Genomic DNA, 139,369 nt, shown 5'->3' with positions numbered 1-139,369 from the left:
AGGAGAGTAACAAAAGTTAAAACTCCTTCAGGCTGAGGGAGGAATTTATCCTGGTCGCACATTCTCTCAGTATGTGTTCTAGCCAATTAGGCTGTAATACAAAAGATGTGTAGGTGGACTGTCACACCACTCTCCCAGCTTTGGAAAGGATGTGGCCAAATCTGCTTCTTGTGAAAGATTGTCTGTAAGCAGGCATTAACTGAAATCTGTTTGATCTGATTAAGCTCCTGAAAGTTGGAAGAATGACTGCCCATTTTCGAACCTTTATTACACTCAGGGGACCTCGGTGCTAACAGATCCAGCTTGGGGAAAGCAAAGTTCAAAAGCAACTCTAGGTCCCTGAAGCTGCCACATCAATGGGGAGCTACCCATAGGGAAAGATGCTTAAACTCCTAGCTCTGATGGGCTGGACTTTTGAAAAGGAATTGACCTTTATGATCCGTGCTTCTGCAGCACTGAACTGGATGATCCTGTTCGGTTTTCAAGTTGAAAAAACACAGTTTAACTTCTGTGACTGGTTTATCAAACAACTTGCTTGCAGCTTTATCCAAGTATAGAGATTGTTTATCAGCTTTCTTGTACAAACTTTTCTGCCAGGCAGTTTGACTTCCAAAGTTGTTTAAAAAATGCATAGTCCTCTTCAGAAATTAAATTACACCACGTGGGCATTCATGATAAGCAGTATGTCCACCTGCATGCAAAAAATACCAGGGTTAAACAAACAGCTCTTTTATTCAAAGGAAAGAGCAAACAATGAAACTTGGAATGTCCAAATAATGAATCGGATACTTCAGCAGCAGGCCTGACCCTAGCCTTTCCCTCAAAATCTGCAAGTTGCTGCTAGGCCAGCATTAGCAGTTCATTAAAAGACTTCTCTCCTAATTATACCCCATTGACCAGGCCTCAGAGAATCTAATTGCAGGCAGGCCTGGCCCTTGACACAGAGGAAGCCCACACTTTTTAAGTATTCTACTACGTATCCCAGCAGAAGCAATCACAGCTCTGACACTGAGCAAGAAGGCCCTTGTCTGCAGGATGTTCTTAATGATGCCAGCATAGGCAGCAGGTTCAAGGTCTTAACAGTAATACCAGTCTCCCCATGCCACCCTCCACCTTAATCAAAGCCCTTTCACTTCAATTTATCAATCAACCATAAAAACACCTTCTTTAGAGACTCAGGTTTTTAGGCATGCAGAATTGCCAGTGACTTTTAAATGATTGTCCCTAAATTGTGGGAAGGGTGCATTCCTTTTGTATTTCCAGCAGATTTTGCCTGCCACAGCTGCATTCTCTGCCCATATCCACATAGCACATCAGGATGAGACCAGGATGCGCATCCTTCCTTCCCGCTCCCTGGTATCCCTTGAAGGAACTCAGTAGCATAAGCAAGGAAGGAGCCACGTGCACTCTAGGATCTCTCCCCTGATCCCGCACAGGGTGTTTAGGGATCGGTGTTCAACCATACTCACATTGCAGAAGACAGTCCAGGACAGTATGTCTAACATGCCTACTGGCTTTCAAAGCAACTTCATCCCACCGCTTCAGCCTGTGGCAGAAGGGGAGAGCTCTCCACTTAGGTATGTAAGGAAATCCCAGACTTGTACCAACCTCACCTTCTAAATCAAATAAAGTTTTAACAAGAGTATCCCAACTATTTAGATCTACCAGAATCCTAAAGGGCACCTGGCACACTCCCTCTGCTCCCCAAGCGGCTCCTTCATCTATGTTCATCTGGAAATCTCACTTATTCTTGTCCATACTCACCATCAAATCTCAATGTTGAGTTCCCCATATTTTTTCCACCTATGTTTTAAAGGAATGTCACAGCCAAGTCAAAGTTTGCTGAGGCTCTGTTGTCTGTGTATTTGTCATGATTTTACTTGGAATGGCTGTTGTTCTCTGCATAAGAATTTAGTTTAAACTACCCAGTAGGCTCACGTGTGTCCATGGTCTAACATATGAAGGCCAAGTTACTTGTGACCTAAACTGCCAATTCACAGTCAGAACTGGGATGAATGATGGTGTTTCTAGTTTTGCCTCACTTCAATTAAGGTTATCTTTTCATGCAACTGCAGTCTACCATGCATCAATTCAGGAACTGGTATATGGATATCAAAGGTAGCAAAAATACCTGGAGAGCCTGGGTACTGTAAAACATGGTGCAGGCACTACAGCGGCTGTACAAAAGGGCAGCTTGGGTTCATCAGAGTTTGCCAGCTTGAGCTCTGCGCTGACCCTCTCAGACCTGGACTATCTCCACAAACCCCAGTGTTGTCTCTACCCCAGGCTACTCAGCTTCTCTACTTTCTAGCAAGACCCATTAGTTTATATATGGTGCTGGATGAGGCCCTTAGCTAACATGCAAACCAGACAGCCCATGCAGAAAGAATGAAGAGCTCCCTTTTATGCTAGTAGGCAAGCAATTATGGTAACTAAACAGTTAACCTGGACAGTAACTCACTAAAATTTTAGGTTGCTTCCAGACGGCTAAAGAGGAATATCTCAGCTTTTTGCTTTTTTCCTGGGCTTCCTCTTTTTAATAAATAATTCACTGCTGGACAGTATTCAGCAGAAATTAATCTTTAATTAAAATTTAACAAAATATATTCCTTATGCTGGCTAGCTGGACTTCCCTAAACAGTCTCATTATCCTTCCTTGATGGAGTAAACAGCACAGCTACAATTTTCAGGAGCAATTTAATATTTTTGCTTTTACTACTAAAGGCGCCTTCACGTTCATTTCCTACCTTGGAATCAATGCCTGCACCACGAAGACAATGCAACTTTCCTGTAATAAGGTTAGTTGTGCCTGTGATGAATTACTTTTGGGTCTTAACAACTCTCAGCATGGCGTTTCTTTTCCTCCTGCTTCACTGCTTGGAACATTTGATTATTTTTTTTTTTTCCTTTTCAACTGATGTGAAATATCACTGCTTTGGATCTTAATTAAAGCACTTAATTGTTGAGCTGATTTTGTTCCTTGCTAAGGTGGGACAAGATACTTTTGTCCTGTTATTATTTCTTGCTTTTTCTTTCTTTTCTATATCTTGTGCCTTTTAAGAAAGAACTTTCTCACTGCAGACATTTTACTAGGGCTTTTTCCTACTAGGGGTGGGTTTCTCTTTTTATCACATGTTCTTTTCAGTCATTTCAAATATACTGTCTCTAATCTACTATCTGGCATGCCTCAATCCTCTGTTTAAATCACTTCAAAAAGGATTCCAAGCAGAATATTCAATTAGAATGACATGACTGAAAAATAAAAATGAAAGTTTAATGATCTAGTTATAGCTCATGGCTACCTCAGCTAGGTTGTCTTCAGTTCTGCTTTCATGAGCCCAACTGTATTCAACCATTTGGGCCACAAACTGTTCTTGTTGTCATCTCTTCATTAGTTTAAAAAAAAAAAAAAAAAGAAAGAAGAGGAGGGAAAATAAAAAGCAAGATGTCTGATCATTGATCTAGAAGAAGCCGTCCTATAGAAGCAGCACATCCAGTCATAAGAAATGACAATGACATGGGGAAGGGGACTTCACGTTGATCAGTGTTTATGAGACAAATGAGAGTTAATTCCTCACTTTTCACTCTCCTGGCTCTTTTAAATTATCACAAGTGAATCGCTCAATAGTCCCTATCCTAGCACATGGCACGAGTCACTGCACAGATTCTAGCTACACTTAAGAATACAGAGAACTGAAACACTGCTCGCCAAAATTGAAACAGATGGGCCCCATCTCACAAATCATTTCCTTTTTGTAACCAGCAGCCTCAGAAGACATAGCACACAGACACCCTGACCTGCTTATCATACAGACAGTTGACTTTCATCTTGCAAGGTGGTTATGATTATCTACCAGATTATACTCTGGCAAGAAACTGGAATGCAGAGCTGTACACCTACAGGGCTTCTGGCAACAGTTTGCAATGGGATCACCAAGGAGAATAAAAGCACACAGAAATGGAAAAAGAGGACTTTCTCCCATGACTAACTACACATCTTACAAATATCCAGCTATCATTAGAAGCTGTAAACATGACTACTCAAAACAAAAGCATAAAGGTTCAAGGCAAACCAGAAAAACATTTGTTCAATGTGTTGGTAGTTAGAGGACAGACCAAATCACAAAAATTAAATATGGGGGTAAGGAAGAATTCATTAAATGCCTGAGACAGGCGAGTCATCAAGTCTGTGCTATGCTTCTGAGGTTTTGTGAACAAGGTGGAAAAAATCTCAGCTGAAATAAAGTACCACCAGGGCCTCCCGCCAAATATAACAAACAGTGAAGGCAACAGTGGGAAAATCACTCCTCAACAACAGGATACGTGCAAAATGTCCAGGGCATGATACCAAAAAAGCTGTGTGTGACCAGGAAAACCACAGGAAGTAAAACAATCTACCTTGCTAGGAGATGTTAAAATGTCGGCCTTGACAGAAACTGAAGGAGAACAATTATCATTAAGGACACAAGAAATTGCCTGACACCAGCTTTTCCACAGTACAAGGAAATCACCTAGCCTAGCTTGTTTCTGCATTTTATTCACTCTGGTTATTCACAACAAACTGGTTAAAATGTTATTTAAGGCATTGCAAGGATAAGGGTTAAAGAGATACAACATGGGTACATATGCCAAGTCCAAAAAAGCATGTCCAAAAGTCCAAAATGGTATTGCCAGAAGGGGTGTGGGACCACAGTGAGGAGCACTGAAGGTGTAGTAGGTAGTGAGAAAGTACAAGGGTATGCCATATCTATTACCAGCTCTCACTACAACTAGATATAGGCTCACATGGCGTCCCAAAGAGTTTACATCAAGGAGACAAAATTCAGCACTGAAGGAGGAATTAGGCAATCAGGCTATGGTAAGCAAGGGCTTCCTGGAAGTCTTTGATTTTAGCACTACAATGGCAGAACATATTATACATGGCAGAACCAGTTCATAAGCTTAGGAACTTAATGGGATGAAAGTAAGAAGAACCTGCAACAAAATAAACTCCAAAACATTATTTTGCCAAGGTGGTAGTGGTGCGATGGACTTTTTTTTTTAAAAAACAAAACAAAACAAAACAAAACAAAAAACAAACAAACTTATTTAAATGCTGTATGATTTTTCCAGAGGTTTGTGTACATGGACATAGGACAGCTACATCAATGAAGTGGAAGAGAGGAAATAAGAAAGAATTTGAAGGCTCTGGCACTCATGAAAGAAGTCATTTGGGAACAACTACATGTTTCTGCCAGAATATTACCCATGTTGCAGACAATATAGAAATTTATACCATCAGATTCAACAACCAGACACTGACTGGGGCAATTCACCAGCAGTTTCAGGCTGCAGCATGTAACAGTGTTTAGTATGTATTTGTCTTCTTTTGCTCTACAGATTTTGTCCATTTGGGTTTTTTAACCCAAAAAGTGCTATTTAGAAGAGGAGGGCAAAATAGTTTTAGAGAGCTCCTGTTGAATATGGGAAGTAGTTTTGGCAAGGAGAGCGGAAGAAGTACATTCTGAGCTCAGTTTCCGTAGCAACTTTGCGAAATCACAGCACAGACAAAAACTTGTTCAGAATGGTTCTAGTTTTGCCTCCCAGCAAGGTTTTGTGCTTTCCACATTACTGACACTCTGAAATCAGTCATGCCTTCAGAGATGAGCCTGTAACATGTTAAGATCTAAGCTACTTCTGTTTCTGCTAAAATATAGGATATGAAATATACATTTGACTTTCCTGGCCGTAAATTCTGTTCTTGGCATCTTTTTCCATATTGCTGCAGAGCATGGAAAGCTCTCAGACAGCCTGAGTGGCTAAATACCTCTGATTTCTCTAATCCTTGCATTCAGAGGGGAGAGGTCACACCGTAATGATAAAAACGTGCTGACACGTAGGAAGCCAGCTATGCTAGAATTAAATTAGAACTCATGCTCATCCTCTCTGGAACAACCTGATGGCTTCTCTTCTCCTTCATTAGCAGAAAGAGGCTGAGAAAGGAATGTAAAAGTATGCAATGGTATAATTTAAACAGCAAATTTGAAGAGGAAGGAATGTGATAGACACAAGTAATCATTATAAAAGGTGACTATACAGAAAATACCAGCATACAGTCATTTCACTTTCATGCATTTCCCTTAAGGAAAACAATATAAAATTTAGATGTTCAAAGAATTTGCAGTTACAGAAAAAAAATGTCTCTTGGAGTAATCACTCTGAACATGTACTACACAACAGCAAAAAGTATTCCGGCATTAGCTTTCAAATTTTACACTGTCTGCACCTAAGGGGAACCTGGAAAAATAACAGTAGACTTCTTCCTGTCTAAATCACCTACTTAGAAAGGAAGACATACAGCAAGGGATGTCTAGGGAACACAACCATGCACAATATTTATGCCATCTACCTAATGAGAACCTATCCATAAGGAAAAAGGCATATTTCTAGATTACATTTTACTGTGAACTTTGGGCATCTCTGATCCCTTTCAGTGTATGACAGGTTGTTTGCTGGGAATACAGAAGATATTGCTTTCAAATGGAGAAAAATGAGTTTGCACACAGATCTGAACATAAAAATGGTGAAGCCCAACAAAGAACATACCCTGAAGAAATTCTTGGGAGTCTATTAAGAAGACAACGCGCCTGGCCTCTTCAAAACCTTCTCCTTCTCCTTGATCTCTATAGGGAACTCAGATGTCTGCTGGCAAATACCTCTGAAGGCCGTACTGCCAAGTCGCACAGTTGGCAGCTGTGGGGTACCTACAGGGCCATTAGAATTTGACTCCAAGCTTGCTAAACGCTGCACAAAAGGCCATAAGCTGTCTGACCAGCACATGGGTCACAGGAGCTTCTCATTTTGGGAAGAGAAGAATAAAATTAAATTTAAAAATGTGATCTGCCACAAGGTTTTTGAGGAAACAGCTTCTCTGATGTGCAAATCAGAACTAAAAGGATGGCCCTTGTATGTCCTTCTCCTGTTGCATTTGTTCACTGAGAGGACAGATGTGTATCCAGTCAAAGGAACAGGGAGAGCTTTGTAAAGTAATATCAGTATATTCCCATCTGTCACTAGTTTTCAACACCAGTGGTCGAGACTAACCAAGGGGATGAGCTACTTAATAAGGGAGATTTACATATACTTTTAGGTATGAGTATGCATCATTTCCACTGGAAGGATGGCTGCTTCCTTCAGAAATGTCATGGATGCAGCAAATTGAAACCTCTCGAGTAAGAGCTGAATAGCCCTGCTGCTCTGTCTCTCTATATATACACACATACATATATATATATGCACTATATATATGCTATATATATTTTTATAACATATATATATATATATGTTGCTTTGCTGTTGAATAGCTACCGTTGTTTTAGCTCCATAGTACTTCTTGGACAACAGACAGGATCATTATCTGTATTTCACAGGCAAGGAGATATAGCTAAGCATCTGCCCAAGGTCATGCACGGAGTCTGTGGCAGGGCTGAGAACTGAATTCTGGGCATAAAAAATATCTTTTGTCTGTTGAGGAAAAAACCAGAACGTTCATTTTTCTCTTAGTGAAGAACAGGTGTTTCACTGAAGTAGATTTGATAGACCAAGCTATACCAGGAATTACAATAAGATTCAGATCCAGGCCAGGACAAATCGTGTCCTGTCTACAGTTGTCAAGGTAACAGCAGCCGTAGGCATCTAGCTACAGAGGAGCTTTGGTAACTCCAAATTCTTCCCGCCAGGAAGTACTTCTTGGCTGGTTTATGGTCACGCTGTGATATACTCACTGATTCTGCTCTGAAGACCCTAAAAAGTGTGTTCAAAGAACAGCAGCAGCGTTGGAAAATAATTCACAGAACCTATAGCATAGCTCAAATACCCTACACACTGAAGCCAAGAGTTACGTGTATATTTGAGCAGCAACATGAGGGAGTGCATTTCTTGATAGGAAAGCCTCTAGTTCCTTTCTATCTATGCAACGCCAAGGAAGGATCATGAAGCTGACAGAAAAGTTATAAGGCTAGTCCCCTCTGTAGTCAAGGAAGAGGGACAGCTTTCTTTAGAGTATCATTTGGAGATGGACGCAGACACTGATGAAATGGAGAAATGAAACAAAGGGTAGCAGTACCAGGATACCAAGAGCAGCAATCCCTTGCAGTAACAGATCTAGTACCATTACCAAATCTCTCAGCTCTTTGAAACAAGAAACCACAGCCTTGAGGTCTTTCAAAGCTTTATTCACCTAAAAGACATGGGACAATTTGCTAGGGGAAGAGACCCTCAGGTAAGTGTGAGGTCGCAAGATGGTAGAAGGTGGTGGTGGTGACTAAGGCACATACTGTAACCTCAGAGGATTTCCTTGAGCCTGGATCTTGGAGTGGAGAGACCTCTCCCTAGTCCTAGTGCTGCCCTGTGGTCAATTCCTCATCCCGTGACCAGGCACAGCTGCTCAGCAGAACATAGATCAAACAGCAGCTAGCACAGAGCTGGGCTACAGCACCCCTGTTGGCCTTGCAGCAGGATAAAACAAGCCAGGACTGACTGTGGGATGATGATGCTGCTCATGCACAGCATCTGGCTCATGCAGACCACATGCAGTATGGGAGAGGTCTACACCACTGATAGGACAGTTCATAGGAAACAGGTTTTTATTCATAAGCTGCTGTATCCCACATTCCCTGACACCCATACAGTGAGACAGGACTGTGATACTACTGCTGAGTAGCAGTGGTGTTCAAGGCTTGTTACTCTCCAAAAGGGAATATTTTATTATTCTTTTTTTTTCTTAAACTAACTGCATTTCTTTCAGCACAGACACAGAAAATTCATTTCATTTCTGTTTACACTTACTGTCAACATAGGGTCAAGCCCTTTGTGCTTTGAGATTTGGGTTTTCACACAGTCCAGGGAAATGCCTTCATGTTTTGTTTATTTTAAAATGAGAAGATTTTTTTTTTCCCCTATCAGGCTTAGTATTTTTACAGCTTATTTATACAAGATGTTAATGATGGGTGAGATTTAAGCTGACAATGTCTCCTTAAGTTAAGGCTAGTTAATTCTACAGTCTAATAAACTTCAACATTCCTATAAATATATGAACTTCTCCATCATGCCAGGACTAGCTTGACTTTGGCAGCCTTTGAGATACAGTCACCAGGTCCCTTTACAAAGCTGATACAGGAATGGAGAGCCATCCCAAAGCTGGACCACACTTTGAAGGGGATCTCGCTAATACAATGAAAAGGAGCTGCTTTCCAGCTAGCATCAGTATGAATGTCTCCTCCTCTCTTGCCAATACAATGGCGGTAATACTAGTAATATCATTCTTTAAATGGAGATAGTTCAGCATGTCAACAGGGTAACAATGCTAAAAAGAAAAAAAAAAAAGTGGCTTAAGAGCTAGAGAGAATATGACTGATTATGCAGAGCAAGTTACTAAGATAGAGCTGTTGTTTAAATATGCCTGAATAGAAACTTTCTGGGGGGTAAGTTTATGCTGCTTTACTGTTAACAGACTCTTTTAGTCTACTGCCATCATCACTAGCAATGGCATTATTGCATTCATCCTTCATCCACGGACCTTTCACAGAGGAAGAAACTGAGACAGATGGGTCATGCAAGGTCAGCATCAGCAATGTAAACAACCTAAGCACCTTGTGTCCTCACTCTGTTCTCCATCTGGCTGGTACACTCCTTGCCTCAGGTAAGAGCAAAGAGGGGCCTGAACTGGTTACAGGGGGTATCGCCTTTCTTTGCATCCAGTCACACAGAGCAGAAAGGCTACCATTGCCTGTTACTTCTTGCCAGGTAAATATTGAGATGCTATCCTCGGTTATTTGGGCATAAAGTGTTCAGGTGATGGGACCCTTTGGCTGAGTCCTAATGTTTTTGCACTCAAACCTGTCATTCCAATCTAAATCTTATGTACAGCTGCCTACAGAATGAGCGGTCTATTTTAACTTTCCAAAAATAAGTATTCACATCCTTTAAAAACATGCAAACTGTTTGCACTGCCAAGGTCTTTCCCTGTCTCCTTGACATCTCTTCCTGCATTGGGATGCAGGATGAAATCCTCTGCTCCTTAGAAGGGACTGGAAAGAGCTAAAATGCAAGGAGAGGAAGGGAAGTTGCGTCTTGCTGCTTTAAAAGAGCGTCCTGCAAGTGTCTGTAATTTGTCCTCGGATCTGTCCTTGCTCTTTGCTTCCAGTCCCCTCTGGCTTTAGCAGAGCTCTGCTGGAGAGCTTCCAGTCATTTACAGGAATTAAAAGTTTAAAAATAAACCAGGAGCTTTGATCAAGAAAGAAGTTCAGCTAGGAAGGAAAAGGGGAAACACAAGCACTGACAACTCAGGCGGAAAGCGAGGCAAAAGCAGGTTCATTATGAACTGACAGGCATTTCTATGCCTGCTTGCAAAGCCAAAACCCTCCCTGCTGCTCATTCTTCTTCAAAATGTTCTGCATTAACAGTGAAAAGTACATTTTGTTTTCACCTCTGGCTTTCCTCCATGTGCCAGCATTCTCTGCTTTTTCAATTGCAAAACGTTATTGTGCAGGAGCTTTCCACTGTACTAAACTCTGTGTGTGCGTGCACATGTGCGTGTATATGCACATGCACATACAAGCATCAGTTCTTCAATTTGTGTTTATTCATAGCCAATTCTCCCTCTGTCTCCTCCGTGTTTTTATGTCTTAGTTTGCGATAGCCATGCCAGCTGCTGCTAATGGAGAGATCTCCACTATTTTTCTATTATAAAGGAGCTAACAAAGCCAACGTGAAAAGCTAGACTACCAGCCTCCTCCCAGATTTTTCATGATACACACAACCTAGCACATTTTGGATGACATATAATCGCAAAATCCTCCCTCAAATTCTAAACATCCAAAGCAACCTCTGCGCAAGCACCTTGTTTGTGTTTGTGAAAAAGACTGAAAAAGCCTACTCCATACATGCAGTCTGCGTCATTCAGGACCCCCAAAATTATCCGTGCACAGGGCGTGCACTGAAATGCAGACAGGGTGAAGACCAGAGCAGCTCTGGAGAGTGCACTTCCAGTAGTGGGGGTATTGATACCGAATTCACTATGTGGGAGACAGGTCAGCTGGCTGTTGGCAGGAAGGTGGTGAATGTCTGTGGAACAGGTCTGACAGAGAAACCTTTGGGCAACAGGTAAAGGCACTCCGATGAGTTTATATTATTAACAACAAAAACAGAACCAAGGTTATTGTCATTCTAATCTTCATATTTTCTTAGCTTAAACCATAAATCTGCAAATGAACTCTGACTGTCCCATCTTGAGCCCTTAAATTTTTAAAAAAGAACAACACAATAAAATCACTGCCACATCAATTAAAAGCACAAGTGAATGAGAGGAAGATTTTCCTCAAAGTCATAAAACTACTGGGCTCATGTGACTAATTCTTTTGTTTGTTACACTTTCAGATTGTGTATTGAAAGGAAAAAAAACACACATAATCCAAAATGAACACACTGCCCTTCAGAGTCCCAGTCTTGAGACACTGGAATGGTCCCTGGAAGGATGCCCTTTCTTCAAATTCAAATACATTATTTGACCTGTGGGGGGTTTTTTTGCTTGTTTTTTGTTTTTTACATTATCATGAGAAGCCTAAGTTACAAGAAAGCAAAATTACTGCAAAAATATCAATGAATGCAACTACAGATGCTGGAAACACAGGTGTTTTTGAGAAATACCACGCTTCCATTTTGACAGTTACCTTTTTACCCAAAAGTGAATATTTTTTACTCCATATGTAAATTAAATCAATAAAAATTGCATGTGTCAGCTCTGTACTATGTATTTTGGAAAAACGTTAATTCTTGTGGAAGTATAATCTACTCACATGGTCCAATATTTACTATTTTAAAATTACTGCATGCATACATACAGATAAAGGGACCTGCTATGTGCATAGAGCTCTGTGGTTTAAAACCAGAAATGACTACTAGATCATTTACTTCAGTCTGCTATACAATAAAAGCCTGTCAAGCCTGCTTCAACACGACAACTTATATTTTGCTATGGTACATCTTCCAGCAAGGCATCGCGTTCTTTCTTGAAAACTTCAAGAGCCTGTCAGTTTATCCCAGTAGTTAATCACTCTCCCTGTTAAAAGCACATGCACTCTTTCTGAAACTCAACTGCTTCTCTCAGAGTTTGTCTAGCTTTGACTTCCAGCCTTCAGCCTTTGCTTCTTGTTATGCTTCTCTCTGCAAGATTAAAGGGCCTTTTAAGAAGCCAGCATTTTCTTCTTATAAAAGTACTTGTGAAATTCACTCATCTAGTCACCTCTCCATTCAATAAAGCTAAACAAATGGAGTTCTGGAAGTCCTTCGCTGGAAGATGTATCTTACAGTTTTCCAGTCATGTTTTGCAACCCTTTCTCCACTTTTTCAATGTCATTCTTGAAGTGTATGCAGAGGAACCAAGCATGCCACTACAATCATCTGAGTATGAAGCCATTATAATCTTCCAAATGTCAGTAAACTCCCACCTATTTTAAAAGTGACAAAACCGAGGCACTGAACAGGATTGGCCCAGCTCTTCAAAGAGCAAGTATTAGAATCAGGATACAAATACAAGAATAATCTGCTCACAGACCTAGTTCTCATGCCTTATATATACCTAAAACTCATGCCCCTACTACAGCAGCTACCGGGTAATCTGGTATAGTGATTCTTTCCAGCATTTGATGGGTCTGTGTTATGGACAGTAGCAAAGAAATCATGGAACTAGAGAGTGCGTGACTTTCCCTCCTCCTTGCTAAACTGCCCAACAGAAAAGTGCCTACTATTACTGACAGTCCAGGTGCCTTAGGCTGGAGTTCAGGAGCAGTTAAGACAGGTGGTTAGAAACAAGAGCAGCTCGTTCCAACACCTCCAGCATGTCCCGCTCCCCAGCCTTCCCCCTCTTGTGCACTGCAGTTCCCATCTCCTCAGCACCTCCACCTTCCTGCCCTACAAAGCAGCACGAGACACACCACCCTCTCACATTCATCTTCATGCCTGGATCCCGCCAGTTTCAGTCATGTATATCTAATCAAGAGACAACCTCAAAATACAATGAGAGCAGACCATTTTCCAGCAGATTTAAATGGCAATCATTCAAACGTCACCCTTATCTGGATTTACACACAGTACAGAGGAAGTTTTCCTAATAAAAGCAACCAACTAAACGACTTCAAATTCAAATACCAGAAAAATACCAAGTAGGAGGGAGGAAATTGTGAATGGGAAACTCCAGCCTAACTAATTATCCATTATAAATAAAAGTGAGGTAGTCATAAAACGCTTCACAAGCTCTCATTAGACACAACTTGAGATGAAGGTAACAAGGAAGTTGCACATGGATAGACGGTTGTATGCAATCCTGTTTCCTGCCTGTATGGGACCATCCAAGGCCTGGTTACATTCACATACTGTTTCTGTTTGGATCAGGTGGCTTCCACAGGAGGCTGGAGAGCTGCTAGAGGAAGGTCTCACAGCTGAGGGACACCACCCAGCTCCTGCACAGAGTTACAGAGGGTCACAAATGCAGCAGTTCAGATTTCTCAGGCAATCAGTTTTGATTTTTCATGTCTTCCCTTCAGCAGAAAATGATACTGGAAGGTAACAGTGCCCTGGTACAGGTATAGCCAGCACATCTACCCACAGCACTGTTGCTCTCCAGTTTTCCAACAGAAATTCTCACACTGAACAGAAATTAGTTAGCAGCTAAGTTTGTGCATGCCAGATATAATGTGTTAATTCCTCAAGGTGAGCAGCTCTAATACCAGGGGTTTTGTTTGGTGTTTGTTTTTAAAACAAAACAAAACAAAACAAAAACTTGGCCAAGTTCTCATTCCATAACCAGCAAAACAAGAATGTACATAATATTCTCACTACCTTTTTGCTACAGGCGCTCACAGCTTGCATTGGTATTTGTGGCTGTAGTCCAGAAATTGCTCCTACTGCTTAACAACCATCCAACTCCACAGAGCGCTGATATTCAATTTTCTTTCAGCCCGCCCTGTTGGATTCTTTACTCATAGCTATGGTAATTGCTGTGCAAAATCTAGAACGGGTCATTGCTTCCCTAGACATCTACTCTACTCTACCCTCCCCCATCTCTCTGGCACACAGAGAACATGGTTGAATCCTGCAATTTAGAAAAGGTTATCAAATGGGTTGTAGGGATTTCTTTGTGGAAGTGCATCTAAGTGGTGGAAAGACATTTAGAAAATCATTAGCTTCCTCTTCCTTTTAGAAGTCACAGGGTCATAGCAAACAATCTTGGGAGTTCACTACTTGCAAACCAGAGATGGGACCAGCACTCCAGAACAATGATACAAGTCTTCATAAAGCAGGATGAGCCACGGGAATTCAGCCTTCTGCCAAACAATACATGAGAAATATTTTCTTATGGGGGTTCAGAGAGGAAAATAAAGCACAGAGAAGAACGTGTCATTGCAATATGCTATTCAGCCTCTGAGAAGCAAAAGACAACCAGTTAAAAGATAATGTCATGACAATAATGACACGCTGGAGGGCCTCCCTTTCAGTTGAAAGGTCCCCATTAAGACCTCACCCTGGATATTCTGACCGCATTTCTGCTTGTTTACAGGGTTCAGTAGTAATAATGCGTGATGGAAGAAAATAACACTTTTCAGGTTTATGTTTGAAATTATCTCCCCAAATAACTGCCTCCAGCCTAGGGAGGAAGACATGTATTCTTACTCAGTGTACACTACGGACTTGTATAAAGGCCTCTGCACGGCTCATGGCACTTACACCAATGAGGGCTTGTATCTCCCTCTCCAACGGTGTCTCACTGATTTTCCCACTCAGACAAGTGAGATGTTGCCTAAAGGCACTCCAGGCATACTGGAAACAGAAATAAGACTCAAATCTAATTACTTTTGCCATATTACTTTCAGAACAAACAGGCCAAGCCTACAGACCTGCATACATTGCAAGTCTGTGTGTAAGCACTGCTTCGGCCACCACACTACACCTTGCCAGAAAGTGAAGCTACTATTTATGATACAGTGTTCGAAAATATGCTGGCTACCAGAATCCCTAAACTTAGAGCTAAAGTTTAGGGATACATCCTCTACGGGCACCCCACACATGAGAGAGAAACCCTGATCTGCTGCCATAGTTATGTTAGCTCAAGTGATAGAAGCCTAGTGCAGCTATGTGGAAAACATGGTATGTTCTCCTAAAACTAAGGGCTGTGACTGTGCAAGTTGATCCATGTTTGATTAAGGGTAACACAAGTAACCTGTCCTCTTGCATTCACAGGTTCAACCACACAATCTCAGTGTTCTTTGAAAAGTTACTGGTGGTGTCACAAGGCCACAGATAATCACCTTAAAGCCAGCTGTCTGTGCTTTACCTGTGGGTCAGGACTAAATTCTATTTCCATTTAAGCCGGGTGTTGGCATATGGATGCAATACATTTTCTCTGCCTCAAAACTAGCTCATCATTGCATTTTCCAGTAATTAGCAGACTGAGCAGAAGAGACCAGACCTATACAGACCATGGAGATTAAACTAATTCCTACTCCTAAGAAAATTCCTTAAACTTCCCCCTCCAAAAAGGCATGCTTGCACTTTTATGTCTGAGTGTCATTTTTTCTTGTTAATATTCTTCCACAGCCCTGTCAAGAGGATATCTCTTACCAGCATTACATCCACACTGTTAAATAAAAAGGGGACGGGTGGCAGTGTGTGTGAGAATTATCATTACTGGAAGAAAGGTATTATCTTCCAATTGTTACACTGTTTCACACACAGAGCTGCACAGTTGCTGGCAGCCAAATTACTCCAGGAGTATTTTTCTGGAGCCTGCAATTAAATAAAGAGGTCCCAAAGAGTTCTGGAGGTCTCCCCAAGCAGCTTCAGAGAAGTTCCGATGAGATCTGATCAGCCGGAACCAAAAGAGGGAGGCCACAAGAGGATACAACAGTCAGAAAATACGTCGCCTACAGAAGATATATGCCAGTGCTGCAGGTTCACCTTACCTGTAAAATCACTGCAGACAGCTTTTTAAAGAATAAAGTTTAGCCACAAAAAAGCCTGGCCCATGTCAGGCTTTGTTTCTTCCATAAGATCAACAAAAAACAGGTCACAGCATTGCAAGTATATTAACCTTTCTCTTCAGAAATTTATATGTAATTAAAAAAAAAAAAAAAAAGAAACTGTAGATTGTAAAGAAAATTTCTAAGAACTGCCACATTTTAACCTAATTTATTTCTATGGTCCCTAACCATAAGTTAGACTATCATCTGCCATCCCACCAGTGATCTTTATTTAGCCTGAAATACTCCAAAGCCTCCAGGAATATATGTTTGTTGTTTTGCATTTAGTTTTTAATCTATCATTTAAGCTGCAAGGTGGCTGTGAAAACAGAGAAGTTACATTTCTACTTACAGGTACAAATTGCTTAAAGATGTCGCAACACTTCCAGTACATTCATAACTGCTCTCAGGTAGACATGATTTAGAAGTTATATGAAGTTCATTCTCTCACTTCCCTTCAAGTAAAAGTAAGCATGTGAGAAAAATTAGCGTGTCTCAATGGATGACTGGTGAGTGGTTCGCTAAGAGTTGTTGTAGTTGCAAAAGCTCAGACTTTACTCAAATTTACACACGATAATTGAGAAAGTAAACAATATTGATTTTAGCTCAGTATCTTCTTTCCATCAAGGACAGAGAGAAGTGAGACTTGAAACATTCTGACCAAATCAATTTAATGTAATTAGCCTTGAAACATCTCTTTGTCATCGTGATTGTATCATCACAGTGGGAAAAGAAGACTGCAAACCCAGAGCATATTATAGAAAAAGACGGTCATGCAATACAGGTATTTCCATCACAATTAGATACAGCACTCATGTACACACTTTTTAACGGCCACATAGTTGATCTCATCAGCCTGTCAGTCCTCTCCAGAAGAGTGTCACAAATACCTTTAGAAATAGTACAAAAATATCTACAGAGAGCATTCCTGAAAATTGATGCCTCACCTGTCAAATTTGCCAAGTCTCAGAAACAAATATTTTTGCACACCTCTTTAAATATATATAAGACAATAGTCCATGTCCCTCATTCTGACCTTGGGAGGAAGCCAGTAGTGTCACAGAGCATTATTTTTATGGCAGTTAAGCCTTACATAAATGTGTGTAAGCAACTTTCTTGTTGAGCAAGTTTTTTCTTTTTTTAAAAGGAAAAAAACCAGAACACTTAAGTTGAACTTCTCAGAGAAAGTCAAAACAAAATCTTCCCTGTTCATGCCAAAATTTTTGTCTAAATAAAATACTTCCTTAATTCAAATAACGTGTGAAAAAATGAATAAACAGTTTCTGAGTTATCCGACACGTAACCAAATACACCAGAGTGATGTTTCTGAAGGTGACATCAAGAAGAATTTGTTTGGAGTTTCTGAAAGCTTTTGATAATGATCCTCACAGAAGCTTTATTTAAAAAAGTTAATCAAGTTAAGCCTCCTCTCTTTAGCTCACAGTATGGGACAAAAGCAGGACAGTAACAGAAACCAACCAGATAAACAGCCAACTTTGTGAACTTGAGCAAAGTCAACAGCAAGGCACACCAGAATGGTTGCAGAGACAAGAGGTAGTTCCTATACTTATTAGTGAATCACAAAGAACATCAAATTAAGTTTTCAGATGACATCAATGTTTCCTAGTTGCTAAACACTGTAAGAAGCTTTGGAAAAAAACACATTGTATTAAAGAACTGAGCAGCAAAGTGGCAGAAAAATTGCTTTTTTATACATTTATAGTAATTAGAGTACTAGCAAAGAACAAGCACTCTTCTCACATGTCTTAATGCACTTGGAATTTTCCGACAATCTTCGAGACACGATTGTGATAGCAGTGGTAGGTCAATAAGAACATTTCAGTGAGAACTATGGACAGCTTTGCAGCAGCAGATGAGTACAACTTTAGCCTGAAAGCAACTGGGATGCTTAAGTTGGATAAGTGCACAATCAACACAGTGTCAGAAACAGTGACACGAGAAATAAAAGGGATGTCACAAAACATGTTCATAGAGTTTGTAATAGTGAGCTAACCCTCACTAGAAGAGTGAGATAAAACATATGGGTAAATAGCAAAGGTGAACAAGTACTGTTTTTAACACTTCTAGACTTAGGGGATTAGAACACGTTCATACCTAGATGGTACGCACAGTGGAGGAGCAATGAATAAACGCATAAAGGAAAGAGGTCTGAGGACATCTGTGATCAGAAAAAGCAGCCTCTGACTGAGCACAGTGCAGGTCCGAACAGCAGGACTGATGCTTGCATTGGGAGCTGCTGGCATTTTGTTCAACAGGAAATAAGAACGCCTGTGTTGCAAGAAACATGTTAGGGCTCTACAAATATTTAAGACAAAAGAGACAAGCAAGAGAAAAGCAAGTCACTATAATTTCGACTCCCATGAGCTGCCACCAAGTCAGGTAAGTAATACTGAGCACAATTTGCAGAGGAAACAGCAGTTAAAAAAACAAGCAAACAACTAGAGTACCCTGTAAAGTTGTCATCAGAAAGGGACATGTCTGGAGAATCAGGTGACAACCCAAGATGAAAGATAAAGAGCCCTAAGACTCAAAAAGGTCTCAAATAAGCAACAGCCAGATCTTGTGAACTTGTAAACAAAGAGAAGAAATGTTGCTGTTGCAGGAAAGCCTAACTGATCTGTGGAAAAGCATATGAGCTATATACAGATTGAAATATGCTGATTAATTTAAGGACTCTTCATTATAATTCCTGTATTTTATTAATTGTAATGTTGCTTGAAAATTCTCATTAATATCACTGTTTTCCTGGGAAAGGAAGACACACAGAACTGTGCTTGAAGATACTCTTTGTAGTCAACTGGAAGCAGCCATTATGTTATAATATTCCCCCTTGATATAGATCAAAAATGAAGGCAAAGGTAGATTGCATGGCATATTTACAAAGATACAGAGAGGAAACTCATCACCTAACACAGGTGCCTAAATTATCCAGATCCCTTTAATCACTGTTACAAATGTAAAGGGTGTTTACAATATGTTCTGCCAAAAGCAGAGGGAGTTTTCGATACCAACAGGGATACAAGTCAGGCTACTTCTACACTTGTGGAAAAATTACAATCAATACTCATTCCATTTTCCCACTCACACCTACACTCCTTTTCATCAGCAGGTCATTAAGCACTCTAAAGCAAAATAAGTATTGTTATTCCCATTTTGCAGATGGAAAAAAAAAAAACAAACCCAAACCCTGCACATGAAATTGTTTCACCAGCATCACCTAGGAAGGCAATGGCAGATATGGAAATTAAATTCAAGTTGGAGGAATCTTAGTGAACCAACACAGTGGACACAAAGATGCATGCCACACTGCCAGCTTCAAGTGCTTTAAACATCATTAAGCTAATGTAGAATGGTTTTTCATTCCTTACCCCACAAAGCTGGATTCAGTCTACAACTGCCACTATCTAGGTTCACTAGATGACTTTCAAGCATACTGTCAAACTGTATTTTTTTGTTTTCCTTTGAAAAGCAGTATCAAATGTCATCTCATAGCATTCCTCGAGGCATCCAAATCTTCCTCTTGTGCAGAAGTGGAAGAACGAGGCACTGATCACTCTCTGTTGCCAATACAGTCCTGCAGGCAACGACTAGCCTAAACTCACACCTCCTCTCCTTCTCCCACTCCCATCAGCACCTCTTATATATTCTGAGTCATAGGATACAGTAGTTGTTACATGGATCTACAACACCTTCCCTCTCCTCCTGTTTCCAGCAGCAACATAGCTGCACCCAGCCCTCTATACTTCCTGAAATGCACTTAAATATAGTATTTGGTACTACAACACAGAGAGATATCATGATTTATGACAATTTTTGCTTGGGGCTCAATATTGGTTCCAGAAAACTCAACACAGCCAAGCATTCCTGATGGTCCTAACTCCTCTAGCCTGCAACAGAGAAAAATTGTAATGTTCAGTGTATGCCATTGCCAGAGATATGAGGCAGCTGCTCTCCTAATAAGATTGGCATATACATCTACCCTAGATGCATCCTGTAAACTATTGATGCTTAACTCTTATTTGAAGTTTGTTGACATTTCTTCTTTCTCTCCCTCTTTAAAATGTATCAAAGTATTAAACTGATTCTAAACATAGGGTCAATCTTCCCCTTTCCTCTTCCCTCACCCTGAAAAATTCGGAAACCTGGAAGTTTAGAGATTCACTGCACTAAAACTTGCTGTATACAAAACCTGGATTTCTCTTTACTCAAAAAACATCTGCATGTCACATATATCTGAAAAAATTAAACAGTTTATTCTGAAGGATATAAAATATCCCACAAACTTTGCCTCTGTTCTTCAATTCTAAGGATAACACAAAAATGGTCTGGTATTACAAAATCCACCGCTTTTCCATTTTTCCACCCCTAAATTCTGTATTTGTCTTGTGCTCTGTATCTGCCTCCTCCTTTCCGATCTCCACACCTGGTCTGCTAGTCTCTCATCTGGCTGACATGCTGAAAATAATCACATACTGTTCCCTGCCACTGCTGCCACATAACTTTATCCCTTGAACTCCCTTATCAAAGTGCCTTTGCAACATGCCCAGCCTTAACTACTCATTCAAGGCTCTCCAGTTACACCCGAAGTGTACCAAAACTCATCTTCTAGAAATCTTCTTAACACTCCACTGCATTCACATTTTACTCACCCCTTTCAGTCACAACTCCATGAGGTCTCCTCTGCTGCTCCCTGGGGCAGTGCTCCCACCAAGTTTCAGTTCACCTTCCCTCAGATCTCACATACTCAGACTCTTTTAAGTCATCTTGATCTGAATAGGGGCCATCACAACACCTGGCAGATCAATAAGGCTGGAACGTAAAGCGAAGAGGGAGGAAAAGAAAAAAAATCAAACAAAAAAGCCCACGTTCAGACCACTAACAGTCAATGAGCAACACTGAAAGGGGGTGAACCAAAGGAATGCTTCCTCCTGAGTTTACCTCTATCTCTACTTTCAGTGACACCATCCTTACCCTCTGCAGATACATTATTGCCTTGTTCCAACAGCACAAATCGGGTTGAAGAGGCCTCAGGGGCAGTGCTCATCTTGCATCTGAAAAATGTCAAGCAGATTTAGACTGCAATAGAAGGTAAGAAGTGACAGAAAAGGATGTATTTTTATTTAGCTGTAATTTAAGCATCTTAAAACCAAATTAACACACAAGTCCAAATATACATGCATGATAAACTAAGTCACTCTTCTCCATAAGAAAACCTATCACTGATCACTTGTCTTCTCCTCCACTTGCTAATATCTCTCTCCTCAGCACATATTTCAAACATACTTGTCATCCCAGTATCCCAGCATAAATGCAGCATGCAAAGAACCTAATCCCGATGGCCGATGTGGCAGAAGCTAGGCTGCTGAAACAGGCAGCTGAAACTTGAGTCAAGGTCTGTCCACAATGATTCATATTTTTTGCCACACGCCTTCAGAGCAGCGGCAGACCGGGTCTTCAGACTTGAAGGTCTGGGGGTGCTTGGAAGAACCTGGCACACAGCTCCTGCATTGGGCATATTACTCTCTTGCTCAGTGCCCTCACAGTCCCCACTCAGAGAGGCAGAGCCTTTCTGAAAAGCGGACATTACAGCCTTTGTGTTTGTACATTGTGTTTATACACGGGCTAACATGCCCGGCCCATTTCTCCCAGCTGAGCTCATGACGCTGAATTTGCAATCACACATGAACAGCAGCAGCCTTTCTCCTGTCAAGGGCAGAATCACCCTGATGACAGCAGTGCTGGCAGACTCCAAGGCAGGTACTCAAGCACTTCAGATGCTGCAGCATAAAAAATTAGAAACACAGCTGATCAGAGATTGATGTTTGTTAAAGACCCTCTTTCTTCACATTCACAGCAGTGCAAAATCACTTCCCCTTGCCTTAAGCTCTTTTATCAAGTGTTTCCCTAAGGAAATATTTCTTATTACCCAAATCAATATCCACTGAAGTGGATTTAAGAATTTTAAAGGTCTTGGTGTTTGCTGTTAACATCAACTTGGATAGCTACTCTGTTAAACATACATGCTTTCAGTGGTGATTCATTTGCAAGAGTCTGTGCGCCCTGGCTAGTGGATTTGTTTTCCATCGGAATGTTCTATACCAGCTTCTAGAAGGTGTCACTGCATTGCCACTGTTGTGGCAGAGAATTGTTTTATTAGTAACTAGAGTGCTTGAAAGCATTAGGCTTCTTCCACCTATCCTATACCATCACCTGAGACTCCCATCTACTTTTGAGATGTTGGCATGAGCAAATCATCCACACTGCCTGTTGGATCATCATGAAGCATTCAGAATAGAGAAGAAAGTCACAAACACCTTACATAAGGTAAACATGACATTTTCCACATTTCAAATGAAGAAATACCTCAGAGATTTATGAAAATGTACACTTATTTTCTTTGTAAGCTTCTGTTTACTTAACAAACTGGATTTTCTCAAAAAATAAACAAAGTTTTATAAGAAGTTACAGTGCCTTTACTCCCAAAATTAGGATGTATATTAACTATGCATACTTATGCTAATAATACACAATATGACTAATACCTAACGCTTAAACGGTTTCACATTATATGCACGCTGTGTTCACACATTCGTGCGTCTATCTTCATCAGTGAAAAGACCTAGCCACAGAGGGCTTGACCTCCTGAATGCTAAACACTCCTGGCTGCTACTGAACTCCCACAGTTGCAGATGCTCCACATTTCACAGAACCGAGATCTACAGCTGTATAAAGGGTTTTAACAAAATAAATGCATGTGCAACAAGCCATCAAAGACTAGCTATGTACAGGCAAGCACACACTGAGGCCACTCTATAGCTAGGAAAACTGTATTAAACTATACACGTGAATACATACTTACTACTAAAACTAAAAGTACACATTAAGAGTTTCTCCATTTCTTGTGACTCCGCTGCAGCCTTTCTCCTACAGTCAAAGGCAAAAAAGCAGGCTGGGTGACAGGGCAGCCTGTTCGTTACAAAAGGGCCACCACACTGCATTTAGCTCACAGCCGTCTGCGTCACGTATCCTGGGCAGAGACGTTTCTGCAGGAAGTGGCTCATGACTGAACCAAGGCGCAGGCCAGCCTAACTCAAGAATGTACAAACAGATGGTCACCGGAGTTAGGTTCTTCTGAAGACTTTTTAAAATTTTGGTTCTTGAGGCTCACTTGACCAGGGAGAGACCACGTCTCAGCTGTTATATACGTAAGTCTGAGGAAAAAAAGTGGCTAACTTCGCAAAAAATACAATCAGTTAGGCCCAGAGTGTCAAAATACACATGAAGGACTTAATTTACCCTTACAGACTCTCAGAAGTGTAGAAGGCTTGGGGTGTTTCTCTCTATATTTCTTAAATCTATCAGCTTTAATTGATGCCAAAGGAAATCTTTTCAAAATCAGATCTTTCCACCCTCATATATACCTCCTCCTTCACGATGTATAGAAAATCAAGGCTTAAAGACAGTATAAATGCAACTAACCTATCTATTCAGGGGAACTGAAGTTGTCTATCAAGCTCAACATATTTAAACTGATGGACTCCTATCTGGTTTTAATCTTTTAAAGTTTGCTAAGTTGTTCTTAAATGGTAGATGAATTATTCACTTCAATCTTTATACAAATTCCTGTGTGACAAGTACTCGTGTAGAAAAAAATGATGTTTTAAAATTAAGGAATCTGATAATCCATTCCATATGAAAAATTCCAGCTGTGGAATGTGATCACCGTGTATCCTGGATGCTGCCACAACAGAGTTTCTAACTCAGCTAAAATTTGCAGAATTTCACATCCTTATGTTTTATGGTGGGGGTTTTGGTGGTTTTTGTTTGTTTGGGTTTTTTGGATTTTATTACGTTGTCACTTAAGTTACTTAAATCTCTCAAATTCTTCTAGCACATTTCCTTATTTAAATTTTAATGAAAGTTTTAAAATCAAACATGAAATAGTAATTGCATTGTATCTAATTAGGCAAAATGCACCAACATTTTTTACACTAAGAGAAAAAAATTCTTTAAATAAGAAAATAGATCTAATGTATTTATTTACATAGCCTTAACTATACTTTGCACTTCTATAAGAAACAATCTGTAAAGAAAGTTTAACTTTTCACGACAAACATACTGAACAGTGATTTGGTTTTCTTCCACAGCACCTCGTAAAAAATCCATTCAATCCATTCACAAAGGTGTAGCATGGAATGTTTTGGGATACTTTTTTTTTTTTTTTTGCTACAGTACTGCTTTTGCACAATTTTTCAGACAGAGCAAGAGGGAAGCCGAGAGAAGTCCATTTGTGTGCCTCATGATTTACTGTGCTTCATGGACTCAGAACCATAGTTTGCTAGCTTTATTTCCCTCATGAGCAAGGTTCATCTTAAGAAATGCATACCAGCTTCATCTCCCATGCTCCACAAGCCTTTGACTGGAGCATACTGCAGACAGCGTTTACACAGCAGCTAACCGGCACTCAATCTCTTTGCATTATGCAGTGATTACTCTGCATCACTAACCAAAAACTCCCTTAATTCATTGATTGCACCTTGGATTCCTCCCTCTCCTTAAAACTGAGACGCTGCTGACCCTCATTTTAGAAGGAAAGGAGTTTTTAAGTTCTGTTCTGACACAATGCTGGTAAATTACTGTGAAAGGATCACTTATATCATAGCTAGATGACAGGTGCTTTGGACCCAACAGCTCATACTAATGGAAATCAAATCAGCTGTGGCAAGAGAAAAGACATTTAAGAGGTATACATGTAATAAAGTTTTGAAAATTTACAGCAGAGTGGAGAGGAAAAAAAAAAAACAACAACACAAAAAAGTATAAATCAGGGGCATTTCTACCATTTTTCCTTTTTTATCAGTTCTGTTATATAATCTCTATGAAAAGATATTTGTAACTTACCCATAAATTTTCTCAAAGTTAAAATCTTTACATAGAAAATCTCAACACAAATTTCATTATCTAGATGCAACTTCAGTAACTTAAAATCAGGAACAAATCATTCTTCTTCAAATGCATCAATCTACTTCTTCATTTCAAATCCTGTTCTAAATGAAGAGTCAGGCTATCCAGTAAATAGGTTAATAACAAAGACCCTGAATGCAAAAACACAATTTCTTATACCAAAAGTGAAGGTCCCAAGGAAGGAGAAAAAAATTCTGAGGTGATTGTGGGATGATTCTCCCCCTCCCAGAGAAACAGCAGGACTGAAGTACCTTTTGGTTGACATTTCATCAGGCAGCATGTAACTCGGTTAGTTCCACAACAGCAAACTGCATTCTTATAGTCTAAAAATCTAAGCTCTTCATTACACTGATTCAGAGGGATGATTACAAATAACCGGTTGTATGCACTAGCTGCATTCACCGAAATGGAAAAATTTGCAGATGTTTGATAAACACACAGATGTAATTATCACTTCAGATTTTTCAGCTAAAGCTGAAGAAATTCTTTACTCTGTCTGCAATGCAAGCACAAATACACAATAGCCGTGATATTCCTTGGACACTGCCCTCAACCTTTGTGCTCATCTAGTACAAAAAATTACTTTAATTATTATTTTGGATAAACATACTTGATATGTTAAAAAAATTTTTCTTATTTATTTCACTGCAAAGAACGCAAAAAATCATTTGATCCCTGTTGTCCTTAGATCTCTTGCAGTAGCATAACAAGGCAAGAGGAAACCAAGACAAATTAACATATAATTCAATTGGTTTCCCTTTTCTTATGCACCTCAGAACACCCCTTTGTTGAAGTACAGGCTGAATTTCTGAAAGCATTACTGGGACCTCAAGATTATCATACACAAAGGATATGTGTTAGCAGCCACAAGTCAACTCTCACAGGGCATACCACACAGTTTCTAAATAACAGCATTTATGCTTCCGGGGGAATGTTGCAAACAGCATTTAGAAAAGTCAGAATTTTTGAACCTTTACACTTTTAAAATCTAACTATTACAAAGTAAATCCAGTGGTTTCTTAACTTTTCCCCTTTATTCCTGTTAAAACAAATTATAATGCAAAGTTACAGCATAAAACATTTATACTTCTGTGCTGCACAACACATGCAAAATATATTTTTCCCCTATCTTTTCCAGAGGTGACACCTTAGGGCTCAGACATGCAACCAATTTACCATGGGTCCTATGAGCACTAAAAATAGCTGATGGGCATGCTCTAATACCAGGGAAAATGCAAGGTAAGGCAACTCTGCTGAAATACCCTTTATTAAAGCAACTTCCCTTGCATTTGCCCTGGGCTAAGAGCACACAGGGAGACGTGCAGAAATGTCTTAACTCAGTCCCATGTCTGAATGCTTGGCCCTGACAATGTGACTATCAGACAGCTCCATGTTAACTGGAGTCAGAGACAGAGGAAAAAGGCAAGTATCTCTATCCTTGGCCTCCACCTAAAACCCAGTCATCAAACAGGCTTGGGTCTCTGCAGCTACAGCATTTCTCTGCTGCTTATATTAATTGTTAGAGACAAAAGCAGAAATCTGTAGCCAGTGTCTAAAGCAGAGAAGGACCACACTACCTACCTGCACAAGAACCTCTCCCCTACTGCTAGGCTGAAGCATAAGCTAGGACTCTGCTCAGGGTTAGGAAAACTAACGCTTGAAGAGCACTCTTCCTTGTCTCAAGTGGATCTTTCTTCAAGAATACACATAAACACGCAGACAATGTTGTCTTTTATATTTCCCTGTTATAAATCCAACTAAATCACATTTAGACATGTACAACCTTGCTCTGACTTATTTTCTACACAGGGCCATCTATAGCCTCTGGATTCCTAACTTGCCTTCCTTGGGACACAGCTAAGATCTCGAAAGGTCACCGGATAGTAGGCTACTCGAAACTTTCCTGTACCGTTTCAAAACCACCTACCAAGCAGTTCGTGTCTTCTTTCCTTTGCATCTCTTCCTTTCTTTTGGCCAAAGACAAGACAGACAGTATAAAACAGAGCAGTAAGAAGGTACAGCAACACCTGAAAATCCAATGAAAATTTTAACACAGTTAAGTACCCTTTCTTTGACAGCCTTAAGAATGTAACTGGCAGCAGTGTCACATTTTCTATGCAAAATGTACAACTTGGGGTAGAAATGTTCAGCTGCTGAGGGAATATATGGGTCTATATGAAAAGTTGTGTAAGAGGAGACTGAGCAGCTGCCAGCTCCATTATGTACATGAAAGCCAAAGTTTAAATTTTAAAAATATTTTTATTAAGACAGGAAATACAAAAATGGCTCAAATGCATTCCAGCATTATCTATTAAATGCTAAAGCTTTCAAGTGACCTTTACTTTCAGACGTTAATTATGCATCAGACAGCACAGCCTTCCAAGTTCCCGCTAAGACAAAGCAAATCAATATAGATACTTTCTCCAAGAAATAACAGCCTCACTTTACAACAGCGTAAGTCTGTTGCCAGCACTGCATACTAAATTCTGAAATAATCCACTGGAAGTAGCAGTTTCTCCAATACTGTTGGCTTAAGAGTTAGCCAGTAATTGCACCTGATGAGTACAGGATGCTCAGCTGTTCCCAGGATGAAACTATTGGCTGACACGGAAGATCATGAGATTATTATTATTATTTATCAAGTGTCAATGAGATAAAACTGTAATATATGCAAATACAACACATCTCTCCCAAGGTATTTACAGTACACATTAGAAAGATAATACAGTTTATCACACCTCAGTGAGTAATTAGATAAACTCACTTCAAATCAGGATCTTTTCCTTGGGAGTCACTGTTCGTTCTAACGATGTAGAGAAACTTGTTTTGCAAACCAAATTTCTCCTGAACCAAAGGAACTACCTTTATTTTCTAAGGTCACTGCTGAGTCCCCATTTTAAAAAAAGCTTTCGGATTAAAGAATTAAAATATAGTAGACTTCAAAATTCCTAACTTGGTAAACTACAACAACAAACAGCGTATTCACATCCATTTTTTCAAATCATCTATGTGTAAGCTAAGGATAGGATCGGTAGCAATGCCTTTATGCAAAAATACTTCTGTTTACAAGTTCAAAGCCTGTTTCTTGATTTGCTGATCTAGTACCTTTTTGTTTCCAATGTGATGTTGGTTTCCCCAGCAGCACTGTTCTGTGAAGGAGAAAAATATACTGCAACTGCAAACTAAGGTAACCTTTGATTAACATTACCAGAAAGTGAGAATATTGACCGGCAGTAAGGACTGTGCATGTTAAACACAAGCCTTAAGTGAATTCTTACAACATTGCTTGTATCTGTTTTTATTTACTGTCTGTGCATATTTCTCAAATACGCCTTTCTATAACCAATCATATTACACTATTTTATGTCAACCATTGCACTAATCATATTCCATGCCTACAACTTTTGCTTACAAGTAACTCCACATAACACTCGTAACTATTCATATTTAATTTCTAGTTATTTTTTTTTTTTAACAGTTTGCCTAAATACTTATTTTAGCTACTGTTCCAGACTGGTCTGAAAAGGAAGGTAGTCTTGAATTAATTTGTTAGTTCATAATAGGTAGGTATTCCTCCTTACCGCTCACCACATGCCTGACTAGCATATTTTAACTCTTTCTTTACTTGACCACACAGTATTAGTCTAGGTCAAAATTACCAAGGTGGATTAAAGCAAGCGTAGAGTCTTGAAACTTCCTTCTTTCTTCAGAGTCTGCTTTAGACCGTCATTTAAGTATGAAGATGTATGCAAAGTGTCTCTCCCATGGTCAACAGCCACTATAGCAATACACAGTAAAACTGCCTGGGACTGGCATTGCTACTGTTCCCTGGGCTTCCAGGAACATTCCTCTAGGGAGTCATCAAGGACACACAGAGTAGCCTGAAGATCAATAGACCTAGAATAATCCCTAGGATCTTCCTGATCAGAAAGGACTTTTCAGAGCAGAATCAATGAGGGTTTTGACTTTCTGCTTCATGAAACAAGCAGCCTACTAAGAAACATTCTTCCACATCTTTTGTCTGTTGTTGAAGATGAGATTAAATTTATATTTTAATCTGGTGTGTCCCACAACATGCCAGCAATACATTTTTCTCTGCTGGACTTCTTTGGTAATTCTCCCATATCTTCTGAACCAATTCTATTTTCCTAAAAGGGACAATGAAAAATTTTGTGTAGGTAATCCTCTTCTCAGAAGCTTCTTAACTGCATTTTTTCCCACAGGAATGTGGCAATTCCCAGCAAACATTTCAGATAACTGGTGAGGAATATTCAAGTGATAATTATGGGTTCAACACAAGTATTGCTTCAATATTCCACTTGGAAAAAGTCATTCTGAGACTTGGCCAATAACATGTGAAAGCAACTCTAAATTCAGTTTTCAGGAAAAACCCCTTTTTAGTTTGCCATTTCTGGTGGGAAATTTTTTGCATTTTCATTTTGTGCCATTTTCTTAATGGTTTCACTTCCTGCTTTAATTAAAACCTCATTTTGCAACATCAAAATTCTTTGCAAAATTATTGTCTTTTCTAAAGAACTGGAGCTCCTAGAAACAACATGGTCATCAGCACAGCTGCCAACAGCAATGTCAGAACCTGCTAAACATGAAGGTCTTGACAAGTTTCTGTTACGTAAGCTGCCAAGTAGATCTTCATTAGGAATTTAATTTTTAACTGTGCAGTCTCGCCACACTGTGAGATTGTTTATTCTTCCGTGAAAACAGATCTCGTGCTGAAAAGGGGGTATACTACACAACCAATGCTATAATGCTGTTGCTTTTTGGAGAAATGGCTATTATTTGAAGAGCAGCATCTGCTTTTCATGATGTTCTAACCTGTTCAGGAACCTACTAAGTGAATGTTCTAAAAATGGCAAGTTAAATGGACAGCTCCTACAGAATTCAATCATACTCTTGTACTTTTTTTCTTACATTCTCCTCCAACACAGACAGACATACTCTGAGATCTACCTACTTGACATTTATGCCAAGGATGTGTTCTACATCCCTTTTCCCTGCTACTTAAGCAACCTTGCTTGACACCATTGGGGGAACACTCTTTGGCTTAGGACTAAAAGCTTGAGACCTTCTCCCAAAAGCACACTTCCGATGGAGACAAGCAGGTCTGTTTTCTTCTAAAGCGGCCCAAACAAAGAGGGTTGCATCCAGCCCCTTTTTACCCAACTGTTAAGTGTTTGAACACCTGCCTCAGAGGGTTCAATATTCTACCTGAAGAGACTAAAAAATTAGTCTTTCCTCCTCACTGCTTCTTCCACCTAGAGCTGGGAAGGCAGTTTCCTTTCTCAGCTGATGCTCTTCTGTTGCACACTGAATATTTAAATAGCAATTAAATCAGAGTGAGCAGCAGTCTCTAGCCTAGTTCACTTACTTTATATGATGTTGCCACCAGAGCAGCAGCATGGTATTAGGATCCTCTTCCACACAGGCTGCTCTCAGGAAGAAGAGTAAACTGAACTTGCATCCCTGATGAATACTTAAGCCACCAGGCTCATTTACAAGGGGAAAAAAACCCATATATAATGCTGATATTGGCTGTGCTTTACAATACAATGGCAGTTACTTCTCTGTTGGGCCAAGAGCCCAAATTCAGACATACAGACAGGTCTACTGAGAGTATGTGCACTTGACAGAGGCAGAGGAACAACACCGAGTTACAGGTTTGGAAGAGCTCAGGTGCACGTCTGTTACTGAGCTGCTCAGATCTGCCAAGCTGATGGGCTTCTAAGCTCATCCAAGAACAGATTCTGAGGAACATGGTAATAAAAAACAGTAATCCTATAAACTTTAGCTGCCTTGAAGATTAAAATTAACTCAATAGTTCATCCTAGCAATTGTGATATTGGGCATATAGATCCCAGTTCCCTTTCCGGATCTGACCTTTAGCCTGTGCCTCTATTCTGTGTCTCTGCATGAACGTATACCAACACACAAATAACAGCTTCCCTTGCTTGTCAGTATCTTATACTTGTTGGCAAACAAAAGCAAAGGGTTGCCTGGAAAGGAAAAGAGGAATGAAACACAAAAGATAATTAACACCATCAGCAGTCAGAATGAGAGCCTGAACTTGCAAGCATCTGACAGAGCCTGAGGAAACCCTGATGCAGCAACACTGCCAGAACCATCAGCAGAGCCATGATTACTTTTTAGCCTTTCAGTGGGAAAAGGCAGCTGTAAATGCAATCTGCAGCAGGCAACAAAGGACGTTCAGTAGTTTACAACTGCCGTGAACATTAAACAAGCTCACAGAAGTTATGAGGGTGCCCCTTGTGCCAAAAGACAAATCCAGAACAGATCCAGAAGGGGGATGTCCACTTCCCACAGGCTGCCCCCGTTTCGCACCGCACCTCAACAGGGAAGCAGCCAGCCAGGGAACACGAGGCATCTAATGGCCCCACAGAGGAGCCAGCTGCCAAAGCACTTGGGTTTGCTTCCACTGATTTTTTATTTTTTTTTAAAAAAGGGGGGGGGGGGGCATTACACAAACCTGAAAAGGCTTTAATCAAAATAATCTAACTGAGAGCTAATTAGAAAATTAACTAGCTAATTAGTTCAGGCAGTGCAAGCAGCCGGGAGGGTGAGGAGTGCTCTGAGGCCTCACACCCCTCTCGGAGCAGGAGGGCCTGGATAGTGAGGGCCCGCCATGGGAAGGTGAGCTGCCCCTGTGCCACCTGTGGCCCCAGGGCCCGGGGAGGGGAGAAGAAGCGTGTCTCCTAACGCATGTCTCAGGGAGCCAGCAAACACCATTTAGGGACTTGGGGGTGTGAGAAGGGATTGTTTCGGGAGGCTTCATCCAGTTACACCTAAAGGGAGCCCTCAACCCCTGTAACCTGTCTACCCACATCACTCAGCTTCATCTTTACGCAAACCCACGTTATCTGCTGGAGAGGCAACATCCCAGGGAAAGCTGTTTCAGATAAAGCAGCTTTGGTGGTAGCAGGTACACATAGATGTAGCAGACACATGATGTATCTTGTATACAGGTGGAGCACATAGGAAACCAAAATCCCTGATCCCTTCCACCACTGCGCCACTGGCTTCCTCCATCTTCAAAGCAAACCACGCAGGGTGGGATTTTTCAAAATCACTCAGTACATTGCTTTGACTCTGATGCCACTGAAGTACCCGATTAAACTCCCACTGTTTGTAGTGAAAGCACAGTTCTATCAACACTGTTTATCCCACCCAGAATTTCCCACTACCTCATTTTATCTGTGAATAATAAACAATTATGAACAGCCTCCTACTTCTTAGCAGGCTGAGATGTGCAGTTAACAAGTTACCCAAACATCCTCATCTGGAAAGAAGTAAAAGAAAGAGAGCTGCCTGGCAGTAGGAATATCCATCTTTTTCCACGGAGGACTCCATGCATCAGCAAAAATGTTCTTATATTTTTTTTAGTAAAATACTTGGATTATGACGGAAAAAAGGTTTTAAAGATATGAATTGAAGTCCTGAGTCTTGCTCAAAATGTATGCAAACAGTACATGAAGGGAGTCAGTCTCTTCACAAAAATAGCACCAATGCCTCAGTATCACTTAACCGTGATAAAGAGGCTGCAGCCAGCACCAGTTTACCCAGTTCCTCTTCTGAACTGGATTTCATAGAGAGGAAAAAACAAAGCCAGCAAAAAAACAGTCGGCACCAGTAGGGCTTTCCTATACTTTTATCGACTCGGCAAAGCTACAGGGTCATTCTTGTGCACCCTAGAACATTATGGATTAGATTGCTCCTTCACTAAAGAGCAATTAATACTTGGAGGATAGGTGGACACTACATGTCACTCCAGAAAATGTACTGACTCTGGAAGAAAATGAAGCACCTAAGAAAGCCAGAAAACTTGACAGCATTTTCCAGCACCATGAGCAACAAATGTCACTGTTAAGAAAGATCAAGGGAAGGCATCATTTTTTTAAAAACAAGACAAAAAAAAAGCAGAATGTTTTCTCACTCAACATCACAGATACTTATTTGGAAAACATAAAAGTCAACAAGCTAACATCAGAGTAAAGCCACACAGAGCTGAAAAATTTATCTGGCTTCAGCATGACTCATGAACCCGTTTCCACTTCTAAATACCCAGTAAAATGCCTTTTTGCAACCACCATTTTTGTGTTACAGTAAAAAGATACATTAAAGGACAAAGATCAGTAGAATGCAAGAAGCTATCATGAAATTTCAGGTGCTGATCTCGCAGCTGCCAAGACAGCAGGCCTTGCTTATCTTTGCAGACAACTACAAATGCTTTAAGTACATGAGGGGGTCTGACTGAATGAAACATTCCCTATTTTAAGCATTCACATGATTTTGTGACAAAGGGATTGTTCTAGCCCCTGTTTTACATCCTTTACAACAGAGGCCATAGGATTTTTTCATTCAGAAACTCAGTTGTCCTAGACAGTGTAATGAATGGTTTTAAATCCTCAAGGATGATTAATACTTTCATCAGTGAGATTTTTTCCACTGGTTAATTAGTGTTAAAACGTGTGCCTTAGCTCTAGTCCAAATTTGTTTAGAATCAACTTCCAGCCATCTAATATTGACATTTTTTCCTCCCTGAAAGGAGGACCCTTTGATTTTTAAATTTGCTTTTCCTTAGAGTTTGATCAATCCACCATCCATAACCCCTTTCTTGGCTAAACTCCAAAGATGGAGTTTCTTTAATCTCTCATTAGAAAGAAAATTTGTCAGGCCCGAATCGCCCTTTTCTCTTGTTTCAGAACTTTTTCTACAATCCAACATCCTTTTCAATATGTGAGCCTCAGGACTAGCCCAATTATTTTCTCAGTTCTCCTGTAAATGTCATAGACCTCTGCCTGGTGCTATCTTTTTTACACATCCAAAGATCATATTTGTTTTAACCATCATCCAACACGAGGAATTTTCATTGTCAGATACCTAAGCTGAACCATAAATGTTTTAAGGAGGCATTGGCTTCCAAAATATAATCCTCATAACAGATGTATAATTCTGAATGCATCACCTCGCATTTGGCTCTATTGTTAAAATGAGACCAGTTTGACAAGTAACCGAGATTTCTCAGAAGGAATTTCTACCTGTCATTGCAAATGCTGACAGTTATTACATTTAACCTTCAAATAATTACAATTTTTCTTTCTATCTTGATATACATCAACAATATTGTGATAGACCAAGAACAGTTTTTCACAGGAACCTACTGCAATGCTTTCTAGAACAAGTATTCTCATTTATGCTTTTTACAGTCGCTTGACTAGTGTATAATCCATCTAGTTTTCATGTGTGTTACCAATTTCTTAATCTTGATGTTATTTTGACATGGTGTTTGTTAGGTCTCACAGGAGTCTACTAGGTCAACAAAATTCTTCATGGTCAATCAAAATGAAAGTATTTCCTTAGGCAAGACCTGCCATGTGCATGACTGCCCAGAAGACAGGAATCCCCTTTATCAAAGGATTATTTCAGTTTAGCCAAAGAATTATTTTTCATATTTTATTTAATTCATATGAACACTCAGAGCACTTCTGCTTTGAAAGATAGGACATAACTGTAGAAATAAGCTGCTGTACCTAGGAAGTCTTTGCTCCGTGACCATGGGTATGGTGGATTTTTCCCAGCTGGGAGAACTTAACCTCAGAATCATTTTCTGCAAATATTTATTCCTGAGAGATAAAGAGAGTATTGACATTTGAAAGTGCACAGGAAATTCTGATGTTCTTGAACAGGTACTGTGAAATTTCCATTTAGCTACTTAGTAACTACTAGTGCAAGGTAGTTCATTCTGACCAGAAAATTAAAAATATTAGAAGTTTTTGTCACCACAGACCATTCATTTATTCTCATAAGAGAGCAGCAGTGCTTTGAAGGCAAGCTTTTTAATGCTTGTAAAGCAGTGGTGATGGCAAGCAGAGAGTTCAAATTAATCGCCATCTCCATAGTTTTATTAGGAACACATAGGCATAAGGTTGACACTTTCTCAGATAAGTATGGCTAGGAAAACATATAGGACTTCATCAATTTGCAATAATTGGCAATACTCCAAAAGGAAAATGAAATTTATTTCATCCTTGAGACAAAAAAATCTTTAGTTTAAATCTCCACAAAGAAATTGGCTTTACAGTGTACAGGCAGCTTACGGTTTGTCAGGATGTACCGACAAATGGGAGCAGACTAACTACTGCTAGAATGATTGCAGTAGTACAGCAGTGACAGTCTAGCTGCAGCTATCTACTAACTGTATTTCATAAAGCAAAGAAATAACTCATTACATGTCAGTTACAGACCACTGAGAAGCATACAAGAAAATGTTTGACATTCCCAGTATATAAGCTTCTGAACTCCCTTGCCACTGTCTCAGTTCTTGAAAGTCTACAGCAAAAACAGCATTTGATGAAAGCCAGCAGTCTTGCTCTTGTAGATTATTAAAGAAAAAAAAAAATCTATCTAAAGATAATCTGACATTGCTGCCTCCTGATGGGGAGATATACTGGTTATAGGCTTTTACTCAGACGTCTGAACAATCTGAGCTGTGATTTTTGCCTGGTTGAATTGAAATGAGTAGAACTGAACTGTCTTGACCAACAAAAAGTTTCAGAACATCTCTCAGGGGAAGATGATTTTTTTAGGACCTTTCTTTGACAGGGATCTTAGCAACTGTTTTCTTTGATAAAAATCAGATCTAGATTCCCTTTCTGAATTGCACAGACTGTTTTTTTGAAACGCATCGCATTTAAGTAAAATCTTCTAACAGAAGCCCATGCCACATAGTCCTCTTGGAGCATCATACTGTTCTCACTGCAAGACCAATATCCCTGTTGTCACAAAATACTGCAGCAAACATAAAATAATGAAGTTACCCTTTAATTATCAATATCAATATTATTCAACTATTTTGTCCTATTTTTGGAGATCCACAGACTTGTAACTCGTATGTGGACACTGTTGGGGAACTGCTATGCCTCAACACCCATGGGACACGTGACATTTAGCCCATAAAGCCTTCCTGTCACCAGTCCAATGCCAAAATCCCTGGGATGGTTCTGGCTGGCAGGGCTGCCATCTCCTAACTTTGCCGTCATTAATTTGAGTTCTAATGCTAGTGAAGGTAGGTCTTTTCTTGAAAATGTCCCTAGTTCAATAAACCTTCCTGGATAAAGTCTCCCTTAGGTAGTACTTATAAGCATACACATCATTACAACTCATCGACTGTGGCATCTTAGAAAAGATGAATTATTTAAACTGCAGCGGGTAGTTGCCTCTGTTGGTAAAACACAGGAAGAAGAGAATTACATGGAAATACTTCTTTGCCGCAATGCTTCTTGTTAATCTGGTGATCATTAGCCTGTTTGTACCATTAGTTACTCCTTAATTTCCAAATCTCTATATCAAATGCTCTTAGCCTTCCAATCTGTAATCCCAGACTGGGGGCAGCAAGTTTAACTCTCCAGCATAAGGGTGAATGCCCCAAAAAACTGCTAGAGTTCAAACAAGCCAAAATTACCAAAGTATGCCTTTTCTAAACAAGCCCAATTACATTTACAGCCCTGACAATGAAGAGAATTTTGTTTCTTCGGAAACCTGAGGAACAAAGACTAAGATGCAAAACTTGCAACCTAACCTCTCTCCAGTTCTTAGAGCAAACACAGCGTGGAGTCAGCAACAGCAGCGCTGTAAAAAGGATGGGCTCAGTAGGGTCACGCAAAGGTTTTCAATTGAACTTTTTTTTCTTCCATTAAAAAAACAAAAAGGCCTTAAGTCAGGCCAGCCAAGATTATGTGTGTTTCCCTAAAACTTGTCAGACAACTTCAGCTGAAAGACACTTACCAACAAATTATGAAAGCACCAAAGTTTCTTACCAGTTTTATCACAGTGGTCTTTTCTCTGCTGTTCGTCTTCTTAAGTAAACAAAAGCAGGTGTTTGCTTGAGATAATTTTGGTTTTATTTGTTATTAATAAAAAATATCAGATTCTGGTAAGAAAGGCAAAATCGAAGCAGAGAGCCTGCTTTGGTTATCTAAGGCATAAGGATTTGATTCCACCTGTGAACCAAGAATGCAAGTGTGTGCACTATTCTAGGTCTACAAGGAAAAAAAACAAACAAAACCCACCCCACACAGCTGTTGGTACATACTTGGACCGCAGCTTTCACCTGCATGCATTGCAAATGTCTTCAGTGTTTAAAACCGAGTTACACTGAAGGGAGAAAGAACTAGCTGAGGGAATGGATGGAGTTTTTTATAGTTATTACTACAACACAAAGAATTGTGTAGAAACAGTGGAAGAGTCTAGCGTGCTTCATTTTGGTTGCGCATTGCAGAGGGGACTGATGCAGTATTCCTGCCAGGCGGACCATCAGCTCTATTGCACGTGGTCATGAACAGGGTTTTGGACGGGGTGACAGTGAGGGCAATGTCTCCACAAACAGTTTTCAGTACTTGTTGCTGCTTCCAGGCTTTTCCAGATACACAGCCTGGTCTCAGTGCTACTCGTGCGTATTCTTAGCTTCCCACTGCACTTTGGTGCTGTGCTCCTATCCTACACACCTATGCTCAAGCTTATTCTAGTCTTAGCATTGGGGAATATGGCACAAATTAAGAAGATAAAATAAGGAGCCTGGGAGACCAGTAAGGAAATTTGGGAAACAAATAAAAATTATATTCTTCCTTTGCTTCATGGCTCCCATCTTATCTCTTTCTCTGCTTTTCTCTGCTCCAAGGCAGCAGAAACCTATGCAACACATTACAAGACAGAGCTCTGGAAGACCTAGAACAGTGGGGGGGTTGTTTGCTTCAGACAGACAGTTTAAGCCCTACACGAGGCTATGCACTCCACTGCAGCCACCAAATCAGTAACCCTTGTGGCAGGTTGTGACTTTCAGAAATACACCCCTCTTTAATTGAGCAGAGCCATGAATTAGCTGTTTCGTACCGTTGCGCACCTGCTAAATACATTTCTTGTCTCTTCCTTAAACTATCTTGTATCCACCAACTTGACCAAGATGCTTGCAAGTGTGCATGCGCAGAACTTCAGGGAAGTGGAATTGGATCCTCAAAGAAGTCAACAGGGTCCACCACAGTACAAATAATGGCAGCATTACTATAACTTCAAAGATTACCACATGTAAAGAAAAAAAAAAAAAGGAACTACTTGCTGTGATGTGAAACATGAACATCCTTATGAAAAGTAATTAGCATGGAGTAGTTTCTGATTTGGGATGGCAGAAGAAAGCTATTAATTGTTTGATACAAAGCTATATGAAAGGATTTAAACATCCTTCAGTCAAAGGTAAGAATAAACAATGTTTCATATGGAAGCTAAATTCTTTTCACATTTGGTATGTTAGGATTACATTATATATTTCAGTTGCAGCATGAAATTTTATATGGCAGCATGAGATACCAACTCAGTGTTTTCCTGAACTGCTTTCATTCTTCATACTATCTTGTTATCATTCATTGTGTGTTTGGATTTATGTCACCTAGATGTACTTGAATGTCTAGGGCATTTTTTTCTCAAAATGCCAATTGCTATTTTTATGAGTGGTAAAGCCTAAAGACTGCAATTACCTTGTGAACAAGGGACTTCAATGTTCACAAGATTTTAAAAAAAAAAATCCTACCAACTATTACTTTTCAGTGCTGTTTAATTAAAAAGCAAAACTTAAGTGTATCACTACAGTCTTCTGAAGCAGTAAGAATAAAAGCAGTTGAAAGGAATCTTTGGAAAATTTACCAGGGTTCAGTGAAAGTTTCAATCTGATTTTTCAAATGGAAGGCATTGGCTGGGTCTATTCACTGTCTAGGAAAAGATACTCCAACCTTACAAAGCAAACATCTTCACAGCTAATTGTCCAGACCGGAAGCTTCATAAAACTGTCTCTTACCATCATCGATCTACTCAAAATAAATGTACCTGAACCATATTGCCTTGAGTGTACCAACACATAAACGTCCATGGTGTCACGTCCCACCTGGGGAGGAGTGACTAAGATTCGCAAATCCTCTCAGTGTGGATTAAGGTGGGCCAACACTCAAGATCCGCACACAAACATCAGCTTCAGTAGAAAGCTTTTATAGAGACAGAGATGGAGTACAAATATTCGATACTCGCCAACCCTCTCATGATTATACCTACCCCAGCTATGAAGCTAAGCTATGTGGCTTTATGGAAAAATTGAGGTAGGCCGTGCAGTACTCCTAACTACAATTTATCAACTTTGATGACTTAATTACCTTAGAAGTGAAAAAGAGAGAGGGGGGGAGAGAGAGAGGGAAGAGGAGGAGAATCACCAGCCCTGGATCGAGCGCTGGACCTGCCAACGGGGGTATTCGGTGGAGAGAGCCCCCGGGAGAGAGCCAGAGTCCCTATTTACAGATTTCAGCCTCTGGACTTCTGGAACCTTCTCTCGTCCCAGTTCCAGGCGTGGTAGAGATACCAGTCGAATTAAGAGGGGCGACCAGTCAGACCAAGAGGAGCGATACCCAGGCAGTAGGTGTGTGTGGGAGGCGGGCGGTGTAAGGCTTCACAGCCCGCGGGGATGGGGCCGAGGCCAGGCCGCCCTGTCTCCACAGGCCTCCCTCCCTCCCTCCCTGCCCCTCACGCCAGGGCACCCTCCGGTCCTGGGTGCTACTGACCGCCGCTCTGCATTCCCGTTTTAGCACCCAGGCCGTTTGAGACATCTTGTTTTGCACTAGCAGTTCTCTACACGTGGACACACAAGATAGTGCATTTTGATATAGGCAGACGTGGCGTTTAGTACAGCAGTCGTTCGCTCTGGCCTCACTGAACAGGGAAAGGAAAGTCACGTGTCACGCTCAGCTTGAAATATTTTGAAAAATAGATTAAAAACCAACCTAAGATAAAATTTTGTTCCAATTTATAACACATACAACAAAAATTATTTCAGAATGGATGAAAAAAATGCAATGTATGGTAAAGGCTGCTCTTCCAGTTTTAGTTCTCACCAGTCCCAAAAAACCAACACATTTATCTTGCAAGTAGCAACCAGCTACTTGCCACAGATTTCTGCTCATATTTTAATTAAATGCTAACAGATGAAACCATCTGATGGAGGGGATTTTACCCCAGCAATTAATTTTTAATGCTAAACAAATTGCAACAAGCAGAACTGAGGAGGGAATGGAGAAGGTGTAAGGCCTTCAGAGGCTTGCATGTAGTCAGTGCACGTCCTCCTCAAAAGCGACAGAGGCGTTGTAAAGAACGCTGTGGTCCCAAGCAGGCAAAGCTGACTGTTCTGAGGTTAAAAGACAGTTGTTTGTTGTTTTTTTTTTTTAAAAAAAGGCCATCAGTATGAGAGAGAAATTAATCTTCAAGGAAATCTGCTACAGTATAAATTACTATACCAGAAAATCGTTGCTTAGATTAACAAGCCAATTGAATTCTCCAAAGAATAAATTTGTAGTTTGGAAGTGATGATGACTTCTTACAATAAAACAATTATCTTTTAAATTATATCTCTAGTCAAGCTCAACATACATCAGTAACATATTTCTTTCACCACATTTTTTGCCTATGTATCTTCCTGATAACTCTTTCATATTCTCTATCCTCCCACCCCCAAAATATTAATGAACTATATTGGATGTATACATCTAACTACGTGGAAGGAACAGTTGAGACTGAGCAAATAGGCTGCTTCACTGGTGCTACATCATTATAAAGCTTTATCTGCTATGGGTGGTGAACAGAACTATTTATTTTCTCTTAATAAAAACAAACACTGCATCTGCACATTAAAACCACTAAAAAACCCAAATGAGAGCTAAGGAGTTCTCACAGAAGTGTATGTGCTTTGGGCTGCCTGATTACAAATGCATTTGTCTTGGTTCCAACTTAAAAGGAATTCTGAGCATCTTGGAAGACTTGCCCCAATTTTCAAAAAAATTGTTACTAGCATCAATTGCTAAAAACCCCTACCTTCTATGCACTAAACTAAACAAGGTCTGATCCCTTCAGAGAACTAAAGAGATACAAGCTAAAATTGTTCTCTATGAATTACTTCAAGGCAATGAGTTTGGTCACAGAACAGTGACAGGGATGAAAAGTGGAACATAAGCCATATCTCTTTTTAAAAGGTGTGAGCAGTCATGCAGGGAGGATTTGATCACTTTTGCTTTATAGTCAATAGAGTGATCTAAAATTATGCTTAGACACTGAACAACCATTTCCATTTCAGAGAGTGAGCCATAATGGAAGTAACTTGAATTGCCTACAGCTGCTGAACGTAAGCTTTTGTAGGGCCTGGACGCGTGGTTGTGTTACTGCAGGCGGTGTAGCAAGTCGCCAAATGTCAGCTGAACCATAGTTACTGTTGAGGCACATGTCCTTCCTTGCCCCGCGGAAAACGTGTAGGAAAGAAGAAAAGTACAGTTTCTCTCAGTGAAATGCAGTTATGCTCAGGGACTGCAGATCCACTGCCATATTTGTACTTCGTCTCCAGTAAACCTGTTATTTCACCAGATTAACCGCCGCCTTTGTGGCTCATTCCAAAGATCCCATCATTCAAATCCAACTCAAGTTTTCTTTACATGAACAGCATTTTATTTCAAAATATAATAACCATTCTGTGCTTACAAAGGACTGCAGTGTGGATACAATATTAAGTTAAAAGCTTCTTAAACCTGCTACAAAAAACTTTTTATTAGGAAAAGGACTGATGCATACAATCAAAATTATTTTGTTTAAATACCTCTGCAGTCTACACGACTACTTCTCAATCTTAACTCACACGTTTTGTTCTGCCACAGATGGACACAGGGGTATATTTTCAATATTATACATGCAAAACCAGGTACTGTACCAAAACCAATTATGGTAACATTACTTTTGAACGTAGTTCCATTCTGAGGATGTATCACATGTACATTTACAGGCAAAATTTGTGTGAACAGACAATAGAAGTTATTGCTCCAAATCCCCACAGGTTCTGGGTAGGAATGCACGCTTTAGAACAACCCACGCTCTGTAATGCAAAAGATCTGCTGTTAGGTTTGAGTAGGGTCTAGCCAATCTTAGGACCCGATGTAAAAAGTTTCTTTGGATTTAGTTTGGTGAAATTTACCGAAGAGAAAAAAAACAAACAACTTCCCTAGTCTTCCGACCAAAACATTAAACACTAGTTAACATATATATATATATATGTATATAGGTAAACACCTAACTATCAGTATAAGAAGTTGGTTTCCAACCATCAATGAAACATAGAAAACTTGTTTTTAAAGGTAACAATCTGAACAAATTGTATTCTTGCAGAATATACCAGTGATGACACTGGAAACTGAAAACATTGATATACAGAGCGAGTAAGTTATAAACAACACAAAAAATATTTTTTACTGATACTTCTTGAAAAAGCTTCAGTTTTGGGCTGAGACTGGCAGAAAGGAGGCTAAAAATTTGCATTTTGTTTTTTCCAACCTTATGGCCTGGATGTCAGTTCTTAAGCTTAATGAACTTTTGTTCTGTGGCTACTTTGTAGCTTTGTGATGCCTCTTACATTTAATCTACATCAATACTATGAAAAGTTACTCTGACTTTAGGTCCTCATTGGATCATTGTATACAACAGTCAAGTGGCAAAAAGTGAGGCTAGGAAAAGAAAGCAACATTTTTGCTTTAAAACCATCATGCTGAAAATTCTTCAGATACATACCTGGATGCTAGAGCACTCACTGCCTTTATTAGCTTGCAAATGCATCCTGCTGCAAGCAAATATGCCCTGCTCCTAACTCAAACCTAGCTTTGGTATTGCTACATAGTGCTATATTCAAAGAATAATTTCTACTTCAATGCAACATGAATTATGTTTGTCCAAGTCCATCCATATGCAGAGCACATGAAGGATGCATTTACTTGCCAATTAGCAATTCCTTCCTGAATTGGACATACTATTTCAATATGCACATTCAAAGCATGCCCTTCAGGTCCTGGAATTGATCCCAAAAGAGGATGAAGCAATACACTCATGTACTAAACCAGATTCAAAACAAGGTACCAGATGAGGTGTGGAAGAGGTTAAGAGACAGGGGAATTGAAGACATATTTCATGACCTATTAATTTTGGCAGCTATTTAGTGGATGTGTGCAAATACTTCCAGGAACAGTAAACTCTTAGCAATGGATTACTAGATGGAAGAACAGCTTTTCCCAACTTTATATTAACTACCACAAAACAGTTCTAGTCACCCTACCAGGATTTGCTTGGCTCTTCCCCGACGTTTATCAAGTAAACATTAATTCTAGAAAATGTTGCTTGTTTTCACTATATACAGGCACTATTTTGTCCTCAGATATCTTTAAAAAAAAAAAAAAGGACAAAATTTCAGTTAAAGTCTGAATAGGACAGACACTGCTCATATTTATATAATGCTGCATATCAATATATACATTTACAAACCCAATGTAGAATCCCTGAATATGCTCATCACTTCTGGCATTTTTTCTGGTTTCAAAATACCAAGTTCATTTTCCACATTGCAAGTTGGTTTTGGTTTGGTTTTTTTGTTGTTTTTTTTTTTTTTTAAATTTCCAATTTTATCACTTAAAAGCAATTTTAGAGAATTTCACCATTAAGGTGTTTCCTAAAAGTGACAAATAAACAGCATTGGGTTAAAGATTAAGCCTCCTTAACATTTGTTAAGAGTTTTAGGCAATTCTAGTTTTGTATAAATAGAAATAAGAAGGGGAATGCCAAGTATGCTTCACCAAAAGGCGTAAGAAATAATAATAAGAAAAAACCCTTTGAAATACAAGCCAAGATAGAGTTTATAAAGATGATGCATCCATGGATTTCAGAGATGCCAGCTGTCACTCAGTAACGATCATTTAATTGGGAAACTAACTTTCTCTTGTAAAATTGCAAACTTCAAGGCAAGCAACTGCATCTCTAGAAGAATGCTATCTCCATTATTAAATATAATGAATACTAACTCCAATCCCAATAGCTTTCAGCACCTTCCGAAGCAAGCTGTAGCTGTTTCCAGAGTTACCATCCACAAAGGTGGTACTATCTGCAGTGACGAACTTAAGCCAATATAATATGAACACAATGTTTGAATAAAGGTAATTGCAGGAGCACCTTCTACCACTGATGCAAAGCCACAGAGTCTCAGCAGAATAATGGTATTTGCCCATCCTTAGCATATCAGGTTTGTGGGAAAGGCAGCACTCTTTGCAGTATTCTGTCACCAGTGCTAGGGATTAGCAACGTAGCAATTCTGCTGCTGCTTTTACTGGGGAACAATTTTATCCAGTTTTGTATTTTCAGGCTTTCTGAAAAACAATATTTAACATTGCAGCCATACACTTGTTTCAGAAGTTACACTGATACCCACAATGTATAATACTGGAGACAGCATCCAATTTTCCCTACACAATGTTTTTTTATTATTTTATTTAAATAAGCAGATTATGGATCTCCTAATCCAATAATCACTGACAAAATACACATACCTTCCTCCCCAAAGTCTTGAAGAGAAGCCACATAGTCCTTGAAATCAGAAAAGCCTAAACATGCCCTAGATGAGCTGCAAATACATACCATTGCACGTGGAAATATCTGACTGCTGTCTCCATTATTAGATAGGTGGGTATCAACTTAATTTCTGAAAAATGTGTAGCGTATATATGACTATAATGTTAAATTTTTTTTGTTTTTTAAAAGCAGTCTTTCAAAATAAGTCATTACTGCTCCCAGCTGGTCACGGTGCATCTGCGCTGAAAGTCACCATATTGTAGTAAGGCTGGCAAAATGAATGTGTGCCAGATTCTCGCCCACTGCAGTTTGTTGCTTCATGTACTCAATTAAGCCAGTATTTACAGTGACCTGAAGTTAACATGCTGGGCTGTAAACCGGCACACACTCATTTCTGCTAGCTCTGCTACAGCACAGTAATGTTCGGCTAAGGTACAGGAAGGTGAGGAAGGGCTAACTTAGTGCAAAAAACCAGTTCCTACCAGCCCTTTGGCACTACACTTATTTGCAACAAGCCTGATTTGCTAGAAGAGAATGATAAAAACCAGCACAGTTTATTTTACAGTATCATGAGACCACATTGTCTTGGTTTACTACAAGCATTCCCTTCTGAGTTCTAAATTGTTTTTGTTCAAACGGAATACTAAATGTACTAAATACAAGTAAATACCTGCTCGTGGAATGACTGTTTACAGTAAAGCTAAAGACCATCAACTTCTTGCCTGTAAGCGTTACGAAAAAGATGGTCTCTCCTAAGAAAACTAGTTTAATGCCACTACAGAAAAGGGCGTGCGAGGAGTTTCCCCTCCCCTCCCCACCCACAAGCCATCTATAAGCTTGTCCCACGCAGCTGCTGCTTGCTTTTGCAGATGAGGCAACATAACCAGGAACTGGCACGTTACAATGACCAGAAGTCAAAATGACCAGTTTGATTATTTTCACATTAATAAGAGATTGATCTAAACTAAACTGTTCTCGAAGAGGCTGAGTCTTTTCAGAAAAGAATATGGATTGTTAAATATGCAAGGACAAGTTTTTCTATTTCTACTGGTAATTAGACACTAAAGACAAACCTTAAATAATCAAGATATGCTTTTTCATAAGGTGGTGTTTTGTTTTGTTGTTTTCTTAAACATGGCAAAATTCAGTGAATATTTCATATTCTAAGAAGGTATTATTGGAAGGGGGTTTTTTTGTTTCTTTTTGGCAGTATACTGTTACTGTACCACCTCTGAATCATACAACTGGTTCCTCAATCAGGCATGGCACATAGCATGAGCTCCTTAAGCTACATTTACTGAGAAAGACTGCACCACGGATCGTTCTTCATGGCAAGGCTCATTACGAAGCCTCATTTAAAAGCAGGGCCAACTAACATGACTACATCAGATATGAATTCTCTGTACAAAATGATTTCATGTTGGCAAAGGAACATTTCAAAATAGCAACATATCTCCTCAGCTGATTTTACTGATTTGCAGTTATTGAAGATAACTGTGTTTGAAATACCATTTTAATCTTCACAGCAGAGACCCTTTGATCTAAGGAGGTCGGATGAAGGGGGAGGGAGAAGAGGAAAACTTAAAAACAAATAAAAGAATGCTTTACAATGACTCTTTAAAATGACTATATTGAGTACTACAGGAATCTGAAAGATTGTCTCAGAAATAACTGGGATAGCAAATGTGAACAATAGAAATGTCTTGATCAGTGAGTAAAGAGGAGCAATGGAAAACTGGAAATACATTAAAGATGCGTATTTCTTGCTAGTAATCTTCTTTAAGTGCTGTCTACAAGAAGCTATAATGAGAACACAACATTTCAGTGCAAAATTCTGAATAAAAAAAAGTAATATAATGAAGTTTCCCAAGTATCATGGTGGTCTCATTCAAGCTGGTTAGAGTGTTGGGGGAATACTTAGGGACAGCCTCAGGTTCTTTGTCATCCTCCACCCCAGCCAGCAACAATTACAAAAATGTGTTTCATTAAAGATGTTATGTGATCCACAAAACCAAGAAAATGGAAACACAGGACAGTTACTTAATTAAAGCAATACATCCTTCCTATTCAGTTAGTTGGAACTGACGTGTAGGTCTTTCAGAATTTAAAATATTTAAATGGGATATTTCCGTATTTCAATGAACTTGAGTCAAACCACTGAATTAAGCCTGAGTCTGTCCTCCAAACACATACCTGCGAGTTTGCAAGTGCAAAACCAGCATGCTTGAACCTCCCCCATTTAAGCATAAAATCTAACCAGTAAAATTGCAGCAGCTAATTTCAAGAATCCAAGGAGTAGGCTAGTTGCGTCTTAATAGGCAACCTGTTTATTGCAAACCTATACCAGGACTTTCTTGCTAAGTATCAGAATACTTTCCAATCACTTTCTATGGCAATGTAGTTTTAGAAACAATGTAAAAATACATGCAACGTCATGAAAATAGGAGCCTTCCAAATCTATCAGCACTTCTGCAACTCAAGTAAAACAAACATCTAAGTTACCGAGAGCTGTCTGTACATAAATCTTAAATATCCTTATCCCCAGATAAGAACAGATTTTTGTTCCAACAGTTACATCACCATCAACAATAAACGCAAGGCGTGCCTGTATTTTGTATAACTCATTATCAACGAAACTCTGAAATAAATTCAAGAGAAGTTACTAGAAACTGAAAGGTGGCTCTTTGGTTAAGCATGTGCATCTGCTACTTTGTACCTAGGGCCTCACTGTATTTGTGGAAAAGCTGTTCAAGTATGAAATTTCTACCAACCCCCCCACTTCCTATTTATAAAAAGGATCCATTTATAAAGATCCATTGTGTGAAAATATTTCAACAATCAATACAAAAGGCCTTAATTGTCAACAAAACTGCAATTTAAACAAAATTACGTAGGGAAGAAAAGCACTAGAGTAGTTTGATACTGTGACCTAGGCAACACACCATTTCAGAAACCTTAAGAACAATTTATTATTAAGATATCTCTTAATATATAAGATATATCTTATATGTTATTAAGATATTTGGCCAGAGGCTTACAGGGGGAAAAAAACAAACTAAAACGGATCTCTCCCTTTCCTCTTTGGAAATAAACTTAAATTTGTTTGAAAAGTTAACTGAACTAGCCACAGCATTTGAAAACCAACCTTAAACAATCCCCATTCAACTTCTTCCTATTACTGGAAGCAGACGTTACAATCGTACATTACCTCTGCCTGAAAACACTTAAGGCCTTTGATTAAATTTGGTTGACAAGATGACTCCACTGGGATGGTGGGTAAACAGCAAAATACTATCAGATTTCACTGCACGTGAGGGCAAGATTTAAACTACGTAAACAAGTCCTCCTATTCCAATATGAGGAAAGCCCACGTTTAACAATTGCATGCCTACTAATTTTAGGAAGATATTAGAAATACCAGTCTCCAACAACATTAAATTGTAGTGTGTATAAGAGGATAACATATAGGTGTTATTGTAAGTTACAGATGACGGTCAAAGCCTCTAAAGAAATACTTTGAGGAGCAGCAAATAATTATATTCTACTTTCACTTAACAATGAGTGGTTTACACCTTTTTTTTGCCACCAGATTAACTGAAAATAAATATTTTGGAATTAGCTTTCTTTAAAGCTATTACAATTTAATAACACAAATAACCCAATAAATAACAGCCAAGTTAGTCATTTCAGCAGATAAGATAATGACTCCAGTGGATATACCTGTCCTCTTAACCATTCTTTTTAGGAAGGCAGAAGGTCTTCAAAGTCTTCAAACAAGGCAGTTGAACTGTGTGTTATTATGCAAAGCCATGGGAAGTAGACATTCTCTCTTGAAGAGGCAAAGTGCACAATAATCTAAGGCCAGCAGATGTTCGAGAAGTGGTTTCTCCTAAAAACCCAAGCTATGCTTCCCTGTGAGCTGCCCCTAGGCACAGCTGGAAAAGGACAGAAGGCCATGGCTGTTGTGAACTCAAGACAGAAGACAGCAATTCTCTCACGTTGAATAGGCGCAGCACAGCACCTTCATCACTCTGCAGACATTTTCATCTCCTCAGGACTCTCTCTAGATGACCTGGGGGGCAAGGGGGGAGGAAAAAAAAAGTAAGACTCAAATCTGTTGAGTAATTACAGATATCTAGTTTTCTACAAATGAAACGGGAAACAAACACACATGCAAATTTGTGCGTGTACTGTGGGAAGCTCTACAGTGTCTACAGGAAGTCTTGGAACATACTACAAGTTAGAGACTACAGACAGGTCCAATTAGTGGTTTTTCTCCTAAGTACCCATATGAAAGATGACAACATAATTCATGTGAATGAAGCAAAGGATTATTTCTGACAAGCACAGAATCCTCTTTAAGATATATGTATAATGAGCTAACCTATGTAATTGAGCAAGACAGTAGAGACATTAAAATGGCTACTGTCATTAATAACTTCACAATATGATTTCCAACCCTAGTTAAGTATTCAATTAGGCGTTTATTCATCCCATTCCTTAACTGTACAGTTTAAAGATACATTTCTATATTCCATGTTCGGTAACTTCAATAAAGAGATTAAACAAGATCATATTTGTAATAGAATAGTGGCATATAACGTTATCTCATTTTTGAATTTCAAGTATATTTATTTATATTTTGCAATATTGTATGGTGACACATAAAAATGCAATTTTTGCAGGCAGGCCTCTTAAAGACAATGAACACTGACTATTAGATATCCATGAATAACAGTTTTACAAAGCAAAAAGGATGTTCAAACATCTCCTAGCACAATGACAACATATAAATTATAGGATACAAAGGTACTATCAGTGAATTTTCTAGAAGAGCCTCCTGTAAGAAGCTGAGGGAATTAAACGAACATTTCAGGTTTACAAAGTTCCAGTAAGTATTTTACTTTACCATAATTTTTTTTTCCTAGAATTTTTTTTCTAGCTGAATCCTCTCCAAATACTTCAATATGCATGTAGGTGTGTATGCACACTCATATATAAAACTCATGACCACATTCTCTATACCTATGTGTATATACACTGATCCATGTAAAAACATAATGCATACATGTAAGACATTTATAACTTACCGGTAAATCTGTAATGGCCATGCTGCTTGTGATGGAGTGGGCACTGAATTTGTTGGACTCACCAGCATGGCACTATATATGTTGGAAGCAACCACAAGTATACAAAGTAGAATTGGTCCTATGATGGCTCCTTCCAGTCCCAGGTAATATGCTCCACCAGCTACTGCAAGACCTGTCAGGTAAGGATGACCACCTCTGGAATTACAGCACAAGCAGAATAAAATTAAATTAAGAACAACACAACAATACTATCAATTATGAAATGTGATTTAATCATAAAGTTTTATTAAGCTTAGAAAATTACACCACTAGCTATAGATACCCATATTTATACTATAAACTGCTGTTTGAATGACTGCATCAATATTCCAAGCTGTATTCTGCGCTATATTTGCACAACAGATCAATGTTTTATAGCATATAACACTGGTAATATCCACAATGGAGTAGCTACTTTATAGACATCTGCTGAAGAATGTCTCAAGGAGTCAATGGTAAAACCATTTCCATTTTGAAAATGGAAAGATGATTGATTACAAAGAATGTTCATGCTTTATGGTCAAGAATTGTTAAATTTTAACACAACTAGCAACATGTACTATGAGCGTTCCTCAGCAAGGACATTAATTCACATGATGATAGCAACTTGCATTGCATCTTTCAAAGAATAGTTAGCATATATTCTTTAAATAAACAGTCGCCTTCTCATTTAGTTACAAAAAAACCCTCTCAGACTGAGTGTTTGTTATCATTAGCTTTTAATGTTTTCAGATGAAAAACAAAACCAGATTTTTATGAACGTATTAATAATTACTGGAAAGTTGGGGTCCATGGGGCTTTTGATAAGAGCTATTATGGCACGAAGTAAGCTATGCTGTTGTTGTTTTCCATCTTTCAGTTCAGATGCACAACACGAATCCGATCAACACCATTTACACAAAGCCTGCTCATCATGCTTAATCTTTATAGCTAACATAATGATGGTAATATGGAATTATATAAGAAAAGCTACAGTTGAAACTTAGCACCCAATTTTCAGGAAGTTGCTCTAAATTCTGAGTGTAGTGGAGTGAAAACATCAGCTAGTCAGTTTAGAGCTCTGGCAGTTTCTGCCTGGTTTCTACCACGGTCCTGACTTCTACCCAGCTCCCACAGTGGCAGTCTGACCATGAAACATGACCTATTACATCATGCACACCTCAATCATGTCTTACCTAGGTCGAATTTAACCTACTGGTAGGGCCAGATTGTTTTTTTGAGGGGACAGACTTGACCTTAAAGTTTTAAGTTTCTCCAACAGTAGACACATGATTCATTTCTAAACCTTTAAAAACTTCAAGTAATTTTTTTCCAGCTTTGCATCAGTTTAAATGTTCTGGCTAGTTTGCCAAATTAAACAACGGATCACCTGATGAAATAGGACTACAGTATAAATTTAATGCATCTGGAAAACCCTGCGTAACCTAATTATAGCTATTTCAAATACATTTAATCTAATCTGCAAGACAGCATTATGCTTACTGTTCTATTTAACGGGAAAAATACAATTTCGCTCCATTGTCAGAAAATCTATTCCTGCCACATATATTTTCTGGACAGTAAACAGAGTCTGCATCCCCTACAGTAAAAAAATGTATTCTAATAAGTAGAAGAATTATTGGCTGGTTAAATAGCTACTAGCCTTAAATCTATCCATGATTTATTATTGGGAAAAAAAAAAACATAATTGGATTATACTTCCCCTGTTAGCCTTAATTAATGCAAAATAACTAGTGCCACAGTCTATGAAAATTATTATTAATATTGTGCATATTATCATTAGGTTCTCTGTTCAGTGTAATTATATTTGGTGAACAAAAATATTAATTTTTAACTTAACACAAAACTGAAACACTTAATGTCCTTATTCTACATTAACTCCACTGTAATAAAAGTCAGCACAAATGAGGGACTAGTACCAGCATGTAACTAAGTCTGGGCCATGAAGGTCTGAATTCAAACAGTTTACTAGGATTGTTTCTGGTGATCAAGACTGAAGCAGTGACCAGAGGAGCACAATTTTATATCTGTCTTGTACAGGGTTGTGAACATGTCTTGCACATATGAAACTCGACAGTTCATCTCTTTGCCAGCTCTGTTAAACAGCACTGCTTTATCTTCTAATCTGAATTGCATAAAGGGATTCACTAGGTATTTCAGCAGCAGAAAACATCAGTGGACATTTCAGTTGCACTCCAGATACAACTACAGATGTTGACTTTGTCTCCAAAGCTTTGAGTTTGTTTCTCTGTGTACAAACTCAAAGCTGAAACCAGGAGACAGACACTTCAAGTCAACAGAGTCAGCCAAACACCTAGCAAGATTTTTCAAGAAATCTGTGCCTACCTCCCACAACAGGAAAACAGCACTGGCTACTGTCTCAGTAGGAGCCTATCTCCAGTTTCGCAATTTCATCTGTCTCAACACATTTAAAGATCAATCGACAGATTTTTACATTGGGGTATGGTGACACGACACACAGGCTGGCTTAAAAAAAAATCCTCAAAATTCTCACAATCCATTCTGAAAAAATTAAAGTATTTTTTTCAGGTCCCTAACTAGCTCATGGATTTCTTGTTTGTTCTGCAGCATCATCTGCCATTAGGTGATGTAAAGGAAAATGCTACATGTCTTTAGTCAATGATTAGATAAATAGCAAAGGTATTCTTAGAATTACTTTAGCAACCAAAACAGTTGATTTTGCTGACTTTGAGAATGAGTTCAAGACCTCTGAAGTGACAAAGTTCACAGAAAAGAATCTTGGGAAAGTAAAGGCACTTAGGCCAGTAAGACTTCTTGCTATGAGGTGGTATCACTACACATATTCCTATGCTTGAAGGTACTGTTCTGCATGCTTCAGAAAAGTAAGTTCCATTAAAGGTATTGATGATTGTCAACAATTTTTACAATACTAACTTTAAAAAGTCTTCAATGTACTTACCCTGATATGTCTGAATAAATTGCTGTATCTACAAAATAGGTTGGCAAGAGGTGAAAAACCAAGAGCAAAATGGCTTTGCATCCCTGTCCTTGCACAAGCCACAAATCTAGGACTGCAGGGATGGCTGCCCAGTATGTCCCCAGAAACGGCACTGCTCCAAGGATTGCTGCTAACGCTAGAGCATGCAGAAGCAGAGGTGAGAAAAAGATCAGAGAAACATATGTCACAAATATATTTACAGTTAAATTCTGACACTTATGCCACACCGGTAGTCCCACTGCTATCAACTGTTGTAAATAAGACACTGAAGAAATGCCACATCAGGCTGTTGGTGTTTCATAGCTGTGGTTTAGGAAAAAAAGAAAATTACGCTATTCCCCATACAGAAAAGCTTCACCAACTATCAGTCATAAGGAGTTACTTCCAAAAGAGGTACCAAGTCAGAAAAATTTAAAGTTATACCAATCATGCACATTTCAAACTTTTACGTAACTACAAATTAGCAACTGTGTGCAAGAAAGTATACAAGCAGAAGTCTCACTGTAACGTACTGGATCTCCTGTAGTCAACCATAATAACATAGGTAGTACGGTGAGAAACCAGGCAAATATAAAATCCATTACTTGTGTATTTCTGTATGCACACATGTACACACAGGCGTACACCCTTCTGATTATACAAATACCCGTTGTAGTCTAAAGTGATGCAGTACTGCTGTCATTCTAATTTAATGCAACAGGAATGAACACAACACAAAAAATAATTAAGGTTTTTTTCTCTTTTTTGGTCTCATTAACCAGAAAGCAAAACCTTTCAAGACTTTGCACGTAGCTGAAAGAAAAAGAATGATTATCTTCTAAGTAGGTCTAATGACAACCAATGACTTTAAGTTAGTTGCTCTTTATAATACAGCCATTTCCTATTATATCGGGTTTTGTTGCTTTATAGCTTCCCCTTTTGTTCCCTCGTACATGAAGCTACAACGTTTTTTTTTAATTACTACTATCATCACTATTTTTAGGGGAAGAGAGTCAAAAGAGGAACAGGTGAGAAGATTTTTCAGTGAAAACTGTTCAGCCACTTTCAAAACTAAGATTAAAGAATAACAGAAAAACAGAGGCGGGTAATAGAGTGAGGAAACAGTACTGAGAATAAGAAGCATGCCTCTATAGTGCATTTTCATGATACCACATCTTCCTGCATCTTGAAAAATCAGTACCTGTCACCTTTGAAGAAACAAAAGCCAAGGAAGGCAGATTGAAGTTAAAACCTGGAAAGACTTGGACTGAATAGAAGTGAGAAAGAATTACATCCAGCAAAAGAAACAGAAAGGAGAGGTAAAATAGCTGGCAGGGGATGTGCTGTAAAAACAGAAAAAGGCAAGGCTCAGAGGTCAGATAGCAATCAGGCACTTCCCTCCACCCTACCCATGGCCATCCTGAAACACCCCTGGAATAAGTTTTCAGCAGTGCCACATACATTCACAGCTGGAACTAAAGATTTTGAAAATAAGAGCTATATAAAGCTGTACTGTCTTCATAGAATAATTAGATCTATGGTAGTTTAATTTAAACTTTGAAGAATCAGTCAATGCTAAGAAGTTCTTTGGAACACAATGCGTATCACAAAAGTATTAAACTTGTCATAGTATTTTCATAGTGGGGTTTGAACAATAAACAGAACATAAAAGTGAGGTTACATATTGAACAGGGAATAAAGAAAAAAATTCTGAATAGCTGCTCATTAAGTTCATACCATATACTAAGCTCATCAATAGACTCAGTTGTTATGATAAAAAAGCAGCCAATCCTGTAATTAAAAACTGTCTTAAGACACTTGCACAAATCAACCATATTAAGGTTGCCTATGCAACTCTAATGCCGATAGTTGCCACCTTCATTTTTAATGCTCTCTAAAAAGAACTTCAAGACTAATCTTATCAGCAACATTTAATCTTAGTGATCTTGTACAATAAATAATTATGTAATATTATCTATAAATATATTGTAATTGTTCAAATTCTTACCAGATGGTATGAAGACTATGTTAATCCCAAATATAGTGTGAGTCAGCCAAGTGTAGAGTCCATAGAACCCAGCCATTTTGAGGGAAGCATCAAACACACCTCTAAAACAATCAAAGAAACTCTGATAAATTTTATTGGCAATAGGATTCTGGGAACTTATAAAGATATACACAAGGTGCTTTGAAAAATTGCAAAGCCATCAGTGCCACAAGTAACACAACTCAAAATGTAACACTGAACCCTTTATGCGTTTGTTCCCTATGACAAGAATAAGCATCCATCACATCTGTCATTTAAGGTATTTAGACACAAAACCCCCAGACTGTTCTGTACTGTACAATGGGTTCCAGGGATGAACTCCTTGAAAGAAACTGCTTAAGCATCAGACCACATCCTCTATCAAAAATAACTTTTTATCTATGAGAAGCAGTACCATTCTACGTACGAACTACTTTTTCTTTGCCCTTTTCCACTTCTACCTGTTCATTCATTTTCTTTATCATCTGCTGACATTTCTATACCTGCTCATTCTCATCGGATTAAAACCACTGGTCTGTGAAGTGAAATAGGCTGCTTAAACTCTTACTTTCCTACATACTTACATGGCTTTCTGGATGAAAATAATGGAGCACCTCATATTCATTACTGGATTTTAGCCTCGATATCTTTATATTCCTTCCTAGCTTTTAGGTTGCTTACTAGGTTACATTACTAAAAGCCAAATAGAAAATCTGGTAATCTAATTCAATCCTGCTGACTCTACGTCCAACATGCTGGGCACAAAAAGTTCTCCTCTCTTAAGTGTGACCACAGCTTCATGAGACAGCAAACAAGCAGCTAAGTGCTGTATCACTTTTACAGCACTAGCGCACTTACACATGTGGGGTATCCTATAACTGAACTGAAAACCTGTGCCTTAGGACTACAGTCACAAAAATTATACTCTAAAACCGGTATATCTCACCATTGTGTTATGCCAGTTTTTCACCCTTATTTGACAAAGGCATGAAGTTTCCTGAACCCACTCTTTTAGCTTGGATCTAAGTAACCAAACTATCCTTGAGTTCCTCTCCTCAGAACAGCCCTAACAGTTACGTTATCGCAGAAGTGATGGCACTCACACCTTCTTAGCAAAGATAAGTGCAAAGCTTGCTGATGTTAACTTCCCGTTTTACGTTTCATGCTTTTAGTTACACTGCTTGTGTCTTTGCAGTTCTGGGAACTCTGGCAGGAGGGCAGAGAGGACAGGAACACAGGCAATGGAAATCATGGAGCCAGATGATTAGTGGAAAGGTTTTCATTGCACTTAGAGGAGGAACACAGTCTGCACAGAAAATGGCCCTTTCTGGAACTAAAGCCTCTGAAAGCACAGCTTCTTTCCTCTGTTGAGTCGATAAAGCCTTCCAGAAAAGAAACCTTCTCTGCTATTAAACTACCAGGTACAATCTTCTCTTCTGAACTACCAGCAAGAATTCCAAGACTCATGGTTTTTGCACCTCTGGGCGCTATCTTCATTATTATTTCCATGGGCAGTTTGCATATTTCTGCCCTCCTTTCCCAACTAAAGGCACGCATAGGTTCCCAAATGACTGCTGAATCAAAATTATCTGATTTAAAATTTACCCACTGGAAGTTATGAGTGCATAATAAACCTCACACATCAACACTGTTGTTCAAAATGTGAGATCCTCTTAACAGATTAACTAGCAATACCTGTTGGCAGCCATTTTCCCCCCAAAAAGAGGGAAAGGGAAAATATGGAAAAAGCAAGCTTTAAAGAATGACCTGAAATAACAAATCCAGCCTTTGACAGACAAATATGTGCTGTGTGAAGAAGAGGAAGGCGTATTTACAAATATGTGGTGGCCTCAGTGAAAAGAGCATGAATACTTTGCAGTTTAGATAAACTTCTATAATATTAAACTGGGAAATCACAGACCAAACTATGCAGAATCTACAGATTTTGAAGAGTGAAATACTCACCTGTATTTTAGTTACAAGAAAAGTAAGCTGCTGGTATAAAAAAAATTGGCAAGGAGGAGAGAAGACCCCAAAAACCAAAGCCACAGTAAGAATGCTAAATGTGAGTTCACATTAAAAACTCAAGAGGTTTTCATACCTCAGCTACTCAAGAGTCTTCATTTTCTGCATTTTCTGTGACATTTAATTAATGTCTGCTCTTTCTGAGGATATCAAAGGAGCATAATATTTTTGTAACAAGAACCTGTTTATTAATTGAAACTGATTCTGTCAACCATCAAGTATACACAACGTATAAAAAGGGGGGAAAAATAATCTGTCAACATTTCATTTAAGGATACCTTACAAAAACAGAGGGCTAAATACCACTTTAATCCACATGTGCAAGTTATCTGTGGTTGGATCTTAAGAGTTTAGAACATGAACAATTACAACAGGGTCTTTGGCGATGGAAGTCTCCAGGCAGCTGGAGAGACGAAGTGCTATCTGTAGGGCAGTGATCACGAGGGTGCAAGAGAAAAACCTCATCACTTCTCCTGGTTGCACTAAAGATACATTTGTTTCCTTATGCTTTTGTCAAGCCAACTTCCTCAGCCTTCTTGGTCTCTTAAATCTTCGACCTATCCCACAGAAATCCCTTTGCACTATGAAGAAGGTATCTCACGATTTCTGAAACTCTTCACTGGTGACACAAAGTTTTCAACTTTTTTAATGCACTTTGCCAGCTCCTTCCAAAACAAAACCAAAAAGAAAAAAAAAAGCCAACACATCCAGAACAATTTGTTAGAAGGAAGCATTAAATCTAAATATTTAATAGCATCTATGAGAACCCAGATTTCAACATGCTATAATTAAATCTTCGAGTATATCTTTTTCCTATCAAACAGGAACTGTGGCACAAATACATCTCGGTTGTCAAAAATATTTTAAGACTGTCCTTGAAGTATCTCCTTATTTTTCCCCATAAAGATGTTTTCTGTACTGTAGTAAAATTAACAAGGTCTTAGCAACTTCTGTAAGTATGCCCCAAAACCACATTTCAATATACAGGAGGCGAGGCAGGCCTCTGGCTTGAGGCAGGTATCTGAAGTATCAACTTCACTTGAAATTAAAATATCCATCTACAAGTATAGGAAAGACTTCCCTTTTAAACAAGCAAACATTTTAGATTTTCCCACAGAGACTACAAAAGAAAGAGAGTCTTATTATGGTAACCAAAAGAAAGACAACAAACCAGAAAAATTATTTCAACAGCCGGAATTAATAGCTGTGAATTTAATTATGTTAGGGAGCAACTGCAAAACTGATTCTCATTCATAAGAAAGCATCCAAAACTGCCATTCTAATTTACACAGTTTTCACATTTCAGTTCAGACAAGCATAATTTTTATCCTAAGATTAATTTCATTCAAATTTAAATTCAACTTCTGCCATGTCTTTTGCTGATGTAGTCATGCAGCTTGTAAGAAAATTTTACACTGTGAAGTCCATTAGTCATTACAGATGCACTAGCAGAATAACAGAAAAGTTCATCATGTACCAGCAGGTACGTCCTGGTCTAATGTCATTCTGCAAGTTGATATGTAATTTATTTCAATAGCAAAATAGTGTATACCTCTAGAAGAGTGTAGAGCAGTACAGCATCTCTCTAGCTCCTTGCATCTAGCACACACAACTAATAAGCTGAAAGGAGAAGGCATCACACAGTGCTGAGAAGCCATGAGGTGCCAGTGGTCAAGCAAGAAGCGAGAGGAGGCTATAGCTAATTTCATTCTCCTCCTCTCCTGCACCTTTCTTTGTGCCTGCCTCAACTAGTCAGAAAAAAGCACAAGGCATCCTACTCTGTGGCGAGTGTGGCCCAGGAGAAATCTGAAGACTCAAGTTTGTCACTTCTGTCAGAAAAACTAAGAATTGTATCTTAAAGTCTCCAGAAATTCATATCCATTTGACTTCATGGTTAAGGCAGCTAAAAAAAAAATAATGCTGAAAACACTAACCAGAATCTTCATCAACAGTATGCTTCAGCTACTCTGCATCTGTGATACCCGATCTTAAAGATGACGTGGTATGCTAGTGCAAATGCTGAATGAATTTATTACCATCTGTAAAATGCAGACCTTCCTGGTGAAATTCTGACAGTAAATTGGTTTCATCTCTTAATACATTATTGGCATACATACAGCTTCCTTTTACATACAAGAGTAATTGTATGTTTCAGAAATCAGAAAATCCAATTGCTGCTCATGTCTCACTTTGGCACTGTATCTGGATGAACCACTTTACCTGCAAGAGCTGTCATCTGCAAACGTGTAATTTATGAGCTCTTCACGGCAATTTGGTGTAAGGCATACTTCGACACACATATTCCATTTTACTAAGCTTTGAAAAGCATGTAAAATTAAAAAAAAATAATAAAAAAATCAGAGGACGTGGGTCATACTTCACATTATTCAGATTAAAAATTAAGAAACTTCTGTCAAATTGTCAAATGTTTCTGCACAGCTGGCCTAAATATTTTTTTGTTAAAGTTCTTTCTGCTTCACTGAAAAGCTAGGGAATTTACTTGTAGACTTCACAAGGGGAAGTGCCACCTTTCCATTTTATGGGTTTTGTGGGTTTTAGTGGATTCTTTTCTCTCTTACTGATTTGCCATAAGAAGTCTACAGCTTCCCCCTCGCTTCTACTGAAATCTACCTTAAATGTATGTCCACCTGAATTCAGGTTCACTTCACAGAGCCTGCAGATAAGGTCTGTTCACCATTAGCAACACAGTGAAATTTCAAAAATTTCAACCTAACACTGCAACAACCCCAGTTCAAAGTAAAGAGGCAGCAAAGTGAAGACTCCTAGGATGCAGAACATACCTCCAGCTTCAACTCAGAGCATTCATTTTTTGACCTCAGAGTTAATTTGATTTTCTAGATCTCTCTGTTCCCAGAGCACTGGAGGAAAGAAGAGCATATGGACTGAAATTATGAGAATTGGAGTTTCCAGAAAGATTAGAGTAAGTATATAATAAGTTCAGAAGAGAGATTTACTGGTTACTATACTATATTTATAATGAAGGCATATTGACCCTGACTGCTAAATGGGCATAGGAGTAAAAAAGCTAAACAAAAGTGACATTTGTCTTTGGAAACGTTTGCCAGAATTAGCATTTCCCTAAATACTTTACAAAACACTTTACAAGCCATACAGTGGTTTACAATCCAATTAAAATGCAATTTGGATAACAGGAACACCCTAAGCCAAAATACTCTTAGAAAAAGACAATTTCACTCTTTCGTCATCTTCTTTACACCACTGATGTTTGGTATTTTCCCATATTCTCAAAGTAGACATTACAAGGATTGTACTGTATCTTTGTTGCAAAAATCTTCCTGTATACAGAGCTGACTAATTCAAAACGATGCTTTAAGAAAATCCAGCTATGTGATTTCTTTTCAGAATACAACCTTTACATCTTATGAGTAGAGGGTGCAAGGTCTAAAAGCAAATGCGATGCATTCCAAACTTCACAGCACAGTTCCACAATTTATTTCAAATCAGGTTAACTCAGCACTGCCACAAAAAAAGCACCCTCCCATTCCCCTGTTCTTAAGCATTCATTTCTGCCCCAGACCACCCTTCCTCTGTCTACCTGCCAGCACAGTCTCTTTTATGTGCCACAACGATTTTTACAATGAATTCAGCTAATAATTATTTTTTGCTGGGTTAGTTTTAACTAACTAGCTCAGCTCTCTACTCCCCATCCAATTTATAGAGCAGTGGCATAAATAGCTGTGTTCCCGCCAGGAAAGAAGCCAGCACACTCGCGGCTGGAGGGCAGGAACTCTGCTTTGCACAGTAGTGCTGCCTTATCCCAGCTGAAACTAACAGCCGCTGTCACCATAGCTTCAAAACCAAATAACTCATTTTCTTCCTTCGGACACCAGCAAGATCCGTTGCAAAAGAGAAGCTATCGGTGACAATCAAAGGACAGCTATTATCCTAAAAAGGACTGATTCTTCTCCCACAATGATCCCCCAAATTTCAAGTGACCACCAGGAGAACACTGAAGAAAGAGATGACTCAAAGAAGTCCTTTTGCAAAAAACCTCTTAAGCTGTTCTTTGACTCTCTCTAAGGGTTCTGTTCTTTTAGGAATAAAAAAGACCCTCATTATTTTTCAGTTTCAAATTAAACATAAAAATAAGCAAAGAGCACTAAGATATATTCCAGCTATGAATAAGCAGAAGTAGCAATAAGTGTTTCTTGACAGAGTGAGATCCTCTCAGGAGCAACATAAATATGCAAATGATTTCCAGAGATGACTCCACGACAAGATTTCAGCAGTTTTGCTGTTGAAATTAATTGCTCCTTAGGAACGAAACAGCTGAACAAAGAGGTAACAGCTCCAACATATGGAAGCTAGTAATGACGCTAATCAGATAAAGTGATATAGTCTTGAACAAAGTATAGGTCCTTGAGATGGTGTAACTGATGCAAATATTACACCTCCCAAGGCGGGACAGGGCTCCAGTGACTGTATCAAAACTTCAGACTTCTAAACAGCGACAACTAGTCCGAAGGACACAGCAGCAAACAGACTCTCTTCTCCAACAGAGAAATGTCTACATTCTCTGAAAAAGAACAATGAACGTGTAGTTCAACCTGTAAGAACTTCTACATCTGATTATTTCTTCGCAATACTTTTGTATTCGTAATACTTGTAATTATTTTTTAATGACTATTTTGGCCTGTTTCAGTCACATATACCACATAGGCTTACAATTATTCTCCTAAGAAGCACATTTCAAAGCATTAGTTATTTCTGAATCAACTATTTCTAACATTTCCAGATTTTTATCATGAGCAGACCATGATGCTTACTAAGTGTAACACCTAACTATTCTTAAAACGGATCTTGGAACATAACATATAAAAAGCCAAACTAGTTCAGATCAAAAGTTTGTCTAGCCAGCATCCCATCTCCCGTAGAGGCCAGAAGCAGATGCTAAGGGAACAAAATAAATAGGACGAACATATTTAACAATCCCCCCAAACATTTTTCCAGCCTCCATTTCCACCTCAGGGGATATCATGAACCTGATGCAGGTTCACCGTCTATTTAATAATCGTCAATTAATATCTATTCTTAGCCCTGTCCAATCCTGCAAGTTGCTGCAACTCCAACATTCTTCAGCAAGACCTTCCCCATGTCTACTGTCTGTTGCATAAACCAACACACCTTTCTCATTTTTTGAAACTGCCTGCTTGCTTTTGATGACCCCAAGATTTTATGTTGGAAGAGAGACCATGAGCCGTCCAACCCCAGCCATCCTTTTCACACTGGTTCTGATTTTGCAAACCTCAATTGTGTAACGTCCTTTTTTTTCCAGGCTGAAGAGTCCTAACCAGCTCAGTCATTCCTTATACAGCATACCTTCATTCCTCTAAACAGCCTTGTTGCCCTCCTAGCTTTCTGACATGCAGAAACCAGAATGGCACACAGTAATTCAGGGTATAGGCAAACCATAGATTCGTACAATGGGACTAATATTCTGTGTTTCTGTTGTCTATGTCTGTTGTAACAAATCTTAATGTTTGATATGCCTGGCAGATGTCTTTAAGTATTACCACGCACTGAGCTAGCATGCCTACCTGAAAATATAGCTCTGAAGTGGCAACAGTCAGCACCAAGGCCATCAGTTTATATGTGAAGTTAGGACTGGTTTTCACCTGCATGCATCACTTTCATCTACACTACGTTTCATCAGCTGTTTTATTCCCCAGGCCCTGTTGTCTTCTAACTGAGTTTGTCTACAATCCTGCCGCAATTCCATAATCAGTCCTCATCCTTACTAGCTCACATAGTTTTGCAGCATCAGTAAGCTGTCCTTCTCTACTTCTTTCCCAGGACAATTATGAATAGATGGGATAGTAAAGGTTCCTACCTCAATACCATCATTTACTCCTGCCCTGTTTACCTTTTTAATTGACTATATATCCATACAGAAACCTTCTCTATTATCTCATGGCTACTTAATTTCCTTGAAAGTCTTTGGAAAGAGATGCTGTAAAAAGCCTTTATGAAACTTCAGTAGAACATAGCAGACAGATCAACTTATTAATGGCTTTGCTTGCTGACCACTTCAAAAAACATGAAGAGTAAGGCAGAACTTCTCTCTGTGAAAACTCCACTGATTCTCCACAACTAAATCACATTCACCAGGTGCTGGTATGGCCTTAACTTTAGTTCCTACTGAGCTGCACAGTACTGATGTCCAACTTGCATGTCTGTGCTTCCTGTGTTCCCTGGAACATTTTTTTTTTTTTTTTAATTTTGCCCTTGAGTTTTCTTTGGCAAGTTAATATCACCCACTTCCAGCAATTTGCTATTACTCATTTTGTCTGTTTCTTCTACAACCTCTTCTACAGTCACTGTAATTTCTGAGAGATTCTGCTGCAGCTCACCCATAAGAAGGGTTTTACAATGCGACTCCCTCCACTTACCTTCACAGCAACGAACAACACAGCATCAATTTACCTCCCCCCTGCAAGAGCCTGCAGCAGCCTTGTTGTTGCTGAGTACTCCTCATCTTCCCTCAGCCCCCCTGAGTGCTTCTTGCTCCTGCTGCATATGACAAATGGTATTTCGGTTTAATAGCATTTTGTGGAGCTTTGAGCAAATTAATCAAACTCCCTCCCCCCCACTTTAGGCCTATTTCTATCTACTAAAGTTTATGATCCTTTTGTTTCCTTCACTTAGCTAAAACTTCAGCTTTTTAAAGGACAGTTTCTCATTTCTTGTAGCCTTTGTTACTTTGCTGTTTGGCTATGCAGTCTTCCCTTTAGCCTTACCCAAGCCTTTCTTAGCTGTTAGCGTACACCGGCACTGTACGTTGAACATTTATTATTCTCAAGACCACTTGTAAGTATGTAATTCTTTTAGATCCCCATTTCAGCTTGAAAAGTTCACGAACGAGAGCAACGGCTAGCTGGACTCAATAAAGCTCAAAATCCATTGCAGTCTTATATTAAGAAACTCCCAGTCTCTTCAGATTATTACTGTTATGAAATTATGAATCACAAGCATAGAGAAGAGGGTATTTTGATTGCTTATGCTGGTGGAAAGAATAAATAATGGATTGACATTATAATTTGACCTAATATGACAAAAAAGCAAAAAGCTAAAGCTGTGATGTTAAATCTTTGAAATGTCAAGAAATCCTGAAGTTTTATATCAACCTTCGTGCTGTCATCTTACATTACAATAAATCTGTATTTTAAATAGCAAAAATCTAACCAAGGTTATAATAATATATACTGCAAGCTGAAATACACACATAAAGAATAATTAAATATGCAAGCATAGGATCCTGCAATATGTTATACTAAAAATAATTCTCATAGTATCCCTTTATTCTTAGAAATGCCTGACAGAAGATCTCTTCCCTATATATTTAATAATTCTTTCAGCAACCCTTGTCTTTCCATCCTTCCCAGTCAGCTACTAGGCCTGCCTTAGAAGCAAAGAAAAAAAACTAACTGGCTGAGCTGAACTCCAGATGCAAATAAGTGTCACTGTTTTTACTGATACAGTCTATGTCACATACCAACTAAACTTTCATTCAAATAAAGATTGTAATTTCTGACATACAAATACCTGTTTCAAAAAGTTGGTGTTGTAGAAAAAGCAGCGTATATACGTAATTGCATAAGTGCAATACATAATTTTTTAAATCATATGTACATAAAGCAATATACAGACAGCTGTGTTTAATAAGAAGTATTTTTTGATATAAAAGAAAAAGGAAATACGGGTAAAGACAAATCTTTTTTTTTTCATATAGGAGAATATTTATGACTAAATTAGTGGTATGAGGAGTCATATGGTTATTACTACTAAACCAATCAGCCAATAAATACTGCTGTCTATCCCACTAGGATAATCAGGTTACAGTTACTGTCAGTTTGGTTCTGCAAATGTACTGAAACATTACAGCATCTCTTCTGGATTTATAGACTACATTCTACTACTTTTTTTTTTTTTTAGTAACTCAACTAAAGCTTTCTTTTCCTCCATGTAATTAAAAAAACAAAACAGTATTCCCACTTTTAGACTAGGAAATTATTTCATTAAGACAGAATCATTTTCAATTCTATCCCCATCTCATAACATACACCATAAGCAGAGCTTATAAAATTTCACTAAGGTCCTGTTAAATGCATTCCTGTGACAAAAAGATTTCTGCAAGAGATACTCCTGCTCCTAAAGAACATACATTGCATGCAATAATTCAGTCAAACTTAATCAGTTAACAGCTGCCTTTGAAAAATTAATCTGAAGGACATTATTAATGTTGCAGTAAAACAAACAAGATCACACATTTTGGTTTTTCTAAGCATTAGCTTAACATGCTGGAAGATTATTGTTTTCTGTGGGAATTGTATCACCATCTCATTTTCTCCATCATTACTGCTGGGATGCCACAGCAAACCAGCCAGATGTTTAAACAGCTGAGATTTTTTTGTTTATTTGTTTGTTGGCATGGTAGCTCATTTCAGATCTCTTTAAATGTTAATAAATGAAAGTTGAAAAAACAGTAAGAACCTATTTCAGCCATCAAGGCACTATAGGTTTTCTTCATATCAAATCTCTCTTTGACTTTCTGGCAAATTTCAATTAAGGATATGATTACTATTTCCCTTTAGAAACACCTAATATTTTAAGCAACTTTTATATAACCAATGAAAAATCTGATCAAAATTGAGGTGCAGTTAGCAAATGAAGAAAATGAAGCAAATAATGATAACCCTTCTCAAATTGAAAACAAAGAGTACTCATCTTCCTGGCATTACAGAACAAACTTCCACTAACAGATGTTTCAAGGCATCACTCAAAATACTGATCTGGGTTTAAGACGATTTCACAATGTAATTAGGCCCCACCAAAACTGAAAGCCGCAGTGACTTTAAGCCACAGCCATACCCGTGTGCATGCACTCATGTGAAAGTATCGCACACACTAAATTGCACTGAGGCCGTGACAACATGCAACTTAGTAATGTGCAATATCTCCACCAGAGCAAGCAGAATGGGAGCTTCAGGGAAGAAGGGTATGGTGCATTCAGGAAGAGAACGACATGCTGCTCGGGGAAAGGAAGATGGTTCAGGCAAAGGTGTGCATGCTACTACTTTGGAGACCTGTGAATTGGAGAATTACTGCTTCATCCATTCAGGGGGTAAAAAAAAAAAAAAAAAAAACCAAAACCCAAACAAAACACCAAGATCCAGACAAGAGCACCACCTCCCTATTTCAGGGGTAAAGGACATAATTTTCCTACTTATGCGGTGAGGTGGGTGACTCATGAACTAACTAGATTTTACAGAACCTTTCTGAACAAAGCAAATCTCACACTGATACTGTGCAGATAACGATTTCCCACCAACTCTCAAAATACTACATTATTAATATAATTATAATTACAATGAAAAATTTCACTAACTAGTATTAAGAACTAAAATTATCTAAATTCAGCAAACTGGTCCAAGTGGTTCTCACATTTCTAAAGCAAGTAATCTTCCTAACCCTGACCGAGAGTGCTGCCGAAAGAATTCCTGCACCTCAACCTACTCTGGCATAACCCTTCTGCCACAGTTACCAGTCCCCTCCCTATTCCCATTTCTCCACTGGTTCCTGTAGCTGACTTTTAGTAGTTTCAGCAGAAGAAAATCATGTATTTACTATATTCACAGGCTACTAAACACCACTGCCAGTCAAGGGAGACTCTTGCACACAACGAAGGCGCAACACTACCTTCATAATTCATCTCATTTTTGTGCTGATATCCACTTACGCAATATGGAAAACAGGAAAAAATAAAAATTAAAAAAGAAAAAAAAAGACAGAATGGCAGGAGGGAAGAAAGGCAAAGGGCAAATGAAGCATTTATCAAGAAGAAGAAATAGTAACAAACTGTAGCCACACAAAGAAAGTTAAAATTGGAGTGACAAAGACCTGAGATTGACTGCAAACCAAAGAAAAAAAAGAAACAGATAAAACAACTGGGCATGAAAGACCAAAACTATTAGAGAGCAGAAGCTATTTTGCTACTGAGGCATTAGCAGTATTCAGGATTATTAACATTTTCCTAAATTTTTATTTCCCACCTCATTTGCAGGCAATGGCACATGGAATTCCAGCATGGAATTTGGCATTGTAATTTCGAATGAGTTGCCAATATTTGAAGTAGCACATGTCACACATGCCTTTGGTAGTGATCTTCTTCCCAGGCTTTTTACTGTTTTTTATGGAATCACCATGCAAATATTGATCTTCCCTCTCCTCCCGCAGATTAAATGCTGCCTTCCCCAAGATGCAACCGACGAGGAGCAGCAAAGGCGATATATGGCAACAAAGCACACACACAAGTGCTCACTCACTCTAAAATGATAGGAGCGTTTTCATCATTAAAGTTACTCAAAATTGGGAAAAATTATTTATGAACAGTTTGCAAAACTGCATTTGTTCTATAGTCCAAACACTGTTGGTCCCCTTCTGGAGGATTGCTTGGAGGCCGGCAGGACTTACCTGTGAGAACTGGGACAACTCCATCAAAGGCAGATATCTGGGGCAAAAGCAAATGCCCAGCTTACAAAAAGAATTACATTGGCAACATGGGGAAAGACCAAACCAGCAGCAGGCCATCCCTTGCATTTCCCTTTGCCTCCTTGTCCTGGGACAAGCCTAGAAAGACTGAATTATGCTCCCAGGCTGAGAAGCTCCACCCTGAGCAAAGGCGCTTCTTGCATCTTTCCCTCTCCTCCAGGTGCCTGAAGTCTTAGAAGAGCAAGAACTTCTTGAAGATGAAGCCAGACACCCCGTGACAGTGCACAAAGAGTAGCAACAGATCAAGCAAAGACATTAGGACACAGCTGTTCCTTTGGAAAAGCAGAAGATTACAGTTCTGTCAGGAAGAAGTGCTGGACTTCACCCTTAAGGTCCCTTCTAAGTGTTTTCTTAGGAGTTCTTTTCAAGACTAGGCAATAAACCATTCAAAAAACCCCAAACAATAAGACAACAACAACAAAAACCCCAGTAAAAATGTCTCCTCTCTTATTTGGCACTTTGGCAACTTCATCTGGACTCCTCTGTCCCCTCCTGATCTCCACAGTTCAGGAAAGATTTGTTATGGGCCCAGTCCAAGCCCTTTAAGAGGGTGAGGGGCACACAAGGGCAGGCGGAGGGAACTGCCTCTGGTCTGCATCAAGAAGAGAAGGCTCAGGGGTAGAGCTCACTGGTGACTACAGCCGACTCCAGTGTGAATTCAAGTCAAAGGACTGTGACCTGTGGATGAGTCCATGTGGGAGCAGGACACCCTGAAGCGTCTGTGGATGTGGATAAGCCCATGCCAGAGCAGGTATGTCTCGAAGCGTCTGTGGCCATGGTTATGTCTGTGCCACAGCAGGTATGCCTCTGAAGGGATTGTGGCCCAAGGATAAGTCCACGCTGGAGAAGGTACACCTTGAAGCATCAGTGGCTGTGCATGAGGTCATGCTGGAGCACCTCAAAGCATGTGGCCATGGGTAAGGCCATGCTGGAGCAAGTTTACTTCTGAAGAGACTGTGGCTGTGGGCAAGGCCACACTGGAGCAGGTATATCTCTGAAGGCATTGTAGCTCATGGAGAAGGTCACGCTGGAACAGGTGCACCTCTAAGTGACTGTGGCTGTGGATAAGTCTATGCCGCAGCAGGTATAACCCTGGAGAAACTGTGGCTCATAGGCACAGCTCCACTTGGAGCAGGTATACCCCTAAGGGACTGCAGTCTGTGGATAAGTCCAAGCCGGAGCAGGGGCAAGGGGAGAAATTTATTGTAATATTAAACCCTATAACCTGGCCCAAAGGGACCAGGGGTCGAGATTGTAATGGAAATACCTTTAAATTGTAACCCGGGATTTGAGTTGCATGTTATAGGAATTACCATACCAGGAACCACCTGAACCAATGGAGGACAAGCCTTACAAGAAGCTGTGCAAGTGCAGCAGTGACCTGACCTGAGCTGGCTTTGGGGCCCAATAACTCCACGCAACACACCACCTCTCCTGTCCTGAGTGACCACCATCACAGATGGAGCCCAAAGTCATGGGCTAAATGAACTCAGTGAACATTTTGTGGACATTTGTGGATGTTTATGGACATTTTATAGACATTTCACAGGGGCGGTCCATAGACTGAGGGAATGATACCTGTATATTGTATCAAAGGATGGGAAGGGGGGGGGGGGGGAGGTTGGTTAATGAGGATGTATTGGATAATGTGGGACCTGAGCATGAAGTAAATGGTATGGAATAAGGGGTGGATACTGCCCTGGTTTCAGCTGGGATAGAGTAAATTTTCTTCTTAGTAGCTGGTATAGTGCTGTGTTTTGGATTTAGGATGGGAATAATGTTGGTAACACACCGATGTTTTAGTTGTTAAGTAGTGGTTACACCAGTCAAGGACTTTTCAGCTTCCCATGCTCTGCCCGGTGCACAAGAAGCTGGGAGGGGGCACAGACAGGACAGCTGACCCAGACTGGCCAAGGGGCTATTCCATACCATATGACATCATGCTCAGTATACAAAGCTGGGGGAAGAAGGAGGAAGGGGGGCACGTTCGGAGTGATGGCGTTTGTCTTCCCAAGTAACCGTTACACGTGATGGAGCCCTGCTTTCCTGAGGATGGCTGAACACCGGCCTGCCCATGGGAAGTAGTGAATAAATTCCTTGCTTTGCTTTGCTTGCACACGCGGCTTTTGCTGTACCTATTAAACTGTCTTTATCTCAACGCATGAGTTTTCTCACTTCTACTCTTCCGATTCTCTCCCCCATCCCACCGGGGGGGAGTGAGCGAGCGGCTGTGTGGTGCTTTGTTGCTGGCTGGGGTTAATCCTGCTAGGACAGTCACCTCCTCAAAGCAAGGCTCGTGCTGGTCCCAGCACAACTTGTCCTTGGGATGCTGTACTGCGTGTTCCCTGATGTCATCTTGTCCTTCACGTGTCTCCAGGGCATCTTCTGTCATTCACCACTCTGCCCTTGTACCACTAGGCTAGACAAGCAAGCTCTCGGGTCATGACTTGCCCTTAGCGAATCCCTGCTGGTTCCCACCACCTGATACGTGCTGCTGGCATTTTGCCTCCCTTCCATCCTGGACAAACAGATTTCCTATCAAAGGCCGGGAGAATGTTTCATCCCATGGCTTGCAGCAGGTAAGTCCTGGACTCCCTTCAACTTCTTTAAAACTCCTGCAGTGTCACCACAGCTGCATCTTTTTTTCTCCCACTACTTCAGTGCAAATTTAACATCCAAGATATTGTGACAGAAACGGTCAGATTCAACGCTTGGTCAAAATAGGCTGGAAAGCTATTCTTACCCCAATACAGCTCACAAATCAATCTGCATGAACAGAGAACTGTCTCTGCCTTTGCAAACCCATCACCATGGGAATTAGAAAAATATTTTACAAAACCTATAGCTACTTATAGTCAGGACAATAAAAATCACAACACAGCTCCGATGAGAGAAACTGCAATGGGGAAAGGTCTTGGTTTGATTAGGTGCCTGCTGGATAACAGCTTCAAGTTAAGGGATTTCTCGAGCTACAGAAACCATTTGCTGATTGCCCTCCCTTCCCCCTTGCTCTTCTCCGCACAAATAAATGGCAAAAGACACAAAAGAACAGACTTCTCTGACTGTATCCAAGTTCCCTAGTGCTTTGCATGAACACATTTTAGGTAAAAGAGCAACAGAAGTGACTGACAACATGGAAGAAGAGTTATTTTCATTTCATTTGGTCCATGAGCACCAGAGATGTAACTGCATCTCTTGCCAGGAGGATCCCTGCCCGCCGGACAGGACTAGTTAGATGCACTCTCAGCTCTGTGCACGTGCTGTGTCCTGCTGAAGAGTGATGGGAGCTGGAACACAGCTGGTGACTTTTGGTCAACTTGAATGCATGAGTATTTTGAGTCTGAATCCATGTTGTGTAACACTGTCACACTCCAATGATGAAAGTGACTACAGAAGTTTCATTATTTGATAATTCATAATAGAAACGGAGCCTCTTCCTCCTATCCTACCACCAAGCATTAACATCCATTTTGCGTGCCTTTTATAGATGAGGTGAACAAGCCATTTGTAGGTTTCTACCCATCTAGCAACAACTCATCTTCAAAACCAAAGGAGAGCTGCTACTTTGTGACAGAAGAAATCGAGCGCAGTGGCAATTGTTTTTCATATGGCAAGAAATCGGCCATTTGTTAATACACTCTCCATATTTATATACCTAAGATGACAGTGAGTACTGAGTGGAATGCAAGCTAATGTAGAAGCATTATGAAAAATCCTTAGGTACAACTGAGCAAGAAAGAAGAACTTCTGAAAATCTCAGCAGCAGCATTCCAAGAAATTTTAGTAAGGCACCAAGTACAGGCTACTCCAAACAAACAAATATGAATGAATGATTCAGGCTACCCTAGCAAACACACAGACTGAGCTCCCTTGCATATGACAAGCAGCTTCACATTCCACATTCCCCAGACACTGGCTTTTTCTCATTGTATTTGCAGTTACTGATGCATGCTGGCTCTTTCCTACTCGTTTTCCTGTGGCTTCTATAACATTATTTTCTTTCTTTCCACCATTTTAAACTCTGACAAATATCTTGGGTCACCTGGGTCACAGACCTTCCTATAAACTTAAAACTGCATTTAATACAATCCTCCTTGCAGAGTATCCATTATCCATGCCCAGAGAAGCCAAATCCTATTTTTTGACACTGTTGCCCTCTACCAAGGGCTAACAAGAACAATTTGTGAGACAAGTTTCAGCTTCTAAATCTGCTTGCATTTTTCAGAAAAGAGAGAACTGAGGTATTAACTATATGATCAATGAAAACTCAACAGCAGTCACTCAAGAGAAGGGCTATTAACTTTTGGCAGAATTCCAAATTTGTTGCTTTCTACCTGGATTGCCCCTTCATTTCAAACGACTACAGCAGTTATCACTGTTGTTCAAGATCTAAAGCGGTATGATATAACCTTCTCGTTCTTAAAACGTACCCAGACACAGCTCAATTCCAGTAACAGATAACAACACTCCTTTGTAAAGTACACCTCAGAACAACGGCAAACACTTGGCAACGAGTTTGGAAAGCAGTTTTAATACATTGCCGGTTTAAAGTCTATTCATGTTTTGTACGCATGCACAAGATGACACAGAAAGCAGTGGTGTAAGAGACAATGGCTACAGAATTTAGCATGGAGTCTGTTGACTTTTCCCAGTCCATCAACTTTTTTGAAAGAGTGAGCTATGACTTAAATACCTTATTTAAAATCCATTTATTATGTTACCAACATGTTAGCGTTTCAAGCTGCTAACAGGTGAAAGCTGACAGTTTCATTCATCTGTGATGAATGAAATACATTCCTGTACCACCCCAAAAATTGCTTTATTGTGAGATCTCAGTAAACCATATTTAAAAACACAAATAATCCTCCTTCAATTACTGTAGTGGTTTAGAGGTGAAACATTAGAATGGTAATTAAGCATGAAGCACTGTGGATGCACTCTGGAGGTGCAGTACAGTAGTGTTTGAAGTGGGATAAGGAGAGCACTCCCCTGTTGTTCCCTTTGGTGTAATTTGGTTCATGGAGATCATGAACTAGATTCCTCTCAGATGAAACTGAACTGGAAAATGCACTCCAGGAGCATATCTAATACACTCCAGCTACAAATGGGTACTTAGTCCCCAAGATTAGATTAAAAATAGTTCAAACTAAGTAACTCTGAAAAGTGTAGAGCACAGATGTCAGGTCCCCCATTTCAATTGTTTGGCTGTATGAATCTGCTCCTACTGAGCTGCCTTAGCTGCTAATGCCAACATAGCTGCAAACACTGCTTCCTGATGGGTTAGGGATGTGATGGGTGTATCAGTTTTATAAAATACTAGTATTCACTACAGCACAGACCTCTGAAATTTTTCTGAGGCAAGTCCAATCAATTTGCTCTTTTAACCATCAAGGGGGAAAAATCATCAACGCTAGGTTCGTGAAAATCTTTGAGATTTGCAACTCATCTTTGAAACACGAGCTGTTGCAAATGCTAAGTATTTGTAGTTGAACATCAAATTTAAAAAAATAAAATTTTCCAGAAAGGGGAGGAAATCAACAACATACCTTATTGCTTCCTCCACAGATTGGCCAACTATATTTGAGGAGGGACCTGGCTGAGACAAAGGTGTCAGGCTTATCACCCACTTTACTGGCTTGTAGTACTCATCACTGGAACTTAATAGGTAGAACAGCGTGGTCAGAAAAATCACCTGCAAAACAAATTGGAGTTTTAAATTAAAAGACAATAAATACTTTCCAGAACTACACTACGCAGCTATGCTTCAGATATTGAACTTCATTAGAAAGGCACAAAATACCATTCCACAAGCTTGGATTCAGAGAAACACAGAGCTAGAAGAATAATTTTCTCCCCTACTCCACAAAGGACTTAACAGTTATAGCTAAATGTTATAAAACTTTTAGCCCTGTTCAGCCTCTTCCCAAAGTCACGTCTAGATCAAACAACTAAGAATGTTGATCTAGATCAACATCAACATTCTAGTCGGTGGGGTTTTTTTGGGTTTTTTTCCGGCATATTTGGCAGATCAAAGAATTGCTGAATAGTAACAACTATTCTTAACAAACAAACAAACCAACCCCCAAATAAATACGAGTTGTCTCAAGAGTCATTATGCAGCTAGATATCAGATATGAATTAAACAAAAACTCACAAACAGAAAATTTATAATATTTATTAGACTGGCAATCCTGACTGAACACTACTTCTGTGAGTCTGAAGATGAGTCTCAGCAGAAGTGATGGCAGTTCCATTGTTTCCATTTAAAGATCAAAAAAATACAAATCAGATTGTATTAGCTTCCTGTGTGTTTCAGTCCACTATGTTTCCCTTCTTTTCCTGTTAGTGGGCCCAGCAGCTTCTTGGGCTAAGCATACATCACAGAAATGTGTTCAGCTTGAAACAGAATACCTCAAACAAGGAAAATTCATTCTATATGCTCCAGTGGTAAACAATGGCTTATTTTTGCTTCATCTGCAAGCCTTAGATCTTTTTTGTTTCTTCCCAAGATTAAAAAGAATTCTTTCACTTTCCTTATTTCCAACCTACTCGTACACTAGAATAAACCACATCTTAATCTTTTGATAAGCCCAACAGTCTGACCTCCGTAAGTCTCTTACTTTCAAGGATTTCATCCAGTCTGCAGACACCTCATGCCCTTTTCCTGTATTCTCTCTGAACATGGTCAGGAAAAAAAAAAAATGCAGACAGCACAACATGCAGTATTCCATTACCAGTCTCAAGAATGCCATCCATTTGTCTCTGTTCCTAATTCCTTTCTACTCAGTGAAATGTTACTACTACTTCCCCCCACCTTCCCAGCCTTTAACTTGGAAGTCACACTCAGCTGTTCACCTACTGTGATCCCTTTCCAAAATGTCATATATAGGTGTAGGCTGTATTCCATCTTCCCGGATGTGTAACTTCTGCCTTGGGTGATAAACCAATCTATCAACTAAAACAAGTCATTACATCAGCAAATTTAAACATCATACTCTGAACATTCATTTTGAGATCATAAAAAAAAAAAAAAAAAACAAACCAAAAAAACCCAAAAAACCCACCAAAAAAACACAACTTGAATTAGGCCTTGGTTTAACAGGAAATAGTCCAGTGCCAGTAGCAATATCAGCTATGTTTTGTTACAAGTTCAAATGAGTAAATCTTAAAAACTGAATCAGATTTTAGCATCCTCTGTAATGCTGCAGGTATGGTTTTCTCCTTCATAGGGCCTGCCATTTCTCCTAAGCTACTGTAATATTTCCCGATTTCGCTGCAAAACTCCCTGTACTGAAACAGGCATCCAGGTGGTGTTTTGTCTTCCTTCCACTGGGATCCAGCTACAGATCCTTCTTGCAGTGCAGTTTTCAACACAGAAAGCAGCATATTGTCTAAGTACAATACCGTTCATCCTGACACTTAGAAAAAACGAAGTGAAAACCAGCTCAGCTCCACTGGATCTTGTTTTATTAGGCCAGCCTCGGTTAACTTCTGAAGATGTTGCCCTTCGAAAAGAATACGGCAGCCAGGGGACGAGCAAATTAACTGCAGCAAACAGGCAAAGCTTGATTCCCTGTGGTATGAGAAACATACAGGGCTGACTTGAGGCAGGCTATGAATAAGAGCTGGGGCAAGTGGCAACACAGACAGCACCTGTACTGACTGGAAAAGCTGTTCTTCCCCTATGTTTACAGAAAAATCGTGCTTTCTTAAGGAGTAACTGCGCACCAACACACACATACCCACGTAAACTGTAAAAGCCAAAGTGACAGCTGGGGATGAACAGCAATGGAATAAAATGGTGTTAAACTGAACCACAAGCTAGGAAAAGATACAAACCTAACTCAATTCCTGTGAAGACAAGATGCCTGTAACCACAGCACCATACAAAAATCAACTGAATTTTAGATTATCAGCATTTTGGGAAATTAACATATTTGCTTCAACTCAATAGATACAGAAATGCAAAAAGAAGCAGCAGTCACAGAATATAATAAATTATTATCAAGTGTCTTACTGACTCTTCAAACAAGTAGAATAGCCTCAATGGTACATTCAGCCGCAAAAAGGTATGTCCTACCCTATATCAACTGGAGTTTGAAAATTTTCAGACCTCTTTTACAGGATATCTGAGATTTCAGACATTAACTAAATTGTTTCCTAAGCAACAATTCAAGATCCTGCCAATGACTATGAGGAGGAATTCCTCAAAGATAAAATAATAAGATCCTTCCATTGTTAAACAATTGATGGATTACTATTTCTTGCTGTAGAATTTGTTCTGTAGCCCAAAGTGTTAAATACTCTAATTTGAGGGGGTATAGACTGAATTCAAGGAGAAAGCTATGGGTAAACACTCTATACTAAAATGGTAATTCAGCATTCACATATATCAAGAAACACATGACTTAATTGCTTGTGCATCAGGTCCATAGACTTGGGAAGTATTTTTGTATCTGCCTTTCATACTCAATTTTCTGCCCAAAAGCTTTGTTCTTGGCTCCCCGCCCCCGCTCCACCTCAAGAATTTGCCTGTTCCCTGCAGGACCACAGATGCCCATCAGACAAATGGAGCTTTTCTCATCCGATCTTTGTAACAGAGTATGAGCAGAGTGTGCGTGTGTGCATATGTGAGCGTACATGTGTGCATATACACACACACAGAGGCATATATATATATACACATCCATGTGCATGTGTATGCAGACAGGAACTTGTTTTCAGAAGTGAAATAGAAGTGGCACTCTTGTAACTAAGGATCAGTTTTCAAAAGTCTGTTGAGGATCCGAATACAGTCTTACTGGACCAAGGATGGATACGCTACACAGATTACTTCCTACTAAATGTTTTGATCGAAGGTGTATTTTTCAAAATGGAGGTTCCGAACAAAGTGTGCATTACTTCTATGTTTTAAAGCACAATTTTTTAAACCATTTATCAGAATAAAATTCACTATTTTAATTTTTATTCAAGATGACTAAAACTGGACTGAAATGTAATCCGTTGAAAAGCTAACCACTTCAGAAATTATCTTGCTGGAAAATTTAAATTAATGTATGCCACTTCAAACTAGTAAAAACTATTCTGTAGCAACTAAGAATCCCACAAAACGAAAATATAAGAGTACAGTTAAAACTGGAGTAGTGCTTTCTTTTAAACACAGTTCTACCTAGACATAATTTAAAAGAATTCCTTCTGTTTCACATTTAGAAAAAAAAACTTCCCTCAGTAGCCCATTAAATATATCTTATGTCAAAACACAGACATGGCATTTTGAAGAGAGTCAGCTTTTTCAGCTGACACTGCTGGCTGGATGACAGCAACACACAAAATGTGCTCAAATGCTGCCTACCTGGCTTTAGGGCTCAGTCCATTCAAAATGTAAAAATTCCATTTCAAAACGGCATTAAAAAAAAGGGAGATGGGGAAAAGGTATTGGGCCAGGTAGCAGTCAAAGATGCGGCAACTAAACTAGAACAATCAACACCTCTGAAACTATTTGCCTTCACATTCAAAATCAGCTTAATACAAAAGCTCTTTCTCCTTACTGGAGAATAGTGAGAGTTTTCCCAGGAAACAGTGGACTTCTTAATTCAAGACTTTTTAAAAGAGAGCAGAAAACAGCTCATACTGAAATCTCAGCTTAAAGAAAAATTAAATTGTTACAGATACCCACCCTTGGAAAGCAAGTTATTGAAAAAAAAAACAAAAAACAAACAAAAAAAAAACCCTCGCTACAGCAAAACATGTAAGTATGCCTTGAGACCCCAGAAGAACAAGAACTGTTAAGGTCACTTCTGGTCATCATCTCCTCCTCACTTGGAGGGTGTTTTCCTTTGGCTCTGAAGGAAAAAACGTGAACAGCAGGCAAATCTAACAATGACATAATACCAAATGGGATTCAGTAACAATGCACATCACAAAAGTTAAGAAAGCTGCAGTGATTTATCCTAGGGTCACATCAAAATTAAGAAGCAGTTATATTATTTCTATGTGGACTCCATGACAGTTCAGTTAAGTTATCCTAAAAAGTACTCTAAGGTTCAACTAAATTCTCACAACAACTAGCATTTTCATTTACTTATTGCCCCAAATAATGGATTGTATTAATCTTTATTTAGTGCAGGCTATTTACTGAATATCCTAAATTTAAGTCCTTTCTCTTTCAGTCATAAGCTGTTAACAAACCCACACTAAACACTGTTAAAACAGGTTCTATTAATTTACCTTTCTGTGTTTTAAGAAAATGTGTTTAGTTTTTGTAGCAAGAACCTTTGCAAAAGACTTTCATAAAGATGAGAAACCATGCCTCTGAATAGACACAACGGCCTATGAATGTACAGTGCAAACAAGACTAAGTTATAGCAGTCTCCGACAGCATTTAACAGCATTAATAACTACTGCATGTAGACATGCAGATTTCAAATGCCTTCGAAAGAGGTAGTTCATACAGTTACAAGAACACCAACACTTATACATGACATCATCTGTGCATAGAATGGAGGCAAGCATATTCCTCTACCCTGGCATATTTAAAGTACAGTTAACAGGACGAAGTTGTTCAGTGATTTTTTGCCTTATGTCTTAAAAGTTAAAGTATTTCTAATTTGTAAGTTCTGCTGTTTGCATTTCAAAGGCTACTATTATCAAGAATCTACAGTAAGAACCTATACATGTATTAAACCAGATCTTTCTATACATGTAAGATCACTAGGAGTGCAAAATGGAAGCTCATGGTTAAATCCAAGAAACCAAGAGTGCAGGACGGATGTGTTTTTGTGGGGAAAGCTTTACATGACCATTTTAAGTAACATGTTCAACCTACAACAGAAGTGGAGGGAACAGAGTAGCCTTTATGGCATCTAATCTTTAAAAGAATTTCAACACAGCAATTTCCCAACTAGCTCTGCTAAACCAGCTCACTGCACAGTGTCTCAGCAAGTGGCAGGACCCTGCTGACAGACAAAAAGGCAGCATCGTGAATCACAGCAACAGCATGTAATGAACTTGGTATAAGCCATCAGGCATCTAGAGCTAAATTTTGTGTCTGAGCAATGAGTGCATTGAAATAGTCTGCAATTATTATCCAACCTTGTCATTTTTAAGTATACTAACTTCTCAGACACAGTTTTCAATGTGTCATCAAGGGTGAAGTTGTGAACTAAGGAAGAGAAGAAACGAAATATTCCCATACAATCTTTTCCTTACTAACTGAAAGATCACTAGGAGAACAACAAAATTAATTATCAGTGATTTTCTTCAGTTCAAGACAGCCATTCCATTAAGTCTTATTGTGATCTGCTCGTTTTCAAATATTGAAGAAAATCCATGCAGCTGCCTTGAAACGCTGTTAAACATTATTTCAATTTTGCAGCTTTGTTTACAAAGACCTCCCTCCTGAGCAAGCGTCAATGAAGGCAATGAAGTTAAACTGGCAAAACACTTTGTTTTCCAACAAATGTTTTTGAATCCTGAACTACAAACCAGGACATGGATTTCAGACAAGCTTCCAAGATCAGTATTTGTTTAGTTAAAACAGGAAAAAGTCCCAGGCCAGTGTTTTAGGAGATTTTTATTTTTAAGTAACAGCTGTCACAGCAGCTGACAAGAAAGAAGTTACCTCTACCATTATAAATTACTCCACACAGCTGTGGCATTTAGAAACAAAAGACACTATAAACATCTAGCTCACATAATACACCAAAAAGTAGTACATCCTTTAAAGATAATACCTTTAATAAAAAGATTTCTGAGACTACTACTCAGCGTGGGCAATAACATTAATAAGAATTAACTGTGTGTAGGAAGCATTCTGCAATTAAGAGCTCATAGCAGTTAAATAAAAACAACGCAACAACCCCCTCGCACAGATTTGCTGAAGACACTTCATGAAAAAAGGGAATATAAGGTAATCCTTGTGAAATACTTCTGTGACATTTCCTTGTAACAATTTTTTCCCCTCTTTCGAGAGCACTGGCTTGTTTAAGGATATGCTTATAAGGACATGCCATAAGACTTCAGTAGTTATGTAGGATATCACAAGTTATAGCTCAGTATTTTCAAGGCCAGAAACAAGAGTTTTCCATGAATAGAATGTTAGGAAGACTGCCAGCTCCTTAATGTGGAGGTTACACAAATCTTGCCCTTTGCCTAGAATGCCCCCCAAACAACAGATTTGAAAGTTGCAAAATCTTAAAGAATTTTGGTATTAGATAAGGTTAGAAGATGTTTTCAATGCTTTAGGTTTGATTTTTCATTGTTACAACATGTGCAATCAGGTTCCTTCAGTAAAACGGACCACATAAACCTATGACATACTACTTACCACTGAAAGCACAAAGTTGAGAAGAGCTGTTCCGCTATGGAAGAGGATTGTCACTAATGTTGTAACTGTAGTAAACAAGAGGCTCACGTTGCGACTCATCACTATCCACAGAGACTCCAGGATCTGCAAAAGGAGGGGGAAGCGAAGACAAAGTCAAGCACCGGATGGTATTAGCTAGGACAGAGAACTGCTTAGAGTGATTCATCTCCATCAAGCCATACAAAGACAACATTTTTAAAAAAAAAATCATCTTTCTTCACTCCTAAATTACAGCAGACAATATCAAGTGAAAATGCCTACTTTACCAAAGACAAGTTTCTAGGACAAGGTTTCAGAATTTTTCTCCCAATGCTCAAAATTATTTCATTATGCAAAATTGCAAAAAATCTAGATGCAGTGACACTTGTTTATTGCAATTAACATCACCATCAGTTGAAACCAGATCTTGTCTTGGGAGAGAAAAGTCATCTTTTCAAAAGCAGAAATGCTAAAACATGAAGAACAAGGAGTAACATCACAAGGTAGAAACAAATCTGAAGATAGCTTCAAATCAAATAATAGACTTACCACTTTAGTAAATTTGTTTTTAAAATATTTTAAGGTAATGAGATGCATAATCTTTTTAAAGTCTGCAGACAACTACCCAAGTTGTGATTTTGAGTAGGGATGCATCACTTAGTCAAGCAATTATGGAAAATAAATCAAACAATGCTAGACAATCTATTAAATTTTGTACCGGCTTGGGGAACTGACTGCTTATTAGTTACAGATAGTAAAGAGCAGTTTTGAGACATGCCTTTAAACACAGAATACCCACTACAGCCAAATAAGTTTATGTATGGATGCAGACACATGAATCTGAATAGAGCAGCAACTTCAAGAGACATTAAGGACATAAAGGTATGGCACGGCATGGCACATGGTGGCATCCTAAACGCAATGCACAGTCATTTCATAACAAATAATTCATTCAGAAGGAATACAGAAAGAATGTATTAGCCAAAGTGATTCAAACATATAAAAGAAGCAAGGTTACAAACAAAAAGCCATACCTTCTTTCAGACTAACTAATATAACTGGAAAAACTGTAAAAGCTCTGACACAAAAGCCCTTCTCCAGGTTCAAAGATGTAAGTGAAGGCTTCAAAACTAGCAACAGTTACACCTGGTTTAATGAATAAGTTAATCAATTAGACTGAATTAAAACTAAAAACAAAAAACCCAAACCCCAAAACAACAACAACAACAAAGTAGCTGGCATTTGTAGAGCAGACAAAGGAGCATGAGCCATGTGATCACCTCTCCTTTGGAAACGAGTGAAACATACAGAAGATAATTTATGAAGCATAAACTTGGGAGGGAATAAGTGCTGGGGGGAAGTGACAAGGAATTATAAAACATAGTAAAACCAGAAAGATCTGCTTAGTCCATGCTTCTTACTATTTAATGGGAATTACGAATTTTAAGGCTCATCTTTTGAACAGATTTTATTAGTCTCTCATAACCTCTTAATGAGGTTAGAAGTCAAGACGACGTTCTGCTGAAAAATGTTCTCCCAATGGTAGCTGTCCCTTTCCTTCTTCTATGGATTAAGAATTCATTGTGGGGGTGCAGCAGTGGTATAAATTCATGCAGCCACCAGGTAACTTATTAAATATACATTATACTATGAGGACTGTAAACACAAAGGACACTGATTTTTGAGGGAACAGTTTGTAGCTAAAGCAGAGGCCTTTCAGTTAGTATTCAGTAAAAATAGGACTGCCATTGCTAATAACAGGCTGCAAGTTGTATGCTAACTGTGCAAGGCTCCAGTCCCAGATGTTTAAGCCTGTTACTAGAACCTGGCATGTGACCAGGAGCTTAGTGCCACAGGTCTCCTGTTATGATGTGGAGTTTAATCACAGAACAGCAGCAAAGGCCTTGAAAATAGGGACACAGGTTGAAAACAAAGGCCCCTGAAACACAAGCAGTTCGTTGAGGAAGAAGGCATTGAAGACACACTACCTTACGAGCTAGGAAAAGACTGCTTTTGCTTCAAGAAAATGCAGTAGCAACTAAGGAAGGGGGAAAAAAAACCCAAACAGGCAAGCAACAGGATAAGGCACCTGCCAGGACCTGGAAAAGTAATGCTTCTCCAAGTATCACGCAGCATATAGTCCAGGGCAGAGGTCATGGGGCAGGAGCTGTCCAGAAACAAAAACACCTTATAAAAGGACAAGGTCCTTAATTTGAGGGAAGATGATGTTCATTTCAGCTCCAGCTTTCCTTATTTAAGAGCTCTTGAGCCTGCTCACTTTGGCTTCTGTGACTCAGACCATCAAGGATAGTGGCTATTGGTGCCAACTACACAGCGTCACCACGACGGTATTCTATCCTCACAGCTCATGTAGGATATGACTGTTAAGGACTGACCACTTTGAATACATGATGATAACAATTAGTAGGTTGTAAAACAAACCCTTAGCAGATTGTAAAACAAACCATTAGCATGAAGTGTGTTGTTAATGAAAGTTGGTCTAGTAAAGTTTTGTTTCAAAGATTAAAGCTAGCCTGATTGATCAGTCTTCTAAATACTCATCACAGCGATCGTTCATTCCCTCCCTCGCACACCATCACTCGCAACACATCAGCTGAGCTGATATTGGTGAGCAGTTCACAAGGACGGGGGCTTGGTCCATCTGCTAACAAGAGAGCGTACATCTGGTGGGGGCTGGGAAAGTTTCCTTCAAAATAGTATGTTCCTCCAGTATAGGTTGTATTTGTTTAACACTTTCGCTAGACGCTTTAGCCTATGGAGCTGAAAACAGCAGTTAGTTTGAATGCAGTTATCAGGTGGTTCAATCAATATCGGGGATGGTTCTCCTAGAAGAACATCCTTGTTAGGTAAAGTCATTGATCGGAACCGTTGAACTAGTTATCACTAGCATTTGCTTTAGAGTAAGCACGGACAGTGCCTTTTGTTCAGCTTCAGTATGTCTTATGAAAGCAACTGCATCTTTTAGGACTTGTCTCTAGCTATAGAGCAAGTTCCTCTTTACGCATACGTACTATTAAAATTTCAAGACACACGCTTTTCGTCACTGCTTCTCATCACTAGGATGGGAAGACAGACATAGCAGACATTAGTCATTACTAAATACAGTATCAGAAAGTGCTGAAATACTTCACTAACAGTCACAAAATCAAAATACATGTACCTGCACCCAAGAGTTCATAATGCTGTTTGATTCCCAGAGCATACTGCAGGTGAGTTAATGAGCTCAGTTACTATGCATAAACAATTTCTAACACCTTGCCAGCTGAGACCAGTTCTCCAAAACACAACTAATTGTGAATATTCATGCAATAATGATACTTTTACTATTACTGTTATTAAATAACTGGAAAACACACATCTTTCCCCAAAATGCTACTTTGTAAGTAGCCTTAAAAGACCTGTGTTTAAATGAGCTACGAAGGTGTACAGAATTCAAGACTCCCTTATGCATCGCACCATGACGTGTCACTGTCAGCATCGGTTGCTGTGCCCTTCCAATCTGTAACAGGCAAGAAATCAAAATTGCACTTAATGTTCTTAGCCATCTAAGATGTCCTATCGGCCACTTAAACGGGCCAATACCTGAAACCAAGGTTCAAAAGGCACTTGACCAAAACAAGTCATTTGCTGAGAACTCCAAGTCAACAAACTTCTGGAAGCCAGGTAAATTCATGTACCTAAATTGATTATAGGTATCATTAACAGGTTTCTAAAGGGACTAAAACTGGACACACAGAGGTATTAGAAAAAAACTTTGTCCTTCTGTATACTTTTCATATTTTTTTTTCTGTTCAGAAAGATGTATCATCCTTACAACTCAAAAATGACAGCAACAGAACAAGTCAATAAACCTTTAAGGTAAAAGACAAGCAATGAACTTTATGAAGAATAATACAGTATGCACAAGATCAAAGGCTTCCTGCTCCCATTAAAAGCTGATTTCCAAATAAATGTTTACCCATAAAGTTCTGGGCTAACCCTTCAGGGCTCAACAGCTTATTTTTGAAAAAACATCTTTGCTTGACCTTTAAATGAAACAGAGACAAAACAGCAACAGAAAAAGGACTATCCTCCAGCATCATGGCTTTGACTTTCTGATTTGAGCAAAGAAATCAACTCCTCTAATAGTACAGATCAGGTTGAATTCCACCTACCCTAAAATAAACAATACCCATCAGGAAGAAGAGAATACCAAACCTCTGAATGCTTACCTTACTATATAAAAAAAAAAAAAACAAAAAAATGCATGGCGGTTGAATTATTATTGAAGAACGGACTGTATTAGCTATGAATTCAGGAGAATACTTGAAGAAATTCTCAGGGCCAGAAAAAACATTAGGATATGTGGTAACTCAGGGAAATATTTGAGAAACTGACTTGATTTGGAACACACAGATCAGTCATGCTAAAGGCATGGATAGAGAAACTTAACTGAGCTGAAGCTCGCTGCGTACATCTTAATGGAAGGTCTTCTGTCTTCCTGTCTGGGAAATCTCTGAATGAGATACTGGCTGCTGGTGGAATGACGAATATTCTTGTGCAAGAAGCAAAAAGATCAATTTAAGGAGACATTAGCAATGTCTCATATACCATCAAGGGAGTTCTGAGTGATCATTCACAGATTTAGCCATCAGCAATTTACTTTTTCAAGGTTTCAGGCCTTCAAGAAATGGAGGAAGAGGGTATGAGTAGAAAAGCAGGTGAGTGGGGAAGGAATGAGGCTTTTTTATTTTTCAGCAATTAAATCTTAACAGCCCAGCTATGTATTGCATATTTCATTCACCTGAAAAACTACCTTAGAATAGAGCATGGGGTGCAAAATTCAAGGCATAACTGAGGATCCACTCTAGTTCTTTCCCCAAACTAAGAACAGGATGAAATAAACCCCACTTCAGAAACACATCACTGGATAAACCGGTTCATAACACTACTGCTTCTAAAGAATACAGGAAAAATCTGAAGATGAAAGGCAGCAGGGCTGCTAACACTAGAGCTTTAGAAAAAAGCAAACTGATGATTTGGAAAAGCTTATCTTCATATTAAATCTTCAGGCAATTTACATGTTTATATAGTGAATTACTTTAAAATAATTAAGGTCTGTCTACATCAAACTAGAGCTAAGTGTAAGTGCTATAATGAACAGCGTATTTTGAGGGGGATATAGAAGTCTTCTGTGCTTTATCTGATACTCATAGTGAAAGTACTGAATCGATGCATATTGTTACAAATTAAATGAATGACAGTAATTCCCCAGCACAGCTATATCAGTGATTTAATTATATGCTTTCATTTCTAATACTAAAGTTTCTTCCACTATGGGAAAAGCCTGAAGTGAAACACTTGCACCTATCGTCTTTTAACATTCTTCTTACAGCAAATGCTCCTTCTCTTACTAAAGAGGATGAACACTTCCTATGATTTCCATCAATGGAAAAGAGCTTATCTGCTTGTGATTACAGTATGACACTGTCAAACTGCTGTATTTTCAGAGAATACCGAGTCATCTGCACCCAAAGGGTGGTGGTAAATAGCTCTTTTTCAAACTGGCAACCCGTCACAAGCGGGGTCCCCCAGGGATCGATATTGGGCCCAACGCTATTCAATATCTTCATAAGCAATCTGGATAACAGGATCAAGTGTAGATCAAGTGCAGATGACAGCAAACTGAGTGGGGAAGTAGACAGTGGGGAAGGGAGAGCCAACCCTGCAGGAAGATCTGGATAGGCTGGTAGAGTGGGCTAACAAGAACCTTATGAAGTTTAACTAGGACAAGCGTAATGTCTTGCACCTGGGAAAACATAATGCAGGAGTGCAGCTCAGACTGGGACCCACCTGGCTGGAGAGCAGCTCCGTGGAAAGGGACCTGGGGGTCCTGGTGGACAGCAAGCTCAACATGAGTGAACAGTGTGCTGCTGCGGCCAAGAAGGCCAATAGGATGCTGGGTTGCACCAAAAAGGGCATCACCAGCAGAGATAAAGAAGTCATTATCCCACCCTACTCAGTGCTTGTCAGGCCACACCTGGAACACTGTGTACAGTTCTGGTCCCCGTTATACAAAAAAGATGTGGACAGGCTGGAGGGGGTCCAGGGAAGGGCCACAAAGATGATCAAGGGTCTGGGAAGCCTGCCGTATGAGGATAGGCTGAGAGAGCTGGGCTTGTTCAGCCTTGAGAAAAGGAGGCTTAGAGGTGATCTCATCACCATGCACCAGTACTTAAAGGGGAGCTACAAAGAAGATGGAGACTCCCTTTTTACAAGGAGTCACATGGTGAGGACAAGGGGTAATGGGTACAAGTTACTCCCAGGCAGATTCTGATTGGACACGGGAGCAAAATTTTTCATAATGGGAACAGTCAACCACTGGAATAATCTCCCCAGGGAAGTGGTTGACTCTGCTACACTGGACACTTTTGAGACTCAGCTGGACAGGGTGCTGGACCATCTCGTCTAGACTTGCTAGACGTGCTCTTGCCTAGAAAGATTGGACCAGATGATCCTTGAGGTCCCTTCCAACCTGGTATTTTATGATTCTATGATTCCAAAATATTTCAGAAAGCCAAGGGGCTAGCAAGACAGTTATTCTATGGTAAACTCTAGCCTCAATCTATGCATAAGTATTTATTATGTGCAAGTAGTGTACTCTTCTTCTCCAAAGGTGGAGGAAGTCTCACTATAGCTGCATATTTGCACACACTTCTTTACAGTTATCTCATTGTTTTAAGAAAAAAAAAATTGTCAAAGCAGATTCGGGTCTGTACCATGTCTTGCTATATTCTTAAGAATTGCAGGTTAGCATTGATTTCAAGTGTCCAAATGCAGAAACATCTTACAGTCTGAATTACAGCTAACCTATTTAAACCCCTCCCAAAATCCCCCACCTTACACAACACAAACAACCAAAAAAAAAAATCCTACCCAAAGTCCCACAAAACAGCAAACAAAGCCAAAAAAAACCCAAACCAGAACACAAAATCCACCAAAAGGGGGGGGGGGGGAGGAGAAAACCAAACCAAAAAACCCAAGCCTCCTCAAAAGCACCCACATAATTTAAAATATTGATCCTCCCAATTCAGTATGCCATTCTAATAACTCATTGTTCCTCTTCAAAATATCAAGATTTTTATTCTCTGATAAAAACATAAATCCCAAATACAGTAAGCTTCCATTGCATCCTAGGGTAGGTAAGCAACTTGCTTAGAAAAAGCAGACTTAAGTCAAAACTATTCTTATTTTCATCGTCTCCAAGTTTTAATGACCTAGACAGGCAGAGAAATCAGATTTTCATCAATTTTAATATGAAATATCAGCGTGAATAATATTTATGCAATGCATTGTGGATGAGCAAGAAAATGCTGCCCAGTAAGGATGTGAAATCAGGATTTAGAGCTATATACTATGCTGACTGGTTTACAGTCTGTCATTAAGGACATGAGTGTGTGGAGAAAAAGGACAGATGTTTCCCCACAGCAGATGAGTAATGATTTCATGGAAATAAACAGGAAAGCAAGCAACTGCTGGCTCTTTTTTTCCCCTGAACTTCTAAATCAGATTTTAGAAGTAAAGCAAAGCATGCTAGCTAGATGAAAATTTTAATATTAATGTATTTCAGTCTTAAATATTTATTCTCTTTACACTATTTCCTGCATTATTGTAGCCTATTTAGATTACTGAAGTACACTTATCATCATGGTTTCCGACTACTGTGCAGCAATGTTGTAAATGACACAGCTAGCACCTACTGTGTACTTTCTTCTCCTTCTCTCCCTCTTGCCTAGAAGGAGACTCCATATTGATTTTAAATGAGGATGTGTTGTGCATTTTTATAACTCTGCCTCAAGCACGCATGGTCAACTTTGAGAAAGAATTAAGCAAATTTCACTATTAACTGAAAAAAGGTTCACTACAATAAAAAGTTTCTCTCAACTTTTTCTTGACTCACATCTTCTTCTATGATAGAAACTGTAACCATTTAAGCAGCAGTTGAGGGAGGACAGAAAAAGCACACATGCCCATCAGTCTAAACCAAGAACTGCCTTGAGGCAAATACTAGATTAAATTGCATCCACAGAAATGTTATGTTGTGAGTTAGGTATAAATAACATTCTTCCAAAATGGATAAATAGTAACCTGAAGATACTTCTAGCTTATGACAACAGCTCAAGTCAGAGATGAACCATATCAGGGATTGACTCTGTATATTAAGCATTTCAGACTTATCATTTTTTAGAGATACATAGTTGCTTCAGTTTCAATTGCTTTCAATGTTTTTTCTTTTTCTTGTCATAAGGTGAAAGGTCCAATGCATTAATTCAGGAATTTACATAGTGCAAAATATTAACTTCATTCTCCCCAGAACTTTCATAAAAGAAGAGAGAAATAAGCTGCTTTCAACCCAATGAATAATAATTTGAGGAGAAAAGGTACAACTACAAAAAATTGTTTTCACAACCCCTTGGGTCAATAGTTTCTTCAATTATAACCTAAACAAATAGGTCTCTTTTTTAAAGGGAAGAGCCACTAATCCCACATTTGCCATACATTTTACGGAAAAGCAAGGCTGAAGCAAATTAATATTTAGTAAATACCACAATTTCTAGAAAACACAGATGAAATAAGAAAAATTCCAAAACAAATGATCTCCAAGAGTAGACTATATAATATGAAGCATTTAAAACCAGCTTGCAAGTGACACAGGTAATCCTACAGTAAGAATCTCTCTCAGGAATAAGTCTCGCAAGCTAGTATTAATGAAGATGCTGAAAACAGGAGGGCTTTTTCATCACAACCAGTTATATTTGTAGTATGGTTATATCCTAAGTAGGCTTACTTACAATTACCTAAGCAATTATGGTAACACTAACAGTGTTTTCATAATTTTCCATGTACTTGAATTCCATAACCTTAGTGGTAGTCCAAGGAAAAATTATTATCAGTTAAAAATAAGACCAATTTGGTAATGAGGGCAAAAAATACATACCGAAAGAAATGTTTCAATGTTATCATGAACAAATGATGCAACATCTTGCCAGTCCAGAATATCACCAAGCCAGCTGTTTTGACGGTTTATGTGCCATTTGTGTCCTTTGTGTCTTCCAGAATGTGTTACATTCTTAAAAAGAGAGACAAAGATGTAAAGAAACCAGATATTTGAATAACTTACAGAAATGAAAAAGCCAAAGACTAATTTTTTCTTAATGAGGAATAGATCCAACATGCACCCAAATACTTAGAGCTGCTTTAATTAGCATCCTCAAAAATACCTGGAAGTACTCTGCTCACTGGAAAAATTAGAATCGGACAGAAAAACTGCAGTTAATTATCCCATATAATGAACAGTTCTGTATATTGTACTGATTCACCTCAGTTAAACATTAGCTTTATTGCTTGACTGATACAATGGTATCTATCTTGCTCTGCATGAAAGCACATAAGAAAGAGGTAATGATTTCAGTTACTGCCTACATAATTTACTGTTTGCAACACATAACTCCTCCCAGTACAATCAACAAAGCAAAATACAAGCAGAAGCCAAAACAACTACTTTTCTCACAATTAGTGTCTACTACTCCACTGGCAATGTTCAGTCATGCAAAAGCTAAAAGCTAAACTGGAAGCACGAAGGATTTCTTCTGACTACACAGCTTTGTAACTGCAACACAGCAAGACAACAGGAAACGGCCATAACCACAACTGCCAATTCCTTCAGTGGCTTCACCCTAATGAGGAAGTTGCCTGTTGTCCAACTGAATCACACCTGATCACCGTCTAGCATGAGACTATTTGACTCCGTCTGGGACCGTGACAAGTGTTTCAGAGAAGGATGCCAAAATTCTACTGTAAGCAAGTCTAAGCAATCCCGTTGACTACAACAGATCTGATCCTAATCTTTAATAGCAAGAGACTTCTCAGGTTCTCAGCTCTGATATTTATGTAAGCATCCCACTACTTCTGTTAGAATTTTCCAAAAACTTTTAACCTTACCAGCCTGCATTCAAAGTGACAGTATCTTTTTTGGCATACGTGGCAAGTGGTATTTCAAGTGAAGTCCCTGCACTGATTTATCTAAGAGTGTTACATTTTCTGCTTATTACTAATTCTCCCTAGATGCATTGTTACACTTTATGATGCACAATTAGCAACGTTCTTCAACAGTCCACAGCAACACAGAGATCTTTCTTCTGAGCTGGCAGTTTATTTAGAGCAGAAACATGAGTTGTCAAAAATCTCCCTCCAATAGCCCTTTCATATTTGTAAACTGTATCAAGAACCTATTTTCTGTTAATATAGGTCTATTTTCAAAGACAGCCCTTGCCATTAACTAGCAGAATTAGGTATCATTTGCAAATTTTGTAACATAGTTATTCATGCACATTTCAAGGTCATTGTTATTCCGCAACGACACTGTTGTAGCACCTAAGGCCTCAGGTAGTCATAAAAAAGGAATTCAAAGAAATTGTCAACTGGTTCCTCTAAAACAAGTTCACTAGATCTTAAAAACAAAACAAACCCCCACACCTGAATGGACTAGAAAGAGGAGATTCTTGTCCTTGAAAAAGACACCTTGATTGTAGAGTTATGCCATCATCTTCCAAGCAGTTTATTATTCTGTTACTATTTTTCTTCATTGGGTACATCGACGCAACGGTAACTGTTCTATCACAACGTCTCTAGAACCTTTTAAAATACACACCATTTGCTACCTACTGTTCTTCTCAGAAAGCAGGAGTTAATGGTTGAATCCACATTTCGTCTGCAATTCTTTCTCAATTCTACAGCTTTCATGGAAGAGTATCACCTGAGCCTGGGTTCTTCAGGCACCTAGAGACTAGAGCAACACTATCCAGGCCTCAAAATGAAGTGTAATTATTATGCTCATACAACTGAAATAGTGGGGAGCTTGAAAGCTGTACTGAGAGAGTTAGGTATGGTACAGATGTCCTCCACACTGCACTATCATCTAGTTTACCAGTTTTCAGATATACTTAAGGACCACGCAAGGCTATTGTAATATTACAGAAGGACATAGCCAGGTGGAAAGAACTCAGATGAGACATTTACGTGGACACGGAGTGCAACAGAGGGGGCGAGATTAGAAATAGACTCTGGAGGAGTTACCTGCAGCCTGCAGATAATCGGTTGCAGCCCAGCATGCCAATGGTAACATAGAGCGTCTAGTATGCAAACAGCAGCCAGGGGAACAGACTTCAAGATTGTAGGCAGCGAGCATCAGTATGTTCCTGAAGCTCTTTCTGCCATTTTGATGGCTAGGAAAGCTGTTTCTTACCCTACCAGAAGAGCATCTACAAGAAAGAAGCCTCGCAGTACTCCCTCAAATAGCAACTGCAGGAAAGAAATCACAAAACGCAACGAACACAGACGCAACCTGTGCCGCATACTGCGGCGACAAAGTACTGCTACAGCACGTGTAGTGACACAGAGCCCTACTGAACGGTACAGTGCTACGGACCATCTGGCACATAGGTTATGTTAGTAAAAGCAACAGGTTTATCAGTATAACTGTATCAAAAGTAGGTGCTTTTCTTGGTCAAGCATTTAACACTGAATACTCCCAAGTGCTTAAGGCCAGCAAAATCTATTGTAGATACAGCTTTAATTTCTCACTGGTCCCATATTCCTCAACAGTGTTATTTCTCCACATGCTCTTCTATAGCATTATCTTCTCAGAAAAAGAAACTGATTCTTTCCCCTTCTATTCTGACTACTGTACTGAAACTCTTTACTTCTTTTAATACAGAGATCATCTTGGAACTTTAGAGTTACTTTAAAAACCACTGTAGAAAGAAAAGTGTTACTATACTATAATTGCAATTATTTAAATATATGGAAGTATTTCAGGGGTATGACTTTTGCATTTTGGTATTCCCATCGCACCATGGCTAATGAATTGCTTTTTCCTTTAAAAGGCAAACAGCATTGGCAGCATGAAAATTATTTAAGTCTTAGGAACTTTTCAAGATTCAGTGTGCAGGACCCATTATAGGAAGGCTAGTACAGTTGGCAAAAATGCGTTGTAAGAAACTTAGTGAAAGGACAATTTCTTTCTCAAAATTTCAGATTAATAAAAGTTGCACAAATACCAGTTTCCTTTTCCCAACCCCTCAAGATCACAAATATTCAACAGAAAGCTCTAAACTATGAAATACTAAATATAAAAAGTGAACAAAGCATAAATTAATGGCATACATAAAAAACACACATAACTACTCAGGTGAAGGACAAAGCTCTGGCTGTACTCAAGTTGTGGCTGCAGAATGATCTTACACAGTTGAAATTTTTACCAACTTTTTATTATTATGACCTTTACTCAGCATTCCAACTTTTTGCTAATCTCTTTCCCAGAAACGCATACTTAGCATAATTATCTCAAAGCACTAAGTGACAGTTTATATAAATACCATTTAAATAAGTTACCCACCTTCACAAACCAAGAGTGATAAAGCCTGTCCCAGAGCTCTAGCACTTGTTTTTCAATCACAGCGGTGTTATTCACTTTTTCTCCTAAAATCTTATGGAGCTAAAACATATAGAAATCTTTTATTATACAGGGCAGAATGAAGGTGGCATCTACTGATGAACTCCAAGCTAGATGAATCACCTAAGACTGTTAGTAAAGGCATGGCTCAAACCCAGATTATTAGAAAAGCTGAGTGTCAGTATGGAATACACACTTCAGACAACATGGGTCACAACATTTTGTCTGGGAAAAAAAAAAAAAAAAAACCAACCCACACAAAACATTCTGCTGCACTAAGCTGAGGACTTCTTTCTGTGCTGAAAAACCAATGCCGTCTCTAAAATGCTTAATCCAAAATCCTTGATCATCTTTAGAGTAAATATTTCAAATAATTTGAGATGTGTGCTAGGCATCAAAATGTATAAATAAGAATCTTGTCAGATTCTCCTGAGAAGTTAACTTTAAATAAATAAATAAATAATATTTTTTAAAAAATCCAATCTACCACACCCAGCCCACATAGAAATTAGAATACTGGGGGTCAGGGGAGTCTACAATGTCTACAATTGGACAGCTAAAGCCAAATAATAAAAAAAAAAAACCTACTCATCTTTACTTAATGCATTTTCACTGGCAATCTTATTAAAATGGTGACAGATTTTTCAGCTCTTAAATATACCTCTGAGCAGAAAAGACTACTGAAATCACTCCCACCCTTCCTTCAACTCACAAACTAGAGAGTGGAAAGAATAGATCTGTCAACAAAACAGTTAACCACACAGAAAAGAATCACTGACAAAAAATCTTTTTATTTCTTTTTACTTTTACAAAATACAAGAAATGAAAACACTAAAAAAGGTGGGGGAGCTCACTCTTACCTTATGTGTAATCCATTCTCGGCCATATTGGTATACATTATTAGCTGCTGAATTGAGTGCCTTCTGAATAACCTGGGCTTCTGGGAGCCAGCTAGGTTTTTTTTAAAGAAGGAAAACAATGTTAACTGCTATGTATTTTACCCATTTCATTATACCCAAAACACATTACAAATTAACATTTTGAAACAACAACAGTTAAGGCTAAATAGATAGAAACTTACTACAACTAGAATATTTCCTTCTACATATCAAGGAACAGACTTGCTGTTAAGCAAAGAACAATTAAATCTAGGGCGCATCATTGCATTTGGAATTATCCAAGGTTCCCGAAACTTTAGTTAAATTGTTATCTCAACTTTTTCAAAAGAGATCTGCTCTTCAATCTGTATGCGTGCTATTCCACTACATTGTTAGAAATTTTCCTAGTGTTCTAGTTTTCTGAAAATACTATATGAAGCAGTCTCGTCTAGCTGCAAAGACAACCTTCTGAATTACGAGCAGAATGTAAATTGTTAACGTAGTTTCCCTGAAAAAGCAAACAGATGAAGCAACAGGTTTGGGCACCAGTTATTTCTAAGTCCCCACCAAACCATCTGCTCACGAATTTCTTCAGGGAGTCATGTCACTTTCAAGCAATGGACCTACTGAATTGCCAGCATTTCAGCACTTGTGAATACAGGGCACACATTCTCTGCTTTGACTTTCTTTCTATATCTTGATTCAATGGCACGTGTTGGAGCCCTTCCAAAACAAGAAAGCATTCAGGAAATAAAACTGCTGCATTTGTTCACCTGACTAAAGATCAAACCCTTCAGAAATGTTCTGCATTGGACAGTTTCAAGACATTTCAGTCACCTACCTCTAAACATAATGTGAGCATCAAGCTCGAAAGCTGATGAAGTCTGATGGATTTGGCAAGTGGTATACTTACTCCTCATGAATTAAAAGATAGTGTTTTGGATGCTTCCAATTTGGATGCAAACACTGGAAGTAAAAATTTTAGCTAAAATTCTGCTAATTATTCAACTAGTACTCCAGTATTTTCATTATGTGAATACGCTATTTCCATTTCATTTTCCGTAGTCCTACTTATTTCCATCTTATGGCAAAATGGAAAGGCCAAACAACACAAGAGATGCCATGAAGGAATAAACATTTTTAAGTGCTTTCTGTTCTCTTGATTGTGACTACTTAAGTATTCCTAAAGCACATATTCCTATAGCATTTATTAACTATATCATTTTAGTTCTGTTTTTGAAAATTTCTGTTGCTCTTGTAATACAGCATACACTTTCTTTCAATCCCGTTAAAAATAAAATGTCAACCGTTCTTGTCCAGGAGGCAATTCTTTTTTCCTGGTAAGTGCCTGGACTCACTTTTACTCAACGTCTGTTTAGCTGAAGCAGAACAAAAGCAAAGTGGAACATCCCCTCCTCAAAATCACACTCTTCAGTCTTACCTATTCCCCCTCTGCTGTACATGCAATCACTCCTTTGCTCACCAGCGTGCCCTTGTTTTTCTCTACGTGCATTTCTCTCAAAATCTTCTCTCTCCCTTAATATTTGCCTCGGTGTTTGCTTTAATCATTACATAGACCATACCTTACAAACTTCCCACTGCGTACACTCTACACATCCACTCTGAATAGGAACAGCCCTTCCCAACTGATTCATACCAAACTCTCCCCATCCACCACTCTTTCCACCCTCAAACTCTTCTTCAGTTCACTCCAAAAACACTTCAACTCCTGTTCCCTCAAAGGCATTCTGCAGCCAGCTCGCCACATTGAAAAAATAATTCTGCTCTCATCTCACAACCTTCTACAGAGAGCATTCTTTGCTGTTACTTTTCTTTCACAGGTAAAAGGGAAAAGAATATTGACCTCTTCGTTCTCTGCACTGTGCAAGTTTTTCTCCAAAACTCTAACTAGAGAATTTTATAAAATTGTCCTTCTCCACCAAAGTCCAACCAGCCCTCAAATGAGACACCACACTGACAGTCCTCCAGAGTAATGCATAAACACTACTGCCATCTGAGAGTTTAGCTTTTACATCTGCCTGCAACAGTCACTCCCATTTCTGTCCACCTTGGGGATTTTTTTTAAATTAAAAACTATGCGTAAGAGCACTTGGAAGCTCATTCATCCACCCTATACTATTTGATTAACTTCAGCATTCTTACTTTGCCCATTCTGGGTGACTGGCTACTGTCTCATTGATCAAGCTGCTTGTGACTTGAATCATGTGAACACTCTCTTGATGTACCTAAATTAAATATAGAGAGGAGAAATGTTACATAATGCAAACTAGAACTCTTCCTACATTCAGAGAGGCTTTGTCTAATTTTTTTTTTTTTTTTTTGGGGGGGGGGGGGCGGAAGGGGGAGGGGGGCAAGGCACCAGTTTGTACATTTGAAGAATTCTTCCAATGCAGACAACCCATTATGAAGAAGGAAGTGCCATTAACCCAAAAAAGCAGTCAATACAATAATCATCAGTCTGTTCTGACAATTTTGGTCACAGACTGTGTGACTAGTAATAGCAAATGGAAATTTAAACCTTATCTCATCAGTAGAAAAAATTCTAACAATACAGCAGTGCTGTCAAGGGAAGTACTAAAATACAAAACACAGTTTCAGATACACCTTTTTAAGCCATGGATCAAAGAAGTGTAAAAATTAATGAATGCTCAGCTCTAATGTGACCAACCATGCTACGAAGTGCCTCACCAAATTAATTCTTCAATCAGAATGATAAAAGACACCTTTTATAAATATCTTTATGTTCCTTTTATGAATATAAGGAAACTTTAGGCAGGAATGTTTGCACAACTTTTAAAGCTTTCAATTTTAAGTACTCAACATTATACAAGCCTACATTTTGGAAAAAAAGAGACTGACATCAGAACCCACTGATTTTTGTTCCGTAACTGTATTCAAGTCAAACATTCAATCTCTATTGACTGTTTCAAGTATGAATACAGCTCCATTAAAAAAAAAAAAAAAAAAAAAAAAGTACATGAGTGACCTCTTCTGGTGAGCACAAAAAAAACCCCAACAACAAATCAAAAATCAATTTCAGGGAACATGTGATCATGAATCTCAGCACATTTAAACTCAGAACAGGATTCCATGAGGTTATTACAGGCAATTACACAAACAAATTGACAAATGCACCTTAAGCATTTTGCAAATATGTTTCTGATGTAAGGTAAATTAAAAAGAAAAAATTCTAAGTGGCTCTGTCGTTGACAAGAAAAGTGTAACAGGATGCAAACCAAATCTGTTTCTTTAATATATAAGCTAGTAATTCTTTTACTAGAATAAATTTCGTATTTCCAAATGTCTATATATTAGTTTTGCCATATGTAAATAAACATATAAATACTAATACATATAAATATATTGATTTTTATATATAAGTAGTCTTGGAATGGTAACAAGTTCAACTACAGAGCACTTAGCTGCTACTTTTTTTTCAAAAAATTCTTTAAGTTAGACAGTTTTGCATAAGTATCAGTAACCTTCATTCAGCATGTAAAAATGAGCTCTATGAATACATTCCTTAGCACACTGTACCTTTGCAGTAAGGAGCAGGGCTAGCAGAAGGGTTCCTATCACTAGCAAAAATATTATGAAAATGCTGATTATTTTATCTAGCATGTTCTCCAACCACACGATCATCTGTGCAGAAAAAAGAAAAAACAAATCAGAGCATCTAAATCAATCTTTAATGAAAGCAATGCTATATGCTATATGACAGTATTGTTATCTTTATTTACAATCAGAGTGCAAAATGAGGCTCTAATCAAACAGCATTTATGCCCAAGCTTGGAGATGAACAATTAACAAGCGATGTTAGCAGGACTAAGGTCATGGTATGACATGTGATTTTGCAAACGACATTTACACATTACCACAAGACACAGCAAGCTCTCTGCAAAGCAAGCAATAATCCAACGCTTATTCACTAGACCTAAAGAAGCTAGCATTCACATCAGCTATGAACTGATTGATATTTGTCTTTGTTTCTTGTCCTTCAGCAACTTGGAAACTTACAGACACTATCTGCCCAGGACTTGGAAGCTATCAAGGTATACTGTAAAGTACAACCATGACTTTCAAATCTGAATAGCTAATAGCCATCTAAATGACAAATGAGGTATTTCTGCAAGTAACCAAATTTTTAAAGCTGCTCATCACCTTCTGAACTGAAACGGGGATGGAGGTTTTCTACCTTATTGAACATCTGGCCAGCACTTATTCAGCACTGAGTATTTCTATCCACTTTCAATCTTGAAAGGATGTTCAGCATTAAATATGCATCAGCTAAACCTACTGATACAGGAAACAGGCATGGATGTTGTTCTGTTGGTTTATGGAAAGGCCTATTCTATATGTGTCCACAAACAAATAATGATACCACTTAAGATTAGAGAAATTCCGAGAATGTCATTCAAAACAATAAAACTGCTCAGCCACGCAACTATGCAGAGCGTTCTAAAATAGTGCAAGCTGAGCTTCATCTCATACACAAATTGACTGTTTACATAAAAAGCTGTGAAAGCCCATGCAAGTATGACCAAATAAATTTTTCTAGCTTCTATAGTTCAAATATCAAGGCTATTTCTACTCCATCTGGCATTACTGCAGGCAAAAGCAGCAGAAGTACAGCTGTAAAATTTGTGCTTTAAGAGAACTGAGGTCAAAGCTATTGTGCAGCAGATGAAAGTATTTCCAAGTGAGCACCAGTATTTCTAAGTGAGTACAAGTTATATAATCAGTGATTAGGCTGGTAACTTTTTAGAGATCTTACAGAACTAGTAATATGCTTGCTGATGGTTTACATTAGTTCTTTCTTCATTATTTACCCTATCCCTACATGTGAAATTGGCCCTGGAACAACTAACTTCTACAGACTGCTGTGTGATGACTGAATTGGTTAACACTGAAGCTTTATCTCCTATTTGAAAAAAAGTGAGGATTTTTTTTTTGGTGCTCATCCTGTCGCATCTGAGCAGGTAATGTACATTAAGCAATTATTTTTAAACTTCAAGTTCTTTTACAACCAGGTCCTTGTTTGATCTAAATTAACACAAGGATTATATTCGGCATTTTGGAACTGTTGTTCAAAATGATGAAGAAAACTGGAGGAAAGCAAAATCCTTTTAAAAGGAACAAGTGTTGAGCCAGCAAGGTTTTGTAACAAAAGGTGCACTATACTACGACCTGCAGAAAGGAATTCAGAGAACCTAAAAGAATCTGCAAAATCTTTCGTCTTAGATATTTTTAACATTTCTCAGCACTGCTGAAATAGTTCAGCCATCAGAAATGCCCTGCCAGTGCTGGAGGGAGGTTACCTGCCTGCAGCAGTACTGCAGCTTTCTGAAAAATTCCGAGTAGCCTCTACATGGGGCTGTTACCTCTTTGGAAATAAGACTGCAAACAGGATTTGCTGTGCCCTTCCAAGCCTCACATATGTCTGAGGATTATGCAAGAGAAGCAAGAAATAATAGTCCCTGTTTTAAAGGTCAGAAATCAAAAATATCACTGAAAAACACTGGATGGCTAGGGGATGGAAATTTTATAGCATGGGCTTCAAAATGAAGACATTAAAAATTAAAGCTGCCCTTGTTATTTCTTAGTTAACAAAGTTCAAACTAATTGCTGTTTACTTTCTAAGTTAGAGCTAAAAGAAATCTGCTAGTCAGTCTTACGTATAGCAACTTAATCAGACTCACTGAATCCAAGAAATCGGAGGTACTGTCAGCTATTTCCACAAATGCTAGCCTCAATGATTGTGTGAGTGGTACCCAACAGATAAAATCTGAGTGCAGCTGAACCTGGATGCTTCAGGTGTTTCACCGTGGTAGCAACTACTAGAAGATCAAGCTCCGAAAGATAAGGATGAGGACTTTCCCTGAAAGAGAGGATCTTTTCTTGACACTCCTTACTGTGGGTTGAAGTATGCCTACACTGCCACTGAGGTGCAGCTGCAGCACATGCAAAGGCTGAATTACCTTTAATCTACCTAGTAAAGTAATGGCAGCACTGATGTTGTACCAGCACAGGCAGCAGCCTCAGCCATCCAAGCCCACCTTGTGTTTATTTACTTGGGCAGGTAGCCCAAGCAAGATATATGAAAGCCAAGTCTGGTATGCCTACAGGTACTGCAATTACATCTCTCACCACAGTCTTAAGGAGATCCAAGTTACACAACTGGTACAGACAAATCACAGAAGAAGACTGAATTGGACTGAGTATTGTAGAAGTAAAAGCAGATGCACAACATTCATTTAGGGCTATATTTACTCCCTCTCCTTTAATTTGCTTGCTATTAAACCTCCCTTCCTTTCTCTACATTTACCCACAATACTTCCTTAGGAAGCACTCACCTTTGCACACTCATGCTAAATAATGCATAGGTGCTATGTTACTGCAGGTAAGCTAGACTGTTAAATCCCTGTGTGCTTGTACTTACCACTGAATCAGGTCCAGACTTCGTTCTTACCCCAACCCTCCGAGACCTCCCTTTACATCCTTCCTGTAAACCATGGCCATGCACACAAAGACAAACATATACTGACTAAACACTAGTCATTAGCCAGAGATCATGAAGTTTTGAATCCAGTTCCAAGCTTCTAATCTAAAGATTAGTCAACAGCAGGAAGCTGATGCTGCCACAAAATCCAAAATTATGCAAGGGTAAAGGCAAGCCAGGCTCCTAAGCTACAGAAGGTCACACTTGTAAAACCAGACTGAAATGGTACTGATTTGTGATAGACTTCACAAAAAAAAACTATCCTTAATTGTCGCAGTTTTGAAGGGAAAGGTATCAACTTTTTTTTAATTTTAAAAATTCAGCTCACTGTAGAAAAAAGTTTTTAAGATGGGTTGCATTCTGTTAAAATGCTTCTCAATTATTTGCAAGTATTCCCTGCTTTCAACTTTTGGCTGGTGATACAAACCATATTACACTGAGCTGTAATAGAACTACAGCTTGTGCTTAACAATCAGGAATCCTACTATCTAGACAGGTTCTCCATGTTATGCAGTAAGATACATCATCTATGAACTCATATTTTCATATGTTTCATACTGCATAGCCATCAGAACACTAGTTTTTCTAGTATGTTTTATCTACTGCATTACCCACACAGTGAAGCATACCCAGACATCTACTTCATTTTCAATTAAATCTACATGAAATTACCAAAAAGGACTGTTTGGGGTTTTTTTTCCCCTTTAAAGAGTTGCACTATCTATCAGGGTTTTTTCCAAGACATTCCTTAGACTTGTAGACATTTCCCTTTATTTCAGTTAATGTTTGAGGATATCATCTTATTAATATCATCTGATGAGAACAAGGGGAAGCCTGTAAGCAGGACACATCTCAGGGTTACGCTGAAATGAGTCGGGTAAGTAGTTAAGTTAGAAGAGATGGAGAACAGTCCATGTGAGGTCTCAAGTCTACTCACACCAGTGTCCCCCAATATCAACAGCATAATTTAGCAATTCTTTCCTAAGACTCCTGCCGTAGACAATGTTATAAAGAAGAAATCATGCTAGCCCAACTGAATCTATTCTATATTTTGGGCTACGTATACCACGCGAAACTATGTGATTATATAATATTCTTGTTGGGGGGGGGGGGCAGCAGCGGCGGGGGGGAAGAGTTTCAAGCAGCTCTTTGACAGAAGGTCTTAGAACAGGAAGAAAAAAAAAACCTAAGGTTTATCACTAGCAGCCATAATCAACCATCATGTCAAACTCTGCCATCTCTAGGTGGCGTATTTTTAGTTTCTTCGTGGATTATCAGAAATTCATCTGGATGTTCTCACAAGTACTTCCCTTCAAAGACAGGCAAAGAGGAGAAAGGTGCAAAGGAAGCAACCTTTCAGCTGCATCCAGTGTTCTGTATTACAAACCTCCTCCTTTCTTTGCCTCTGGTAGAGTATGATTTTTTTTAAAAAATTTAATTATTAAAATAAAAAACAGCCCAACAAAACAAACCCACAAGAACCTGATAGTTTGTACAGTATGTTTTTTACTCTTTATTTTTAATCTTGATTATAGTATTATTACTACTTGCTCATGCACAGGAGTCAGCACTGCATGTAACACTATTGGATTTTCAAGATCTGTTCCTATGAAACTGTGAAGTAAAACAGTAGTTTTCAAAAATAGCTCCTAGGAATGAAAAAAAAAAAACAAAACAAAAACCTCTGTTAAAAAACTACATCCACAGGGTTTTGCCCCAATAATGCAAATCTCTAAACTAAAAATAAAATCCAGACATTTTAGAGTTCAAAGTCATTACAATGAAATTATTTTTGCAACCCATCAATATTAAGAGGGAAAAAAAAAATCTACATACATGAATTTTCAAACAAGAAAGTGACAAACTCAGAGCCAGAAAAAAATAGTTGAGACCAAACTTTCACCTGTGGCTCACTGGACTCAGCTCTTCACCTAAACTGTGCTAACAAATGAATACCTAATAAAAAAACTCTTTATGAAGGGTTATGGTTGCACATATTTACTAATCATAAGTCACTCACGTAACACAAACATTTCAAAGTCAGGAAATAAAAAATGTGATTTTAAAACAACCAAACTATATTCAAGGGCAAAAGAACATTCAAAACTTGCCCTCTTAGTGGACAATTATAACTGAATCATAAAGCAAGCAACTCTACCCTCTTGTTCAGAAACACAGAAAGCCCCCCATCGTATAACCCTGAGTTCACTGATTAAATACTGAAGATCAAACTTTCTGAACGCATTACAGCTGCTCAGCCTGGACACTACGTGCAGCATTCCTCCCCATCCGCCACCCACAGCAGATACCAGCTGTGCGGCCCCATTTCATTGTCTACAAGAACCTTTCAGAGAGTTGTGCCAGTGCCCCCATGGCCTCCAGGCTCTACTCTGTTCTGCTTGTTTCCAACAGCATTCAGAACGACAGCATTTCAGGTGTCTTTCACAACACGCAAGGCAGATGATGGCTTCTATTGTAATAGCTACTGATAGAAAGGATGGGTTGTTGTTCATAAAACCACAGTAATCATTCTGACTCTCCTGCTAATACTGAAGTGGTAAGTGAGGATAAAAGTTGCTGCTGGAAGCATAACCCATTTCCAGATATTGTATTTGATTTTTTCCTGTTTTACTTAATTACTTGGTTTTCATATATTTTATCACATACTAGATTTTCACCTTTAAAACTCTGAGGTCCTACAGATGTACACATGCTACAGGCATCCCTCTGCGGCTCTGTGCTTGTCTGAAGCTATGACACTGCCCAAGTCCTGGAGAGATATCACTGCATTGAGGAGTTGTCCAGGTTTCAGTCACACATGAGGCCAAACATGGACTGAATCAGTTTTAACTTCTCTTGGGATGACAGCTCCCCAAAGAACAATAGGTAACCCTAGTTGACTAAGATGAACCATGGGAACTGAGAGGCACATTTCTTATAAAACACATCACACACTTTTAAAAGCCACATGGAAGAAAAACATATTTGAGCTATACCAACTACTTTAATTATATTTTTAAATTTTTTTTCACTAGTCCTCACTTCCCTTAAGACCGTCGTTAGATTCAGCAGTTCTGAGACCATGTGTATTCTCATTTCGCTCCTGCTACACTGAGTACCACTGAGTACACAGGCCAGTTTGACGCTTCAAAAGTAACAGCACTGACTGAAGCCAGGCAATGCACTATTTGCAAGCACCTACATTCCTAGCTTCGCCCTCACCACTGCCATGTTAATTCAGTTAACTGATGCTTTCTCTGAGCAGAGAACACCTCTCCAGTCCGGAGGAGAACGGGTTTTGTTACACATACAAGTGGGGACCAGGTGGAGATCAACTGTTCTTAAATGGAAGTGCCACTAAATCAAACTACCACTTGAAAGGCTAATGCAATATTCTGCTGTACAAAACACTTAACTATATGCATCCATTTTAGTAGAAGACAAGAGATCAGGTAGAATTATATGACCTTCAGTAGCTTATATCAAGAGCTGGAAGAGACACACTTGGTAGAGAAAACTAAGAAGCAAGGCATGTTAAGGAATGTTCATGCTGGAAAAAAACAAAACAAAACAAAAACCTCCCCAAAACCACAGAATCCATTAGTTGGAATCACAATTTTTCTGTTTATTTACCTTCTTATTAAGCCAGTGCCACAGCTTGTCAGTGGCAGGGGGAGATGGAAGAAAAGGGAAAAAAAGACAAGAACACAGTGGAAAATTATTGAAAAATGCAGTAAGAGAGGGGGGAAAAAAGCAATGAGAGGCAGGCAAAGTCATCCACAGAATGAAAATGAAATTGTTCCAGACACAAAGGTAAATTGCAATAGGAAGAAAAGATCACAACAAATTCTAATGCAAGAATCTAGATTTTACTATTAACATGCACTTTTTGAAACAACGAGGGATATAACAAATAACAACAACTTTAATGATATTAACAGAGCTATCAGCATAATCTAGGCAATTCCAGTTTAATTATACTGAGAGCTAACATTTCGGATTTCAGTGCAGGACTTGTAAAAGTACTCTGAGAAGGGCACTTTACTGAAATACCAAAACTTAACATAAGATACTTGTTTATTGCATTAATACTCCCATTCAGGCGGTTTCCTATATGTTTCAGAACACTCCTATTATGTCAACTACTGTTAAACAAATTTTATGGTTTTTTTAGTACCACATTCATATTACAACATTCACATTCAATGGCACAACACCAAATACGCAATTAAATCTGATATACACAACAGCAAATTGTAGATCAAATAAATGTATGGATTTCATGTAATTCTATTGGTTATGCAGAAGGCTCTTTGCACTTCTCAACAGTCAATTCTCCTTTTGTACTATAATTATTTTTCCTTACTAATTCTCACCCATACTGCTCAAGTACACCCATTTTAGGACCTGGTTTATGTAGGACTATACTCTTAATTCTAGCCACTAGTAATCAGTTAGCAGCATAATCACAACAGTGAAAAGCTTGAATGTTATTATTCATCTGTGTTAGAGGTTAAGATCAAGTACGTGAAGTTTGTTTCTCCCTGAAAACAAGATCACTGAATGCTCAATAAATCTAGTGTTTTCACCAGTTGCCAGAAATTATATTAGCTCCCAATGAAAACAAAAGGTAAAAACATTTCAAATTTAAAAAAATCTCAGAATGTTAATTAAGTTATATCAGAAGCAAGAAGCAGATTTACAACGAAACATGAACATCAGGAAACATGAAAATAAAATATGTCACAAAGCACCCGCTTTTACTAGCTTTTACTACTCATGGAAAGAATCACAGTAATGGAAAGCAATGACAAAGCTTCAAAAGCCTCAAATTGACACTGTAGAATTTGTTTCTATTTTACCTCTTCACCTATGGAATAATTTATCCGTGAAAAAAGGTAAAGTTGTTTACTGATTCAACAACATACTTTTGCCTTTAACTTTACTTCCGCATATTAAAATCCACTATACATTAGGTTCAGTTTGGAAAAATCATAGATCTCATGGCTGTATTTCTCCACTTTGCAACTCCAATACAACAAAAGCTAGAGCTCTATTGTTAGCCTGAGATTTTAGCAGAATGTGAAAGGAAGTCTTTGGTACTTTTCTATAATTTCAGCCTCCTGGAATTTGATGATAAATACAGTAACTAGAAAATAACATTATTTACCAAAGGTAACAATCATTTTTTTATCAATGTTTAAGACAGTATCTGGGAGGCTCTACCTGCCTACTACCTTACCAATACTGATGTTTATTTAGTTCTACAAATGTAATCAATCTACATTTAAAAGTAGGCTACAGCTTAATTCTAATCTTTAAGTCATGCAAAATAAGCAAGCTACAGCCACTCTTCCAGTATTTTATTGGAAAACTATTTATATAAGATCTTACATGTCTATGGAATTATTTCCTAGAATAATATATACACTGGTAAAGATTCTGCCTGTTTTCTGTGCTTGCTTTAACTACGCGCTAAACTTGGTACCACGAGAACCAAACCCTGACTTTACCCAAAGTCCAAACAATCTATTACATTCCTCCATATATAAAATTCTAGTTATACCTAGAAAAAGCATACAATAACTACATGATTCATTGAAGTCTACCAGAAAGCATGCATGCAAAATACTAGCACATTCTAATCAATAAGTCTAGTGCATGCAGCTGAACAACTGCCTATGCTGCTGAACTCCCTCACAAACTCTAATCAAAATAAAACTAGAGTCACCATATTAAAAGATAAGTCTTCTTTAAAAAAAAAAAAAAAATCAGTGAAGCAAATTATTAGTTCTTGACTGTTGATAAGAACATGCATGATGCCCTATCTATTAAGATGACCTTGATGGATGACAACAGAAACCTCCCTACTCTTTCTTCCAGGAAGTCTCTCATATCTGAACTGCTGCATCTGTTGGCTCCATGGGGCAAATGCACAACGAGGGACTAAAGAATACAGCAAGGACATCCTATTTCCGTAGTCCATACTTAAAGCAGGCCTGCACACGCAGGCACAGCCTGACCTACTGTTTATAAAGAAAATGAAGAGCAATGCCCTACTTTCTTTCCTCTTGATCAGAACTTCTCTTCAGTTCAAATTTGTCTGCATTTCCAAGATACCCAGAGGTTGATGAGCAGTGGGAAAGAAGAAGAGCCATTCTTTTCTTACTGCTTTTTTCTAAGGAACAGACATAATCAGTAAAACTTAAAGATTTGCATGCATGATCAGTACTCTCGCATAATTTCCCACAATGGGTTATTTTCTGGACCAGCTACACTAGCCTCCTAAGCTTCATTTGGGAAAAAAAGACATGCCACTCTAAGATGTCCTCCTCATCCTCACTACCTTTTACTCAAAACTGGAACTATTTCCTAATCAGGCATACCACTTTAGGAAGACCAAGTAGTATCACTAGATACTTGTGTGAAACAGACCTTGTCAATGGCTTGTTGTACTTAGCTAAGAGCCCCAATACGTCCTGATGCAGAGATTCAGCCTCCAATTAACTCAGTATACAAAAAATAAAAACAAAACCAACCAAACAAAAATCACTAAGCAGCTTCAGCTCCCAGGAAAAGAAAGTACAAATAAAATATTAAAAAATTAAACATCTAATTGCAAAGGAAATGATCCTTCAATCTTGACTTCTCACACAAACATGAAAGGTAAGCTGTAACAATTTACCCCATGAATTTCTATTTTGTGTTTGCATATTTTTACTTCCTCTTTAACAGCACCTACTGAAGCCAAAATATTTGGTAATCCAACTTAAATACAGCTCATCCATTCTTTCTAAAAAAACTTGCAAGGATGTCATTTTCATTCCAGTTACCCAATATCCTATGGCATTGCTTCCCAAATTCTCAGAGAGAAGATGCATCTACGATCCTACAATGCACAGAATAAGCATATCCAGTAGGACTTAAAAGATATGAAAGCATTAGTGTGATAAGCATTGGAAGACCACATATAATTCCAGCCACCCATGATAAAGCCAGGTGAACTGTATTTAGAATAGGCACAAACGAGGACAACAGAATCATGCAGAGTATCAAGTGTCCTTCTTATAAGGGCTAAAAGAGCTTGAATTGCTTTAATACACACAGCACAGACTCAGAAGGAATGACTGTCATCTAAAAAAATGGGAGGGAGAGGGGAGATGGAGAAATGAGTTGTGCCAACACTGTTCTTTTGCTTAGACAAGAACAACATGAATATAAACTGACCTTAAATACATTTAAGCTGAAGAGTGGGAAGTTCTGCTGCACATTACGACAAAAGCCCTACCTTTTTTAAGGAGAAAAGACTTAGTGGAATTAAGAAGGATACTATATCATATAGTTATGCAATACAAGGATACTAAACTTGACAACTTATGAAATACAATACATATGATGTTGTGTCTAGAGTCTTCTCACTTAAAAAACAAAAGCTTTTAATGAAAAGCTTTGTATAATGTAAGCTTTTTTCCTAACATGTTAATACTTTCCACTGCCTTTGGAAACCCTCTTGATCTTGTTCATAGCTGTATTCCAAAAGGCTTTTCCTTTTTCAAATTCTTCCCCAATGAACTCTGTGAAATCGTTACCTATTTCCTACAGCCATTTTAATGCTTTTGTTGACCTTCTGACATCCATTTACCCATTAGATCTGGGCTTAAGCTCTTCCTTTTCCTGTAGGAATTCAAAGCTATACACTGCAGACGGATCTGCCGAGGTACAGATGCTCTGACAAATGTACTTACAGGGTTCAGCTCTTCAGTTATAGAAACTCTGAGGTAACGGCTTTTTCTGAAGCAGAGAATACTTCAACAACACAGTTACAGAAAGCACATTCTTACACACTGGCATAGCTATTACAAACAAAATACACTATCAGGTTAAGTCAAAACTTAACAATCCTGAATGGAGGAGCCTTCATAAATGTTATGGATCTTTCCAACTCTGCAATTTACAATGCAAATGTGGGCGCATTTTGAGTGGGGGAGAAGGGAGGGGAGCACAGAAGCCTTATTCTATGGCACTTCCCAAATACCTTATCCCACATATTTCTTCTTTTACAGAGGGAAGCCTCCCTTCTGTACCACCATGTGTACAGCCCCTGTGTTCAACAACTATACTTCCATACAGTATAAACAAGTGTGTTTGAACTAGCTCAGGCCCTACTTACGGAATAAAATTAGTTGCTCTTTAAATTAAGTTTTCACAACAGAAGTAGGAACGTCTCATCCTTCAGATTAAAGCTCATTATGTTTAACCTCAAAATCTTTCTGATCAGGTAAGGTGACTGAACCATGAGAAGTTTGCCTTACTCAGATAAGGAGTCTTCTAAAGCTAACTCAACATTTAAAAAGTGACTTCTGTCAAGCTTTGCATGTCACCATTTAACAAAGTTTAAATGTGTACTTCAGTGTGAATAGTGACAGAAGAGACATGGTTTAAAATACACCATAAAACAGATATAGTTTTACATGAGACATGTCCATTAGTGACAGACATTCATTTTAGAATTAAAGCGTCTCAGCATACAGTGAACAGAGAATAAAACAAACTTTCAGGTTGCTTAAGGAAATAAGTAGAAATACCTTACTGTCAAGCTTTAGCATGACTCTTCCGAGCCCTCTGATGGGCCGTGGAGCAAGAGCTTCCTGACGTTCCTTCACAAAATTTTCAACAAGTTGCCACCAACTTTTGCAATGCTTTGCCATGAAGTTCAAAACTCCAAAATGAACCACGAGTTTTTTAAGTGCCCAAACTGTAACCATAAGAAGGAAATTAAGTATTAAAGATTTCAGAGGAGCACCACAAGACTAGGCATCTATTCCATTCTGAAGGACCTATGAAAAAGAAAGAAAAAGGTTCTAGAGTTTTATTTCCCATTAGAAACCGCTTTCAGAATTTTCAAGTGGTTTTAGTACTAATCTCCTCACTCGCTTTACAGCCATGCTTATCCACATGGAATTTAGATGGCAGCAGAAGAAAGGGGCCTGTGCACTACCTGATTATGCAGCTAACAAACTTGAGCAAGGCCTGGGATAAGCAGATGTCATTCCATGATTCCAGTACAATGGATTTATCGCATTTTCACACATACACCACGCCAGATGACTACACATAAAATACTGCATTCAGAACTTAGCAGTATGTTACACATAAAAGAAAATTTTCAGCCTCAATTCTTAAGTTTTAGGCCTTCTATATTGTTAAAGCTGTATCTTTCCTTTAAGGACTGACAGCACATCATGCGTAATTTCACAGTAAAGAAGTGTTCATTTAAACCTTCAACTGAAATACAATTACTGATTAATTTTGCTTTTAAACATCAAAAACATTATTTTGAGATCAGCCTTTTATCTTGGCTTGAAGATGATCACACAAAGCCTCAGAAAAATCCATACTGCTCCTCAAAACCAGACAACAGAAGAAATATTTACAAATAGATCAAAAAATTAGTCAGTGTTAAAAATTCTACTTACACAGTAAAATAACTTTCTGTGAAAATGCTAGCAGTACTCCTCCAATTACATAGTATTTATAGCAACATTTGATACTGAACTCCTCATCATTACATTCAAGTGTACTTTTAATAAAACTTTTTTTTATTATGAAAGACTAATCACCAAACTAGATTCATTACTTACTGCCATACATCAACACCACAATAATTCCCTCATCCTCAAAAATTCACATCATGCTTCTACTTGGAGACATGTAAAATGACGTACATAGCCGAAAAGGTTAACTTTTAATAGCCAGAGGGCATTTATCAAAGTTCCACAAGAGCCCATTATCTGTAAGCCACTTGTATAACAGTTTACATTCTTGTTCATGGAGAGCTCATTCGAGGATTTACTGACATTTGGTTTTCTTACCCTCTGGCACCACCATGTGGCAAATACAGGATTTCTTCTCTTGAAAAAAATAGAATAATATTCATGTGGCAAACATACAAAAAAGAAGAAAACACAGAGCGAGTGCCAGCACCTAACTTACAGGTTGAAGTTTTGTATGACGAAATGCAACTCATGGTAAATACACAAACTGCTGCTCAGCAAAACAGGGCAAGCTTGCATTTTACAAGGTGAACAACATACCTGAAATGGCATTGTAACCTTCTGCTATTATTTAAAAATAAGTGTTTAAATAGTATCTTCTAAAATAGCTGAGTGTACGCTCATTGCAAAGGTGATGCCAGGAGGTGCTACAGTCAATCACACAGCTGTAATTATATTAGGTTAAAAAGAGGCAAGAGAGAAAAAGCTAAAGGAGGACTGTTAACTAGAAAGTTGTCAGCAAAGGAAGAGAAAGGTTGCATAAAAAGAAATTCCAAACATCTCCAGGAAGCAGAAAATGACCTGAAGAGAAAAACAGAATTAAAAAACAGGATGCAACAGAACAAGCAAGGAAGTAAATGAAAGATCTTAAAAAGAGACAATACCAGGATTCCCAGGCTCACATCACTGATTGCTTAGCTTTTGAATTCAAAAGTCATTTTTTCACCTTTTCATTTTATGGTATAGTTATGGTATAATTTTTCCACTTTCTACATTAAGCAATTTTGAAAGAGCTTCTCATTCTACTGAAGTACAAATGCATTCAAGGAAAAGTGTTAATGGTATCAAGATATTTCTAATAATCTAAATGCTACTTCATGTAAATCCTGTCTACCAATATAAGGAACTCTGGTGAAATTAACACCTTTCTAGTTAACGTTTTGTGAGGTTATTTTATTTTATTTTTTTACATACGAGAAGCATTCTCCTTAAGGTCTCAGAAGTGCTTAAAGTTATTAGTCTCCTTAAACTTTACCAGTTGCAAGGAAACTTGCTTTATAAGCCTTCCTATTTTCCACTACCAAATATTTTTAATACCACCTCTCTCTTAACAATCCAGGTTATCATCATTCACCTTCTGACATTTAATGTGGTCCACTGTTCTAAATTTTGCTCTGTTCATCATTATACTGCCTTTTAATAATATGTTTGTGGTGATCTAGTTGTATTCAGTTATATGCCAAGAAAACGCAGCTAATGGCCCAGTGTCACTGCTAAGGCAACAAGTCACAAATATTCTCAAAATCAGTTTCTATTTTGGCATGAGTTTACTCTTCAGGTAGCTATTTTACACCTAATGACTCACAGCAGCCGTATTCATCCATTTCAGTTATAGATGTGGACTTCAATCTAAATTTGTCTGGCTCAAGCTTAAAACCATTCATTGTTGTCTGCTTAACTGCAAAACTATTGCATCCATTTTTCCTCCCACCCAAGTAGGTATTTCTAAACAGTGGTTAAGTCACAGTAAATTAAGCCACTTGAAGCTCTGCTTCTAGTAAGTCTAAAATATATTTTCTCATCCCTTTATCATTTTTATGATTTATTTATGAGCTACATCCAACCTGCCATCGCCATTTCCCATAATGCCCAGATACCAAAACTGGGCAGTTTCTTCTGTAGCAACTACACTGGAATGAAACAAAGATCAAACCCCTCTCTCCTCTTACCCTGTATTCAGCTATTTCTATGCCTAACCATCACATTACCCTTCAGCTGCTGCTGCAGTGCCACAGCCAAACGTGCAGCTCTTCCTTTCACCATGCCTCTCAGAGTTCCCAGCCCCTTGAACCTGTAAGCATGGCCCCACAGTCATCATTTCCCATTGCACACCTAGAGGGTTTATAATGGCTTTGTGTATTGGGTGTAAATCACAAGGTTTTGGTAGCAGGGTGGCCACTGGGGTGGCCTCCATGGGGAGAAACCAGGGGCTGCCTTGTGCCAGCCACAGTTGGTTCCAGGTGGCTCCACAACGGACGCACCACAGGCCAAAGCTGAGCCCATCAGGCATGGGTGTGGTGCCTCTGTGAAAATATATTTAAGAAATGGCAGAAAACACTAGAGAGGGAAAAGAGGAGGGAACACAAAGAGAACACGTGACTGGAGAAGAAGAAGGAACAGAGGGATGAACACAGGGAATAAAAAGGCCAGCGGAGTAGAAGTGCTCCACGGTGGAACAGGCACATCACTCAGAGGGACCGTGGCCTATGGAGGACCCATGCCAGAGCAGGTACACCTCCCGAAGGGACTGTGGCCTAGGGATGAGGAGATGCCCAAGATGGTACCTCCCCAAGGGACTGCAGCTCATGGATGAGCCCACTGAGCCTCGAAGACAGGAAAAGAGTGATTGGCTCTGTGGGTACTTGGCCACTAGCTGAGGCCAACCCACCACACTTGGTAAGAGGGAAAATAGCTACATTTAAGTAGTAAATACATTCAAAAATGCTGATAATTAGCTTTTTAACTGAAGTTTAGAGAAAATCCAAGCAAATTAGGAAACTCACTCTGTTTACAGCAGGGGGATGGGACGAAATGTCTTCAGATTCATAGCAGCTCATGCGTATTTCCAGAGTTCCCATCTTCCCCATTCACCCCCCAAAAGAATATTGGAAAACGTGGCATTCCGTTTTAAAATAACCTTTTTAGATAGCTATCATAACTACTCCATTCTTGCTTGATATTTAAGAGAACAGATGCATGCAGATGTGAAGCAACAAAGCTAATTAACCTCAGAGCCAGAATTAGAATCAAATTTATCTTGTGACTTGTCCACAGAGCCTAGCAACCCATTTTTAATAGAAATTAAAAGTTAGCAGGAGCTGTACTTCACCACTGAATAACAGCTGAAATATTCTTTACCTATAGGTACACAAACATGAAAGACATGACATCAAGAGGAAGAAAAACAAAGTATTCTAAACCAGAAGTATTCTTACAATGTAAGGTATGGCACTAAATTATTCCAGGTAACTGCAACAGTCAGACGAAGCAATTTTACAGAGTTGTCCACTACATGGTACCAGACAGTGCACATCAATCTTCCTATCTGAAGCTACAATTCATCTTGTCTTAACAAAAAGTCTTAAAAGTTTTAAATTAAAACTCATACAAGCCTACAAGCCTTTCCTTCTATTTTATTTAAACACAAAGCCTAAGGCTATCCAAAGTCATCATTTAATATACATTTTTAATGACTGGATTATTACCTGCAAAAGGCACCGGTAAAAGCTGCACAATCCAGAAATTTAGCCAGATCTGGACAATGACAATGGCCCACACAAGTGTAACAAAGTAAATATCACTAGTTTTCTTTTTTCTAAGGAAAGATCCAATCTCAGGTCTTTGTCTGCTCCCAGAAGAGGATGAAGAGGAGGAGAAAGATGATGAAGCATGTGGAGGCTGATCACCTTCTGTTGCTCCTAAAACAAACAAATGCAAACAAAGAAGTGAAAATTATCACATTAATGTTCACCACAACAGAATATGCTCCCTAGTCCCAAATTAACCTTTTTTTTTCGGTTGGGCTTTTTTTGGTTTTTGTTTTTTTTTGTTTGTTTGGGTTTTTTGGTTGGTTTTTGGGTTTTGTTTTGGGTTTTTTTGGTAATTTCTGTAGAAGACAGAGATAGCCTTGGCACTGATCTGAATTTTGAAAAGTTAGAATAGGGCTGCATAAGCTCCCTGGCATCATGCAACACCATGCCAAGCAGTGCTGGGAGGAGGAGAGAAGAAAACATGCTACAGCCTCTAAGAGGCCTCCTGTCACTGCAGGTAAATTACAAGCCAAATATATTTCATCAAAGAACTGTAAAACCCTGAAAAACACGAAGTGTAATTCACTTCTAAAAGAAATCTAAAGTCTTGAAAGAAATCTTTGATTTCTCTTTACTTCAAGTACTCAAAAAGAAATCTTAGATTTGCTGAAAGCTCTCTAAATAAAACAAAAAAATTACAGTATAGGTTGAAGAGAAAGCTTGTGTATCTTACAGATTTCTTACTACACTACTTCTTTTCTTGAACACTCACATTACAAACATAGCACTCATACTGTGACCCTAAATTACTTGTTTGTGTAATATATTTTAGTAAGAACAGCAAGCATAAATTAATGGGTAAAAAAAATGTTGTCATTCTCTCATTTGTAAGTTATTAAACATGAAATTCAATTTAAAAATGTGAACTGATGTTTTAAAGGCACTTATAAATAAACAGTGAATAGTCATTTCAGGCAAAAATATTATGTCCAAATTAAAATTCTTGTATAGAGAACATAGTAATTTATTTATTTATTTAACTTTTTAGTTGGTATATCTGCCTAGTATGTGCGACACCAAATCCCCCTTCAGCTGCTATATGTAGAATCTCTGCCTGAGAACACCAGTATTAACTTTTACTGAGGCCCCATGCTGGTGGCAAAATGCACACACTTCCCACACACCATTACTTGAGAAAAATTTGCAGCCGTGGTGGAAGAACGCACACACAAGAAAACCTGAAAAGTTACTCTATGCTGAAGAATAAAAGGCAATTTGTTATGTTGGTACATACTGCAGCAGGTAAGCAATGAACACAACTCTTTCACTGGACTTGTGTCACATCAACACCACCCACTTTCCTCACATGAAGAAAAACTGCTGTAAAAACTGTATTATAATACACTACACGCATATCAGTCAAACAACTCATGTTCCGCACATGCGGTTTTAGGTGTAATGTGTCACTGAAGTCATTCCTAGCCTAAAGCATAACAGCTAGAATGTACAAAAAGACAAGACAGATTTATCATACGTGTACGGTAAGTGACAAATTCTGCAGCCTCACACACTCGATGAACACTCTTCTTTTGTTGTAGAAGACTGCACTGGTGTTCTACAAGTAAGGGGAACTATTTTTAGAGCTTATAAACACTTCCCCACCTCACTAATACAATATTTATTGATTCTCCCAGTTGATAGACACTGGGATGATGACAGAAACGTCAGTTGGTTGCTGGTAACATATCTGGTGGAACTTCGGAATATTCCCAAAGGAGTTACAATGTGTAACCTGAAAGAAGGAACTCTGCAAGCAGCTAAACACAGCAGAAGCTTCAGGTAGAGTGCTTCTTGGCAAATCAGTTCATGTCTCAAAGGGATGAAGGCCAACCCTTATCATACACAAACTACACTTTGGAGAAAAAGACAAGAGTCAATTTTTCATAAGGGGAGAAACAGTTCCCTGTAAACAGAAACTTTCCTAGAAAGACAGACAAAGTGTTTTTGTCAGAAGAAATAACTATCATTCCCCTGTACTTCTCAGTCTATTTTTAACGAAGCAGAAGAAACAAATGGATCCAGCTTATGATGCACTAAAGGAACACAAATCTGAAAGCAGTATATCCATAATTGAGAAATCTCCCCTATATATTCAACTTACTCAACATTTTTCTTTTTACTTTTTTTGCTCCAAAATTAATAATAAACATAAGAAATAATATGACAACAAGCAGAAACTCAAATATTTATCAAAGGGAAGGAAGTGCTAAAAGCCAAAATAGAAAAAACAAAGGAATATAATATGCTGAAGTCTATGCCTCAAGATTAAAGTTATCTGACACTTTTTGCCCCAAAAGCCCTTAGTAGAGTCACTTTTATGAAAGAAAAAAGAATATTGCTTCTTTTGGTAATGAAAAATTTGATCAACATATTTTTGCAATGAAGAAAATCTTAATTAAATAACAGCAACGGTGATGTTAAGAGTAGTACCAACTAAACTGCCTCATTCTCTTACAGTTTCCCTATTAACTTGAGCAGACTGTACACAGAATGCAAAACAGATGGGAAAGAACTGACAGGGAAAAAAAAAGAATTTAAAAAAAAAGGGAAAGAAAAAAAAAGACGACTAAAACTTCCTAGGGGATACCAAGACAAGAAAGCAGAATGAATGCAGTTTCGCAGCTCTTCAAGCCAAACTAAACTGGCACTGCCAATGACCCAGTATTCTCCCCACGACAAACACACAGATTCCTTAGCATCAGAACTGCCATTCAGATGACTACCGTAAGTCAATTCACAAAGTTGATTCACCCAAAAAACTCACCAAACTTTGCAAATGAAAAAAGTCACATTTTGTTGGCAAGATATGCTCTGCAAACCAAGGCATGAATGCCTTTTCAACACAAATAGGAAAAAAAGGACTATCAGAAAATTGATTGAGAGTAACTTCAGGTTCTGTAAAGCCCCATTTAGTGTGCTTCATGATATTTTTAGAGATGAAACCTGAAAACCACCTTTCTATCTTCCAGCTAATGAAAGGATGACAGTCTTTCCCAGATGGCTAATATAATACCCAGTAAAGAATTCTAGCAAAATCAGAATGTACGGTACTTATTTCAATATAATAAGAACAACAAAAAAGTCGATTTTCCAGGCTGTCTTAAGACATGTTCTTTTCTTTACACAATATGTACTCTGTCAAGTCAACTTCTTGCTGGCATAGCATTTTGAATTATTTTCCTCCCCTTCCTTAAATAAAAGGAAAAGGAATAGCAGCACAAACAGGAAGGCAAGCGCCTGTATCTCTACGGAGCAGAGTATCAGAATAAAATCTTCAGTTAGATGAAACAGTGATTTTTATTATTATTAATGAAAAAGTCTTTCAAAACACCAGGATGAAGGTACCCTTTCATGAATAACCACATCTTTCTGTAATTTCAAGAGAAAAAGGTTGGGTTTGTTTTGTTTTGGTTTTTTTTTAAGAAAACAAAGTGCGGGGGAAGGGACGGTAAGAGGCATGACTACATTTAAGGCTTTTGGTATCCATCATATTCGAAACCAACAAGACAACAGAATCCTGCCTGCAAGGCAGCTAACAAAATACTGTAGTGGTATCTGCTTCTTAAGTTGCAGACTTCTCATTTGCTGTATACTCTGGAAATTCTTGGGACACCAGCAAGCACAAGTTAGACCACTTTCACTGGTATCATTAAATTCCTCACCCCCAAACACTAAATACCAGTATTCAACAACAAAATAAGGAAAAACATGAATGTTCAGAAAAAACTATAAAATCAATACAGCTTATTTCCCCTCCTGTTTTTTTCCATGAACAAATTGAAATGTAAGGAGAACAGTAAAAACATGAAGCATTGATTGTTCTATAATTGCTTTAATACAGTATAAGCATTATTATCGCTACTGACAATTAATCAACCTTGACAAACACTGACATATTTAGAATAGATATAAGGAAGATTTCCTCCAGAAGTCTGCTATCCACCTGGCTGAAGATGTGCAAACTTTCAAAATCTTAAACTTCTCATAAAATAGATGTGTGTTGCATTACAAGTTCCAAAGCAAGACAACAAAACATCCAAAAATCACTGCAGACGAAAACCAAAAGAGTCACAATTTCTTAACCCTGCAGGTAAACCTTTTGCTGTACAAGAATAATGTTTCATCACCATTCACACAGACGATCCAAACCAAAGATGACCAAAAGGACGCTTAACATGTACCACAGAACAGAACGCTAATTCCCAACAGACTTTTGGAAAACTATTTGAACTATTGTTAGGAGTAAACAGGAAACTCCATATTTGTTCTTTTCTTGCTGTGAAGAACAACAACAGAATTCGCAAGACAAAAAAGATCTGGTTAACTGTCTCAAGAAAATAAGTCAAAAAACATTCACTATGAAAGACACCTTTGTAAAACCACTCTAGTCTTCTTTTGGCCAAGAGATGTTACAACTTGAAAACAGAAAAAAACCTGTATTAAAGAAGAGAAAATAGTTAAAAGTGGTGTGTGAGTTAAAAAAACAAACAAAGAAAAAACAAGTAACACAAACAACAAACAAGAACACAACCACTTACATAGCACATTTGTGGGAGACTGTTGCTTGACCAGATGTTCAAAATTCAGCTAAAAAAAATAATCTCGTTTCCAAAATTAAAGATTAGAGAGAGCAGTATAAGAGAACTGTCACCATGATGCTCCATTCTCAAATTTCAGGACATACGTCCATAGGGTTCTATATTTATTTTGATGATAGTCATGTGAAATGTAGAAACAAAGATAAGAAAAAATGAAGCATGTTTGCAAGTACAGCTTACACTGACATACTTAAAATTAGGAAGCATGTTTACATTTCATCGAAAGATTCCTGAAGAGCTTGTTCTACACCGTTTCACCTGATGGCTGAAGTAACTTTTTAGTTTCATGAATGGTGGCATTTAGAGAGAAGTTTTTAACGCCACGTGCTCAAAGCATTCTCCCCTGCACAATCACCATGCTTCCTGCTCTGTAGCATGATTTACATGTTACAGACAATATTAAGAACATACTGTCTGGAAGTAGACAACTCAGACACAGCCAATTTCAAAATGAAGTTACAGAAGTTCACATTCTGTCAAGTTGAATGACCTGTTTTGTCTACCTGCGGGAAATGCATGAAACCTTTCAATTTCCAGCGATCTCCGTAATAGCTTATTTTTCTAGTATCACATTCCATCAAAGGCCTACCTGGAAAAATGATGGTAAGGTTCAAAACCAGTGATGGACATCTAAACATCTTCTTTGCAACTCCTTCAAGCCATTTCTTACAGATTTCTTATTGCAAGTGAAAGTATCGTGACTCAAGCTACAATGTCAAGTAAACTCACTACAGTAAAGACTTTGAGCATGCCATAGTTAAACAGAAAACAAAAGTTTTTTTGTCACTGTGATGTATACGAAAATTATTCTAGTCTGTCTGTACCTGGTCCAGAAATCCAGTTATATCTCATAACCTCCAACAAATCAAAAGGCAGCTAGGGAAAATAAAAAAATAATAACAAAGAATAGGAAAAAAACCCACACCCTCATTCTGAAAAAAAAAATTCTTCTAGTCAGGCCTTCTAAATGTAGAGACAGACATGTAAATTATCATTTGAAAGATAGCTTTTGTATTATTGTCTTCTTAATGTTTTTAAAAACAGATAAAACTGTTTCACAAGGTAAGTATAAAAGTGCTATTTTGGACAGGATGAAGAGGATAGAGACTGTTTTGAAATTTGTTCTTAATTCCCTCCAATTTCATGCCTTTAGAGCAAATTCAAATGTTTTCTTACAGAGTATTCAGTCACCTGAGGGTTGCGAGGAACGTTCATTATTGGACTCATCTTCTGTCATTGAAATTGCCATGGCAATTGTTGAAGCAGCAATGGAAATCATCTGACCAGGAAGCTCTGCCCCTGTAAAATATACTTGTGTATGTAAATAAAGAAAAGCTTAAGTCTTAAAATGTTTTATTTGTTGCTTAATATCCACCAAAGCTGTCAAGCAACAGAAATTATATGGATAGACACTGTTAGTTTTTAATATGTATTATCAATATGATCGAACAGGAATGAGTGCTGTGAATTTTAGTATTACAATATGCAAGGTGGCAAAACACAAAACCAGTTACTTGCTTAGCACTTTCCTTGCTAATGAACTGTTACTGACCAAGTCATTCGCAGCTGCTGGCAGTCTGATTAATCTAAAAACCTCTATACCAGATAATCAATTTTACTAACCAAGATTATGACAACTTTCAAGAATACTAAAACAGCAAGACAGGAAAAATGTTTCCCAAAATAATCATACAGCTAGTACTAGAAAGGAACACCTGACATTTGCTTTTATGCAAAATTGACTCACAACAGGCAAAACCTATTTTTCTTGAAGTCTAAACACAAACCATAGTTTTAAGAAACTGGTATTTTAAAAACAGATGATGGGATGTAAGAAACTTGCTGGATACAGTTGTCTCAGTTTCCCTCATACTCAATATTATAGGAGCCACTAAACCCATATTGCTCATTTCTTTCAAAATTAGCTGATTTCAAATTTCCTAGGCTTTCTTTATGCTTGAAACTACATACAAGATTCTGTAAACTTAAGCAATCGGGCTTGATAATGAGAGTCACTACTTTGCTATGGAAAACAAAACATCAGTCCATTGAAAAGATTTTCTGTAAAGAATCAAAGATTTACTTCAGCATGCATAAACGACTTTGAAGCAAGCATACTAAAAATCTTATGGCAAATTCTTGCGATCCATACGATATTGAATTTACAGTAATACAGTCCAGATTCTTTCACTTGACTTTACAAAACTTTTGCCTCCAACAATAAAAGTAGTGACTCGTTTCTTACCAGAAGACTCCTTTCCATTCTGCTGTTCATGCAACATGCCTACAGTCATCAGAACAACTATAACCAGAAACAGGGGAATTCTCCAGGAACCTGCCACAGAAGCTGAAAGATATAGGGGTTTTTTACAAGAAAAATTACGCCATTAATAAACTCTACATTCAGCAAAACCAAGAAAGGCACCGCATCAACCAAGAATAATCTAGGCAGAAACTAAGAAGTGTCATAAAGCAAACGAGTTTTCTACATTCATGGAATGGAAGAACAGAAAAACCAGGTGAACAAGTTTCTCAATGAATAAACCAAGTTGTTACTGTTCCTAACTTCAGTGACTTTAAACTATGCCGATATACTTTAGAGAACAATTTTAAAAACAACATGCAAAATTACATGAAAATGCACACAAAATAAAAACATTTTAGATATGAAAGGCAAATCACATTCCTCCCAAAAATCTATATTTATGTTAGATCTCCAGAGAGTGGCGTCAAGCAGTGCCTTCCTGGGTTTTGGCTTTTCAGCTAGTACTTCCAACAAATACAACACTGTCAAAATGTAAGCAAACGCAAAGCCATTATGTGTAGTTTAAAACCTCAGGAAAGTGTCCCCGAATGGTCAGACAACCCTTGAAACCTACTGCTAAAGCAAACTGAATCATGAAGTAAGCTGTGAAACCTTCCATCATGATAGTCTATTATTTGCATGATACTTCCACCATAAACTCTGATATGATAAAATCAATATAACCTGATAATGTTATATTAAATATGCAAAACAGAACTAATACTAACAGATTACTATAATCTTATATTTGTCGTAACATATTATACCGATTACTGGCAAATTTATTTGATATTGTTGATATCTCATTGACATGCTTGTTGACTGATAGAATTTTTTTTTTTTTTTGCTTCTCTTACTACTATTAAATGCATTTTACAGCTTCAGCCTTGATTAACAGTAGGCTCTCGAGAAAATAATAATATTAAAAAATCATCACAAGTGAAAGTCCACCCACGTGACCCCAGCCCTTGCCCACTGTCAGGGAGTCAGTACCAGGTCTGTGAGCCAAATAAGGGAAAACCATGGGAAGCACAAACTGGGCAGGAGAGGAAGACACATGTTGCTCAGCATCTTGATGCCTTCCCACTCCCTACTCCAACACTCCCTGGTGGCCATACGGAGCCAGAATTACCGAGCAGAGAAAACAGCCCGCATCTCAACTAAGACTCCATTATAAAGATTTAGCAGGACAGTAAGCGAATAGCTTTGCTTGCAAGACAACAGAATCCCAGCGGACACATTAGGATAATAATTTCTTGTTACTCACCTAAGTGAAAGAGCAGCATAATCCAGACAGGGACAGAGATTGCTTTTAAGTAACGTTCAGTGCTTATATTCCACTTGAATGAAACCATCAGCAGGTAACCAACCACCAACGTCCATATCTTTAAGAAAGAGATACACACAGGTATGTATACATACACGAGTACAATACAGCTATATTTTGATGCCTGCGTATACACACACATGCACGCACCCCTAACTGCCATATCAAGAGAACTGAAGTCAGGTTCTAATTCTTTAAGAAGCCTACATTTCAGAACCATCAATTAATTACAGGAGTTGCACTGGTGAGGCCGCACGTCGAGTACTGTGTTCGGTTTTGGGCCCCTCACTACAAGAAGGACATCAAGGTGCTGGAGCGTGTCCAGAGAAGGGCAACGAAGCTGGTGAAGGGTCTAGAGCACAAGTCTTATGAGGAGCGGCTGAGGGAGCTGGGGTTGTTTAGCCTGGAGAAGAGGAGGCTGAGGGGAGACCTTATTGCTCTCTACAACTACCTGAAAGGAGGTTGTAGCGAGGCAGTGGTCGGTCTCTTCTCACTAGTAACAAGTGACAGGACGAGAGGAAACGGCCTCAAGCTGCGCCAGGGGAAGTTTAGGCTGGATATTAGGAAAAACTTCTTCACCGAAAGGGTAGTCAGGCACTGGAACAGGCTGCCCAGGGAGGTGGTTGAGTCCCCAGCCCTGGAGGTATTTAAAAGAAAGGTAGACGTGGTGCCCGAGGACATGGTTTAGTGGTGGACTTGGCAGTGCTAGGTTAACAGTTGGACTCGATGATCTTAAGGGTCTTTTCCAACCTTAACAATTCTATGATTCTATGAGTTTCTGCTTCACGTAAGAGAAGCGTAAAGTTTGTGTGAAGTATAAGGACAGGCTAGACATGCCTTCGGCCTACCTTCAGTATGGCTCTAATGTGAGGGGGTATACACGCTTTGCTGGACACCAACCCTGAAGGAAGTTATTTTTGCAGCTGAGAACAAGCAATTACTCTGGAACTACTATTGAAAGGTGAGAACCTAAATGAAACAGGGCCACCAGTGGCACCAGTGGGGCCACAGGCAGAGAGCCAGCAGAGCACCACTCATTCCAGCACAGAGCAGCTTGCCAGCTCCTGTGTTCCACTCCACAGAGACAAAGGTGGTTTTAAACCAAAGACAGGCATTAGGGAAGCACAACATAAACTGCTGTTCCTCAGCAGTGCTAGTCCACAAAATAGTCACGCCTTCAAATGACTTGTGACATGTAATTTTATCAAATATTCAACTAAAAACACTAAAGAGACAGAAAAATGTCCGTGACAACGTATCAAGAGGCAGATGTGGTCATTTGGTTTTGCTGCTTCTAACTGCCTTCTACAACTCTGCTCATCAGATAAATCACAGTAAAGAATTCTAATTAAGAATCTTGAGATGAAGAATTTGAGCTTGAAAATGCTGAGAAGAAGAAAGCAGAAACCAGAAGAGGCAACAGGAGGTAAAAAGCTGCTACTCAGCAGAATATGTGAAATAAAAGAGATATGAAAACCTGTAAAAATAAAAACTCAGTGTTACATTCTTAAAAAAAGAAAAAAATCTGACATTTCTGGCCCAAAGTCAACAAACGTTCCCTATCCATAACGAGTTAAGGACACCTTCAAATTTACACTTATAAATCCATAAATCCCAATGAAATTTAAACAGAACTTCTATTAACAGCATTTGCTGAATCAGACGTCACTGTAAGAAGTAAGAATGCACTGGCAGAGACACAAAACAAGCAATTAGACAGAACACAAGAGCTTTCACCTCTTTACTCTGCAGTAAATGACTCACGCTGAAGAGGCAACGGTCCCTGCGAAAAGCAGGTTTATGTGACTGCTCCCACGTACCTGATTGGCATAGAGGAAATCTTAATTGTACTGAATTCAGCAGACAAGCAGCGATGGACCCCGTTAACACTCATACGCACAAGATAATTTAAAAATGCTTTAAAAATATGAACATATACCCTTTTCATACTCATCTTTCTCATCAAAGCTGACCAGTCCAACTTTTCCTGGCTATCTGTCTCTAGTTTTGCATCAACAGAGCTGCATAATGCTTATGGCCAAATGTGGACTCAAGACAAATGCCTTAAGACTAACACAACTCTTGGACATTAAGACTAAAGTCATAAACAAAACAAAAAAATTTGATCCGAAACGCATGGCAGCACTCCTTTAACAGCATAGGTTCATAACAAATTCACAAGGCTTATTACAGCACAACTGTAATTACAAGAGATAACTCAGCATGAAGATGGTATCCTACTCCCTAGCATCAGCCACGCAGCATCTTTGTATGATAAATTTGCCTTGATGCTGGGAATTTCTCTTTAGCTTTTAAATTTAATGATAAATTACAAATAGGAGACTCGGTAAGTTCAATGAATTAAACTCTCTGATTAAAAATATGCCAAAAGTAAGAGGCTAACAAGGCATAAGTCTACGTTTAACAGCCAACAAAGCAAAACACATTGTGCTGCTTTTAGCCACGCATGTAGCTGAACTAAAAGCTAGCATTTCAGGGTTTAGGATTCAACAATTTTTTGTATTGTAAGTTACAATAATTCATCAACTCTCATTTCCAAAAGCTTTGCAAATGACCCAAGCAAAAGGATTTCTTATTTCTCGAGAGTAATAGCTTTTTTAAAAATAAACAAATCATCTTTTTTTAGAGATCAAGCAATAACAATTCTGAAGCCCTGTAAAAAACCTACTGACTGGTGCAAGAGGTTTAATTTCAGTGACACCATGGAGTAATCTGTTCCTTATCAGTTAATGTTACAGCCATGCACTTCCCTACACTGCAAGAAATATACTGCATGGGAACCAGGGTAGCCTGCTTCCAACAATTCATAGCTGAAAGCAACTGACAAAGCAAATTAAATTAAAATGACATGGACTAGGATTTCATCCCATACTAACTTGGCAACAGCCTACTTTTTTTTTTTCCCCTTAACCCTTTAAGTGTGTGTTATATAACCTTTCCCACTGTTTTTCTGAATGGTCTCCAAAGGTTTTGGCTACAAGAGCATGAGAATATTAATAACCTCTTTAGTATTACATGTCCATCTCAACAACTGACACCATGGCAATGACGCATAAAAGATACTGCCTACTTTCATTAAAATTAAGCTACTGTAATTATTGCACTGAAACTATAATGGATACAAATTTCATGCTAAACCAAAATGCCTATAAAGTTGATTTATAAGAGTATACAGCTAACCAGCTAACTAATACACACGCTTCAGATCTTGCAGAATGCATTAGCTACCATAAACTATTTATCAAGCTTAAGTCAGCTGCAGATGCCTAACTTTCACCATGTACTCTGAGATTTTAAATGCCTAGTCAATCACAATTAATATTTACAGACATGCACAACTCCCATATATCAGAATTTTAGGCTGGTTTAATGCTGTAAGCTTTCCTTCTTCCTTCTCTCACTTATCTCCATTACCTGAACAGACAGCAAAGATCTAATTTCTCACATCTCCTTTGCATTTTGTAGCACTCCTCACAAACTGAACAAAACGTTGTTTTGCCTTTAGAAATAAAAAGTAAATCTGCCTGCTTCCCAGAATAAATACCTGTAAGACTGCAGAGCAACTTCTTGGATTTCAGCATCCACTTCTGACTTATAGTGGTAAAAAGGCTAGATTTAGAGACGTCTAGGCAAGTCTGAAGGGCTTCAGTTCTCTTTAAATTGCCAACTGAAGGCAAAATTACACCACAGAAAGATGCAGCTTTTATGTTAAGCTCAAGTATCTGCTTCAGCGTTTTGATTTTTCCTTTAGATTTCAGTGTTGGAAAGTCTAGTATTTATCAGCATGACCGTATCACCAATGTTACTGAAAGCCTGTTTCCAGTTCCAGTTAAAGTTGAAAGAATTTGAAAATCTGAGACACTCTTTTGGCTTTGGCATCATTTTTCAATGAAAACGAACTCTTTCTTACTACTCAGCTCTTGACAACATAATTGATTTATATTGAAGAGTAAAATTCTTTATTTACACAGTTCACTCCCTTTTTTTCCTATCAGCAAGTTAATCTCTAAGGGAGAGGTTTTACAGATGAGCTCATTTAATAGCTGACCGCTGCTGAAAGCAGCGGTTCATCCTCTCCCACTGCCAGTCATGCAGTCCCACCCCTGCTGCACACCAGCTTCGACGTTCAGCCAGCCAGCTCAAGCTCCCTAAACTGATAAAAAACTACCTGGGAAAAAAAAAAAGCCAAGAGTTTATAATCTAATTCAGTTATAGCTAAACAGGCTCCCAGAGCAAAGACAGGCGCTGACAACCGGGCAACTGAAGCGTATGTCAGAAGTGGGATAAGCAAGAGCAGCTCCTCACTGGTAGCACAGCTGTCGGAAGGGCTCAGCCTTCCTCGGAACACTGTCCCAACAACCCAAGGTCCAGCAGGGAACACATTTCCCACCCGCTTCATGTAAACCACCCCACGCTAAACACAACAGTGAAGACTGAGTAGAATAACCAACACTTACTTCCTTTGATATATGCCCTGCCAACCTGCCGAAAGTTTCCTGGTTTTAACAAGCCAGGATCTACCAAATGGTGCATTTCAGCTCTTTCATTTTCTACTTGTAGCACTACCCTCTCCCTTTGCCACTTCAAAGTGGTTTTTTTTTCCAGGCTGCTCTTTTCCACTTGGAAATCATATGGCAAAGTTTTTTAGGGTGTGTTTTGGTTTTTTGGGGTTTTTTTTTGTGTATTTTTTTTAATTGAGATTTAAATGTAAAGCTGTTTGATAAAACTATGGATCCGATTCAAACAGTTTCCTATTTTCCAGTTTGTTTCAGGGTTAGGACAAAAAAAAAAAATCCTATCTCACCACTTCCCTTCAACATTTAAAAACAAAACTTTCATTTGGAAATAGAGATTTGCATTAGTTTTTCTTAAAATAAGAAATCCTTAAAAACATTGACCAAACATCCACATGGCACTTTTGCAACAGTTGTTGCACTGAGCGAAGCTAGTTGAAGAAGTGATCTTATGACAGCAGTTCATTATTTCTACCTCTTTGTCCTCAGTGGCGATGCAGGCTGGCGAAGGAAAATGAACCTGCCACAAAAGCTGAGTGGAATAGCGTTGGACTTGAAAAATGAAGTGACACAAGGCATAAAATGCATCGCTGAAAGCCAAACTGTATTTGCCATTATGAACATTCACAGCGTTTTCTTTATCTGTCTGTTCATTTGAAAATGGTTTTCTAAACAATAAAAAAAGATAACAAGGAGGCAACTGAGGAACTACGACAATGCACTTTTGATTCCAGTTTCAGAACCAAAATTAATTCCATGCGGCTTTACTGTATATTCCACAGTACACTGTGTACTGTATATTCCACAGTATGTAAGAGGAAATATCCCACAATGTGCAGAGTTTGGCAGAATGAAAAAAGCATAACTGACATTCATTTAGCATGTCTTTGTCGAACAGATACAAAAACAAAATAACCCAAAACCAACTAATCACACATATAATACTATCGCCCACCTCAGAGCAAACTCAACCACCTCTTCCCTTCACTAAGGAAGCTGTCGTTTACCTAAGTAGGTAAATGACATCCTGATTTTTTTTGCTCAGTGAACACAAGTAAACATAAACCTGACAGACTGGGTTATTCCTTGTCCTAAGCCCAAAGGACCAGAACACCATACCAGTTCTGTTTCTTCTAGAAGCCCCAACTGTGATATGTATCCATGTAGATATGTTCGGCATTAACACACACAGACTGCTAAACCACATGAAACAGAAGCCTGGCATTTAGTGAGACTAACCCTTTTTGAAGAGACAAAATTATGAACTTATAACCAGAATCCTGGGGCAGGGGGGAACTGACCATCAAAATCAACACTGCCACATGTGGGTTGAAAGTATTTTTCAATGTGTCCTGCAACATTTCCTATACTGTGAATTTAAGGAAATCCATTACATCCAAGATATCCAGAAGACTGCAGCTATGGATGTTGAAAATGCTCCTCCTGTAGTTCACTTTTCCTCTCTTAATACAGAAGTTATTTATGAGAAACTCCGTTCATAAACACTATTCAGGAATCAAACTTTTCAAGATTCACTTGTGAAAAGAGGTTTTTCAGAGCACATCAAACTCCCTGCAGACAGAGCACCACTCCTCTGACACGCTTCATGATGACACTTTCACAAGAGATGGCTCCTCAACATACACAACTTCTCCACCGTCTTGCTTTATTATAGACAGCACAGTTAAAATTTTGCTGGACAGTTCCACAACAATCATTCCTTTCAGAGAAGGCAGAAAAAGCAATATCATTGTGTTCAAGTAATACATATAACTACCAGAAAATAACTAACTTCATGTAGCATATATCCTTAGGCTCAAGGCTAGCATCAGCTTAGTGCCTGGAGCTGCAGTTCACGCATATAAATCTAAACAAGCTCCTAAGCCTTTTCAAGAGAGGCACCTCACAGCAGGTTCTCCCAAAACTGAGGGTGGGTGTGGAAGGGAAAAACAAAGGTGGAAGCATCTCAGTCTTTCCCTGCCCCTCCCCATCCTGTTTTTAAATAGGCCACATGTGGTCTCTACACAGTTGATCTCTACCAAGTTGTGAAAACAAACCAAAAACTGTGGTTTTGGTAAGATGTGGTTACAGTCATTACCTGGCTGCATGATTTATAAGTCACGATACCAAATAATGAAAGGATTATTATAAACAGCAGAAAGAATACTTAAGGGCTTTTTCAGGTGTGTGGGTTTGTGGTTTTTTTTATGGTGGATGAGTTTTAGAAACCTGCAAGCCTGCTCTAAGAAGAAAGGGAAGAAAGAAAACCCACCTACCTGAAACACTCAGAAAATACGAATTACATGCAACTCAAAAATCAGAACTGTGTTTTTCTCATTTACGGTTATTCCAGCATTATAGTCAAACTTAACCCTTTCCTTTGGTAGAAGAGAAATTGCCCCATCAGGTGAACTTGACAAAATGTAGATGCTTTTTCACCTCCACAGCCAATATTCAACAGCACTATGGAAGCCAAGCATCTTGGAAGCTGTGACCCAAAACATTTGCCAAGAAGCATGTTTGAGAATTTCAGTCTGCAAGGGTTACTTTAGGGAATGCTGACATCTAGTGCCAACACAAATGGAGGTTTCCCTGGTGGATGTCTTTGATAACTTCCCTGACAGGGAGCAGACAGTCAACTGGCCAAAGCAGACACCACCTACTTTGACAATATTCCAATGCAGTGGTCACGGCAAATGGTGTTCCCAGATTTGCCCAGCACCATAGTGAGGAAAGGATTGATTGGGTCCTCTAACCGCATGCTAACCACTAGAAAAATATGAGTTGTACTAGTACAGTCGGAGATATAAAAATACACTGACACACACACACATATGAGTACACGGTTCTGACCCTGGTCAATAACTTGTGACAAATCAAGGAAGAAGGACTGGCCATCAGAGAAAGACTTTGACAGCCCTGTAACCAAGTTCACTCCAGAGAATTCTGCCAGGTATGATTATACCAGATTTAATTTACTAAGATGTACTTCAGAGTCAATGTACAGCAGCTGTATAATTCATTTCATCTGCTGGGACCTACAAACTATTTTCTAAATAAATCTGAGCATGTGAACCCTGATAAAAAAAAATAATGTACAACAAATAGCTGGCATTTCCTGTATATTACTCTAAGCGTAAAATGTCAGGCTAAAGTAGGTTGAACTCCAGCCACAAGGCAGAAGAATTTCCCGTACCTCAGATACAGTGGTGGACACAAGCATACTTCCTACAAAACTAGGACAACAAGGCAGTCCAAGATTAGTCTTCACAAGCTATGCTAACTGCAAGGGTAACCGTGCTGAAATTGCCATAGCATATAAATGTGTAAGGGTATATTCAGTCCACTATGGGACAAACTCCCCTCCTTTGCACAAAAAAAAAAAAAAAAAAAAAAAAGAACAACATTCCCCTTCCCTATTATATGTAACCAAAGTTCATGTAGAGTACATGTTCTCTACATAAGACTTCTGCAAACATCCCATAGAGAAGCATTTATAACCAGCTCCTAGCTTTAAGACCCAGCAGCCTGTTACATTTCTTGAGAAAGCTTCTTCAAAGATGATGCAAGAACTGTAAAGCACAAAGGGAAAGAGAAGGAGAAGGTGGGAACAAGATGCTTGTAGACTAGCCTAAGGTCTTGGACTTGTTCTTCCAATGCAGTGTTTTGCAATCACCTATCAAGCAGTCCTGTCATGGAGGTATCTAGGATTCCCAATTCCTAAATTGCAGGTGTGACTTAAAAACTACAGACAGGAATACAGTCATTTCCAAATCTTCACTTCTCAACACCATGAATGGCCTTCCCAGATTTGAGGACAACAATACAAGAAAGCTCTGTAACATACTGGTGCCAAGATACAGTTTACTATATCATTAGGCTGGATCGATGGGCTGAGGCCAGCCATACGAGGTTCAACAAGGCTCAGTGCCGGGTCCTGCACTTGGGTCACAACAACCCCATACAACGCTACAGGCTTGGGGAGGAGTGGCTGGAGAGCTGCCTGGCAGAAAAGGACCTGGGGGTGTTCGTTGACAGCCAGCTGAACACAAGCCAGCAGTGTGCGCAGGTGGCCAATGGCATCCTGGCCTGTATCAGGAATAGTGTGGCCAGCAGGACCAGGGAGGTGACAGTGCCCCTGTACTCGGCACTGGTGAGGCTGCACCTCGAGTACTGTGTTCAGTTTTGGGCCCCTCACTACAAGAAGGACATCGAGGTGCTGGAGCGTGTCCAGAGGAGGGCAACAAAGCTGGTGAAGGGTCTAGAGCACAAGTCTTACGTGGAGTGGTTGAGGGAGCTGGGGTTGTTTAGCCTGGAGAAGAGGAGGCTGAGGGGAGACCTTATTGCTCTCTACAACTACCTGAAAGGACGCTGTAGCGAGGCGGGGGTCGGTCTCTTCTCCCAAATAACAAGTCTAGGACAAAAGGAAACGGCCTCAAGTTGCACCAGGGGAAGTTTAGGTTGGATATTATGAAAAATTTCTTCACCGAAAGGGTAGTCAGGCACTGGAACAGGCTGCCCAGGGAGGTGGTTGAGTCCCCAGCCCTGGAGGTATTTAAAAGATGGGTAGACGTGGCACTTAGGAACATGGTTTAGTGGTGGACTTGGCAGTGCTAGGTTAACAGTTGGACTCGATGATCTTGAAGGTCTTTTCCAACCTAGATGATCCTATGACTCTATGATTATCATGTGCAACTGCTGCATTTGGAGAACATTTTTTTCTGGAACTGGAAAGAATTTCTGTCTCTGTATCATGGCCTAGTAGATACCATAAAAATACCTTTAGTTAGAGAACATCAAATTGGTATCCCAAAAACCCATAATTGTTCTCAGTCAAATTCTAATGACAGGCATCTTCTCACTTCTCTAGTATAGCAGAGAGAATCAGAAAAGGAGAAGACAACCATGCATGTTCTTCCTCTCTGTAAGCCGCAGCGCCATCCAGGTGGGGCAAAGCTCCAAATAAGAACAAATACACTGTACACCTTTGCAGCCCCGGGCAGAATCGTTGGTGGCTGAAGCACAGACATTCACAGTTCACAAGATGAAAATTACCATAAACAAATGTACTACACTAGTCAGATACTGGTCTCATGCTTAAAACAAGCCATGCTTGCTCGTCTCTTTTATCCTTTTAATGAATGATTTATACATCACATTCTTGGCAAGAAAGTATTCCTTGCTGTCTAAGTGGAAAAATTACTTACGTTAATTAAGTTATTCCATATCAAAATATTTCAAAACACAGAAATCTAGATTGGCTTAGTGGGCTGCTAAAAGACAGTGCAAGAAATGAAATTACCATTACTTTTGCTTATCACATAGAGTATCTACAAACAAAGAGAGTTGTAATCTTCATGCAAGATAACATACGGAAGGAACCATGGAGGATTCAGATCCCAGAGAAGAACAGTACAATGGAGCAAACTGACTCATAATATCCAAAATTCCTGTGCAGCTAACAAGCAGAATGTACACATGCAAACAGAGCCCTGCAATATAACGTGGCAATTAAATGGCTTTAAAATGCTTAACTGAAGTTAAAGCAGATACTATTAACTGATCCAGCTCAAGGCTCCTCAGCAGCAGGGGTAAAATGAAGTTATCTTGCTACAGTTCTGAGGTAACACAAATCAGGTAACAGCAAAATTCAAAAAACTGGAATAGAAAAACACTGTAAAGTGTATAGATAATGCCAGGCTGAGTTGAGGTTATTTACAAAGGGAAGCCCCACAGTTTCTTTCTCTTGTAGGAGCCCAGAAAGACACATAGGCAGCTTGCTTAGAAAGCTATGGCAGCTGGTTTGCTTAAGGAAGTCAGTCATTTTGACATGAACCCAAAATCTTCCCAGGGAACTCAAGTCAGGGGAGCTCTGGGAGCTTACTGTCTTTTGCCCAATTAGAATCTTACAGCCCTTCAATGAACACAAGTGTCCTACCAGAAACACTCGTGCAAAACGAAAGCATCAGGCACTGCTCAACAAAATTGGACTGAGCACGCACAGACATCCAGCAATGCATTACAACCAGAGTTATGAGGTTAAATCAGTGCAACTTCCTTTAATACCCTTACACTTACCCAGTGTAAGTATAGCTTAATTAACCAAGTTTGAATAAAGGACTGGACTTGGCCAAGTTAGTTAGTGTAGCAATATCGCTAATTTGTTAAAAATAAAACAGCTACGCCAATGTGATGGAAAATCTTACGCTTATCAAGTAAATTGCGTGGCAACTAATCAAAACTTCCCATCAGTACCAAGCCACGCTTAGATTCTTCCACCACTTGGCTGACAGTAATGATGGCTGTATCTTGCCTCTTTATAAAAACTGAGAAAGAGTGTCTCTGTCTATCTACTCAGTCTTAATTATACTTCCGAGGACAAAACAGATCAGACACACATCTCCCCTGACATCTTCCAGCATATGACAACACTTCAGAATAGAAAGCCAAGAAAATCTCTTCTTTCAGTGTTTACCTTCAAGAGACAAAACACATTCTCCAGTCCATCCTATTCATACTAGGAATAGCTCAAAATATCCTTCGTCAGTACATTCAGGAGAACTATTACTGTCTTCTTTCCGGTAAAAACCTCCAAAGTTGTGTTTGAGATACCAGCATGCACCAGCTCCACCAAAGGAATAAAACTAATATTCTCGACAGTTTCTCTCTCTTGTCCACATAAGATGATCAGTTTTAGGAAGTTCTTCAGTTTTATCTCCAGATATATCCCCATTAAACCAACTGCGTATGTCATTTTCCACCCAAGGGGGGGAGGTGTTCTTTTGGGTTTTTTGGGGGTGTTTTTGTGGTTGTTGTTGTTTTTTTTTAAATAGAGCAGCTTAAAAGAAGTCTTTGACACTAAGCAATCTGAACACGCCAGTCGTACATCAGAATTTAATAGAAGTACAACTTCCTGATGTTCTGTGCTTTCACATATCCATTTACTTTAGACACGTAGTATTTTTTGCACTTTCAGTTCAATGCTTGTAACTAACGAAGTGAAAATGAGTTCTGCCAGGTTTTAACTAGCCTGCCTACTGAAGACAACACAGGGAAAAGTAGTCTCCCAGAATCTTTATTACCATAAGTAAAATTTACAAGTTAAATAAACAGCTTTACTTTTTAACGCTCAAACTGAGTTTGCACCGTTTGATATTTTAAGGAGGGGAGAAAAAAAAAAAAAAAATCAGTACACTGAGAAACAAGCCTTATGATGCCTTCTCCCCCCCACCCCCCCAAGTCACTTGCAGGGCTGAACTGGTATTTCACACCACTTAATACACATCTTACCGCTCAACAGAGTCGATGTTTTGCCCAAGACCTCACCTGAATTACCTTTGACTTCGCAGCACCTCAGAACTGGGGCGTGAACAGACCACGGACATGAAACACCGGCAAGAGAAAACGTATCTGCTTCTGCTGCACCCCTTGGTTACACAGAGCGCTTCTCCACGCCGTGGGTTATAACTTTTTTAAAGCTATTTTACGGCTTTTACAGCGAAGTCTGGGTTCTCCCTACACCACCGCGACGCCGTGACAGCCGGTGGTTCGCCCCGGCACCCCGGGGGCTGCTGTGCCCGCCCGCCCCGAGCATCGCCCTGCGCCCCAAGCCAGACCCGCCCGCTGTGAGGGGAGCTGCCGCGCCCTTTGGCGTAAAAATAAATAAAATACATTTTAAAAGGCTGCGGCGACTTCAAACAGGCGCCTCGCGAGTTTAAACCTTCCCCGCCGCCGCGCCCGCAACAAGTGAGATGGCGGCCGGCGCCCCGCCCCAGCCCGCGCGCCGCAAGCGCCCCCGGGGCAGCCCAACGGCCGCCGGCGGCGGGCGGGCAAGCGGGCGGGGGGGCAAGGCGAGCGCGGCGGCCGCCGGAGGCGGGAGGGAGGCCAGGGCCACGTCCCACCCCCGCCCGGCGGGGACCCGGCGGGGACCCGGCGGGGAACAGGCACCCGCCGCGCCCCCGGGGAACTCGGCCGCCCCCGAAGCCCCTTCCCGCCCGAGGCGGGCACTCACCCACTGGCTGCTGAAGTAGTCCAGCCCCTGGCAGATGAGGCGGGCGGCTTGGGCCAGCAGCACCTGCACGCCCAGGGAGCTGCCCAGGCAGTACAGCCCGTAGAGCAGCGGTCCCCCGGCGCCCAGGAGCAGCAGGAGCCGCCGCCGGCGCAGCACCTGCTCGCCCAGCGCCTCCACGCCGTAGTTGGCGAAGCAGATGGGGAGGAGGAGGGCGGCCAGCAGGACGGGCGTGCGGGAGCGGTGCAGGCGGCCGAGCCAGCGGCGGCCCAGCGCCGTCAGGGAGCTCTTGAAGGGGTGGAGGAAGGTGCCGCAGAGCACAGCCCAGAGCAGCGGCCGCAGGAAGGCCTCCAGGATGAAGTAGACCAGGACGGCGGCGCCGCAGCACAGCCCCGCGAACAGCAGCGCCCCGGTGTTGTAGAAGGCCTGCTTGATCGGCTTCTCCAGCCGCGGCAGCGACATCCCCGCTGCCCCGCCCGGGCCGCCCAGCGGCAGCCGCGGCATGGCCGCCGCCGCCGCGCCCTCCGCGCCGGCGGCACCCGCGCTGGGGGAGCCGCCCGGCCGCCGCCTCTCCGCCGGCGAGCCCGGGGGGGCCGCGGCCGGGGCCGCCGGGGGCTCTCCGCTGTCAGCCATGGCGCCCGCCCCCTCCCGCGCAGCGCCGGGCACGGCCGGGGCTCCGGCCGCCGCTGCCGCCACAGGCGAGGGCGCGGAGAGGCGGCCGGGGCTGTCGGGGGCTGTAGTGCCGCCGTGCGGCTCCGGGCAGGGGCGTGCGCCCAGCCCGGCGGGGAAGGGGAGTTGCCAGGCGGGAAAGGGTGCTGGGAAATGTAGTTCCGCGGCGGGAGGGCCGGCGGCCGCGCTCTGCCCCGCGGCAGGGCCTGCCGGAGCGGCGAGGGGGCGGCCCGCAGGTCCCCGATCCCCGCCTTCCCGCCCGGGCGAGCGCCGAGACTTGCCGGCGCCTCCGTTACTCCTGCTGAAGAAGGGCGCCGAGGGCCGGAGCTCGGCAGAGCCCGGCAGGACGCTTCACACCCGCGCCCCCATCCCAGCAGCGCAGCCCCCTGAAACCCTCTCCCGTCCCTGCTGCTGCTGCTGCAGTCCCTGGAAGCTGAAAATATTCGGAAATTTGCAGCGTCATTGTGAGGTGGAGAGCAGGACTGGTTAGACCAGCCGGAGAATTTGGTCTTGTCTGAACCTGCTCTGGCATCAGATTATTTAATAAGGAAGCATCTGCGCTTTTACTGGGAATTAGGCCCACTGAAAAAGTAGTTCTTCTGTCTGTTTTTTTTAGACCTGGCATTTGTGACATTATGTTGCATCAAATGTTTTTTGCAAATAATCTAGGGAGGAGCTAATTTCCTGCATCTGGCGTACACCAGACCTCCGTGTCCATACGTGAAGGTGACAGCTAAGATTTTACAGCTGGTCTAAATGCCGCTATAATAAATACGCTTGGTTTGAGTGAGTTTTCTGAGGGCTGGAATCCACGACATTTGAATTAGCTTAGCGCTGGCACTGTGCTAGTCAAACAGTTCTCCTTTCACAGCTTAACACAACCTTTCATCGGGTACTAAAGCTATTGGTAACACTAACATAAAACCCCCAGAGGGATCTTCCTCCTTCTTCTGAGTGAGAGGTGCGGCATATCCTCTACAACATATTACAGAGGTTTTATACCTCTGAACATGTGAAAAGTACATAGATATGGGAATTTAATTTTTTTTCCTTTTTAGGATCTACATGCAAGTTTGATGTTATGTAACTTCACGGTAGATTTGTGTCCACCAGGACTTTGATGGAGCATTTCTTGCACAATGCAGACGTCTAAAAGCTGAAATTACCCTCAGCACGGTTGTTTTTAACTTGTAAAATGGGAACACAACTGCTCATAGCCCAGCTTTTCCAGGCAGAGCAATATAAAGACAGGAGACTGTAGCTGAGACCTGTCCCTATCATCATCCCCAGCAGCAAAGGTGGAGGTTTTTCCCACACGCTTCCCGTGACCGCATTGCTGGGCCCTGCCAGTTTCCTGGAGCTTTTGCATTGCAGTCCTGACTTCTCCATGCTGCAAAGCCTTTTCTGCCAGTTACACGCCCGTTCGTGCTTACAGAGTTCCCTCTTGGCTCCTGCAGCTCCTTGTTTTCCATTGCTGAACGGATCACGTGTAGGTTCGACAAAGTGCTTTAATTTCATGCAGCGGAGGCATTTATAGAGCTACAGGTACCTCATTTGATCCCGACGGTGATGAGGCATTACGAGGAGTTTTCCCTATGAGAAGCTTCTGTTGCACCTTAAACCGATACTGTCAGTCACTGCCCTTTGATCAGGTAGAGCTGCCTCCTGGCAGGGTGTTGACAGAGGTAACAAGTATGCATCGCTACCTGAACCTTTTCTCTTTAGCTCCTGCAGAGCGGAGGAAGCACGCCAAAGAGAGACTCTAATGGCTCATTATAATACATTTATTGCATTAAAGTTCAATTAGCAAGTGCCAATTAGGATTTACACAGGGGGTAGTTCAGAGTACAAATCCATCTGTTAGATAAACAGAAATGACAGCAAATCATATCTTCATAGGCACATCCTTATTCCTTTGATTTTTCTTAACAGACTCAGGCAGTCAGTCGTGTTCTTCAGGAATAGAAATTAGTGTCACCTCTTTGACTTGAGTGAAGCTATAAATACCAATTTACATAAGCTGATGATTTGGTCCCTACTGAGAAAACCTTTCCTTTCCAATTCAGTGTTTCACTATTCATTATAAACAACTAAACATATCAGAAATAAAATTAAAAAAAAAAACACAAACCCGTAATGCAATAAAGATTTCTAACTCATGTATTACCACAACATGAACACTTAAGAACAGGGACGTGACCATAAACATCAGAAAACAATCTCCAAGGTGACAGCTGAGGGAGGATGCATGATCTTCACAAGACACACCTCAAGCTCTGGGAAGTTAATTCCACAACAGATTTCAAACAGCGACTGCAGCCTTAACAGCTGGCTTTGTTTAAGATTTGAAATGTTATGTGATTTTTAGATTAGATGCCCATTATAGGTATAAATTGCACTGATACATTGTGGTGTAGGCATTTTTATGGCCATAGACAAGTAGTGCACCTCAGGGTCGTGTACTACCACAAGTTCTCCAACAGCCCCTTTGGATGTATTTTTTACTATTAGTAATTGTTCAAGGCTGAAGCCGGCAGCAAAGGAATGCTTTTGTGTCAATGTAGACAACACGTATGTGCCTAAAAGCACACGTGGCAAGTGTTGATAGTCCTTGGTGCTCTCTTATGTAGAGGGAAAGATAAAATGAGGTATTAACTAGTAAGAGAGAAGCTTGTAACTTCTGTCTGCTGCTGCACTAGCACCTGTGCTTTTGTGCACTGAACTGAAGCTTTTTGAGTCCCCTTCAAGAGATCCCGGTCACCCATAGCTCTTATGCACTCAATGTGCAGTCAGCACAGCCCAAAGTTACGAGCTGTCTTACTCGTGTTACCAAAATACAGGGTACTGAGGTGGCCACGAAGCAGAGGAGACAGACAACGCTGGCAACAGCAAGTTAATCATGATTTATACCTGAAATAACCACATGAAACTATGAAATAACTTGGCAATAAAGCCACAAGGTGTCAGCACTGGCCTGCGTCTTTAGAAAATAACTTTGGTTTTTTTCTCCCTTGTTTGAGAGACTTTTTTTAAACCTGTGTTACTGAACACTTGTGAACATTCAGTTGAGGTTAATCTCACTTCATTAATTCACCTCAATTTAATGACAAAGTAATATCCTCTTCAGATGAACGGAAAATACTCCATGTAAACTACTATAGTTTCAATAGTAGCAGGAGCAAAGGAAAAAAAAATGTAGTCTTTAAGGCTCCTCATTAAGATATAAACTTTGTATCTTTAGGTCATTGACACATACCTATGTATTTTGGGCTAAGGAAAAAAAATTATCTTTTACACAGATCAACTGCTAAGGTGAGATGGCTCCAAATTAAATGTCATTTACAAAGTAGTGGTAAAAGGAAAATGAAAACGAGCTCTTGGGAACACCGGCTCTGGTTGTATCCAGTGATTATAGAGGTAACCGACCTTATTGTAGAAACGACTTTGTTCAATATCTCAGTTAAAGTATATGGTATTATCGGCAGTGCTATACTCGAATGATTCACGTAGAAGACTATGAATTTTGCTGAGTTAACAAGGGGAATGAAATGCATGGTCGTAAGGCAGAGCAGTCAATAGCACCAACACAGAGACGTTCACTCAGCGGGCCAGCACGCAAAGCGCAGCACCAGCAAGACCTTGGGATGAACAAAATCCAGAGCGCTACCTGCAGGGTTAGCCCACACAGTAGCTGCATGCATGGAACAAGAGTTGGATAGAGAGAGATCTGAGTAACAGAAGAATATTTTGGCTTCGTCAGGTTTGTGACAAAATGCCTTACCGATCCGTCAAGCGTTATCTGTCACAAACAGAATTTAATTTAAGACTTCTACTGAGTATATTTAAGGCCTCTATTGATCATCATCACTCGGATAGTGCACAAGTAGCTGACACACACGACCCATCCTTTCTTGCAGCCTGCAACTACGGGGTATCAATACTACAAGCACAACAGAGCACACAGTGCAAAAGCAATACATTTCTTGGTGCCTCGAACCAACTCTTCTTCTCAGTCCACCAGCAAGGACCTAAAATACCTGCTCAAACCTGAGAGATCTCAGAAATGGAAGCGCCCCTGTTTGAGAGACTTCTACAGCTGCTTTGGCTTGCCGAGTAGTACAGGAGCTCCTCCTCCCTGTTCCCAGTCTCTAATACAATTGCATCTTCTTTTCTGCAAAAGCCTGTTCTGACTGCTTCAGAGCAGCTCTGTCTGGCCAAGCAATGGGGCAGTGATGACAGCAGATAAAGGACACCCAAATTTGTAATATTGGCAACTTGATTATAGTTGCATCAAACAGGTTACAAAAACACAGCGTAGAGGTCACCACAGGAACCTCTACATTCTACTTACTTATAATAAGTGATAATTGGGTTAATACTTTGTTAAAATGCAGATGATGGTTACATTTATTTACAGCTTCACTGTGATTCTGATAGTGAAAAAGAAAAAATCTCATCCCCCACATCTGTTAATTTGCTATCGTGACCAGCCTAACTGACTTAAGTGGAATTACTCAGGGTAATAAAATCAAGCCTGTGGCACAGGAAGGAATTGTTAACACAGGGAAGCAGCAGAGACTTCTTTAGCCTCAGAGACCTTTTTTCCCCCCTTTTATAAATGCCATAACACACATTTTCTTAGACTAAAAAGGCATTTATTATAACAGGTTTATAAATATTGTTGTCTGTCACTGTCAAATAGCTAACAAGGCTCACAAACACTGACATTTAGTATAAAACAGATGTTAAAGCAATATTTTAGGGCATGCACTGATTTTAAAGTAGTCCCATAGGTCACCATAGTTTCATTATGTATTCATTCAATGTTATTTTTCTGAAAAGACTAGCGCATAAATACAGATAAGTTTGATGATTACTTCTGGACTACAAAAGCCCAGTTCTGCACTCTTACCCAACCAAATGCTCATTGACTTCACATGGATGCTGGGTATCAGCAGACAGAACAGAGCCTAGCATAAAGAACGCAGAACACCACTTAGCACTATAGTTACAAGTTGCTTGTTTGTAAGTTTTATCTATGTATTAGTCTTGAACGCTGAACAAAGTCAAAAGGTAGAAATGACATTTCAGGTTCAACCGTTACACTTCATGTAATACAAAGCAAAGGGGCAAGAGTTAACGTGGTTACAACAGTCTGCAAAGAGGTTAAAGCAAACCAGACCTCAGGATGTATTAATCAGAAATACCAAGGCACACAGGCATCTGTTTTAACCTAAACAGAACTCATGATGCTTCAAATACGCTAACAAAATATAT

The 139,369-nt window shown here is 39.3% G+C and overlaps 1 protein-coding gene across 2 annotated transcripts; it reads right to left on the bottom strand.

The window, feature by feature from the left end:
- Nucleotides 1-41,574: 41,574 nt before the first annotated feature.
- TMEM245 (transmembrane protein 245) lies at nt 41,575-134,056 on the bottom strand. Of its 2 annotated transcripts, XM_087759618.1 has the most exons (18): nt 133,427-134,056; nt 120,821-120,938; nt 119,494-119,595; nt 118,440-118,547; nt 112,546-112,758; nt 108,092-108,261; nt 103,140-103,163; nt 96,545-96,649; nt 95,150-95,232; nt 92,969-93,059; nt 92,052-92,150; nt 88,593-88,724; nt 79,577-79,699; nt 72,798-72,943; nt 54,619-54,719; nt 52,593-52,767; nt 49,613-49,807; nt 41,575-48,594 (listed from the first exon to the last, which is right to left on the bottom strand). In XM_087759618.1, exons 1-18 carry the CDS (start codon nt 134,054-134,056, stop codon nt 48,549-48,551), a joined length of 2,661 nt encoding a protein of 886 aa, XP_087615744.1. In that variant the 3' UTR covers nt 41,575-48,548. The 2 variants fall into 2 exon arrangements, with proteins under 2 accessions (XP_087615744.1, XP_087615752.1); XM_087759626.1 differs by lacking the exon at nt 103,140-103,163.
- Nucleotides 134,057-139,369: the final 5,313 nt, after the last annotated feature.

The sequence above is a fragment of the Nipponia nippon genome, unplaced genomic scaffold (genome assembly GCF_047370975.1).
Source record: "Nipponia nippon isolate SJK-2023a ecotype South Korea unplaced genomic scaffold, ASM4737097v1 scaffold_1, whole genome shotgun sequence".
Classification (NCBI taxonomy): Eukaryota; Metazoa; Chordata; class Aves; order Pelecaniformes; family Threskiornithidae; genus Nipponia; species Nipponia nippon.
This window is presented reverse-complemented; position numbering and strand designations above follow the sequence as displayed.

Coding starts and splice junctions, on each gene's coding strand:
- TMEM245 (XM_087759618.1), bottom strand. CDS start 134,056: ATGGCTGACAGCGGAGAGCCCCCGGCGGCCCCGGCCGCGGCCCCCCCG. Junction 118,548..119,493: donor GAATGGAAAGGAGTCTTCTG/GTAAGAAACGAG, acceptor TATATTTTACAG/GGGCAGAGCTTCCTGGTCAG. Junction 49,808..52,592: donor ATTTATTCAGACATATCAGG/GTAAGTACATTG, acceptor CTGTAATTCCAG/AGGTGGTCATCCTTACCTGA.